The 144,179-nt window shown below is 35.8% G+C and overlaps 1 protein-coding gene across 2 annotated transcripts; it reads left to right on the plus strand.

The window, feature by feature from the left end:
- The first annotated feature begins 29,144 nt into the window (after positions 1-29,144).
- Positions 29,145-50,661, plus strand: LOC131078120 (MADS-box transcription factor 14). Of its 2 annotated transcripts, XM_058015796.2 has the most exons (5): positions 29,145-29,223; positions 29,337-29,436; positions 29,672-29,713; positions 50,017-50,058; positions 50,147-50,661. In XM_058015796.2, exons 1-5 carry the CDS (start codon positions 29,198-29,200, stop codon positions 50,288-50,290), a joined length of 354 nt encoding a protein of 117 aa, XP_057871779.2. In that variant the 5' UTR covers positions 29,145-29,197; the 3' UTR covers positions 50,291-50,661. The 2 variants fall into 2 exon arrangements, with proteins under 2 accessions (XP_057871779.2, XP_059077554.1); XM_059221571.1 differs by lacking the exon at positions 50,017-50,058.
- The last annotated feature ends 93,518 nt before the right edge of the window (positions 50,662-144,179 follow it).

Consider the following 144,179-nt stretch of genomic DNA (forward strand, 5'->3'; position numbering starts at 1 on the left):
TGTTGCCTCTACCGAGCAACCTACCGAGGGTCAGCAAGCCTCTCAAGCTATTGTCTTGGTCCAACCGACCAAAGGTAAAGAGAAGAAGGAGAAAAGCATAGTTTCAAAGTTGATTTATCTAAACCAACAGTGTTGCCCAATGTGGATATATCAAAATTAAAGGGGCAAGCACTCATTGATTTCGGTGAACTATGCAAAGCATAGGCCGAACAAGAAAAACAGATGGCCATACAAAAGAAGAATAAAGTACTTCAAAAGGTGAAGACACTGCTATCAAATATGCTACCAACAGCTACAGTATCAACCGATGCAGCCATCCACATTCAATTGGATGAACTTCTTAATCAAATAGAAACATCCGGAGTTGATGCATCTGAGTATTTGAGCAAGCTAAAAGACAAGAAGCTTACTACAAAAATGATAGAAGAGGTACAAAAAGTTCTAGCTATTGGCAAAGTCAAACTTGTCAAATTCATTGCTGAGTTGTCCCCTCAACTCAAGCACATTCTTTATTTATTTCAGAAACTCTGTACATTTTCTATATTCATTAAAGACATTAAGAATAAAACTGATGCAATTGAGAAAGAGATCACCGATCTCTCAAATAAGTTGACCCAAGAGCCCAATTCATTTCAAAAAATTTATACCAAGCTTCAACAGCTCATGGCTCAACAATTGGAACTAAGAAATGAAGAACATAAGATTAGGATGGATATAATGACACTCCAGACATTATTTCTTCCTCATCTTTCATCAGTTCAAGAATAGATTAACCGAGCCACACGCCTATCTACTACAGAAGAGGGAAGCACTCTTGATGGCTTAATATCACTATTGGCTGATATTCAAGCACAAAATTCTTTAATGGAAAGTGTAAAGGATGCACTCTCTGTCGCTCTCACTGACACCCGGAAAAAGTACAAATCCATTTTTGACCAGTTACCACCCTCGGATGGAAATTAAGTTTTTGATGTTTGTCAAAAAGGGGGAGTAATACAATATATTTGGGGAGTAATATAGTTTTGGTGATACAGTTTTGATATAGTATTCAGAGTATTGTATACAGGGGGAGTATACCGAGCAGAGTATGCAGAGTATCCAAGGACAGTAAGCAAGAGCACACAAGCACAGAATCGAGCATGCAAAATCAGAGTTATGTACAGTATAATGATAAGGGGAGTATATTTGAATATACTATTTCATTGACTATTGCATATACTGTCAAGTATAGTCATTTTGCAAAGTATATAGATTTTTGAGTTATGACTTTGAAAGTAGTTTTTGTCAAAGATCTCAACTAATGTCAAAAGGGGAGATTGTTACTACTTATCAAATTGCCATTAGTTTTTATATTCAAAGTCATACTATATACTCTAGTCGGTTAACACTATCGAATCATGCAGTCGGTATACATAGAGAAGTCGGTATGCACAGTCTAGTCAGTTATAGAGGAAAGCAGTCACAGAACGCAGTATACACCGAGCTGTCTACCGAGTATCTTTTTATGTCTACCGAGCAGCAAAGATGACACACCAAGTTGATATACACTGAGTGAAACGTGTTACCAGATACATTGAACCTGGACATGCATATGAAAACGTGTTACAAGATCGAGACACATTTAACCGTTATCACATTGGAAATTGCACTAGAAGATTGTGTATGATTTCGAGGTCATCTAACCAATGAAATATTTTGTATAGTTATTCATTCGATAAATCATGTTTGTAAGATCCAAGCAATGAATTGGATCACCGTCTTAAGAGATCTATTTATATAGCATGAGTTAAGGGTGTGTGCATGAGTGTAAAAAGACTATTATAGAGACACAGAGGTCACCGAGAAGGTTTTCAGAGAACAGTCGAAGAACAGAGTAAACAAAAGGGTTTACTGAGTTACTATATGGGTTACCGAGGTATGCTATAAGTAAGGTAATCTATTTTGAGCACATAGAATCTGCTATAACATTTCAGATGTAAAGTTGCAGATATTTGTAATGATTTTATTGTAATATTGTGAAGTTGTAAGAGAAACCTTTAACGGGGTAAAAGACTCTAATCAATTCTATAAATTGTAAAGCCTCTAACCAGGTGCAACATTTAGATTAAGTGTTGTAAAATCCTTTAGCAAGGTAGATCTAACAGATCTTGTTACTCCTAACAGGGTAAGCTATCAGAAATAGCTAATATGTAGCTCTAACCGAGCACTCTTTATTATTGCAGTAGTGAAGTTGTGGGTGCCATCCCCACCGCAGTTTTTCTCTCTATCCAAGAGTTTTTGCATAACCAAAATATATGTTTATGGAGTGAATCATGTATGATTGTTATCTATTTGTTTTAACTTTATTTTATGTTACTGCACTATTTTGTTTATGCATAACAGTAAAGTTATTATTCAAGAAAAGTTTTGGAGTACTGATTCACCCCTCCCCTCTCAGTACATTAGCTTTCCATATTGCGCCTAACAATTTATACAATGGCTTCCTCCTCTACACCTGAATTCATTGCAAACCCTACTGTAATTGAAGTGATTAAACGCCCTAGGCCTATATTTAAAATCATTCCTGAAGTAGCGAAGAAGGATGATACCGTAGGAGCATTTTCTAATATACCCAAAGGAGTTGCTTATGCTGAGGATCCTAGAATTTACATACATTGTCATATTGAAGAACTAGGTGCTGATGAGATTATGGATATGTATAGGACATTAATATGTGATGAAAATGGTAATGTAAAACCGGAACACAAGATAATTGAAACCTTAGGTTTTGTGGAGATACTTAGCATTCCTGATTTTCCCAAAGAAGTTATAAGGATTGTATTGAGCAGAGTTCACGGGGAGTTCTTTTGGCTAGATTCCTTTCATAAGATAACAAAAGAAGCAGTTAGGGCAGTGACAGGCTTACCTTCCACCGGTAGTAGGCTTGACAAGACTAAAAAGGTTCCAAACGACACTATAATGACCCTAATTGGCGCAACCTTTGACAAGAGATCCCTGAGAGTCAATGATGTATAGGATATCAATGTAAGATTCATTAGCATGATTCTTGGATACAAAACTACACATGCCAATAGATTAAACTTTGTTTCTAGTTTATATATCAAGAGTGCTTATGACTTAGTAAACTGTAATGCAAAGATTGACATTTGTGAGTGGTTAAAAGAGGAGCTAATAGACAATCTGAAGAAACTTAGGGGTGACAAGAAAGGCACATTCAGATTTGGTAACTTGTATGTCTATTGTTGTATATCACCAAGGAAGTTCCCGGTATTGGTAGAAAGGATTTTGGATTTGACATTCCGATAGGAAAACAACTTTTGGATATTCTTAATAACACGGGAGATGACAGGGAGAAGAACATAATTGAACACTTTCAGGCACTAAAGGCTAGAATGAAAATTAGGGAAAGACTATCTCAATCCATAGTTGATAATTATCAAAATGAGATATGTTTTGTTATAAAGAATGATGAAATATGGATGGAGGCAGTGGTTCCAAGGACAGTTTGGGTTACAGAGATGGGTTATGAGTTTGATGAGAACATAATAGAGACTTATGCAAAAGCTCTTCTAGAAGCCCCTAAAGAACCAACAAAGGAAGTATTTGGAAGTGCAGAAACCATTGAAAGCAAAGTTCAATCACAAAAATGAATAAAGAAAATAGAACAAACAATTAGAAAGGCAACTATACAGGCAAAGGAAATCAAGGAAGATATATTGAATATGACTGGTATTAAGGAGAGCGACTTGGAAGGATTACAACTGGAAACACATCTTTCATCGGTTGGTACCTCCTCTGATAGTGAAATACCTACTGAATTTAAAAGGGTAGTAAGAAAAAGAAAACCCTCATCGGTACCTTCTCCTACACCTAAGAGAACAAGACAGAAACAATATGCAGTAAGGCCTCCGACAAAGAAAATAACACCCAAGAAGAAAAAGGTAAAACAAGTTGTCCCTCCCTTAGACAACCTTTTGAATGAAATAACTGAAGATGGTATCTTGTCAAATATCACCAAGTTGTATAACACTTTCAATAATGAAGAAAATGAAAGCATAGAAAACAGTGTTATCCTAACTTAGACATTTATAAGAAATTCTTGATAGAAGTTGTAGATGAGTTGCCCAGTGACTTGTATAGAAGGTTAGTTGCAAAAAGGTTAGCAATTGTTGAGCTAGATAAGAAGATTAAGGTAGAGAAATCACTTGAAGTTCACCCAGTAAGATCAGCAGAAGAAATTGATGAACTGATAAGTGAAGCAAACAGGACTGTATTTTCCACTAGTCACCGACATGTAGCATTAATGGCTGGCAGAGTAAATGAGATCACTGAAGAGACAACGGACAAATGGGATATCTTCTTTGTAGAGAAGGAAAAGCAAGAAGAACTTAAACGACCAAAGACTTTCAAAGTTTATCAAAAGGTAAAGGAAAAAGATAAAGGTAAAGGCAAGCTAGGTGGTCCTCTGAGCATAAAAGTAATAGGTAACTTACCCTCATCTCCTTCTGATACTCCATCGGCACAAACTATTGATACACCACCGGTAACTGACAATGTGGAGAGTATGGAAACTACACATGAGGATCCTAATGCTGATTTAGAGGTGTTTTATACCATGAATATTGACACACAAGAAGTCAACATTGTGGTTGATAAGGAAAAAATTGAGAAAAGAGATGTGGCAACTGAGCCACCAGAAGAAAACATTGCAGTTGAGACAAATGTTGAGGATATAGTTGGAAACATTGAGATTGGGATTGAAACACACACTGAACAATCAACTGATCCCCTGGATACTGGAAAGATAGATACCACAGATGTACAAACTGAAAAACCTACTGAGCAACCGACTACTGATAAATTTATTGAGATACCAACAGTAGATAGTTCTAAGGTACTTACAGAAAAACCGGTAGAAAACACTGAGACACAATCAGAGAAACTGGCAATGGAAAGCACAGAGAAACCGATAGAGGTACATTCTGAGAAACATGAAGAGGAAAAGGTTGAGACAGAGACTGTGCCACCAACAACAGCTGAGAAACCAAAACCTTTGCTAGTAGAAATGCAAACTCAAACTGACCTACCAAAGGTCAACATAAGCAAAGAGGTTACTCACACCGGCAGATTGCAAATTGTTAAGGCAATTGGACAATCTTCTGGTTCCTCCTTAACAGAATTCAGACCGACAAATGTAATAGAGGTTTTACTAGATTCCATCAAGAAAATCACAAAGTGTAATGCACAGGCATATAAGGCTATTGATGACACTATTCGTTTATTGAAATTGATTGCACCCAAGTGCAATGTAGAAAATAAAGATTCTTTGAGTCAACTAGACACATTGTCTAAGTACATCACCGACAATCTTTTGATAGTTGATCAGATTAATGAGGTGACATTTAGTGTGAGAAAATGAACAAGGAAAAAGAAAAATTCTTTGAAGAGACAATAAAGAAGTGCACGGAACACATTGACACCCTTCTATCGACACTAAACAAAACCTTAACGAAATTTAAGGAACTGTACAGAGACACTTACAAGATTGATCTTCTGACAGTGGATATTGACAAGGAAATCAGCATAGCACCAAAATAATTAAATGATATAGCTGACAATCTCATTGGTTCATCATAACCCATATCAGTTATAGAACAGGAGATAGCTGGTTGTGAGGAGAAACTTGAGAAATTGGAGAAGGAGAAGGAAAGAATAAAACACAAGGCTAAGGAACTGAAATCCAGACTTGGTCCAAAACTAGACATCCTCATCTCTTTGAGAAAAGAGATTTCTGAGGCTCTTGTTCCAGGACTTAAGACACCGGAAGAGAAAATCCACATACTCACCGGTACCATCCAAAGAACAGAAGCAGCATTGGAAGATAGTGAGAGATTCACTAACAACTTGAATTTTGCATTAGTGGATCTATATCAGATTATAACCCATCGGTTATAGGGATCCCGACAAGAACTACACTCAATTGACATTAACTGACAGCCTTTGTCATTGATGCCAAAGGGGGAGTAGTAGAATGAGAAAAATGATTGACAGAAGAGATCATCTGCTCAGGGGGAGCACATAATTTTGGAGCACACAGTTTTGGTAAGACAAATTTTTGGACAACACATTTTGGATACAATTTTGACTTTTTCTTATGAGTGTTGCCATCAATGCCAAAGGGGGAGATTGTTGGCAAATGCACACTCCAATGAGAAATTGTAGGTGATTGAAGGTATTGTCATTGATGGCAACCTTATAATCCTATGGCATCGGCAGGCACTGACACAGGCAGCGGCAGCGGCAAAGATGTTTACCAACACCCCAGCCGACAGGATTTTATCTTGTATTTAATTGTAAAATCTTTTTGTAAGCCGACAAGGCGAATTGTAATAGGACTCATATACGTATGAGATCTTGTAGGATCATTTATGGAATGAATGTATGAAATGTAATAGGCAGATGCGAACATGCGAATATTAAGGCAGATTGTGGAATAAGGTTTATGGAAGTTGTATGAGCTTAAACCGGTATTGAACTTGGCATAGCAGATGCTGAACTGAAGCAGTACATGATATTGGATTTGCATAATCCATTTTTGTAATTCAGTGAGACTTTTGTAATTAAGCAGTGAGCTTTAGGCAGTTGGACTTCCTGCATGTGCAGGCCCCTATTGTAAGTAATATTCATTTATTTGCTAGTGAGTGAATATTGTGGGTCACAAATCCCACCAAGGTTTTGCCCACATCGGGTTTCCTCATTAAAAATATTGTGTTATGGTGTGCTTTCTATGTTGTGGTTATTAATCTTATTTACTGTATTATTTCTAGTTTACCGGTACATTGTTTTGGAATGCAATTTGTTTAATAAGTTTAGAAAATCTGTTAACCGGCAAGATACTGATTCATCCCCCCCCCTCTCAGTATCTTTGGGAATCCTAACATGGAGGGGATGCAAGTATGGCCAATTTATTTTAGGATTTTGAAGGCCTTTTTCAGGTTAGGACAAGTTGGAGGCGAGGGTTTGATGCATTAAGGTGGGCAACTCCATGTGGCCACCATGCAAGTACAAGCAAACAGGTCTCACATCAGGGGTTAAAGGTCTGATCATGGCCTAAGACTTAGGAATTGGTGGATTTTCCATGTCCTAAGAGTGTTCCTTGAGTTGGTTTGGTGAGTTAAGGTCTTTGTATACACACTCCTTTGTAAAATAGGCGTAATTGGGGCTATTAGGTCTCCTAACCAAAATAGGGTTTGGATTCTTGTGTTCCCAACCAGTTAGAACCCTTAGGATATGTTTTGTAACTCTAAAAAGGGTATCCAAATCTTGGATTTTTTGTCTAGGTCTTTTGGAGAAATAAAGAGTTAAGTGTGAAAAACCGGTTTGGCCAGGCTACTAGGATTAGTAGGCCTTGTTGTAGTAGTTACCTCAAACCGATAGAGGGAACCTAAATTAATGATTGAAGGGGGTCTCCCTAGCCTAAGGGACTTACAACCAAACCTTGAATAGCTATTGTTGCATTGGGGAAGAGGCCAAACCACTATTGGCCATAGGATCCTTAAGAGCCTCTTGAAGACCTTATGAGATGCTTAATGAAAGAGACCTTGTGAGGAAGTCTTTTTGGAAGAAAGGGATGTGGGACTTGTCAAATTGATATTCCTTGACCCCTTGTTGTATTTTATGATTTCTAGGGTCCTTGATGTGCTCTTGGATTAGGGGAACCTATCTTGTACCTATACTAGGGCTCTGCATCAATCCCATGTTCAAGTGAGCGCACAATCAGTCTTCTATCAAGCATTGGAGGAGAAGTGAAGTCAAGATTCAAGCATTGGAGATGACATTCATGTTCTATGTTTATGAATACTATCTACATGAAGCCCTAATGCCTTGTGAAGACAAACAAAACTTCATTAAAGATATATCATTAGGTTCTCATTCATTTTCAACCTTTCCCTCAAATGGAAAGTATTTTACTGCAGTACTTCATTTACATTTTCATTTCAGTTTTATGGCTAATTGTGATACCAGGGTTTGAACTAAGGAAAACCTCTATTCCAAACAATTTCCCCCTTTTTAGTATATGCTAAAACAGGTATAGAGCTACGTTCAGAGGATCGACAAGATTAAAAAAGACGAATAGGTTCACCTTTTGATGATAGAAAATTCAGAGGACTAGGGTGACCACCATCACGGTCCCTACAAATCAGGCCAAACTTCTGAGAACAAATCCAAAAAAACTCTTATGCTCAAATCTAGATTTGTGGCTCCGTACGATGACTGTAGCTTACTGTTTCTATTAAATTGCTTCAATAATTCACTATTTTACTCTAATCTTCAAATAATTCCAATTCAATTGAGTTTTAGGGAAGATTCCCATTTACTAGGTCTGGAATTTGATTAGAATCTTGGTTTATTAGCTTATATCTATCAAATTCCATTCTCCCCTAATGTAATGGTAAATTAAGAAAAAATAGTGGTTTTATTATATTTTATGGTGAAACACTAAATTTCATCATTACAATCTTGATGAAACCTTTGTCGGGTTTGAACTTCATAAATGATTGTTGAGCACTCTCTTTGATATCAAGTGGAGCCATTGAAGAGGATGATTCAAATTAACTCACTTAAAGCTGATAATTATGAAGCATTGCACTTAATCGTGTAAAAGAAGCAAACTTAGAAAATAGAAGCTAATCTCTAATATCTTTTGCAAATTAGCAATAAAAATTCTTCGAACATCATGATTAGGCACAAGATAAGAAATTTTTGAAAGCAAATGTTTATATCTACCAATAAATTCAGTCAATTTTTCTTTAACTCGTTGCTTATGATGAACCAAATTAGTCAAGGTAATCTTAGGACAAATGTAATTTTGAAATTGTTGAATGAAAGCATTACCCAATTGTTGAAAATAAGTAATAGAATAAAGAGACAACAAACAATGTGAATGCAAAGCTTTATCTATAAATATTCTAGTAAACAATTTAGTCATAAGTCTTTGGTCATGAGAAAAATTACTACACAAATTTTTAAATGTCTTCATATGAATCAAGGGGTCACCTTTTTCATTGTACAACTCCAATTGAGGAACCTCCATATTCTTAGGTGAAACTGCACATATCAGATAGTGGGCTTGCTACATCAAATGTGGGAACATTAAATTTGGATTGAGTTATGGAAGCTAATTGACATTGTAAGGATGTAACAATTTGAGCTAGGATATTGATAGTTGCTTCGGTGAATATATTGAAATTAGACATATTGAGTTGTGATGGAGTAACATTGTTTTTAGTAGGCGAAGGTTGAGGATAAGGAGAAGGAACATTATGGTATTTTGGTAATGGGAGATAGTTGTGAAACAAATGGAAGACTCACAAAAAGAGGTATGTAAGAATATTGATTAATAGGATTGCCCCCATGAGTAACGTGTGGGATTAACATTTTGTGTGGAAGTAGTCATGATAGAAGATGTATGTATAGAATGGAATGGCTAATTTCTCTACTGGGTTGAGAATAACCAAGGACTTTGACACAAATTTTGATTGGCATAATATTGGTATCAACAATATGAGAAAGGCCATGCAACAAATCCAAACCTATCTTGTCATTTTGCATCAATCCTTTAACCAAGGGGATTGCCTGAGTATCTGGGTATTATAGACCCATCCATTGTTAAAGATTCTCAAATTTATTATCAATATTCTCCAATTAGTCAATAGTAGCCTTAGTGATTCATCCACATCATGAGAAGTATGAGAGGAATGGGGATAAGTGTTGTCATTTGTTGGGTTAGAGGAAGCACCAACATTCACATGGAATAAGTTATCCTATTGAGGCTCCATATTCTTAGTGTTTAAACCTTGGGAAGCCTTAAGTACACAACTTCTTCTCACTAGAATATTGTATGTAGGACTAAGGGTAACAAAACTCATGAAAAAAGGAAGGAAATTTGGATGCAAAAATTGAAAACTATGTTTAAGCAATGCAATTCTTTATAAAAATGATTGATTAGCCACTAAATTAAATATTGTGAATTATGATATTGGATATTAGATACATCTAAATCTTAATATATGATGTCATAACAATCAAATCTCAAAAAACAATTAAAAAATTATGCAACCGACAAGACACTAAATTAGAATTAATAAATTATGTTTTTTTGTGAAATTAACCATTAAATTTATGTAACTTGATTTCAAATATGATTTATGATTACAAATATTAATATTAAAGTGCATACAAATTAAATCTAAGACAATAAATAGGAAACAAGCATGAAAGAATTCGAGTTCACAGAAATGTATTGATGACAAAATTAGGGTTTCACAAGTTATGCTTTGTAAACAAAGAAACCACTCGATTTTCATAGGACAACATATTAAAAGGTGAAAAATACAATAGATCCAACCTCAATTCTTTAGGAAGTGGGTTGAATGCTAAATGTAGTCCTTATGCCCCTTTTGTTTTAGTCGAAAATGCAATTAAAATTGTAAATTTGAATTTAGAGAAAGTGTTGAGAATTTGAAACAAACTGACAAAAATAGATTGCTACATATATCCAACAAAGCCACAATCAGAGATTTGAGCAAATGAAAAGAATTACAACCTATTTACAGAAGTTTGGGCTGATTTTCCGGGCTAGGTTGTATGGATTCACCTCGATCCTCCGAATTTTGCTTTGTCGAAACTTGAACTTGCTCGTCATTGTCAACTCTGTTGGAATCCTTGAGTACAGCTTCTGAGAGGATTTCCTACACACCAAAAGGGAGGGAAAATATTTTGGATAGTGGTTTGCCTTAGGACAAATCCCAGTTTAGGAACTAACCTTGAAATTGAAATGATAAATGTAATGGAAAATCATAGCAAGATACTCTCCTTTTGATGGAAAGGGTCAAATTTTATTTCTTTCTTGCACTAGCTTTTCCGAATGACTCAACTTTTGCCCTTGGCTTCTTGGTTGACTAGGCACCATTGGTTTGTGGCTTCCTTACCACTCTAGCATAAGTTGTCTTCTTTATTTCTCTGACCTCTTCATCCGGTTTGGTTTCTTCCTCTGTAACTACATATTATCTTTCTTGTTTCTCTATCTTTCTCCTATATGCTCCACCGGTTGATGTTGTTTGTGACTTCTTAGAGGAACAAACTTTTGCACACCAGAGGTAGGTGTAGACCGAAATTGTCTAGGCTTTGATTGCTTGGGAGGAGTGGAGACAGGTTTTGACTTTTTGGGTTTTTCCATGTCCTCCTTCAATATGTTTTTCTCTCTAGCTCTTTGCAAAGCCTCCTTGGATATACCCATTTGTTCTGCTAACTCCTCAACTTCCTTTCTTACTTTCCTCTTCCTTGTCAGTCCAGTGAATTTCTTGTGCAAATCAAGATATTTTTCCTTCTAGGTATTGAACCTTTCCTCCTTATAATCTACTGGCTACTCAACAGGTGTTGAGCATATGTTTCAAGTGTATTTGTATCCACCTGATAGCCCATGGGCATGATCCAAATAATCCTAGGCTCAACTACCTCCATATGACATTGGTCCTTATCAACCATAAAGCAAATTGTTTTCTCATATTTTTCAACGATATCTTTTGGAATCCTCTCTCCGCTTTGCATTGTGGCTTGAAATGATTTAAAGTATCCCCACAAAGAAGATTTTTGTGCTACAGTATCACCTAAACCCTACAATCCTTCCTTGATTTGGACCGCCACTAGTTTATCATAAGCCCATTGAATATTTCAAATTCTGGGGATCTTATTCAAGAAATAAAGTGCCAAACAAACAATTAGGGAACCAAATTTGAAAACCTGTTTCTTGTCTTGTTTTATCTTCTTTAAATTGCTCAATAGCTCATTGAGAAGTATTGCACAGAGATCATACCTTTTGTCCTCCTTAAGCATCTCATAGACTGTGAATATAGTAGTACTGGATACTGAGTTTTTCGTGCTGGATTGATACACCTTATATCAAGTCACCATTGAAGAAAATCTTACATCATCCTCTATGATATCACTAATTGTCATTGATCGGCTATTATGCTGGGATCTAGTAACCTTTGCTAGTGTTAGAGTGTTCTGAACTTTCCTCAGACTGGGGTTCTCATCGGTTGCATTTAAACATGTAACTGCTTGAATAGATTGCTTTGTGATCTTACAAGGTCAGTCCAGTCATATGAACTCATCGTGAATTTGGCTCAAGATATATCAGACCCATTCAAGTTTATTGAACACCATAAAATAAATAAATTAATAAAACCTTTATCCTACAATGGCTTGAATTCAGGCTTCAGATTACCCATTCCATCCATCATATGCTTGGTGTAAAGTGATAGCCTATCCGCATTTCCAAGTTCTTCGATGTTATAGTGGACATATACCCTAATATCTTCATTGTGTAGCACACCATACGGGACATAGGAAAAAGCACCTTCCAGATCATTTTCAATAGATTTTGAATGGATGTCCTTTGAACACGGGCCTTGCTCTCTCATAAATCTCAACCACCAATGGAGTCGCAACACTAGATGTAGATGCCATTTTAAAATTAGGGTACGAAAAGATAGCTCGCAAACGGATAAATACCTTTTCAATCTTAACTGGATACAAGGAATCTCTGACTGATCACTTCAAGCTCGGATATGTCTCCTTAATCTCGTTCGCCTTGCTCTATTGTACTTACTCTTCATTTGTAATGTGAAGAATGAATGATTGAAATGCCTTTTTATCCAGTGAAAACCTAACTTTAAGTTGTAATAAATGCACAACCCTAAAAGTTTTTGGATACCTCCCATCTTTAAGAATTCATCACCAGATACTTAGATAGACATGAAATCTTCCAGATATCAACTCCACGGCTAATTTCCATCATTTGCAACCATTCTCGACTAGTTACAGATCTCCGAAAGGGGGTTTTGAGGATCTGCATGAAAAAATTCCCCCTGAGGCATTAGGCCTTAGTTACCGGATGAGGTTCCATCATCGGAATCAGGTGTAGAGCCATTCTAGACATTTGAATCTTCCTTCTTAACCCACATCTTCTTATGTTGATCTTTGATCTCTTCCACTTTAGCTTTGCCCTTTTCATCTGATTTATTCTTGTTTACCAGACATTGTTGCTCATGTTCTTGCTTCTGCAATATTTTGCAATGTGACCAGATTTATTGCATGCATAGAAAATAACATTTCTCTGCATCGGCCGGAATTTCATTTGATGTGATCTCATCCTGCATTGGTTAGAAATGTGTCCAAACATTCCACAGGCATAACATCTCTTATTCTGAAAAGTGTTCACCATTCTGTACATATTTGACTTATGACCAAAATTATTGCATATGAAACATTGACTAGTAAAGGTAGGACCATTATTCATCACATTATTCATCATCCCTTTATTCATCTTATTTTTGTATTGACTTGCCAAATGACCGAATTTACCACAAGCAAAACATTTACCATTGAATTTGTAGGCATTAGGATATTTTACTAGAGGTTTCTTGTTCTTTTGCTAATGATTGCTTTGTCCAAAACCGGAGGATTCTCCTTTCTCAAATCCAAGTCCTCGCATATCTTTTCCATGTCTCTAACTTTCTAGCATCTCATCTAGCCGGGTTGAACTAGTTTTGAATTTTTCTTTGTACTCATTAGCATTAGAGAGATCATCTTGCAGAATTATGATTTGCTTTTCAAGTTCTTATCCATCATTCTTGCATTGCACCAATTCAAGTTTCAACTAGTCATTCTCATATGCCAATTTGCAACATTCATCAGATCTATCCTTTAGTGACTGAGTCATGGTTTCTTCATTCTTCTTTCGGTCTTGAATCTTCTTTGTTAGCTTCATCACAATTGATTGCATCTCATTATTCAGGACTATGTTCTCTCTATCCATCTTCTCACATTCATCTATCTTGTCTTGTAGGGCTTGATTGTCAATGCTTTGTTCTTCTTTCTCCTTCAGTTTGTCCATCAACTCTTTTCTCTTTTCTCTAGAAGTGCTCACTTGATCTTTCAATATCTCAATGAAGTCTTCAGTTGCATTCAAGTTTCTTTTTAGGGAATTTACTTCTTTTCTTACTGCATCAAGATCTTCAAGTGCCACACTAAGTTTTGTCTGGAAATCGGAGTCCATTGGTTCAATCTTCCGAATCTTCCTCAAGTTGTTAGGCTTCTTCCAAGGAACTAGACTCTTATACCAATTGTTGGAATCAATGAACAGTGAGAGGGGGGGGGGGAGGGGTGAATCAGTGTTTTATAATTTTCAAACTTATTAAGCTGATCTTTAAACCACCGGATGCATAAGAAAGAAAGAAAAGTGAAAAAACATAAAGTAAACAACCACACAACCATAACACTAAGATTTTTACATGGAAACTCAGAAGGGAAAAAGCACGGTGAGATTTGAATCCACAATATTATTATACTATGGCTAGAAGTTTGACAATATTACAAAAGGGGAATGCACTTGCATTCAGACACACAGCCGAGAGCTCACTGCTCAATTACAAAGGGGCTACAACCCAGAGGAAGGCTTTCTGCCTTACAAGCTATTACCAATGATTACAATGATGAATTAACTGAAGTATAACATCTAAATATGCCAAAATGCAGTTCCGCTTAGCCTCAGATTTACTTTTGCAACTGTTATGTTTCTCTGCTCTATTTTTCTGTACTGTCATACACCGGAGCACAAAAATCTTCAATCACTTTCACAAACCTTGCAAATTTGCTCATATATACTTCCCTCATTCATAACATTCATCAAAATGTTCAACTAAATCATCTTATATATCGGCACAAACAAAAAGAATCATTAACCATGTCGGCTTCCAAAGATTGCATAACAAACAACATGAAACGTGCATCACCAAGTTGGCTCAATCTGTCCACAAATCCAAATGTGAACCAAAACAAGATGAAAATAAGCTTCCCAAAAGTCAACCCAATCACCTCAAATATGAAACCAATCACTGAAAGTAACCCATCAAATCCGCAACACATGTTACACCATAATAGCTCTGATCTAACTAAATTATCGGATACCGGACCTCTAAACTTGCTCATGAATCAACACTGGATATCAAGATCATGAAATAATCTGCCTCGAGTCTTGAATCAACTGCCTTAATCACCGCAACCAAAATTATCCAATCAAAATCAAGATATGGACATTCCACCGATTGTTGTGTTCCACCTTCTAGACTTATGCCTCATGGACAAAATGAGTTGTGGTAAACCAAATCTATGTACACTGGATGTGATTTCTGAACTGAGTTGCCATCAATGATAATCCCTAAGCATCTCTCATGCATCAATCTTCACTGGAACAATGTCTCTTGCAAAAAATCTCCCCCTTTGGCATTGATGGTAACACTGTGAAAATTGAACTATACACTAAAGACTGCAAAACTTCAAAATTTCAATCTCACCAACAATATACAGGCTCTGCCTGAGAATTAGCACCATTTTTCACTCTTCCCTCCCCTCTTTGACAGCAATGCCTATCATTCAAATCCACCAAAACTTATATACAAGGATATGTACAATTTCTCACAAAAATTTGAATATGTCTACAAAAATTGTCCTAAGGGACAGCAAATGTTTATCCCATGCCTTCTTCAAACTCTCCAAAATGCCTATCATCCCACTAAAAAGATAAGCAAGCATCTCTGCTCCTCTTCTATCTGCCAGAATATTGAAATCCAGAGCATCCTTAGCATCCTGCATACTGCTCATCAAAGAATCTATCCAAGGAGTGATAAGACTCCTTAATTCAGCTACTCTACCCAAAACTCTTTCCTTTTCCTGATTTAAGCTCTTGATCTTATCTAATATGCTCAAAACTTGTGGCTCAAACTTGCTAGCCGAGACTGATTGGGGTGCATATGACTATGATATGCTAGCTAGCTGACCTTCACATTCTCTAATTTTCTTGTCAATGTCTATAGCTAACTTTGACAAAATCAGACATGACTTGTATCTCTAACCACCTTCATCTAGTTCATCTTGAATACTCTTCATAGCAGCAACTAAGGTCACTCTATCATCCTCAATCATCTTCAAAAATGTTTTCAATCTCATAGCATTAAACTGATTTAAAACTTTAATACATGTTGCCTTCTCCGAAGACTCAAAATGAGAACCTATAGCATTCAACATACTCTTAAGCTTACCAGAGGGATTAGATGAGTCTGGTTTGAAAGATGGCATAATTTTCTCCATAACATCTCCTGCTGGAGTTATCAGTTCTTTATCTATGGAATATGACTTAGGTAAGTCGCCACTGGCTTTGGCTTGCGTGAGAGTTGCCAACCTTAATGCTTGTATCAGAGATAATAAACTTAGATCAATAGGTCCTTGACCAAAGTCATCTGAATTTGTAGCAATTTGTTTCCCTTTACCAGCAACAGTGTCTCTTGCCATTATTACCAGGACTTGATCTGTCTTCTCCTCTCCTTTCTCCTTTTTTGCAACCTTTGCACTCTCATCCTTTTCACCTTTCTCACCATCATCCTTATCCTTATCTGTATCATGTGTCTCCTCAGCTATCTTCTCTGACACAACTTCAATCACCGGAGGATCTTGTACATCTTCATCGGAGTCATCAACGTTATCAACAGGATCATCAACTGTGTTCTGTACCTTGGGTTGTTCTTCTGGAATAGCTTTCTTAGATGATTGATCTTTTTGCTTGTCAGGAACAACTTTATGCACTTCCAGAATAGATGTGTCATGTGATTGCTCTCTCGGATGAGAGTCATCATGTGTCAGGTTCACATCAATCCTGTGATCTATCAAAAATTGTTTCAAAATTGTCTTTATTTCCTTAGTGACTTCATCTATTTTTCTGAGCATAAGCTTATTTACCCTCTTCTTACTTTAGAATCTTTCCTTTGCAAGATTTAATAATCTAATAACTTCATCTTTAGAAATGACAGAGGAAAAATTTACTAATACATACTCTTTTATCCTTTCATCCTCTAAACTAGTCGTATGCCTCGTTGCATCCAAAATGTCATATAGGCTCTTGGTGATTATGGATGATAGTTCTATTAATACCCTACTATAAATATCCATGTATTGAACAACTTCTTCTTCAATTGCTCTCTGATATTTATCATCAAAATTTTCATAGTACACAGGCGCATTCTTCAAGTTTCCATCCTTAAGAATTTCATCAATTATTTGTTTCAGGGTCATTCGGGGCACAACTTCATATGTACCTTGTACTTTTTTTGATTTGAGAGCTTCATCCAATTTTGACTTCTTCTTCTTGCTTGCTCTATCTTTTCTGGATGACTCAGCTTTTGCCCTTGGCTTCTTGGTTGATTGGGCACCATCGGTTTGAGGCTTCCTTACCAGTCTAGCATAAGTGGTTGTCTTCTTTACTTCTCTGACCTCTTCATCTGATTCAATTTCTTCCTCTGTAGTTACATATTCTCTGTAGTTACATATTTTCTTGTTGGTTTCTCTTTATTTCTCTTCCCTGCTCCACCAGTTGATGTTGATTGTGGCTTGGGTGGAGGAACGGACTTTTGCACACCGAAGGTAGGTGTAGACTGAGACTGTTTAGGCTTTGATTGCTTGGGAGGAGTGGAGATAAATTTTGACTTTTTGGGTTTTTCCATGTCCTCCTCCTTCAGTATGTTTTGCTCTCTAGCTCTTTGCATAGCCTCCTTGGATATTCCTATTTGTTTTGCTAACTCCTCAACTTCCTTTCTTACTTTCCTCTTCCTTGCCGGTCCAGTGAATTTTTTATGCAAATCAAAATCTTTTTCCTTGTAGGTACCGAACATATTACCAGATATGCTTGAGAAAGCCAATAGAGCTAGGAAGATTATTGTGAGATCTTGAGAGTGTTGTAGTGAACTAGAGACTGTTGTAGCTAGCAAGAGAGAGAAAGAGAAAGTGGTGAGAGCCCAAAGAAAGAGATATTTGTGGAGAGAGCCAAGAGTGCTTGCATGAATGAAAGAGATAGATTTGAAAGAAAGAATAGGAGGAAAAGAAGAGGCTAGTGAGCTTTTTAGAATATTATGAACCATTTCCATCGACCATTGTAGGTGACAAGTGTCAAAATGTGTAAAACTACAATTTAAACATTATGATGTCGTGGGAAGAATGTGTGGCACCTGGACGTCCACGCGACGCACTAGTGTTCATATGAATCACACTAAAAAATTAGGAGTGACAAGAGAGGGACATGGATAACATGAAACTTAAGATAGAAGATAGGTGTTGGAAAAGGTGTCCTGAGCATCTTGGGAGGAAAAAGGTTGATGCAAGGGCTGAAATGAGCCTACTCAAATTCTAGGGAAATGGACCCTAAAGTGGCTACAAAAGTGTAGGTAGAATTGCAAAGGGGTATGCAATTTTAACCTCTACATTTCACTCCTACTTTAGTGAGTTTGTGAATCAACATGAGTATGCACGGTAAAGAAAATTTATTGAACATAAATAACATCATGATGCTAAAAAGATATTGTAGAGAAATAAGACAAATCTTCGAGTCAAGGAAGCATGCCCCCAAGATGAAGACCTACAAAATAAATAGATCAGACAAATAAATCTGCATGACATCAAGGTTAGAGAATAAAAACTCCCAATATTACGTGGTTAGATACATAGATAAGAATATGGACAACGCACATGAAAGAACATAACAAGGAAACTAAAAATTTTGAGTCAGTAAAGTGTAAGAGACCTCGATATAAAAGTTTGTACTAGTATTATGCATCGTCCCCAAAATCTAAGAAACTGCACATAGAGGAATTCTAAAAAGCAGAGAAGAATGGAAGGATCAATTGCTTCAAATAAGAATGCACCCAAAAGTCAGAGAAGCAACCAATATTGAAGAGATAGTAGATGACTCAAACACTAGCTTGCTGATAGGATCAAGTAATATACTACCTGGTCCCAAACTTTCTTCCACAAATTTTGGGAGAATAATAAGATGGTCTTATTAGCCTATTCAAATCCCATTGAATCTGTTCGTCATTGTCAACTCTATTGGAATCCCTGAGTACAACCTTGGAGTCAATTTCTTGCACATGGAAAGAGAGGGAAAATATTGTTGATAGGAATTTGCCTTAGGTCAAACCCCAGTTTAGGAATTAACATTGAAAATGAAATGATAAATATAAGGGAAAATCATAGCAAGATACTCTCCTTTTGAGGGAAAGGGTGTATCTAAAATAAAATGTTTGTAATTGAAATCTTTACCTTGATTAAAAAAAAATTTGGATCCTCATGCAAAGGTCTTAGGATGTCTCATACAATGTCTACATAAAACGTTGATCATGGATGCCATTTTGAATGCTTGAAATTGACTTTACTTCTTCTCCAATATTTGTTGAATGCTTGATTTCTTGCTTAGTTGAATTTTCTAGAGTGTAATTAAGATCATTGGGCGGGTTTAGTTTGAAATGAGTGGAGTAGACCTCCTTTTATACTTGATTGGCTGAAAATTAATTTAATTTTTGGAGTAGGCCAACTTGAGACCAAATTTTCTGCTCACTTGAGGTGACCATTGTGTAGACCAAATCTGGGTCTTGATTAAGAGGATCTGGGTGCTCAACTCCTTGGTCCTGAGTATCAGGACTCAAGTTTGGGGAGAAGGCAGTGAAGGTGATGGAATTGTAAGTTTGTAGGTGGTGTGAGTAGAACCAAACTAATCATCAGGCATTAAAAGAAGAAACACAAAGGTGAGGTCTAGGTGAGGATAAAATTGTATGTAGATACAATTTACAATGCTAGAATTATCTTTAATAAGTTATTTCCATACATTATGAAATTTCACATGATGAATCTCTACAATAGGCTCATTAATATATGCCTCACATCCTTTATGTAAACCACCTCTATTGGAACCCTAAAAAATGCTCCTTATCTTTCAGCATTGCCACATACGGAAGGGATTGAAAATAGGTTGTATCTTCAATTCAATATCAACAAAGACGGGTGTAGCTATTTTGCACTTCCACAGACGAGCTGAAAACCTAGGGTAGACAACCTTCAAACACACTTGTCACAAAAGCGCTTTGTTTGAACCATAGAGGAGCTCTTCAAATTCACAAGATCACAAGTAATCGAAAAGAACTCAAAAATACAATTTAATAGTTGTATCTACCTACTTTTGGTTAATTTATCTTAAGTATATTTTATCGTTGTAACTTCAAAAAGTTGATACTTTGTTTTATCAAAATCTAAAAACAACACTGTGGATCACCCTAAACATCAAAAAATCTCCAAAAATTCTCTCACGAACTCAGCCATGCCAAAAACAACCCAACATCCAACCGCAAAAGGGTTCATAAGATCTTCATTTCATTCTCCCACTCAGATAATGCATACTATCTAGTTATCAAAAGAGGGATTTGCACCCTCAGTAGGTGTGGACCCATCCTCAATCTTTTCTTCCACCTTCTCATCTAATGTCTTCGCCCATGTCATCTTCATCTTCTTTTTCTCTTCACTCATATGAATCTTCTTTATCAAACGAGCAATCTTCTTATTCTTCCCTTTGCAAAACCTAGCAATGTTTCTTGAGTTATTATTGTTATAACAAGTCAAACCTTGTTGTAGACCATTTCCACTTCATCTGACATTAGACCTGCACTCAAAAGCCTTGTGCCTAATCTTGTTGCATGCATAACAATATACATTGAATGACGGAACATATCTATCATAGTTTGTATTCATATATTCATTCCATACTATCCTACTTCTGCACTGATTTCCTTTATGTCCAAACTTATTACAAGAGTAGCATTGACTATTAAATGACTGAAGTTTGATCTAACTTCTACATTCACTATACGCCTAGAAATTGATGACCACCCATGTTTGTCATCTGAGTTTTTTATGACGGTTTCATCTTTGCAATGCCTTTTATTTGACATTTTAAGAAAAATAGTAATTTTCAAAATAATATTTAATTTAGACAAAATATTAAAAATATTATTTTCTCTTACAAAGAACTTATGATAATTTTAAATTTTTTAATTATGGTTGTCTACAATTTAGTTTGTAAAAAGAATAATTAAAATTCAATGCTATTTTTCAAAATAAATGAAAGTCCTTGTCCTTTCATTATTTGTATCACACATGATATCTTATATAGATAAAGAGAGTGTAAAAAATGAGGAACCAATGATAAATCAATAATATATGCACAAAAATTAAATTTACTATGTAAGTTTTTTAATTCATACCCAAAATTTTTGTATTTAATTAAAATAGAAACTATTCTAAAAATTCATATCATATTAAAATATCATTTCAATTATTAAAAGTTTCTAAATTCATCTAAGTAAATATATACTAAAAATTCATATAAAAATATTATAAAATTAGAAGCAACTTTATCTTACCATTTCAAAATATTATAAATAAATTTGTATTTTTATAATAAACATTCTAAAATAATACATACGGATATTAAATATTATAATACTATATAATATATATTACTATTATAATTTTATACGGTTTATTAATAATTTAAGTATCATATATATAGTTTTGGAAAAAATAAGAATGTTAATCAATATAGTCCAATAATTTTTTAAGTCTATCATATATGGTTTGAAAGTGAAAAAACTATCATATAGACCGTCAAATTCAAGACATGATTCAATAACTTTGTGTCCAAACTTATTGCATAAAAAATAATTACCATTAAAGCTTAAGAATCCCTGGTTAATTTGAGCAGAGTCATTTTGACATTATTCTTGTTTCAGACAGTAATTGTAGCATCATAAATTGTACACCCTTAATTAGGCTGTCTAATTATACACTTAGGTTAGCACCCACCTTAGTGTGCCCCATTGCATTATACATAATAGGACCTTTACGCATTTAATTATTAATTTAAGTAAACTTAGTCTTCTCTCATCAATTTACATATCATAAAGTTGGGCCCTTGATCCTAGGTGTGCCCCTTTTTATTTAATCCTGATTTTATCTTAATTTTACCCTAATTTCATTATTCAAGGTATATTTCGCACATCTACACATCTTGGTTTGAGCTATCGAGTTGGATTGAGCATTAGAATCACACTATGTCGCATCCCTTGAAAATCAATAAAAGTTGATAGGACTATCTGGTCCTGAACTTTTTTCCCCAAATTTTTGAAGAATATTAAGGCGATCTTACCTTATTCAAATCCCACTTGGTGTCAAATTTCATGAATTCTAAGCCATCAATTTATTAAATTCAAATTTATGATTTTATATATATAGCAATTATGTCCCACATTTGAGGATCCCTAATATAGAAATTTGGAAGGAGATTCTTGTGAAGTGAAAACACTGCTTTGTGCGAAGTCTCAGATCTACAAATTCATCTATCAATCAAGTCTTCATCGAAATCTTCATCAATTATGGAAGCTATAGGAGATATTGAAGAATAATAAGGAAATCACCAATTGTCGATTGGCTTGTACCTCACCCTTAGGATTTGGTAGGATTTCATGACTCTATATTGAGCTTTAGATTTACATCGCATTAAATTTCAAATTTTCATTAATGCTTTAGATTTGCATTGCAATTGTGATTTAAAGCATTCTCATTACAAGCATTTAGGGTTTTCTCAATCACAGGTAGAAACTCTAGTTTGCATTTAGCTCATAGCAATCTTACAAACACAAAAGATTCAAGAGCACACACATTTTCAATTACAATATCGACAATTTGTGAAGGTGGAAATGACCAAAACAAGGGGTTGATTAAGGAAAACCCCTATATAGCCACAACAACACCATTTTTTAGATTGCAGGTACAGTTACAAGTTTTCATCAGAGCGGGAAATTTTCATAAGATCTTAGCAAACAAGTGCAGTTTTCTTTCAAAAATTGAGTCTAGTTTTCAGGGACCAGGGCACCCCATGCCCTTGTCCTCGAGGACTAGGCCGCCCCACACCTGATTCTTGTTTTGGTCCAGGTTTCCAATGTATTACTCAGATAGTCTCAGAGATCAGACCATTAGTTTATAACTCATCACAGTTCGTGAAACCAGGGTGTACAATGCCTTGGTCTTGTCAATTCAAGCTCAAATTTTGATCAAAGATGCACAATAGAACTCTTTTCTTATATTTATACTTATTGTCTTAGTTCTATATCAATCAAATTACTATTCTTGCTATTATATTCACTTTTTCTTGCATTCTTATCATAATTTTACATTCTCCTATATCTCACACATTCCCTTTCATAGCAATGAAGGAATAGAATCCCTAGAAGCATCCCTTTACTCTCTTTCACAAAAGTAAGCCAAGGAACATTAGTCCTCTAGGTGCTTTCATATTCCAATATTTTAATGAAAGTGGAGTTAGGTCGTAATAGTACCTGATTCCATTTTTATCCATAATAGTAATGAAATCTTGTTGATCTTTATTGGTGTCTTTCACTTCATCCTTGATATTTTCCTTCCCTATATCTCCCTTGCTAAGAATCTTAGAGCTTTCACCTTTCTCAAAGCTAATTTTTTCTTTTATGTTTATATTTCTTCTAAGCACTCAATATCACATCAAGTACATCACTGCCATATTTAAGCTTCATACCTTTGGCAATTTGTTGTTTTTCTTCTTTCAACTATTTTTTTAACATGTTCACTTCTTCAAGTTTAGTGTATTCTTTGTATTTTTTATGTAGCTTTCTTTCAAGATCATCAATATCCTTCCTTCCTTCATCAAGTAGCTTTCTCAAATAGTAAATTTTCTCTTAAGCTTTCTTGCACGCATTTTTTTTCTCATCCAGATTTGCTAGAGAATGCCTCAATTCTCAATCCATGTCTATGACACCATCAATGTTCCATTGATGTTGTTCAATAGCATCTGAATCCCTTTAAAAAAAAAGTGTTAAAAGTTGTTAGATTGTAATTTCATGAACCTTGCTCTGATACCAATTGTTGAACACTATTGGATGCTAAGAGGGGGGTGAATCAATATACACTAAAAGTTAATTAGATTTAACCTTTTACTCAATTTATTTCGTCTAATATATCCATTAAAGTAAATAGCTAAAACCACAAAAGAAACTACACAAGAACACAAATATTTTTACATGGAAATTCCAAACAAGGAAAAGCCACAGTGAGAAATTTCTCACTATATGATGATCAAATTAAAAAGTTTAGGCTAGAGGCTGAGGAGCTCACTTCCCTTGAGATGACTTACAAAGCTAAGACACACAACCTTAAGGTAAAATACAATAAGGAATTACAATCACTGAATATTAATTCTTCGGGGTAAGATACAACATTTCCAATAAAATAACATCAATAGGATTGTACTACAAATAACTATATCTACTGAAATGTTGATTACAATTCGCTATTTAAAACAAATAAAAAATTATCTTCACTACTGCTCTGTTGCACTTCCAAATCTCTGTACTAATATTAAATCACTTCACACAACCTACACAACTTTTATATTTCTTTCCATAATGATTCCATCCTTTGTATACCATCCGCAACCTCAATAACGTCAACTGGGTCAACCCAAATAGATGTAATATGCAATTATAAAGCAGTCGACCCAAAAACAAACTCCAATACAATGTGGAAGGCAAAATGATATGTGTGAGGCATCACAACATGTCGATACACCTTCGTGTCCAACCCAAATCATAGCCTATAGATCTACATGCAACCGCACAAACCAAAATATTATAGGCCAAGTATTGTTAATGTGCACTAACATAACTTGCTCAAACTGTAATGTGAATCACCAAGGGTGCTTTTAGATGCCCAAGGTAGCATAAAAAAATATCCACAACACTAAAAATTTGAGTTGCATCACCAAAGTACTGGTAGACATAGAAATGCAATGTATTCTTCCAGACTTACGCCAAAACAATCACATGTGAATAAACATCAACTATGGATCATAGAAATCACCATCAAAACTCTAGAAACATCATGATACATCTTTATAAGTCTTATGGAGCATTTACAAATGGATTCCACACATCCACATAATCACAAAGCTAACCCACTATTACTGTATCACATTGGATCGACCACCTTCAGACCAAAGAATGCTACTGAGTTACACATCTGGATCAACAAATTTCACATCAAAGACAACAATAAATCATATTTGCAACACAAATCATATGAGATAAAGATAGTGGTTTCTAAACTAGAAGAAAATAGCATAGATCAAGTGAATATGTACACTTTGCGCTATCATCAAAGATTGAACCTAACAGTTATATAGAAGCAAGCCAAAAAAAAGGATGAGAAGATGCTATGGAAGAAGAATTATCATAGATCAAAAATAATAAGATATGGGAGTTATTTCAAAAACCTAAAGACAATAAGGTGACCAATAATAAGTAGGATTTTAGAAATGAAAACAATAAAGAAGGTAAAGAGACCCAAAATAAAGTCAAACTAGTGTACAAAAAGAATATGCTTAAGTTGATGTAGTGGATTTTCAATAAGCATTTTCTGCAATACAAGACTAGAAGCTATTAGAATGTTTTTGGCTTTATTAGCATTTAAGAATTTCAAAGTCTATGAAATGGATGTAAAATCCACATTTTTGAATAGGGAGCTAGAAGAGGAAGTTTACATTGAGTGAACAAAAGGATGTTAGAATTCAGATAGAGTGGATTTTGTATGTAGATTGAGTAAATCCTTATATAGAGTCAATCAAGCTCCAATAACTTGGTATTCTAGGCTGGTCATATACTTGCAACAACAAGGGTTCTAGAGAGGTTGTGTTGACAATTCAACCTATACACAAACCAAATAAACATGTCCACCAAAAGACAACACAAGATTCTAAATATTCAAAGGCCACCGAGCATTTTCTAGACGAGTTTGACATATGCCCTTACTCTCAAAAACAATAATGACAAACTTCTACCATCTATGAACCAAAAAAAAACAAATCATGCAACATCCTCATAACACATAAAATATATCCAAAAACATAAAATATAATCTTCACCATCCGGAGGAATGCAAAGCATTCTACCACTTGGGCATTAAGTACTCTTTCCTGCATATTGAAATTGCCACAACTATAATTTTATAGATAGATTGTACCAACACAAATTCAATAGCAACACTAGATAGAAAGACATGCATCAAACTCAACAACAACACCACAAGCTCAATAGCAACATTACACAGAGAACTACAATAGGACAGGATTATATCTGGACCAAACTCCATCTGGTCCATCAAGTTTGGCATCAATGACAACATAACTCAGATTTCCAACAATTTTCCCCTTTGTCATTGATGGCAACTTGCAAAATAAGCATAGGTACACCAAAAGGTCTTTCCTAACATCAAGATTTCTTACCCCCTTTTACATGAAAGATAAAGGGCACAACATGACATAATAATCTCTGCATCATCCCTTTTGATACTATTCTCCAACAACCCAAAAAGAAACCACATACTCTATTGTTCACCCTTAGAGAAACAACAACATTAGTCTAGGAGACAAAGACGAAGCTCTAAATCTCCCTCTGGAGAGATGCACCTCATCTATGCATCTAGTTTGAGAAAGAAGTGGCAATGATCCCTAGTTTCACCTTGAGATACTGAAAGATATCCTTCGCCAATGCTATAGTAAAAATATTTGCTACCTGTTCTTTTGTACAAATATACTCCAATTTGACTTTCTTTTTTGCAACTTTTGTCTTAAGAAATGATACTGTATTGAGACGTGTTTAGTTCTTGAATGCATTACTAGATTCTTTGAAATATTTATGTTTCTAGTAGTGTCACATATGATGGGAATAGCTTCATCATACACTACTCTAATATCTTTAAGAGTTTTTTTCATCCACCTAACTTGAATACAGTAAGATGTTGTTGCACCATATTTTTTTTTTACATTAGATAGGCATACTGCATCCTACTTCTTACTTAACCAAGAGACCAACCTATCTCCCAAGAAAAATGTACCTCCACATTTGTTTTTCCTATCATCAATAATTCTAACCCAATCAGCATTTCTGTACACTTTTAGCATGAATTTTTCATTCTTCTTATACCAAAGACGAAAATTCAGGGTTCCTTTCAAGAACTTGAAAATCCTCCTAACTGCTTGATCTTTTGACTGCTTCAGATTAGCCTTAAATCTTTCAACTAAACAAATAGCCTACATAATATCTTGTCTAGAGGTGGTTCAATATAACAATCATCCAATCATGGATTTGTACTTTTGCAGATTTATCATCTTTGCTCTACTTACAACCAACAACTAAGGAGGTTGCAACTAGTTTACAATTACAATGGATGCAAGATTTCCCTATAGCCCTAGATGCCCCTACATCACTTCATCTTAAGTATTAGAGCTTCTTTACCATTGGAGGATTTTGATTCTACTTATGTGATCAATTCAATACTTGGGCAGACATCTTGTGTTGTTCATGTTTGTCACATGTACACTTTTCTTTTTCTTTTCTCTTTTGGAGAGGGGTTTTCTCCCATTGGGTGTTTTTCTAGTTCCTCATTTGTAAGAGTTGTATCGATATCTACATGTGTACCTAAACATGCCTTTGTTTCCAAATCCAATTGATTCTTTCATCTTTATATTCTAATGCAAGAGCATCTAGGGTGTAAAAGCAATATTGCATCACCCAAAAATATTGTTTAAATTTTCAGTAAGGGCTATTTTTAGCAAGGTTACTATTTTTAGTAATTTTGGATTTGTGTATGTATGGACCTAAAAACTAACCCCGAGAAGTATAATGGGAAAATATAATTACTCAAGAAAGAATAATCTCAATATCATGTATCGTTCGGGAGATATTAATCTTTCAATGTTTAAAAATCCTATAAAAAATATTCAACTTGAATTTTGGACCCTTAGTTGATTGAATTGGACCTTGATGAAAGTCTGATCAATTCTTGATCTAGGGAAAACATGGTGTAGATCTCTTTTATATCTTTATTTTAAAAAAAATAGGGCCCAATCGGGTTCCTGGATCAAAAGATATGGCCTCCAAAAGTTGTGCTACTTTAAGAGAAAAAACTAAAAATTCTCAAAATATTCCAATGAACACCAAAACCCATTTTCAACATATTCTAATATAAGAAAATGAGATACAAAGTGGTCATCCTCAAAGGGGGAAGTTACACTTTCCAAAACATTCTAGGGAAGTTAAACTTCCCAATATAAAGAAGACAAACATAGGTTATAGAGTATAGTTCTAGTAGTGCAAATCGTGGCTCTTGCTTGCAGCTTATTGTAATGAGAGAGCCCATGTGGCTAGAGCATGTTAGCTTTTGAATGTTGTAATTTCATTTCATTGAGATAATAGAAAGAAAGTGTTTTCTTTCTTGCATCTTCTGTGAATTTCTCTATTGTTGTTGTGTGTTTGGGTTTGTAAGGGGAATACCCTTCATCACATTCATCATTATCTCTTTAGCTTATCCTTAAGTTAATCTTAAGGGGGGTGTTGGATTAGGTTAATAATAGATTAAGTTAATCTTAAGGGGGGTGTTCGTTTTCCTTTTGCTGGATTAGGTTAATAATAGCTTCAGTTGTCTCATTCATTATGATTGTGACACTTGACACTAGTTTATTTTATCTTTTCTTGGGGTTTGCATGTATGGTTTCATTCATCTTTTTATAAAGATATATTCATTCCTTGTAATCAATAACCTTATTGTGCATCAATACAAAATTCTTAGGTTGTTACAAATCTATCTTGCTTAATATTTTTGTGTGACAAGTGTTGTGCTTCAAAATCATCCTTGGGTTTGTGGGGTTCAATCTATAACCCCAACAAAATATTTGATAAAATTCATTTGTCACAAAAATAAAATTGTGTGAAATATTTGAGTATTATAGATTTATTGTCAAAAAGACTTTTTAGGGTATCTCATAATTGAGAAAAATATTTTTAAGGCTACTCAACAATTTGCATAGTAGTAATCTCTCATGATTAAAAATGTAATTTTTAATTTATTTTTTTATAAATATTTTTTAACTTATGACTTCTTACCTAACCTATATAACAAAAAATAATAATAATTAAATTTGATTCTTACGAACCTAAAATTAGAATATAAGTTTTAAATATTGTGTACTTTTATTATATATATAAAAAATTGTAATTGATATTATATCTTATTATATACATTTGTGCAAAATATTTATTAAGAAGTTATTTATGTCTAATATTCTATTTATAAATAGGCATTATGGTTGGAGGTGGAGAACCTGCAAAGAAGGATGATACATTTAGAAAAAAATTCCAAGTAAGAATTTTGAATTAATTATATAATATTTTTGAATAATTTTTCATATACTTTAAATCAGACAAATCATTTTATCTTGTCCAATAATAAGAATTCTTAAACTTATGATACAGGCACATGATTGGTGAGGACTTGGAATTATTAAATTTTAAGGAGTTGCAATGTCTTGAGAAGAAAATCAGTTTGGGTGCTAGGAAGATACACTCAAGAAAGGTAATTGATAACAGCTTTTGAATTTAGTTTGATATTTCATATTTTTTCTTGAATATATTTACTTTAATGAACATAATGCAACCTTATATTAGTATCCGGCAAGCACCTGTTTGAACATTTCTTTTCAACTAATAAATATATGTCAAGAAAGATATAAATGATTTATATTATGGTTACATTGGTTTTAATCAAAATTGCATTATCTCATGTTAACCATGCTATGTAAATATTGTAGGAGAAAGTTTCACTGGAGCGTATTCGATCTCTAAAAATAAAGGTAGCATACAATTTGTTTATGAAGAAAGTATTATACTTTTTTAATATTTTGATTAATTAACAATATATAGTCCATATACACTATATCTCAAAAACAATATATGTATGAAGTTGGTTCTAAAAAAACATTAGTCTATTACTAATAGAAAAAGATTACATTTTTTTTCTAATAAATAGATAATTAAAAGATATGATACTTTGAGTTTATTTACTTTATCTAGAGGGCACTTTCAAATTGCGTTGTAACATAAAATAAAAACTTAATAAGTAATTTCGCTGACTCCATTAAAGAGCTTGTAAAGCTTAGATTAAGACTTGTGCATTATTCTTTGTGGTACATTATTGTTGGGAGGGAAAGTTCTGATATGTTCCTCCATCTGGTGAGATAGAGTTTACTTTGTGTTAGGCTAGTCCTCTAAGTAAATGTGTGAAATATGGTAAATAATTTTGTATTCCATAGCTATCCATTTCATGTGGTATGTAATGCCCAGCCTAGGAACCCTAGAGGATAAGAGTAAAATATACAAGAAATGCATGGAAATATTTTCTTTTTTGAAATGCATGGAAATATTTTCTTTTTTGAAGTAATAAAGTTTCATCATGTATTGCATATATAAGTATAATGTTCAATCTCAAGATAAGGTCAACTATGTGTTTTCCAGCTATGCACATAAAGAAGTCAAAACTCTTGGAACTCCATCCAAGATAACTAAAGCCACCTATAAGGGTTGCCTAACATCGCTACCTGAGCAATGCATCCAAGGCAAGATCAATATCTGTGAAGAACCTTGCTGTTTCTAACTGCTGATACTGGTTTCGTTTATGTTTTGGTTTTGAAGTTTTGTAATTTTTTTATGTTTTTGAGAGGGTTTATTGTTAAAAAGCAAATGCATATAAACTGATAAAACTCACAAAACTGAATATTCTGAGATTACTATAAGAAATGACAGCTGCAAATATATAACTTCATTATTCATTGAAACCTTTACATAAGCATGCATACCCGGATGAGAGGATTATCAACTGCTGATTCAATTTTCTGCTTAAAAAGCAACTCTTGAAGTAGTTTGATTCTTCTTTGTTTGTGCAAATCAAAAGAAAACTTCTAGAAATGGGACGGCTATCTTCTCCAATGCTGGCCGACTTTTCTCTACCCAAAATCAATGTTATTAAGAGGTCTCCTCCATTAAATTGAACCATTCACAATGCAAAGGGGTTCGGCTATAGTGCATGCTGGTGTACGGCCTGCTAGAGGTGTCAATACTTTGAATTTCAATGATCAGACCCGCTCCCTAACTTGCTAATTAAACTCCTTTAATTCACCTTAGAACCCTTGTTCAATAAGCACAATTTTGACCTCTGTTTGAGGCCAACTCTGAATGCAAACTTTAGCTGGTATTCCACAACTTCAAAACGTTGGTCAATGAAGAATGTACGTTCTCCAATGCCTGATAATGCTTGAAAACCTATAGAAACCCTTGGTCTCTCCAAATCCCAATGCTCTCCAGAAACAAGTTGAAAGGAAATAATTACATAATGAGTTCGATTTCTTTTGCAAGCCTTATATTTTCTCATGAAGTTCGATTTCCTCTAAAAAACATTTAATACTTAGGAAATCTTTTAACATTTAAGTAATATTTGACCCTCATATTTAATTGAATAAATGGCCCCCTTTTATGATGAGTTGACCCTCAAGTTATAACATTATAATGACACCTTTAATTATTTAATTATAATATGAGCCATTTAAATATTAATATCTCCTTAAATACTTATTATTTTGCTATGCCACCTGAAATGGGAGTCAATACTGCTAATCACCATGTGACTAGATGCTCTGCTAAAAATAGAAAGGGTCCTTCTCAATCAACCTTTCACTTACTATAAATAGTAAGTATAGCACATGAAGTCCAAATGATGCCAAATGAAAGACAAAACGAAGCATACTGAATACTGGAGAAGACAAGAACCTTTGTTGACCAAGTCTCTGCCTCAGAAAACCCTTTGTCCACACTCGTTAGCCTACAAGGGTCAAAAAAATAGGCTAATCTACCTGATACTGATGTCTAGCTAGAAGGGGATATCACAATCCGCCGTCCCTGAAATTGCTTGTCCCCAAGCAACCTCAACTCTAGATGTAATATATCTCCAGTCTTCCAAGTGGCATCCTCAATCGGCAAGTCCTTCCATTTAATCAAATATTCTTTGATGGTTTGCCTCCTCAATTTCTTCTATCTGACATCCTGGATGGCCTCAGGTACTAAAGTCAACTTCCCCCCATCATCCAAGGGTGGTAGGACTACAAAAGGAACCACACGATGTCCTAACACCTTTTTGAGGCGTTACACATCAAATACATTATGGACTTTGTTGTTTGCTGGTAAATCTAGCTCATAAGACACGTCACCTACTCGCTTGATAATCCTTATAAGGACCATAATAACGTGGCTTAAGCTTCTCTACACCACTCTCCCTACGAGTGGACTGGCGATAGGGTTGTAGCATAAAGTACACCATATCTCCAACCTCGAAAGATCGCTTAGTCCTCTTTTGATCTGCATATTGGTTCTATTGATTTTGCACCTTTGCAATATTTTCCTTGAGAGCTCGCATGATGTCTTGGTTATCTTGTAGAAGAGCTCCAGCACTAGGCACTCTGTTTTCAGCACTAGGCACTCTGTTTTCACTCAGTAGTAAGTCCAGGAAACTTGGCACTTCATAGCCATACAAAACCATGAATTATTTCATCTAAATCGACATGTGGTGAGTAGTGTTATAACAGTACTCCTAGACATAAACCAATTTCACCCAAGCTCGTTGTTGTCCTGCTATATAATCCTTGAGGTATTCTTCCACCCATTTATTTATAATCTATGTCTGGCCATCTGTCTTTAGGTGGTAATTGGGGCTCCGAGTAAGCTCGGTTCTGTTGGCAATATGAAGGAATTGATTATGTGTTGCATTGATGTTTTCATTGATGTCAACACTAGTTGTTATGGTTGTTTACCGACTTTCAGTAGAAGGATCGGATTGGGAAGATTATCAGTTGATTGTCACCGGTATGATCTCAATGATGGAATAAGTTTGTATGAATGGTTTATATGCTTCTGAAGTATGTTTCAGTCAGTCGGTATTGACTCGATGATCGGATGCTATCTTATGTTCTAGTAAGTCTGCTTTGTAGGTCCGGTAAGGGTTTCACCGGCAGAGCTTTATTGAAGATTTTTGATGTAATGCATAAGCGATGTTGGTGCAGCTTCTAGAAGAGATCCAGGATGCTGATGGTGATTGTGTTCGTGCCTCGACTGATTGGTGTCATTGCTTTGGTGTATGTGGATCTAATTTAGGTCTGGTGCTCTCTAGGTTATGGACCAGTTTCATGAAACATGTTGGTGGATCCTTCTGATGCGCTTCCGGGATATTTTATTGATTGGATTATGTTTGTTTGGCCTTAGGCCGACATGTTTTATGATTTTATTTTTGGATAATGTAATGGATCTATTGAATTATCATTTTGCTGGCCGACCTAATTGGTAAGGTCCCAAGTTGGTATAAAAGTGATGTAAGATCTCATTGTAGATCATACGTATAGGCAAGGAGCGAATAATGTAATAATCATTTGTGAAGATGATTTGGTCGATCATAGGTGATCGAGTTGGCTTTTTGTAAGAGGTTTTAGACCTCCGATATTGAGCTTAATCGGAACTGTAATCTAGCATGTTTGATGCTATCATAGGCAGTTCTTCTTTCTGGATTGTTGTCTGAATATTTTGAGGTGGTTAACCTCTTTTGTAGTCAGTGAGACTCCATTGTGATGAGCAGTGTGACTTCCTACATGTGCAGACCCCTTATTGTAATATTTATTCATCTGATCAATGGATAGATATTGTGGGTCTCCAATCCCATTGAGATTTTTCCTCCTTGAGGTTTTCTACTTATAAATCTATGGTGTTATGGTGTTCATCTTTTTGGTTGCACTGTTGCTTATTGTTATATGCTTTTATGTTTACTGATTGTTGAGTTGTTGTATTAATAAGGTTAAATTTCTCCATTTTAGTAGAACACTGATTCTGCCCCCCTCTCAATGTTCTTGGATTCCAATAATTGGTATCAGAGCCTTTTGCCTCAGAGGAAGCCTAACCGCTTGAGGAAGATCCTGAAACTGGAATCCATGGAGATGTGTTTGAGGAAGCAGCTTGAAGTTGCTCTTGAAGATTTTGAAGCTAAAAAATTTAAGAACATAAAGCTGGAAGATGAACTTAGATCTAAAAAAGAATTCATTATCACTCTACAAGAAAAGCTATCTAATTCTCAAGCTAAAAGGAAGGAACTTATGCAAAATCAGAATGATGAAGAGAAGGATGCCCTTAAGGAGCAATGTCAGAAGTTGAGTCAAGAAAATGGTGTGATGAAGAAAGAAATGCAAGCCCTAACTATGAGGATGTGCAAGGAGATTGAAGACTGGAAGAAGAATGAAGAAAATATTGCTATATCTCTGAAAGACACATTTGAAGAATGCATTAGGTTGGCTCATGAGAATGATATGTTGAAAACTGAATTGGTGCAATCACAGAACAATGAGGAAGAGTTGGAAAGAATGATGACAATCCTAAGAGGAGATTTGGATGCTGCAAATGAATACAAAGATAAGTTCAAGGTTAGTTCTACTAAACTTGATGAGTTATTGAAGGATCAAAGGTGCAAGGGAGACACTAGAGGAGTTGGATTTGAACAAGGTCAGAGCTCCGGTACTACAAATGAAGATCAGGCATCCGGTATGCAGAATGATCAGAAGGTCAACCGGAATCAGAGGTCACCGATGAGGCAACCCAATGCACATAATTCAATGGTAGATGTTTTGTTTGCAATAAATTTGGTCATATGACAAGACATTGTAGAAATAGAGAAAATCAGGATAACAATGCAGTTCCTGGTCAATGTTCAAATTGTAAAAGATATGGTCACAAGGCAGAAGATTGCAGAATGAATGTGAAATGTCATGCATGTGGAAAGTTTGGATAAATGGCTAATCAATGTAGGTCAAGGAATGGTCTAGGTTACAGTAAGGTAATTTAGAAGAAGAATATCACTTGTTATGCATGCAATAAAGTAGGACATATTGCTAAATTTTATAGAAGCAAGAACCTACCGGCAGGAAGTGATAAATCTGATGAAAAAGGAAAGAAGAAGGTTAATGACATTCAAAAGGAGCATGAGAAGAAGTGGGTTATGAAGTCTAAGGCACAACTGGTAAAATCAATTGCCCCAAATGTTCATTTGGCTGAAGGATATACCTTGGTTACCCAACCAACAGAGCAGAATGTTCCTGCACCGGCAAGAAACTCATCTGGTAACTAAGGCATTCGCCTTAAGGGGAAGCAAATTGATGAGAGATCTTGCATTGCCCCTGGTAGTGATCTGAAAGCCTATTTCAAATCTTTTGGAGAAGTCAGTTTGAAGTTAAATGACGAAGATTTGTTGGATCTTGTATCTGGTTTGGTTTACCGGTAAGTCACTTTATTAGTTATGATTTGGTCATACATCTACAGTTAAGTATTTCAGAATTCTTGATAGAGAATTAGAAGTTTGGTCCTAGATGTAATGAAGTGATATTTCTTGGTTACTCTAAAAGCAAAGCATATAGATATTATAACAAAAGATTGCAGAGAATTGTTGAGAGAACTAATGTGAAAGTGGATGAGAAGCACAAAGACCAAGTTAAATCTTATGACAGAAAACCTACAGTGGAAATGATCATAACTGAATCGGTAGCACCTGTACCGGATCAGAATGTTGAACTAGTTACCCCGACATCATCAAAAAACTCAACTGCAACTGAAGATCAGAGCAGTGAAATAGAAAGTTTGAAGACTCCTAGGTATGTAAGGTTGAATCATTCAGAAGATCAAATAATTGGACAAGAAGATCGTTGCCAACTCATGCGGTATGTTTAATTTCTCAAGTTGAACCTGCATCAGTAATTGTAGCTTGTAAAGATAAATGTTGGATATAAGCTATGGAAGATGAACTGGATCAATTAGAAAAGGACAATACATGGACTTGGATGTTTTTGGGACTAGGCTTGATTAGTTTACAAAGGATACTCTCATAAGGAAGAAATTGATTATGTTGCATCCTTGCTCCAGTAGCTAGGATTTTCAGATATTTTCAAGGTTTTTCTGGTATGGTTTTTGGTTTATGAGGATTTTACACTGAGCATATTCAAATGCAGATTGGGCAAGTGATGTTGATAACCGTATAGACTCATCTGTTGGAGCATTCTTTCTTGGGAAGAAGTTGGTTTCAAGGATCAACAAGAAGCAGTCATGCATTTCTTTATGTACTGCTGAAGCTGAATATGTTGCAGCCACAATGAATTGCACTCAAGTTCTACAGATGAAGCAGATAGGGGTAGATTGCAATGAACAAGTAGTTATTCACTGTGATAACTCTATTGCTATTGACATATCAACAATCCGGTATTTCACTCCAAGACTAAGCACATTTCTATCAAGTATAATTTTCTGATTGAGAAGAAAATGAAGTCAGATTGGTTGGAGGAATCATTTTAGCATTTGAGAGACATGTTGGGAGTTTCTTCCCTTCCGGTAGACTTGAGTAATGCCAATTGGCATCAGTCCGGTATGCATTTACAAAGGTTCTATTCATTCCGGATTGATGAGTTGGTGCTACTACTTAGGAGTAGTCAGTAGTGTGGTTCAGAGGCTCTATGATTTTTCTTTGGTGTTTATGTCAGATTTCTGACATTAATTTCAAAGGGGGAGAGATATATATGTGAAAAATAGAGCTTAACGAGATATCAGTCTAAGGGGGAGATTGTTGGCACAAGGAGGAGAAACATAATTTCAGATTGGTTGTATCCCATTGGGGAGTTTGGTTCAGGTCTATGGATGGTCAATTGGTACAGAGATGTTTGGTTCAGAGCTTCATTGCTATATCATTTTATGGGAAATTGTTGGTTGTCTTCCATAGGGGAGACTTGTTTGGCACTTCTTGGCACTTGGATGTTTTTCACATCTAGTGTTGCCATCAATGCCAAAGAGGGACATTATTGGCAATATGAAGGAACTGATTATGTGTTGCATTGATTTTTTGTCATTGATATCAACACTAGCTGTTATGGTTGTTTACCGACTTCCGGTAGAAGGATTGGATTGGGAAAATTATCAGTTGATTGTCACCGGTATGATTTGAATGATGGAATAAGTCTGTATGAATGGTTCATGTGCTTCTTATAATATTCCCCTTAATTTTTTTTTGTTTTTAGCAATAAGAGTTACAAGCAAACATCATAACCCGTTAAAGTTAGAAAAATAATCCAAACTGCTAAAAGGGAACCCTTCCACCTTTTATTCACCGAGAGCCCAATCTGGGAGGGTGAGAGCATACGGTGTTCCGTGGATCGTTAGCACCATAAATCAAACTGAAATTACAATGCATAGGCGGCAAGCCAGCTCCTTCTGCTTATCCAGCAAGATAGAAACTGAACTCTTGGTGGTAAACCAGCCAAGGGAAATAACAAGAAACTGAAACTCAATCACTCTACCGCATTTTTCAGAAGGAGGATACTACATTAAGCTATCACTCTACCACATATTTCAGCGGGAGGACAATTGCATAAAACTTATCACTCGACCGCTTATTCAGTGGGAGGACTGAGTACATAAACTGAATTACAAAGCAAGAAAGCAGCTAAGCCAGCCTCTTCCACTTATCCAGTGGGAATTACAACTAAGAACAGCAAGAATGATTGATCAGTACTATTGAAACAATCTTACAAAATAGAGATATGAGATAAGAGAAGAAGCTTAATGTTGATCTCAAACAATCCACCATCAAAATCACACCACACTTGAACACTGCTGCTGTTCTAATTCTGCAAGCTAGAAATCACACTATCCAGCCACTATTGGAAACACCAAAACACTCATAACTTTCTCAAAACTAACCAGAACCACACCAAATTAAATGCAAATGACTAAAATAACATAGGCAACCAATCCAATACCTCAAACTTGCAACTTGGAAGCCCCAAATGTGTTGCATGCATCCCAAGGTAAGTCTGAAAATGGTGCTACAACAACAAACTTTGATTTGCAACCAAAAATTGTGATGACCACCAAAAGCCACGCCAAGATAGGAGAATGGTTGTCTTCCCAATACGATTCCAAAGAGACGAATGCAATCACTTGGTCAAGAGGTATGAGCAAAATATGGTTAAGACTGATCACAACAATATCAAACACTTCATGCATTAGAAAGACTTGAATGAGAGACAGCAGAAATGGGTGAGTAAGCCGCAGGCTTACGATTTCGATATTGAGTATGTTAAGGGTAAAAACAATATTGTGGCAGATGCCTTATCCAGAAGACCCCATTTAAGCTCACTTTGCGAGCTTACTGATGATTGGAGAGAGTTGTTGCTTGCTGATTATGCCAAAAATCAGTTTGCAACCAGCCTTATAGAAGGTACTTTTCATGATGAAAGGTACAAACTGGTTGAGGGATTGATACTGTACAAGAGAAGAATCTTCATAGTGGCTGAATCTAAGATTAAAGAGAAGATTTTGAAGACTTTCCATGACATCCCCCTTGCTGGTCACCAAGGTTATTTCAAAACATATAGGTAGATCCGGGAGAGATTCTCTTGGAAGGGACTTAAAAATGATGTTTTGAAGTACATTAAGGAGTGTCATACATGTCAGAGGAACAAAGATGAGCACACTCTACTAGGTGGTTTGTTACAAACCCTTGCCTATTCTTGATCAAAAATGGGAAAGTATTTCTATGGATTTCATCATGGGGTTGCCTCGGGCTCAAGGGAAGGATAGTATCTACCTGGTGGTGGACAGACTTACAAAGTTTGCTCATTTCTTCGCCATCACCAGCTCTTTTATAACAGCACAAGTTGCTGAAGTGTTCTTCAGGGAGGTGTTCAGATTACATGGGTCATCGAAGAACATTGTGAGTGATAGGGACAGCAAGTTCCTAAGCGCTTTTTGGTAGGAGATTTTCAGATTGTGTGGTACTGTGCTCACTCCAAGCACCAGTTATCACCTTCAAACTGATGGGCAGACCGAGATAGTGAATAAGTGGTTGGAAGGTTATCTTAGAAACTATGTCTCGGAGCAGCAGGATACATGGGTGAGATGGATTCACCTAGGGGAATATTGTTACAATTCCTCCTATCACATGTCCATCTGGATGTCACCATTCATGGAACTATATGGTTATGAAGCTCCTAGCTTTACGAATTTGGTGCTTGGTGATAGCAGAACCCCTCAGGCAAAAGATATGATGCAGCAAAGTCGAGATATTTTGAGGATTCTGAGGGACAATCTCCAGCATGCATAGAATCAGTAGAAGTTGTATGCTAATCAGTAGCAAACTGAGCGCACCTTTGAGGTGGGCGACATGGTTTATTTGAGGCTCCAGCCCTACAGACAGTCTACTCTCAAGAAGAGCGGGGTTGAGAAATTGAAGCCACGATTCTATGGGCCTTTCAGAGTCAGTAGAAGGGTTGAAGAAGTGGCTTATGAGTTGGAATTGCCAGCAAGCAGCAGGATCCATAATGTATTTCATGTGTCTCACCTTAAAAAGGCTCTGGGACATAATGTTGTTGCTTCAGCTGAGTTACCTCCACGTGATGAGGAGGGAGAGTTGGTTTTGGTTCCTGAAGCTATCCTTGAATTCAGGGAACGATCTTTGATGAGAAGAGTGATCAGGGAATACTTGATCAAATGGAAGAATCTACCAACAGAGGATGCTACGAGGGAAAATGAGGAGATTTTATTGCATCCAGCCTTACAGTTGCTTGAGGACAAGCAATTTTGGGGAGGGCAGACTGTAATGTCCCCTTCTCATTGACAACCTTCAAGTGGTCCATTAAGCTATTCTTGAGACCCGTAGGCTAGGTGGAATGAAGAATGAGGGTCCAACATTGATGAAGCGAGGACTTACTATTTTTAGTAAGTCAGAGAATGGCTATTTTGATGACACTGTCCTACTGAGCTCTCCATGCTCTGTCATTGGGCGCGAAGATCATGCTTTTCAGAGCATTAGTTCTTGACTTACTATTTTTAGTAAGTGGCAGTATGGCATAATTTTATTTCTGACAGTGGACCGATTCCTGATCCTGCAGTAGTTCAATGGTCTTCCTGGCTCAGTTTCATCCTGGTTTTGACAGTAATTAGTATGGGAGTCATATGTAACGCAATTAAATATTATTTCCTTATCTTAAGGTTTAATATTTAATTAATTTGATTAATTGCTACTGATTTATAGAGTTTGGGAATAATGTCTATTATCTCCTAAGTTTGGCGAAATTCATGTGTAATAAGGATGTCGAAATCACTTAGAGGATTATTATTTTTTATTACATCTGTAATATTTGCCAGTGTGTATAACGTGGGTCCATGCCTTTGGCGTGAAGTTTGACTTGTGGGAAATGGCGCTACACTTGGGATCCACATGTGGTGAAATGAAATGCAAATGAAAGGAGTTGAGTTTGAAGGAATTTGCATTTGGGTTTGATGGTGAAAAGTTATAAATAAGAGCCTTCGGCTCCCATTTGGATCATCTTGAAAAATTGTAATGTTATGTTGCCGGTTTGGCGACAGAACTTGAGGCTTTGGAGTGCGTTTCCCTAGTGCTTCCCGGTTTCATACTTGAAATATAGTACCTAGCTATGTGTTGTATTCTACTACATTCTCAGAGTTGGTCTTAGGCATTTTTGGTGTTGAAGTGATTCTGGAGACTTGCTGGTTTGCTTGTGGTTGAAGTACCTTTTCGATCATACCTCTCTGCTGAAGCGACTGACAATTATGGGTATCATCTCCTTCTTCCTTCCCAGCACTGGCGATAAACTTTGTGAGTTTATAGCCTGTTTGTTTGACTTTTGAATTTGTTATGCTAAATCGAAATTCCTAGGTATAGCATGGGTTTTTGTTTTGCATTGGGATGCGTGCAAAATTAATAAGGGGTTGTTTGGGTTGTGGCTTTGATTGGTTGTTCTTGCAAGTGAAATATTGTGGGATTGGGATTTGTTTGAATTGATTTGGATGTATATTGAGGGAGTTATGAGCTTTTTAGCATTTTCATAGGCTGCTGATTTGTAATTCCAGCCTGCAGATTGGATATAACAGAAATTCATTGTTCTTAGTGTTATAATCTGCATTTCTCTCCTCATCTTATCTCTATTAATGTAAGGTTAAGTAGTAGTACCACTAACCAGTTTTGTTTGTAACTCTCATCCCACTGAAAAAGTGGAAGAGGCTAGCTTGCTACCCAATATCAAGCAACTCTGTAATTTTCAGTCCTCCCACTGCATAAGTGGTCAAGTGATAGCTATGTGTAATGGTCCTCCTGCTGCTTAAGCGATCAAGTTGAGGTTATTATGTAATTGCAGTCCTCCTGCTAAAATATCGTGGTTGAGTGATTCTTATTTTGTGTATCTCACTTGGCTGGTTTATCGCCAAGTTTCCTTATTCTCCCATTGGATAAGCGGAAGGGGCTGGCTTGCCGCCCAAGCATTGCATTGTGTTTCAGTTTTCTTAAGCTAATGATCCCCTCAACACCGTATGATGTTACCTTCCCACATTGGGCACTTGGTGATCAGAAAGTGGAATGGTTACTTTCCAGTATGGTTTCAGTTTATGTTTTCTAACCTTAACAGGTTAATTTCTTCTTGACGTTATCGCTGGCCTAAAAATTCAAAAAAAAAAAACTGGGATATTACACTTCAATTGTGCCAACTCTCGAAAACTTACTTCAAGATCCTTGACATCAAATCTCTCTATCAATCTATGAGTGAATTCATCATAAGTGGTAATGAGGTTATGGCCAAGAGTGACAAAACCATGATACCACCATTTGTGAGTAGCTCCCTCCAAGTGTAGTGTAGCAAATTTGATAGCGTCCTCTTCAGGCATTGGTCTCAATAATAGATAGTTATCAAGATTGTGTACCCATGCCCTAGCTGTACACTTACTACTTCCATCAAAATAAGTTAATGTAAGCTTACCCAAAGCTTGTTGATAATTTGTTCTCGCTGGAGCATAATATTCATTTCTTCCACCATTTCTCCTATTCCTTTGATTCATGAACTGATCAAAGGTCCATTGTTCTCTCAAATCAGGAGGTAAGGTACTATATTCCAAGTAAGACTGCCTTGCTTCGTCCCCAAAAGGTACAGTTGCAGTAACTTGTGGTTGCTCTTCTCTTGGAGTGAAAGTAGGGAAGAAGGGTCTAGAGGCCGATCCTCTAGTGGCTATAACATGTTGATTAACTTTCATATCCCTACCATTACCGTCCAAGCCATTGTTGCGATTATTCCCTCAAACAACACTACTTTCTCCGCCATTATTTTGTTGATTCTGATTTTGAGTAGCTTGTTGATCCAATTTTGCTAGCAAGCGTGACATCATATCAAGCATGGTATCAAACTTCCTTTCAGCTCTAGCATCTCAATCCTCTTCTGCCATGTTTTGAATTTCTTTACCGTTATCTCTTTCTCTCAAAGCCTCAGAAAATGTTTCTGCTTCAGTAACTTGTGAAATCTGGAATTGCTATCTTCTTTGTTCTCTATTATAATGTCTAATGTCTCTTTCACTCATCTAACAACTAAAGTAAGATTATCACGAGATGACAGGATATTGGCTCTGATACCACTGTGAAGAACCCTACTGGTTCTAATTGCTGATACCGGTTTTGTTTATGTTTTGGTTTTGAAGTTTTGTATTTTTTTGTGTTTTTGAGAGGGTTTAACATTAAAAAAAAAATGCATATAAACTGATAAAACTCACAAAACTGAATATTTTGAGATTACTATAAGAAATGACAGTTGCAATCATATAACTTCATTATTCATTGAAATATGAAACTTTTACATAAGCATGCATACCCGGATGAGAGGATTATCAACTACTGATTCATTTTTTTGCTAAAAAGTAACTCTTAAAGTAGTTTGATTCTTCTTTGTTTGTGCAAATCAAAAGAGAACTTCCAGAAATGTGATGGCTATCTTCTCCTATGTTGGTCGACTTTTCGCTACCCAAAATCAATGTAATTAATCTAGGCCTCCTCCATTAAATCGAACCATTCACAGTGCAAAGGGGTTCAGCTGTAGTGCATGCTGGTGTACAACCTTCTATAGGTGTCAATACTTTGAATTTCAATGATCAAAACCTGCTCCCCATCCTACTAATTAAACTCCTTCAATTCACCTTAGAACCCTTGTTCAATAATCACAATTTTGACCTCTATTTGAGGCCAATTCTAAATGCAAACTTCAACTGGTATTCCACAACCTCATAATGCTGGTCAATGAAGAATGTACGTTCTCCAACGCCTGAGAATGCTTGAAAACCTGCGGAAACCCTTGGTCTCTCCAAATTCCAATACTCTCCAGAAACAAGTTGAAAGGAAATAATCACATAATGAGTTCAATTTCTCTTGCAAGCCTTATATTCTCTCATGAAGTTCGATTTCCTCTAAAAACATTTTAAATAACATTTAAAATGTTATTTCATTTCATACTTAGGAAATCTTTTAACATTTAATTAATATTGGACCCCCATATTTAATTGAATAAATGGCCCCCTTTTATGATGAGTTGACTCTCAAGTTATAACATTATAATGACACATTTAATTATTTAATTATAATATGAGCTCAACAACACAAATTAAACTTAAAATAAACCCAAATTAAACTTAAAATTCCAATTGAACTCCACAAAGACCCTCAAACTTGAATGACTTAATTTTCATTAAATCAAATATAAATAAGGCATATTTCACATTCTAGTATTTAATTATTTCAATGATATAAAATAACCATTAATGCATGTAATAAGATGACAACATTTTCCAAACAACTGACTATATGTATAAACAGTCATTACAGGCTAACTCAACTCGACGACTAGGTCTTTTGAAAGCTACCAACTATGGTAGTTGGGACTCAAAATAATAAAATAATTTAAATAGTGAAATCAAGATAATAAAATAATTAAAATTATTAAAATAATTTTAATAGGGTATCTGGCCAATGTGTTATCTCCTTTTAACGACTAATTGGGATATGGGCATTGCTCAAATGTATGAAGCTAGGTGGATTCGATGCTCGATACTTGTAGCCATTGAAACATTCACACATCAAGTGTACTTGCTCATGCATATGTATAAATAACCAAATTAACTCAAATCATTGAAGGAGAGTTTAACATCATATGCATTCTCGTAAACTTGAATGATAGGATATCATCCCTTCTATATATAATTATCAATTAAACTTTATAATAATAATTTCAACTAATTAATTATATTAAAAGGCAACATCTATATTATTTCTCTACATCTACAACAATAATTCTCTAAACGGTGTCAACATCATAATATTGTTAGTAACATGATACCTCATCAAATTAAAATAACACAAAATATGATTCATTACTTTTAATCAACTAATCCGTTAACATCACTTATCTCATTCTAATCATTACTCAAATCAGCATTTATATCCACATTTCTCATATGGCAATTCTGAATCACAATGTTAGTCTATGCCAATCATCAAGCACAATAGGTCTAGATTATGCCACAACAACAACCCAATGAGTCAAGTAACCAAATAAATCATGCAATGGTTATCACAACCAAGCACAAGAAAAAAAGAATGTATCTCAATGAAACAACATAAACAAGGTTACCATGGAGCAATTTAATCACATCAATAGTCTAGAACAATTGCAAGACATATATCAAAGCAGGGCATAATATAACACTCAAGATCATATACATTGCAACAATAAAGAGTCCAAAGCAAGATCGAACACCACAAAATGATCCACATCCAAACTACAAGTGATACAATCCATGGAACAAAGCCAATTCCATATAAAGAAGTATGCAATGTAGAAAAGCATACGAGAGGGGCTTGTTGAGAATGGGTGTCTCAAACTTATTGGCTGAAATATTGATCAGATGGTATTTGGTTTTTGCAGTAAGCGATTCGGTGAGGAAAAATTTCATGTTGTTGACTAACTCCAAAGGCGGCTGAATACCTTTCGTGGTTTACACACAGCTGGAGATGCAGGGAGTTCGATTAGACTTCAATAAGTCTTGGCGATATAGCGTGTAGAATGATTTTTTGAAGTAACCTTAGAGTTCGATAAGTCACTTTTCTCTCTGATGAGATCTTTGCAATAAGATTGTTTAGTGTCGAGCAAAAGTGTTATCGGTAGAACTTGAGATTTCAAAAAAGTTATTTTGATGCCGATTTCCGATTCTATGCCGATAAGCGATATTCTTGGCAGGGACCACGACTGACTCATGTTATCGGTATAACTTGATTTTTTGGCAAAGTTGTTTTAATGTCGATTTCTGATTCTATGCCAGTACGCGATAGTCTTCGTGGGACTTCATGTTATTGGTAGAACTTGAGTTTTCAGAAAAGTTATTTTAATTCTGATTTCCGATTCTCTGCCGATAAGCGATAATCTTGGTGGGTACCACGAGTGACTCATGTTATCGGTATAACTTGAATTTTTGGTAAAGTTATTTTAATGCTGATTTCTAATTCTATGACGATAAGTGATAGTCTTGGTATTGATGTTATGTGATATTAAGGCCATATTTGCATGATGCAAGCATAAATGGGTCCTAGTGAAGTATAGGGATGCAAACACTAAGGTGAGGGCCCCAAACAAGATCTAAATTGTAAGGGGGCACAATTTAGGACACTGCAGGAGCTTTTGACTGCTTCCACGTAGAAAATCTATGGAGAAGTCAAATTCTCATTTTGGCGATAAGTCAGTAAGATCTTCAAGAAATGCATCACATAAATTTTTTAAGGATTGGATATTGATCATTGAATTCTTTAACTTGCACCACCTAGATTGAACAACCCTTCCTATGAGCTTTCTTTAGCTGCATAGCTAAGATCTGATGAAGCTCTAGTGGTCTTTGAATGCCATGGATTTCAATGGGGTTAACATAATCAAGGCATTTTACCATCTTGCTCTCACAATTGACTGCTGATTTATGTTCAACCAACCAATAAATCCCTAAAATTATATCATATGATCCTAAAGGTGCAACCCATAGAAGAAACATGAATCCACCTTTTACTCTGCTCGATTTCCACATTGGACTGACCAAGAATTTTGCATATATCCAGGTCTAACTAGTAATTTTGATACTATTTTAGGATTTATGAAACATTTTGTAGCTCCAGCATCTATTAATATAGAAAAAACATGGCCATAGAGCTTACCCAAGAGCTAGATAGGCGTGGCCTGAAATTTAGCTTGACGATTATCAACTGCAGCATGGATTTGGTGTTGAGGTGGCTTCTGCCAATTCCATCCCTTTTTTCTTTCTGTTCGTTGAGGACAAATGTTGGCATAGTGCTCTCCACCACACACATAGTATCCACCACGAGGTGCCTTTTACTCACTAGGCTTGTCCTTATTGAAGTTGCTTTTATTATTGTTTGCCCATTTCTGAATTCTGCCATTTCCACTTTCACCCTTATCCTGATATTCATTGTTTTGTTTCGAATTTCTGGCTTGGCGGTTGCCTCCTTGTTGGTTGTGATTGTGGGGTTTGTTATTCTTGTATTTGGCATCTTTATTTTTGCAGTAAGTGGCTTCCTGTTGAAGCTTTTGTTCTTGTTTGAGAGCCTTTCCAAAAGCTTCATGCATGGTTTGCGGGTCAAGGAGGTCTACCTCCCCTCCTATTTGAGGATGTAACCCCAAAATATAAATTTTCGAATGCTGAAATACTCATCTTGTTGATATTGAGGCACATATTTGAGGAGGTGAGAGAACCTTTCCCAATGCTGAGTAACTGTCAATCCTCCTTGCGTTAAATTCCAGAACTCTGTTACCTTTCTATCAAAGAAAAGTTGGGGCAACCACCTTTTATCTAAAGAGTTGCAAGAATCTTTCCCAAGTGAGTTCTCTTGGCACAAACTTCTTTTCAAATTCTTATTTTCCCACAAAGTAGCCGCTTCCCCATTAAGTTGGTAGGTAACTCATGATGTCTTGGTATCATGAGGAAGATTACGAAGCTTAAAGTACTTTTCCATTCTAATTATCCATGCTTCAGCTTTCTCCCCGATGGTATTTCCATTGAATTTTGGTGGTGTGACCTTTCTCAGATCCTTGCCCAACTCCTCTGCTATTCTTTCTCGGTTGCCACCTTCTAGGTTTTCAAGTCTTTCATTTGCTGCTTCATTTATGTGATTTTCATTATGCTTTTGTCTATCACAAATTCCTCAAACCTCTTGTTCATGGTTTACCATTCGAGTGCCTTGCTGGTTTAGAAGATTTAACATTTGGTCTATCCTCTCGCTCAGCTCATTGCTCGGGCCAACACGATTAGCATTTCTAGAATACATGATGATGACCCTAGATGAACATACTTCTATCACAGTATGATAAGACAACACATGTTACAGTAGAAAAAGATCTCTTTATTATTCATCTATATATTATAAAATAACTTTGTAAATATAGCTTTGTATATAAAATAACTTTGTAAATATAGCTTTGTGCATAATAATAACAAGTTTAATATTTCTATCGTCACATACACCTATGGCTCTACATCAGAATCAGATGAAATTATTATAATATAGGGACATTCAAGCTTCTTCTCATCTTCCTTTCCCTTTCCCTTAGAGGTGGTTTCAATATCAGGAACATCTAGCTTGTTATTATTAACCACCGGTTCAATAGGAGGAAGAAAAACTGGTTCATTGCTATGAACTACCGGTTGGACAGAAGGAATAGAAACTTATGCTTTTGGCTTATTACTACAATTCTTTGATTTTGGAGTTGTTATCTTGGTAGAGGTAGGCCATTCCCTTTGAAGACACTTGATGTCTGAGGCCAATGTCTCATCATCTGCTGGAAGAGGACACCATGAATAATCATATTTGGTGGGAGTTGGGACGATTTTCGTTAGCTTGAAATTGGGGCAAAGGCTAGAATATAGATTTTCGTGTGCGGTTTTTTTAAACCTCATCCTGTCATAACAAAACATAGATGTTTTGCTGACTGTTAGCTAAATTTAGTTTTTATAAACTCCCTTACTATTAGTGAGCTCATAGGTCCTAGTACTGAACCTTCACTTTGATACCAAAATGTAAGGACTTTCATACATTACTAGTTTTTCCAACAAATTCAACCACATAATAAGGTCATATAAAGATATTATATGCGTGAGAATTTTAGTAAGCCTTATTGTATTTCACCACATTGTAACATTGTAACAACTTGGCTCATGACAGAGAAAATGACATCAAAAACCTCAACATTAAGCATGAAACATCACAGTTTTACATTTGGACTACGGAAACCTCGAAATGTGACCGCCACATAATCCATTAACTCTTTGAGCTTCGTCATCAGGATTGTGCCATTCTACACATTTCATAAAGAATCAAGTGAGGTCATCTTGTGGTTAATGTGGACCATTGATTGGTTGGAATACATATATCAGCATATCTCATGTCCATAGGAAAAAAGTTGGATAGATAGAGGTTAGTTAGAAGTTAAAAATTTAGGAAGTGAGTAGGCATTGAGTCATAAAATGAGTTTTATATTTGCATCTAAATTGTAATGAGCTTGCGGTGGACTATGGACTAATCTATAATTTGTATATAGTAGATTAATAAACTTTACAATCATTCTACTATTGGAATTATTAAGATTCTTTTGCTCTCTTCATGATATTTTCACTATGTTAATTCTAGGATGCATTATTGGACAGTCCTATTTCTAGATCTTCTATCCATGATTGTATAAGGGGTATCAGAGAGAATTTTCAAACCTTGAGAAAGTGGAAAGAAGTTTGAAAGATCCTTGGATTAACAAATTGGCAAATTGAGGTAATCTGCATGTTTTTGCCAATAGAGCATTTAATGTGAGGCGATTGAAACCTTGTATCTAAAGCATCACCTCGAGGCACTTGCACTAGATGTGAAGGAAAGATGCCAACAAAGAGAGTGCCTGGTATAACAAATGTTGTTTAGAAGGAAAAAAATTGTGACATGATGAGGGCTAGGAAGATTTGATTAGATATTATAGAAGATAGAAAGAGAGGTCTAAGTTCTAGACATGCAGATGAAAGTGATGATAATGAACCAGGAGCCCTAGATCAGAATGAAGAAGTCCGAGAAGAAGAAGAGTTGACTAGATCAAGATTTTGAACTCCATTTCTAAAATTTGAAGGAGACCTATAATTTAAGTTTTTAATCATGTTGGTAATTTGAATATTGAATAATTAACTGATTGGATAAATGATGTGGAAGAAAACCTTGAATTTAAGGAAATTGGTGATTAAAAAAGAGTCGAATTTTCTAAAACTAAGTTAAAAGGTCATGTTTCCATTTAGTGGAGAAAGTTTAATTAGATAGAAATAGAAGAGTAAAAAGAGAGAATCCCATAGTGGGATAGGATGGTGATATATTTGAAAAATCAATTGATAACTACTATGATTAGTTAGAAATGCTGAAAAAATTACAAAACCGAAGGCAAAAGAAAAAGACAGTGAAGTACGCATAGGAGTTCCACATGATGAACATTAGAACTGGACATAGTGAGGCTAGCAAGGAGAAAGTGGTACAGTGCATAAACAGCCTTAGAATAATGTCCAAGAAGAATTAGGCCTGGTAAAAATTACCACTATTGAAGAAGCCTACCATTTTATGCTAAAAGTTGAAGAAATTTGAATAGAATATTTGAAATAAGGCAAAAAGGAAGAGGAGGAAGAACCTGAAGCGTTTAAACAAGTAGCGAAAGGAGACCATATGCATACCAAAACAAGGAAAGAAGTTCATAACACAGATGAATGGAGTGAAAAATTCCAACGGAGGGGTGACAAAAGCTTCTACCACAAAAAGACGAGAAAGTAATAGTACCTATCATAATAATGGATATTAGAGGAGAGATGGAGGATTTCATATGAAGCCTTTTAGAGGCACCTGTTTCAACAATGGAAGAGAAGGGCATCAAGCATTTGAATACCACCAAGGGAGTGTATTCATAATATATTATTTATTAATACATTTCCATTACATTTCTTATATTTATTTTATAAATAAAATAGCTAAATTTTCTTTATTGATATTAAATTTTCTGAACATCTAACATATTTCTACCCATGTTTTGAATTTTGAATTGGAATTGCTATACAAAACTGCTCTAATTTCCTCGGTGGTCACAACTGTACTCATGTTGTTCTGGTAATGGCTGATGATTTCATTGTACTGCAGGAAAAATCACTTACAGTAGAAAATGCTAATCTGGAAATAAAGGTAACAGCCTGTCCTATGCATATATCCTAATTGCCATCAAAAAGCTTGTTTTGCTTTTGACCACTATGAAAGTCTGTATATGATACAGATTGGTGCAAGTATTGCCATCAAGAATTTGGAAACAGATGCTGCAACTCAACAAGAACTGCCTCAAACTAATCTCAATCTCATGTACTTCTCATCATCAGAATTTCTGCGAACTAGTTTTTCATCTCAAAAGGAAAAAATTTAAGGAGAAGTTTTTGTACCTGTAGCCTGTGATGAATTCAAGTGTACTCCATGGTCCATGAGATTTTTCCGCAACTCTATTGAACCAGATCATATATGAGGACATCCGACTGCCAAAAGGAATTGATATGTTGTGATGGGTATATAATGCTTGAATTGGTATTAAAATGTCATATCATTGTACAATCCTGGTGGATTCATTGTGATTTCAAAATATAATATACATATCAACAGACTAGATCAGACATGCATACACATAAAAAAAAATTGTACGTGCTGCTGCTGTTTTATTTATCCTTATTTTTTCAGACAGCTCTGAGATTATTTTATTATTTTTATTTAAATATATTTTATACAATGTTATGTTAGAAAACCGACATTATGTGTAAGTTACATTTTTATTTCTATTTTTAATAGGATAATTAGTTAGTAGAAAACCATTAATATTATCATTTTAATATGTTTTAATTTTTTATACCTAATTTTTTAGCTATAAAAATGATAAAGTTTCTTTTTATTTTTATTAGAATTTGCTTTTGTTGTTGGTTGTTGATTTGTTTAAAATCAAATAATAATAAAAATAAAGATAAAAGTTATTATTACTGAACAAGATTTTCTTTCAAGAGTCCTTAAATATTAAAAAATCGTAAAATTTATAATTTAATTAATTTTGAGACTATTTAAATATCTCATCTTTTTATATTAAAGTTCAATTTAGAAATATAAAAAATTTAATAGAAACACACATTAAGATTTTTAGTGCATAAGAAAATCCTTCACTATCATTAATACACTTTAAATACATTAACTCTACAATGGTGCAGTCATTTTTTATTCAAGAAAGAAAAACTGATATTTAAATGGCTAGAAATTAATTTTGATTTTTTATTAATTTGATAATTGATTAAGAGACATTTTAAATTTTATTTTTATGGAATTTTTTGGGCATTTAAAAAAAGAACAAATGGCTGTGCTAAATAAAGATTATTTTCTCTGATTTAATTTTATTTTTAAAGTTTGATATTTATCAGCATATTGTACATAGATATCTTAAAATATAAGTATCTTAGTTATTACAGTACATTAGATTCAGATTGCATTCATTTGTTATAACACCCAAAATAAACTACAAAAATCTAATTAAAAAATAGTTTTAGTTAACAATGTAAAATCCATATTGATATCCATCATTATTTAATCTACAAAATGTTGTCATCATTTTACTCTTAAGGTATCTTAGACACTAATTTATTTCTAATTGTTGTCACTTAGATTGTTGAATTATCAAACTCTAGTTATCGCTCTTGTGAAATAGGCTATACTCCTTGCAATCAAAACCTACAACCCTTCTTCAGCTGAATTTTGCATTTTTTGATTATACACTATTGAGGGATTAGGTGTGTCATACCAAGTCATTGGAAAAACAAATATGAAAAAAAAGAGTTGAAAAATATATTTTTTATTCAAAGTTTAGGGTTCATACCTATTGCCAAATCCTATGGAATGGTGTCTACCTAACACTTTAATAAATAGCTGCAAGTTAAGTCCATTTGTGCCTTTCCAAAAATAATAGAAAATTTATTAAAAAAAGTAAATTATGGTTCATATCAAAAATATATACATTCACATACATGACTTAAGAAGTTGAGATCAATAGGTAAATGGATCTCAAAAAAGTTGTGAATAAACAGGTCTAAAAAGTAAGAGCTTCTATTTTGTAGGAAAAGATTCCAAATAATCTCATAGCACATTGTTTTTCTTAATGAGAGCTTTTCTTAAAAATTAGAAGGTTTAGCCCCTCCATAAAACCGTACCCTTAGATACAAAATTATTTCACCTTCATAAAGCTAAATTAGTAGTCATGACTCCTAGCCAATCATGTTATAATTAGATATGTGTTAGAAAGATCTCCATCAGAATTAATTTGATTTATTGGAATCATTGACTTCTATTGAACAAGAGTTATTCTTTAACTCGGATCGGAGCTCGTATGTCTTTCTGGCTATGAATACCTTTCCCTTCATAGGTACTTCAACCAAAAATGGATTCCAATTGGTCCGTTGTAATTTTTGTCAAGCACTCTTTCAATTACAACCACTCCTAGCTCAAAATTAAGAACAATTTACTCATCTCACGAGACACTCCTCTTCTCTTCTCCAACTCTACATCCAAATTACCATTTTACAGAATCCTAGTGGCATCTATAAGAAGTCATTACATCATATGAATATATTATTTTGGCCTTGGGTTTAGCAGTTATCATTACCGAATTGACATACATGCTTGGAAATCCTTACTAGAAAATATCCTAAAGGTTTGCCATGGAGATCGTGTCGGTAATTTGACCTGAACATTAATCTCATCGTAGAAAGCAATTGGATTGTCGCTCAATCTTACTGTAATTTGAAAAGGGCTTCTCAATTGCAGACACGTGGCATGTCTATGGGAGTCTTATAAACTAAGCATTGTGCCACTAGAACCTATTTAAAAGGAAGTAGGAAACAGACTTGTAAAAAGTTGGAAACCTATCCTAACTATATACACAGGCGACTTGAAACATTTAATTAAATATTTCAATAAAATACCATTCGCAAGAGTTTCTAATACTCATCTTTTTTCATTCGCGAGCTCATAGGCATTATTAAGGGAACCCTGCATAATCAGTCAAACTTCGCCTTTTGCCCTAGCTTTGTGGCTCTTTCTTCCCACTTTAATACTAAATCACCTTCTTTGAACCTCAAACTTGAAGTCTTGTGATTAAGTCTTGTGATTAAACCATGTTTTCATTATTTAATGGTGGTTCATCACCATATTATGTACTAATTTTCTTGTCTCTTAGAGGTTCAATAACTTGGCAAAACTGATTTGCATTGTTCCATCATCTTCTATCTCATACTACCTTATCAATGGGAGAGCTAAATTTTTGAGGAAGATGGGCATTGAAGCACTCTTTAAAGGGACTAATTCATAGGGAGATTTATTAGAACCTATTTCGGAATAATACAATCTGACCATACAGCAATATTCAAAGGTGATCTTCTTTCATTATTTTGATTAATTTGATAAATTTTTTATTTGTTGATTCAACTAGATCATTATCTTGTGGGTAACAATTTGATCATGTATTCAAGAAAATACCATTTCTTAAATATAACTTAGATATATTTAACCCAACAAATGTCTTAGCATTATTATATATAAAAGTCTTTGGAGGGCAAAAGTTGGTAATGATCTCCAAAAAAATGAGAATTATATTTTTTGTGGCCTCTTTCAAGGGAATCACCTTAGTCCCTTGTAAAATAGTTTATGCTATAAGAATTTACTTATGACCTACACTTGATATTGGGTTGATCATCTTGATAAAATCTAATCCCCATTGTGTCAATGGTTCTTCTACTACAATTGGATGAGTGACATAAGAGCATTCCTTCTTTTCCCAAAAAGAAAACTAACATTATTGGCACTTCCACACAAGGTTGTGGTAATTTGAGAAGAGAGTTAGGCAGTAATAACCAACACAAATAATCGTTATCATTGTGGTCTTAGCAAAAAACTTCTCCTAACATCCCATAGTGTAATTCATGTAGAATCGTCTTCCTTTTTAATACACCCAAGGAGAATACCATTAAAATTATGTTTGAAAAGGATTCCTTGTACTAAGAAATAATTAGATCCCTTTATTGCAAAACCTTCTTTTTATATTCAGAAAATTGGTCTGGGTATTGACTTGTATCCATGAACCAAATTCGATCTTTAATCTAGGAATCTTATCCTTCTCCTTGATTTATTAATATCACTTAGAAACTTTCTCAAATTCAATTGAAGGATCTAAGTTTTCTGCCAAGTATTCACAGAGACCTCTATCTCTAATGAGTATGGTAGGTTTGACCTCAATATCATACTCCAAATCTTGGTGATTTATTTTTCCTTTCTTTAGTAATCCCACCCTCCATGATGTACTCCCTCATAGTTAGATGAGCCACATATACCATGATTTTATTTTCCATTGCTTAGTGCTTGAATTTCTTCAAGCCTTCCACTTTTGCAAAAGCTTGCTTCTCCACAAGAATTTGTTTAGATTCATATGTAATGTCCCTTCCTTAGGCATCTCAGACTTTAATGGAGGTTGACCTACTATTAGGGTTTCGTAGGTCAACAAGGTGGTTTGGGGACCCAACCGAGGTTTGTGGAGCCCAGCTGGGAGCTTTACGGGCCTTTCGGATTGGAGTTCTGGAGTTGTATCTTGGATTAAAATTGAAATACTAAAGTTGGCCTTATGTGAATAGTAACATAGAAACATAAGATGAATAGTGAAAAGTGCCTGCATCCTAGTAACTTAAGTTGTTTTTTTAAAAGGGGGTCAAATTCACAATGAGGAACTAGACCCTCAATGACATTTTTTATGTTTTTTAAGGCCAAATAGTAACTCCAAATTAGATCGAACTTCTTGGAGAGGTTATAAAGGCATGTTGCCTATCTTTTGCATTCATTCTCATGTCTTCAATGTTTAAAACAAGTTTGAGGGTTTGAGCGGCTTGGAGCTTACATGAATGCAATCTTCTAGGAGAATTTGGAGATTTGGACAAAAACCCATGTCTCCTGGTGACATGTTTCATTAGTAACCAACTTCAGTGTGCAATCGACAACCTTAATTGGGGTTCTGAGTGCATATTTATCAGTTTAAGGGAAGATTTTCTTCAATTAATTGCAGGGCAGACCTTCTAAAGGTCGATACTACTTATTTCTAGCTTATTTTCAGCCAACCGCTCCATTTTGGAAAGAAGGGAATCAAACCATAGGTTGTATTTGGGGTTTGCAGCTAATATTAGAGTTTATTTTTATAGTCCATCTATTAGAAATTTGTATCAGACCTATATGCTCAGTTACTGGTATATACATCAGTCTTTTTTTGTGAAAGTTATCTTATTTATCTTCTTCATGTGTTATGCATTATTTTAGTTTGTATCAATAGTTAGCTTCATTTAGCATTCAAGAAGCTTTCAAAAAGACTCAAAAAGCCAAACAAAAACAAGAAAACCAGTCAAACCCCTTTCATCATACGTTAGCCAAAGACTTGATCGGCAAATAAACAATAGCAAATAACCTCAGAGATTGGACCAAATTTGGTTAAAATTGGGTTGGGGATATTTCAGTGGTATCAAAGCCATGACCTTACCGGCCTGAGGGTTTTGTAGCTCATTACATGCATCGCGGATAGTTTGGACCTTATAGATGCTACACTCCCAAGAGAGGACCCTGTCAGTTAGCCATTAATATCGGTGACCCAACAGGTGCAGATATGGGTGATCATCAAGAGAGTAGTAGGAGCCCTAATCACAGACAAAACCACCTTGACCCTGATGAGGTGTTGAGAACATTAGCTAATGCTCAGCTTAGGATTGTGCAGGCTCTTCACAGGTTACATGATACTTTGGATAGATTGGATTTGGGACTCCATAGGGATAGGCGTGACAGGCATGATAGATCGGTATCAACAACTAGCAACTGTGGTAGTAGTACAACTCCATCATCGTTTGATAGTGCTATGATTCCCATAGACACAAGAAGGCTCATACTCAGATAATAGACATACCCATGCAACCTCATTTCCCTCCTAGAGATGAGCCACCCCCAATTGACCAATAGGAGAGCCTTGCATTTCAGGATATGGTGATGGCGGCCATGTTGAGTGGGCTCGCCTATGTTCTCATGTTAGAGAGGCATTCCCTCTCCACCAGTATTGTTCATAGTGCAAATACAACATGAGGTGGGATGATAGATGCCCTTGCTAGCAGGGGAATGGTGACCTACAAAGGACTACCAACAAGCTCTCTTTGTCTTCTTTTGATGGTAGTGGGATGATGAGTGCACATGATTGCATGCACAAGTTGGACATATACTTGTTGCTTGAGCCTATGTCGGAGGACGAGGCCATACAATTCGTAGTGTTGCATCTAGAGGGTGTGACTTACAATTGGTGGCACCATGGTTTGGTCACCTAAAACCATGGACTTATACACTCCTATATTAAGTTTATCGAGGTCCTACTCGGTTGATCTCTAGATTTGACCGCAAGGACGTGGACGTGTATTACAGGGATCTAGCACTATTGAGACAAACAAACCATGTTGAAAATTGCATTGATAAATGGATTTCAACATATTACGGTAATGGTTCCTGAAATGCTAGACATACAAGTGGTGATGTTATTTGTGGAGGGATTACATGACAAATTACAAGGACTATTCAAGGCTCTTAAGCCTAGTACCCTACATGAGGCTATACAAATTATCTTGGACCTTGACACCACCCCACCACCCACTTCTTATCACCTGGATAAGAAGTTTTCCAGAGGCTCTAAGCCTAATCAGGGGTCTTCTACACAACACAGGGGTACACCACCTCCTTCTAGGATGGATCAGAAGATAGGGAATGAGTTGAGAAGAAAGAAGCTTTGCTTCTCCTATAAGGAACCTAGGGAGCTAGACACAAATGCCTTGGGAAAGGCAAAGCAAATCTCATAGAGTTTTATTTAGATGCATATGATGAGCATGCATAGGATATAGCATCTAAGGACACTCAGGGTCATGATAAGCAGGAGGCTCCACAGATAGAGCTTGGAGAGGATGAGACTTTGGATACGTCCAAGGTCACTATTGCCACACTATCGAGAGTCCCTAGGATCCATCCCTTTCATTTGAAGGGAGTGATTAAGGGATAATGTGTGATTTGCCTCATGGATAGTGGTGCCACACATAGTTCTATTAATGAGTGTTTGGTGGTGAAGTGTGGGTTATAGGCAGATGATTTTTGGGGTTTTAGTGTGACAGTTGCAGATGGGTTTTCTATGCGTTGCACTAGGAGGGTCCCATAGCTCTGTATTCAGCTGGGTGATTACACTTTGACCGATGACTTCTATGTTGTGGGTCTTGGTGAGATCGACATAGTGCTTAGCATCCAGTGGCTCCAGTCCCTTGGCAGATATGTTCAAGATATTAGGTGGATGGAGTTGGAGTTCATAACGAATGGCAAGAAGGTTGTGTTGAAAGCTCTCTTTGACAGTGGACCTTTTGTAGTTTCAACACATAGGATGGAGTCTATTTTCAGGCATGGGGATGTTGTTTGGGCGACATAGTATTTCGTCTCATCCAAGTCACCTTCTATAGACAATAGACCAACATGGCATGCAAATATCTAGATGGTGTTGGATAGGCACAACATAGTGTTTTGGGACCTTCCTTCTATTAAACCTCTTGATTGTGGGTTTGAGCATGTGATAGAGCTAGAGGAGGGCGCCGAACCCATGATTATTGTCCCTTATCATCATCCTAAGGCATTTAAGGATGAGATAGAGAAGATCATCCGAGAGTTATTGGACATAGGATTCATCTGGTCGAGTTCTAGCCCCTTCACTTCTTCTGTAGTATTGGTGAAGAAGAAGGATGACACTACGTGCATGTGCATTGACTACCGTGCACTCGATAAGAAAACAATGAAGAACAAGTATCCAATCCCACGTATAGATGGGTTACTAGATGAGCTCCATGGGGTAGTGTACTTTTTGAAGATTGATCTTCAATCAAGATACCATCATATCAGTATTTGTGAGGAGGACATCCATAAGACCGCATTTAGATGCCACTATGGACACTGAGTTTTTAGTGATGCCATTTGGTCTCACTAATGCACCTGCTACATTTCAGTCATGTATGAATCATGTGTTCAATAAGCATCTGCGTAAGTATGTGCTTGTATTCTTCGATGACATTCTAATATATAGTAGAACTTGAGAGGAGCACATAAAGCATTTGGATGAGGTTCTTGGTATTATGGAGGTTCAGTCTCTTTTTGCCAAGATGTCCAAATGCAAAGATATTATACTTGGGAAGATGATGCTCTCCTATGCTTACTAATGTGTTTAAATATCGATCACCATCACTGGAAGTGATCAATGTCAACCTCTTAGCTCTGAAGGTTGGTGTAATTTGTGAATGAGTCTTGGGTGCTTGAGATGGACTTGGATGCATGTGCAATTAGATCTAGACCTAACTAGATGTTACTCGGCCCCATATCAGTCACACGAAAAGCTCCATTAGCTCCATGTGGATCTTCATGCTTCTTAACTTCATCTAGTCTAGGTTCTTCCAATGCTCCTACGTCAATAAATTACTTAATTTGAAGTGTATTTCATTCGCACAAGGTTGAAAAAGGTTTTCTTTAAGTCGTGGTTGTACTTCTACAGCCTAAGACCTATTCTTCTTGAATTTTGACTAGTAGTTAAAAACTTTCTACTTTATTCTAATCATTACTAGAAATGTCTACTTAGTACATTACATCCATTCTATTAAGAACACACTCTGAATTACTTCAGGTTAAAAAAAATTATAACAGAAGAAATGATTCTTATAATATTTCTAATACCTTTATTGCCCGTTCTTTCCTACTGGTTCTTCTATAAAGTAGGCAAGCTTATAATTCTAAGATAGACTAAGAGGATAAAAGAAGAGTACAGTACTCATGCCCGTGTCTTAGCTGAACTAAAGATGATGTTGCAATATTTTTGCCTCAAGCTTTCTAGCTCTGCTTACGGTGCTCGTATCTCACACAATATCCGTCCTACAAAAATAAAGACCAGAAAGCAACAGAATTTTATGCTAATCATCCAAATTGGGTGCTAATAAACCCAGACCTCAAAATATAATTCAATTTTCTAATCAAGAAATGGTTAGGGTTGTTCAAAGAATCACTTTCTCGCAGCTTTCTTAAGAGCTTCATAAATCATTACATATGTTATCGTACTAATACGTGCGTTCTAAACTAGTTGCCAATGTTTTATATACATGCGATTGTTTCAGCTTATAAGGTCACATAATATTATATAGTTGATAAGCTGCAAGCTCATTTTATTATTAGCCACCAAGATTAGTAGCATGGGTGGAGAAGATGAATTCGAAGAAAATGTCCACGGTCTCCTTCCAGACTTTTGGCCTTTTTGAGCTCCTAGTTTAATTAAGTTGTTATGGAAGTATATCAAATTTATTATTAGAATGCCGCAGCCCAACTATAGTCATCTTATCCCTAATAAGAGCATGGAGATTATAATATAATGCGTCCCTTAGCAAATTTCCAAGGTCATCGATTACTTAATCGGCCATGAATTGGATTTATATTTATATATAGATTAGATCATGCTCTTGTCATTTAAATTAATTTCATGATTTACCTAATATACCAATATGTTTATATAATGATATACACACATATATATATATATATGAGTATATGCATATGCATATGTCTATTTCATAGTTCATTATTTACTCATATTTGTATTGATGGTCTATGACAAGGAATACTATAACATGTTGAATAAATATATTAATGATAGAAAGTGTTATTAGGATGGTGACAACTCTAAACAAGTCTAACTAGACAACACAAGGTCTAGACACTGAAACCATCAAAATGTCACCACTATCCACTAAGACACTATGTCAGCATCAATAATCCCTAGCAATGATAACTTAGCTCAAAATAGGTATGCGTTTGGCTTCAATCGCAACTTGACCTCTTCTCATGTCTGCATCCCTCTTCCCAATGATAATCTCCCTCTCCTCCCAAAAAGTAGAGAGATATCATGCATTCACTTAGATATACAAATATAGTAAGACAATAACTTAATATCATATCAAGAACATACATATCAAATGTGTAGTGTCGAAAATCGCATAACCCTTTGTAATTCAACCTACACCTTTTGTAACCACTTTGGTGTCCATTCCCCTAGTAGTTGAGTAGGCTCACTCCCGCCCTTGTATTATCCTTTTCCCTCTCTCGGGATGCTCAAGACACCTTTCAACAACTATCATTTAGATTCTATTTCATGTTAGCCGCCTATTTCTTTTGCCACTTGTTGTTTCTGAGTGTGATTCACCTAGACACTAGCGCACCACACAGACGTTTGCGTGTCTCATATTTGTCCCACGACATCTTAATGTTTGAATGTCAGTTCCGAGCGTGCCTTTCCACTTGTCACCTGCACATGTTGGTGGAAACGACTCGAAATCTTCTAAACGGCTCACAGACCTCTTTTCCCTCCTCTTCTCTCTTTTAAATCTATATTTTCTCTCCTTTCAGGCTCTCTAGTTCCTCCATACAATCTCTCTCTCTCTCTCTCTCTCTCTCTCTCTCTCTCTCTCTCCAACAGTCTCTAGTTTGCTACAACACTTTCAAGCTCTCACAAGTATTTCTTTTGCAACTCTCTTGTCTTTCTCAAGACTCTTTGGTAATATCTATCTATTTATTCTGTCTTTGGGCATCTTGGGATTTATCACATCCCTCTTCTATCATTTATCGTTTATCATTAATCATTTATCTTATCTTGCATTTATCTTTTATTCTATCAATCTATCTAGTTGTCTGTGGAGGTGGAAATGCCAAAACAAGATTTGACTGAGGCAAGCTCCCAAGCAGCCCCAAATATTTTTCCTTTCTGGTTTGTGTGCAGGTTGCATTAGAGAAGATTTATTTGGTTGGAGACTTCATATCGTGGACCGGTTTTGAGATTATATTTTTCCTTTCCTTTGTGGCTTTCAGTCCATTTATATAATCATTTTACTTTCTTTTATATACATTTATCGCATTTAAATTAATCTAGAACACATATCTATTACATTGTGCCCTTCTCTGCAAACTTTGCATTCTATCCATACAGGACTCTAGCGTGTTGCATTGTTGTCCATAATCCACGTGTGTCCTTGTACAGAGAGCTATCATAGGATGTACAGAGACATACTACATCTTGAGTGGAGAGGTTGATTAGTGAATCTTCGAGAGGTTGTTATCCGCCTATCAAAGAGGTTCATTTTTCCCCCTCTACATTTTGGTGAGCCCGACGTCAACACTTTTTTTGTAATATTTTTAGAGAATTCTTTATCATTCCTTTCGTCATTCGATGTCCCCCTAAAAGAAAGGACAATTCTAAATCATTCCCTTTCGTCCAAAAAAAAAATTTGGGGCACTGCCCTGAACCCCATTTAATGGTTCGTCGACCTTCGACTGACAAATTTATGCATTCTCTCTTAAGTTTAAGTTTGTTAATTTCAAAATGTATATGTTATCTTCTTTTATTAACTTAGTTTATAGCTATATTCAAAGTGCTAATGATGTTCCTTTTCATGCTTGTGATGGTGACTTAACTCTACCTATGTCACTCTATTCCTTTGATCCCTCTCATAATATGTCTTCTATTTCAGAGGATATTTTGTTACAAGATGATGAAATCATTGAAATGTTTCTTAATGTTACGGTACCATCTCTTCATTCTAGTGCACTCTCTTCTACATATGATGCATTAGTGAATGATTGCTCTCGACTCATATTTGATTTTCCGAAGGTCGATGTTGAGAAAAATCCTTCATCTAAATCTTCTACATGTAGCATAATGAGTATGTGAATGTCATTTATGTCTTTGCCTCCCCTAAGAGACCAATCATTCATGTAACTACAACTAGTCCTTCTCCAATGAAGGTAAAATCTATTCATGGTGTTCCTTTTGAAAATGACTCACCTGATATTTTTACAAGATATGCATAGTCTAAGGCTCCTTCTTATAGAATGGTATCCCATAATTATAATACTTGAATAAATAAGAAACATCTTGATCATCCATAACCTTCCTTACCACCTTCTCAACCAGATCTTCCTCAAGCACCGAAGCCTTCAGTTAAGAAATCTAGTGATTATAATCTTATTGAGCAACTTCGTGTTACTCCCACTAAGATTTTAGTTTGGGATTTGCTTGAAATTGCTTCGATTTATCAAGGTATACTAGAGGAAGCTCTCTAGAAGATCTCATTCCCTTCTTCTACTAGGCCTTTGGATGTAAATGCATTGATGGATCATATTCGTACAAATTCGCCGAATATTACATTCTATCCACATGAACTCCTGCCTCTAGAAGTAAGAAATCAAGCAGATCCATTAATGATAATCATTTATGTTAACAGTATTGATATTAGACGGACTCTCATTGATACCGGTTCAACACTCAATGTTTGTAGTCTAGACCTATTGCCCAAAGTCAAAGTCAATTCTAAGTCTCTTGCTACATCTTCTATGTTCATCTATGGTTTTGATAATACTGGTAAAACTGCTTTGGGCATTGTTATTTTGCTATAAAGGTTGGACCAGTTACTATTCCAAACCTGGTGCATGTTATGCCAGCACCTTTATCGCATAATCTTCTCTCAGGTAGACCTTGGATTCATGCTTTAGGAGTGGTCAGTTCTAACCTTCATGGGTCTATTAAGTTTGTTGCTAAAAATCAGGTAGTTACAATCAAGGTTGATCTTGAAGCTATGCACTTATGTCAAATCACAACAGCTGGTCATGCCTCGGTTACACCTACCTTTCAAAATTATATTCCATCTTTATCTTCTAATACACCAACAACTATTCCCATGGAACCTCCTAAAGAGGAAACCCATGATAAGGTTGTCCCTAAATAAGATCCTCCAAAAATAGAAAGTCCTAAGTCTACTCCTTCTCAATCAAATGCATTTGTTGGTGATGATTGGGGCTCCTTACACTTTACAAGCTCCTTCATTGGAGAATATAAATTTAACCCTATGCACCTTAATATTCCAAAAGTATCATTCACACCCGCTACCAAAGATGATTATTCTTTTGTAGCGCAAGATCATGTGAACACCATTGGCTATACCATTATAGGTGATCCTCCCCCTTTGGAGGAGTTGCAATCATGTTATGGTGCAGGGTTCAATATTGCTTCCAAGTATGGATACAAAGGAGATGGTCTTGGGCGCATGGGTCAAGGAGTTAAGGTCCCTTTGAAATCAAATTCACACTCTTTTATAGTGGGTTTATGTTACAAAGCTTCTCCTTTGTCTTCATCCTCTTCATTCTCTAATGTTCCTATGTCGTCTTCGTCTTCTTCTTCTTCTTCTTCTTCTTCTTCTTCTTCTTTTGTTCAGTAGATTTCCTTTAGCGTGCATATTCATGTTCATTCATAAGCCCACTAAAGTAGGGACAAAATGTAGTGTCAAAAATTGCATACCCCTTTATAATTCAACCTACATCTTTTGTAACCACTTTGGTGTCCATTCCCCTAGTACCTGAGTAGGATCATTTTAGCCCTTGCATTAGCCTTTTCCCTCTCTCAGAATTTTCAAGACACCTTTTAGAAGCTATCCTTCAACTTTTGTTTCATGTTACCCTCCTATTTCTCTTGCCACTTGTCGTTTATGAGCGTGATTCACCTGGACACTAGTGTGTCGTAATTTTGTCCCCATTTCCTCGATCATCAATCATCCAATTCTGTTACAATTTATGCACAAGTTCCCCCTCGTCAAATGCAAGCTACAGCCAGGGGACTCTTTTGTTCACTGCATATTTTCTTTATCTTTTTCCTCAACAACCTTTTTACAGACTAGCTGGCTCTGCATGAACTCCTTCCGGCTTGGTTTCAGCATAATCCAGCCAAACTTGTCACTGGTTTTGCACAAACCCCTCTCCTCTAACTTCGTTGTGCCCTCTTCCCTTCACAACAAATTCTCCTTATCTTTTTCCTCGACAACCTTCTTATACATAAGGTGGCTTTTCATGAACTCCCTCCGGCTAGATTTCAACATAATCTAGCCAAAACTCTCACTGATTTTTGCACAAATCTATTCAAACTTAATAACTACAACTATGGATCATGATTCACAAGAGATTCTCTTTATCTTTCTCTTCTACAACCTTTTTGAACACTAAGCATCGCGCATTCCTCCCACGACATCTTAACGTTCGAATGATGGTTATGAACGTGCCTTTCAACTTGTCACCTACACATGTCAATGGAAACAACTCAGAATCTTCTAAACAGCTCGCGAACCTCTTTTCCCTCCTCTTCTATCTTTTAAATCTATCTTTTCTCTCCATTCAGGTTCTCTAGTTCCTCCATGCAATCTCTCTCTCTCTCTCTCTCTCTCTCTCTCTCTCTCTCTCTCTCTCTCTCTCTCTCTCTCTCTCCCTCCTCTTCTATCTTTTAAATCTATCTTTTCTCTCCATTCAGGTTCTCTAGTTCCTCCATGCAATCTCTCTCTCTCTCTCTCTCTCTCTCTCTCTCTCTCTCTCACACACACACACACACACACACACACACACACACACACACACACACACACACACACACACACACACTTGCTACAACAGTCTCTAGTTTGCTATGATACTCTCAAGCTCTCATAGTATTTCTTTTGTAACTCTCTTGGCTTTCTCAAGACTCTTTGGTAATATCTATCTATTTATCTTGTCTTTGGTTATCTTGAGATTTATCACATCCCTCTTCTATCATTTATCATTTATCGTTTATCATTTATCTTATCTTGCATTTATATTTTATTCTATCAATCTATTTGGTTGTCTGTGGAGGTGGAAACACCAAAACAAGGATTTGACTGAGGCAAGTCCCCAAGTAGCCCCAAACAGTTTTCCTTTCTCGTTTGTGTGCAGGTTGCATTAGAGAAGATTTATTTGGCTGGAGACATCATATCGTGGACCAGTTGTGATATTATCTTCTTCCTTTCCTTTGTGGCTTTCAGTCCATTTATATAATCGGTTTACCTTCTTTTTTTTACATTTATTGCATTTAAATTAATCTAGAACACATATCTATTACATTGTGTCCATACAAGATGCTACCGCATCACCTATTGTCCATAATATGCACGCTTCCTTGTGCATAGAGCTATCAGAGGACGTACATAGACATACTACATCTAGAGTGGAGAGGTCGATTAGTGAATCTTCGAGAGGTTGTTATCTGCCTATCGAAGAGGTTCATTTTTCCCCCTCTACAAAAGGATTAGTTTGCATGTTTGTTTAATTCAAGATTCATTCATTTCATGAGTAACTCATCTAATTGATGTATTCACATAGCTTCACATATACTCATCATATTACTATTATGCAAGAAAATAAAATTGAAATTATTCTTGACATAGAGGGGTGTAACAATGGCAGCATTGAAAAAGAATGATACGTGAGAAATTGTACCATTTCCTAAAGGACAAAAATTTGTTGGTTCAAATAGGTGCTTAGGAAGAAGATTGGTTCAAATGGATTTATTAGGAAGTATAAAGTAAGGTTGGTTGCAATAGGCCACTCTCAAGTTGAGGGTGTTAATTATAGTGAGATATTTTCTCCTGTTCCAAAAGTGGTAGCCATCAAATTTTTGCTTTCTATTGTTGCTTCTTATGATATAGAAGTTGATGAAATGGATGTGAAAACTACTTTCCTTCATGGTGTTTTAGAGGAGGATATTTATATGATATAGCTGGAACACCATACAGTAAAAGGCAAAAGTGATTTGGTTTGTAAATTGAAGATATCTTGTATGGCCTCAAATAGAGTCCTAAGATGTGGTACCAGAACTTCGATACATATGTATTGAGTTTGGGATTTGAGAGTTCTAAATTTGATCACTATGTTTATTATAAATCTGATGGTGATAATTTTATATAGATTGCATTATATGTTGATGATATATTATTTATTGGTAAAGGTAAAGGTGTGATTTTAGAACAATAGTTTCAGCTTACTACTAAATTTGAAAGATAATATCTTGGTGAAACTAAATGCTTTCATAAAATATAAGTTAGAAAAGATAAAGTGAACAAAACCATTTAGTTAGGCTAGAGTAAGTATGTGAATTTGGTTTTGCAAAGGTTTAACATGTAGGATTATAGAAGGTTTATGTGTTCCTTTTACAGTTGTAATGAATTTATATGCTTCATATTGTCCTACATTCCCATAAAATATAGAAGATATTAGTAGAGTTTCTTATCGAAGTGCAATTGGAAGTTTGATGTATGTTATGGTCTGTGCTAGACCAAACATTGCCCAAGCAATGCGAGCTCTTTCAAGATATATATCTTATGTTGATAATGTTTATTAGGATGTAATTAAAAGAGTCTTCAAATGTTTCAAGGGTATATCATATTATTGTTTCTGGATTTAGATAGGAGATGTTTTTACCCTTGATATTCATAGTTATGTGGATTTAGATTGGTAAAGTGATAGTGAGAAAAAGATCCACCAATGTTTATGTGTTTACTTTTATTTGGTGGTGCAATTAGTTGGATGAGTAAGCAACAAGTTGTGGTTACTTTGTCCACTATTGAACCTGAGTATATAGTAGCTACTCACAGTTGTAAAGAAGCTAGTTGGCTTAAGAGTCTGTGTTCAAATATTGGAATAAAATAAGTTGCAGTGATTGTTTATTTTGAGTACAATCTACCTATCTAAGAACCAACATTTATGTTCTATATCATTTTATTATAGATATGATCGAGGATGGCACAATGAAACTGCTCAAGGTAGACACTTTGATGAATATTTAAGATTATTTATCTAAGGCTATGGACACGAAGAAGTTTAGATGGTGTTTGGAGTCTATAGGCCTTATGGCCCTTAGCATTTAAATTATGGTGTAGATAGTCCTTTTCTCTAGCAAGGTGTTCAACATTTGGGAGAATGTGAGGAATATGGTGTCTCTACCTTACATTTACACAAGGTTACTATTTATAATAATCTTACATTTAAGCATAGATTGGTCCTAAATTTTTCCCAAAGCTATGGATTGGCTAGCATTCAAATAAATTTATTCTACAAGATCATAACTAGATTTAAAGATATTAAAGTCTTCATTTTAAAATATTATATTTGAAAGTTTGAAATTCAATTTTCAAGGTCTTAGAGGATTCAAATAGGCCCAAAAGTCATTGTAACTAGCATAGTGAGTTGTAACTTGATAGAGCACTTCACAAGCTTTCTAGCACTTCAAATAGTTCATCAATCAAACACCTATTTTAAAATTAATGGTCTTCAAATGTCGGGTCTTCTAAAATGAGAAACATAAAAATGTTTTGGACACATAAATTAGTTGTAAGAGGGAGTTAAACATGTTTGTGTTTTTTGACATATCAAAGGGCATCTAGGATTGCATTTAAGTTGTGCATTACTTTTTTTGGGTGGTTTAACTCATGGTTTTGTAATATAGATTGACAATTTCATGTTGTAGAGGGGGAAAAATTAAGCCTCTGAAAGGTTCTAGATAACCTCTTGGGAACTCACTCAATAAACAACTCCACTTGGGATAAGCACAAAGCATAGGGCTTGTTAAGTGCTAGTAGATAACACTAGATGTGTCATAGAGATCTTCTGACGAATTCCACCAACTCTCTACCCAAATATGCACACATGGGTCATGGAAGATAGTGTGGCATATTGACATCCCATACAAACAAAGTATAGAGTTTGTACCAAATAATACAATGCATTTGATATGTGTTTTAAATATAATATACGAGTAATAAAGAGAAAAAACAAGTAAATGTGAAATGAGAATACAATAGAGAGGAAGAAATTGACCTCACAACAAGTCCATGAATGAAGCGTCCAACAAAATGACTCTTCTCTAATAACCTACAAACAATTTAGAAAGATGAAAATATTAAGGTTGTGTTTTAGAGGTCTACCATATCCAGACCCTCGTTTTTGTGTTTCCGCCTCTATGGACAACAAGATAGATAGATAAAACAAGATGTTAAATAAATACAATGACAAATATTCATATAGAGAGTAAAATGATACATACAAGAGGAAAGAGACTCCCCTTCCACACCCAAAAGCAAAGAGCTCACAAGAGAGAATAAAAATAGAATCCTCTTGAAACATAGAGTTGCAACAATAGAGTCCTAAGCATAGAGTAACCAAGAGAGTGAGAATTCTTCCAAGACTATTTTAAATGCTATAATTATGATTAGAATGTGAGAAATCATGAGAGAGATAAATTAGAGAGCCAAAGAGACAAAAAATAAAGCTAGAAGGGCAAAATATGTAGCCTGGAAATGAAACTAACATTGATGCATGTTATAGGAGGAGTTACAAGATCTTCCAAGTGCAAGCATAACTCTCCAACAACCACCTTTAGACTACATATTCATGGGATGCTATAACAACATTCACATGTAGAACTTTTGTCACGCATAGGCCTCCATGAGTCAAATAGTCAACAAAGTTAGGGAAAGGACCGAGGCAAGGCTGACATGGCAAGACAAGTGGACAAATGGACAAAAAGGTGAAGGGGTTTTCTGATTGGAATTAAGTTAACGCTCTTATGTAGCATGGAATTTCACAGGGTGCAATTTACGATGTTATATTTTACCCCCACTTTAGTGAGCATATCATTATCACGAGATCTGAGCTTAAGTAGAAAAAGGTTAAAAAATTTACCAAGATTCAAAGGGAAACCAAAATCCTCTAATCGAGTGGACTTTCCCCCATGAATGAGACTTGAACCTTTGTGAGATACGAGTAGGTTGTTTCATCAAACATGTTAGCTGCAAACAAACATGTTAGATGAAAAAATGAAAAAATTGATTCAAAAATGATATGACTAGACACAAAGATAGAAAAATAGTAATCACTAAGATAAAAGGATTTCATTAGTATGGGTAGCAAGTTGTGTTATGCTAGATAGCCATATGATAGGGTGACTATAGATTGATTAGATAGTTGTTTGTCACCTACAAAGGTGATAAAATAAAGATTAAGTGGTTGGCTCCCATAAAAGTAATAAGATAAAATAAGATAGTTGTTTGGGCCACATGAAGGCATTAGATACAAGTTATGATTTGAGATCATTAGATAAATAGATATTGAGATAAAACTATGCTAATATGTAGATATGTAGAAATGCAGAGAAATGATAACCTCCCCTTAGAATGGTATGTGTTACACACATGTGATTCTAAGGAGAAGAGATGTATCAAATCAACATAACGAGATATTTCTGTGAAATGCCACCTTGCAACAAATGACACATGATCATGATACCCACAAAATATAAAGAGATGTGGGAATCTCCTCGTTTGGCATTAGAATAACTCACAACAGTAAAACAAAATAATCTATGTATCTTCTTATGAGTTACTCATCATGGTCACAAAGTTTGCAGATATGAGAAAGGCACATAAAAACAAAGATAAAATAAAAATTGGGGTTGACATAGAAGAGATCCTGAATTCCCCCAACACTTTGTATTGTCCCTGAATATCAAAAATCAAGATACGACAAATAGTAGAAAGATGAATAACAAATAGAGGAATTTTATGACAAATAATCCTCTATTTTGAAGAACCTAAAGAGAGACTTGCATCCTCTAGGAGAGAACAAACACATAAAGACAATCATCATTGCATATTTCAATGTACCTAGAAATTAACTCGTGTCCTTTCGAGGAACACAAAACATATAAAACAAGCATGGGAGAACATAGAAAAACACACCATAATATACAAGATAAGAAGATCACTATCCTAGTAGTCACCCACAGTCTAATCATCATCCTCCCAATCTTTATCATATGGAGAGGATGGAAAGGATTGAAGAGGGACAACTGTGAGGGTGACACCAAATTCTTTTCTAGCAACAAGAGCTAGGGATGATGTAGCTTCCACATCCTCATCCCAGAAATCCTAAAAAGAGAGTCAATGATTGTGTAAAGATCATAGACAGTGATGGAATATCCTCCAAAGAGTCAAACAAATGCCTCTCAACAAAAGAGGTAGGTGACTCAACCCGAGGCGACAAAATAGGAGTCGAATTGTTGACCTCTAGAAGAGGGATAGAGATAAACTCTGCAGAAGGTGGGACCTTATCAACAACACACAAAAATGCTAAAAAAGAAACAGACACTAAAATGGACAGGAAAACAGAAACAAACGTTGTCGAAGCTAGCTTCCAATAATGAAACTCAGGAACAGGGCCATGTTCAAACTTTCACTTAGGTTTATTCAAAGGTGAAGGCCTTTGATCAATCATAGAGAGTTTAAGTGCCCCAATAAAACTATAATGGATACAAGGTTATGAAGCAAACAAGACAAAATTGCACTAGACACCACCTATGTATGCAATATATCGATGGGTTTGGAAAATGGAGGGATATCAAGAAGGGAATTGATGAGGGGTGGCTCCAAGGAGGGAGAAACAAAGACCTATATCCTTTTAGGGTGAAGCTCATTGGTGGTCCTAGGAGTGACCAATAGGAGCACAAAATATAGAGAAGGTACATAAACAGTAGGGGCAATGGGAGCAGGAGTGGACATGAAAATAATAAGAGCAAGAGCGAACATCAAAGACTCACCTGTATCCCTCAAGGTAGCCTCACAATCTGGAGCCATCATCCATCGACAATACTTATGCTCACATGCAAGCTAGTTATAGCCTAAATGGGGACTAAAAATATAAGTATGAGAAGTCTCAGCGACATGATTCTCCATAGGGGAGGCCTCTTGAATTGTTGATGGGAGAGGAGAAGGCCAAATCGATGAGGAAGGAGATGTTGATGAAAAAATCTCTACAAATGCAGTCTTTGACACTCTTCCTCATTTTTCTCTAGAAACAGTCAGAGGAATAAGGGGTACCCTTGGAGGTTGTGATGTAGAAGCTAGAGGTGATGGGAAATATCAAGATGAATTCCTCCCCTTATTGTACTAGGTAGGATGAGGAACATTTACAATGATCGAAAGTGTGAAGGGAGGTCAGATTGCAAACATCAACATCATGGGTGTCTTTCCTTTGTCTACACTAGGTAAAAACATGGGAACATAAGATACCACTAGTGCCTATATAGTCCTTCATGATCAAGGAGGCCTACCATGAGGAATAGGTTTATCCTTAGCCCCTAGTGAAGAAGGGGTGGAAGACACAATCTACTGTAGCATAGGAGAAGACAAGGGAAGGAGTAGAAACCGATGGAGGAGATGATCTAGAAATCATAGGTTGAACTGACTTAGGAGCTATCTCTCTCACTGTATACTTATTATATTTTATATAGCAGGTCTCCATGGGGAAGCATAGGCCCAATTGGAGTAGGCCACAAATGATCTAACAAAAATCCTCCATGGGCAACTAGCGACTGAAGTCTAGTATCTTAGATGACATGCATTGTGCTCATGTGAGGGAACTTCAAGAATTAATGAAGGACTAAGGAGACTACTTCCATAGAGATCAACCAGGGAATACCTAGCTTAACCTAGAAGAGGTTTGACCTTGGAATGACAACAAAGTGCTTTACATTGCCTTGGGTCCCACAAGGACCATCAAAGTGGTGCTACCCAAAGGAGGAATGGACAACTTGTCATGCATGTGAATAAAGGAAGGAAACTCATCATATATCACCCTATGTACACTGTTAAGAAATAGAGCCTCCTTCATAAAGACATCTACTTGGTATGTGGGATTGACCATCACACCTATAACACTGTGACCGTTTATCTTAGCTAGAGTGTATAAAGGAGCAGGCTCCCGACTATATAGAACATATAGAGGTCTAAAAGATATGTCATTATGCTTTTTCCTTTGGCTAGGGTTGATATTAGAGTGATAGTGACCATGTTAACATATGGGCCATCACTCAATTCAAGGTCTAATGATGCAGAGATAAAGTTTGATGAAGAAATTTTTTCAAGTTTTTTAAAACAAACTATGTAAACACAAGAGAAGTGTTCATGTTGAGGTCACCAAAATATAGAGGGGGGAAAATTAAACCACTTTAATGTTAGGATAATTGATGAACAACTAAGGTGGGGGGTGTGAATTAGTTATTAACAGATTATATCATTTAATCAACTTAATAACCTTTAACCAGATTAAGTACCAGTAAACAATACAACTTAACAATGAAATAGATAATCAATGCAAAGCAACCATACTACACAACACCATGATTTGTACGTGGAAACCCCAGAAAGGGAAAAACCACGGTGGGAATCCTACCCACATTCAGATGATACTTCTGTAGAAAGTATGTGATACAATGAGGGGCCTGGACATGCAGGAAGGCACACTGCCTAGAGCATACTGCTCATTACAAAAGAGTCTCACTGAATACAAAGAGGTTAAAACCACCTCAAGATAAATGGACAGAAATCCAGAATAATGAACTGCCAAAGATAGCATCTACCATGCCTGATTACAGTCCCGGTTAAGCTCAATACTGGAGGCCTTTGACCTCTTCCTTAATCCCAAATCGATCACCTATAATCAACCAAATCTCCTTCACATATGATATTGCATTTCAATACCACGGACATCTTTTCATTCCAATTCTATAATCTACAATGAGATCTTACATCATTTTATACCAACCCTAAGGCCTAAACCAATTAGGTCAGCCACCTAAAAGAAATTACAATAAGATCATTACATAAATCCATATTACAATGATATTCCATGTCAGCTTAAGACCAAAACAACAATAACCAATTCATAGAACATCTCAAAACATCCTGGTAACGTGTAGAATACACGTTAACTTGATACCGGTCCATAACCTAGATAGGCACCAAACCTATCTTGGGTCCACCACGCCAAAGCAATGTCTTCATGCAGTTGAGGCATGATCAAAGAACATCTTTAGCATCCTAAAATCCATCTAGAAGCCACACCAACACCACTTATGCATCCTATTAAGATTCTTTAGTAAAACCTTTGCCAGTAAAACCTTAAACCAATGCCGATAAGGGTTTACAAGAGTGTATGATAGCATCTGATTACCAAGTCAATACCAACTGACCAAAACATGCTCAAGGAACATGTAACACATGAAATCAAACATACTCCATTGATCCAAACATTTCGAAAGTGTCCAACAGATAGTCTCTTCTGCAGGTAACACTAGATCTTCTACCAGTAACCAAAACTTGTCTATCGATAACCAACCATAACAGCTAGTGTTGACATCAATGATAAAACATCAATGTAACACATAATCAATTCATCCATAATGCCAACATTTAAAAGGTTCCAGATAACCTCTCGAGGACTCACTTAATCAACCCCTGCACTATAGATAAGCACAGAGTACAAGGCTTGTCAAGTGTTAGTAGATAACACTAGATGTATCACAGATATCTTCAAATGAACTCTTCCAAATCTCTACCTAAGGATGCGCACACGGATTGTGGATGACAACATGAAATGTTGGTGTCCCGTATGGATAGAGTACGAAGTTTCGTACTAGAAAATACAATGTGACAAATATGTGTTTTAAATACGATATGTGAATAACAAAAACAAAAAAATTGTAAAAGTGAAATGAGAATACAAGAGGAATAAAGTGATCTCACAAGAAGTCCACAAATGATTACTAATAAAATAAATCTTTTCTAATAACCTACATATAAACCAGAAAGACAAACATATTAAGAATGTGTTTTAGAGGTTGGCCATAGTCAGACCCCTATTTTGGTGCTTCCACCACCACAAATAGCTAGCTAGCTAGATAGATAAAATAAGGTATAAAAGAAATACAATGATAGATATGCATATAGAGATGAAAATAAAAATACAAGATGAAAGAGACTCCCATTTCACACCCAAAATTAAAGAACTCATAGGAGAGAAGAAGAAGTATGAAATCCTCTCAAAATTGAGTTGCAACAATAGAGTCCCAATAGAGTGTTAGGTCCTAGAGACAACTGAGAGGGGGGGGGGGGGGGTGAATCAGTTGTCTAATAAATTCAACCAAAACTTAATGCTTAATACCGGTAAACCAAACTTTATGCCGGTAGATAGTCTTAAAAGTTAATAGCAATACCGGTAAAGATTAATGCATGAAACAGAAAAAGCAATAACATCCACAACACATAACACCAATGTTTGTATGTGGAAACCCTATAAGGGGAAAAACCATGGTGGGAAGCCTTACCCACAATCAAATGATACTACTATAGATAGTATGTGTTTACAATATGGATTTTGCACATGCAGAAAGGTCAGCTACCTAGAGCTCACTGCTCAATCACAAAATGAGAGTCACACTGACTAGAATTGGATGGTTAAATCCAATGATAATGTACTGCACAAAATAACATCTTCATATGCTGGATTCAGTACCGGTGTAGTTTTGATTGTCTTCACAAAACCCTCCTTCAACCTTCAAATGATGTCTGCATGTATACCTCTGCTTATTTTCGCATATACTCTATTATAATTCTTCTTCCCAATTGCATATCGATCTTACAAATACGATCTTACATATATACCATAACCTAAGACCAATTGAATAGGTCAGCTCACTAAAAGATATTACAATAAAATCAATTACAAACAAATCAATATCTGATGCATGATGTCGGCTCAATGCATTTACAATAATAATAAATCATCTCCATAACATGTTGTGTTGATCAGGAGTAGATAAGTTTGCTGGTGCTTATCTTGGACCTATTTGTCGGTAACAACAAATATGCAAACCCGAATAAACAATTAACCAAATCGCCAAAACAAAGTGATAGAATAATGTCTTCGACATAACCAAGTGGTTTCCAAGTCATTCCAAGTGTCGGTGAACAATATAATCTATCAGTGAACCAAATACCAGTGTTTTGCATAAGTCTCTGTCTTGTCGATGAACATAACCAAAATCTCCAAGTGTTGATAAGTGTTGACAAGTAATGATAGGTGTTGACATCAATGACAAAACCATATCAACATATCCAAAATACCAACAATCTCCCCCTTTGGCATTGATGGCAACACAAGATGGAAAAACCATCAAAGTACCAAAACAGAAATGCCAAAAACCAAAAACCAACAATCTCCCAAAGAGATTGTGTAAGGAAAAAAAGCGAGACTAGGCTAACATGCCCTAATCCTACCTTTTGACACACATTGTGGAATACGAAAGAGCCTAGAGGTATCACACATTTGGCTACTTCTTTTTGTGGAAGAGAGAGCCACGGGCTACCTATTAGGGTTTCTATTCCTTTGTTGTAATTGAAAGATAAAATGATGCAAGTTCAATTCCTAACCCCAAAGTGCAAGTATGAAGTAATAACAAGATTGCAGAATTGAGATTAAACAATGGAAAGCTGTAAACACAAGGACAAGACAAGAATGCAGATGCATACCTGGAGTTAAAATCTGAGTGAAAATGTTCGGGATGGGGGTGCAGGCGCCACTATCCTGATACTGCTATTTTGCAACTTGAAAAGTTGTTGGAAAATGTTGAGACTTACTGTCTGACTGAAGGACCAGGGTGCCCAGCACCACTGTCCTAGGGACCAGGGTGCCCAATGCCCCTGTCCTAGTAGGACCAGGGTTCCCCACACCAATGTCCTGGTCTTTTGCCCTGAAATTTGGTGTGTAGCTCAGTTTCTATCTGCTTTTGCCGGATCTGCAACTTGCGGCGTCGTCCGAATCCCAAAATCTGCACTTATATCTGAAAAGGTATGGTGGGCGGCTATATAGGGTTTTGCCTTAGTCAAATCCCCGCTTTGATGATTTCCACCTCCACGAATAGCCAAGTTGTATTGTAAAAGTAGTGTGTGTGCAGACCTTGTGTGTGTGCAAGATCCTAAAATGCAAGTACGCAAACTAGAGCAACCTAGAAAGTAAACCCTAATTGCTTGTAAATGATAATGTAAATGCTCCAAATCAAGATGCAAAGTGATCTAAAGCATGAATACAAATGATATAATGAGGCTTATGCAAAGACATGAAAACAACATGAAATCATACCCAACCCCAAGGGAGGGGTACAAGCCAATCTTCAGTCGGTGATCCCTTATTGCTCTTCAATGCCTTCAAAGCCCTAAATGGATGAATGAAATTGATGAATGCTTGATGGATGGACGTTGAATGTTATTGAAGTCTTTCAAAGATCTGCTCTTTCGCTGCATAGAAAGTCCCTGAAACCAAATTTCCTCCTTTTCAAATGAAGAAAGAGAGCTCTTATATATGAAACCCTAGGTCTTAATTTCAACTTTTCTCTGGCCTAGAGATTGAATCTCCCGCCAATTTCTTGGGGTTAAGCTTTATTTTATGATTGGATTGTGCTCCTAAAATTTCGGGAAAAATGTCCGGGACCGTGTGCACTCCGGGCGCCATGGTCCCGACAACTTTTCACCAAATTTTCAGGGCCGTCGGATATGATGATTTTAGAGTGAATCCCGAAGTTATAGGTGATTTAAAGATGTTTTGACCCCCAAAATCAAGCCCCCAAGTTCAAAATAGGACCTAATTAGGGTTTTTGATTAAATGATGTATTGGAGGAATAAAATGAAAAGGGCACACTTTAATGAAAGGGCCCAACTTTATGATGTGGAAGATGATGAAATAAAACCTTAGACCTAATTAATTTAATTAAGTGCTAAAGGGAAAATGTGATGCAAAGTGCAAGATGCGCCAAGGCGGGAGCTAAACCAAGTGTGAAATTGTACCCCTTTAGCAAGTGCGTACAATTTTTGATGCTACATTTAGCCCCCACTTTAGCGGTCATATGAACACTACGTGCATATGCAAGCTAAAGTACAGAAAAGTAAACATTATTTGAAAAAGGATATATCCATAAGTCTATCGAACGAAGCCCCCAGCGGTATCTGCAGTACACAGTTAGGAACCGCACCCTACAAAACACACGTTAGATCACAAAATCACCTAATGCTTACTAAGGAAGGTGATGAAAATTCGTGGGTAGCTATATGCCCCCCCTGTTTTGGCTTGCTAATTTTAGTGAGTTGAAACAGGGTATCATGTTTACCACTTCGAATTGTTAAAGAATATTGATGACAAATGCTCACAAGAAGATTTGATATGAGATCAAAAACTAATGGAGAATCATTTGGTAAGAAAGAGGACTAAATCTCAATTCCAACACAACAAAGAGTGTGAGGATTTGAGAGTTCTCTAACACAAGATGAAGGATGTAAATGGAAACAAAATGCAAAGAGAAGAAAAGAAAGGAAAAAAGCATGAATACACACATTGGTGATCCATGAGAAGAATAGTGAGAGAGAAAACATGGACTTCTCGCCCCTAGATCTTGTCTAGGTGATCCATGGGAAAAGGACATGGAAAACTAGCCCCCTAGAGTCTGTCTAGGTGATCCATGTAAGGGAGGAGAGTGAGAAAGTCTAGCCTTATGCCGCTAGTTCCACTCAACCTTGTGCATGTGTGTGTAAGTGAGGTTAGAAGCACCTCATAGGAGTCTATGCCTGAGTATGCTACAACTTGTATATGTATAGTACAAAAGCGTGACATCTCGCTCTAAGAGTTTGTGCTCTCATTCCGAGAATGACCCATTGCTCAAAAAGTGTAATGTTTATGTCATAAGCAAAGTAGAACAAGGATACCTACCTTCATCACAAAAGAAGATACCCCAAAAATGCAACAATGTCATAGATCCAAGCAAGAGAGTTTTGCACTCTTTAAGCAAGGATAAGATAGTTGAAAAGGGATATCTTGTAGTATGTGTAAAGGAGATCCTTAGAGGAGAAGAGATCTTTGTACAAAAGACACCTATCCCCGAGAGGAATTGTCCTAGACAAATATAACATCTTCTAGAATAAGACAAAGAAGAGAATAAGAATGCAATACTTCCTTCTTTTGCGAGGTGAAAGTGATTCTTAATGAAGTATGACGCTCTTTTTAACCTAATTGGGAGAGTGAATTCATTATGGATGTATTTTACCAAGTGCAAAAGAGGTTGTAGTCAAGGACTTACACCTCTTGTAAGAGAGAATCCTTGAACAAACAACAACAAATGCATACAAGGAATAACATCAAGTAATAAAGTTCACACCATCCACGAAATAGGAAAAAGTGGATCCTTAGATAAAAATAAGGAAAGATCATTGCCTCCCAAGGATAAGGACAATGAGAAGGACTTACACAATCTTCTAGGGAGAGATTTAGACATAAGCAAAATGTACTACATACTCACATGACTTCATGCAAGAAAGACATTAGTGTATGTAAAATGCTCCTCACAAGAAGTGGGTAGGATAAGAAAGAGAATACACATCTTCTCCCATATCTAGGAAAAGAGGATTCTAAAGAAAAGATGATCAATATTTCCACACTATTACCCCAAAGGGAAATTTTAACCATGAAAAGAAGAGATGTATGAAATCACTCTTGTCCCCATAGGAACAAGAGATAACATAGAAAAATTAGGCTATTATGTTGCTTCAAAAATATGATTGCACTTGAAATTGTACCATCATGAATGACAATGAGCCCCAAGTAAATGAGCTACCAATGTCACATAATGATGAGCAACATAATAGCCATTAATATTATTTAAAGACATGATAGACTGAATGAGGTATTTGAATATGACATGCTAAATGCTCAACTATAAGTGAGATCAAAAACATGTATAAAATGATAAATATTGAAGAAGAAAAGTCACAAGAAATCTTAGAAGAGGGATGAGTGTAATTTATTAGAGCCTTATCCCTGGAGGGAAGGACTTTATGATGAATAGGAGATAAAGATTCATAAGTGGATTTAGAAATTTGAGGGGAGTCATAAAGAGATTTGTTCATCGCCAAGATTTCCTTATGGGGGGAATGAGAGTTGACAGAAGTAGAAGATGATTTAGTTGAAGTGAGATCATCATCACTACTAAATATAGCATTCACATTGAGAGATGGCCTTTTAGATGCTTTAGTGGGCTTAGAAAGATTATATCCAAGTCCAAATGAATATTCATGCATGTTATGTTCTAAAGGAACTTTAATTCCTTGTTCATTTGTGCCACAACCATTTCCACTATAGCCACTCTTAGCCAAAATGTGAAAACCACGACCATGAAGGGATGCCAAATCAGAGAGGGATGGTGATGCCCCATAGGTCTCAGTGCTATTTGTATTAGAGGAAGATGTTGAAGAGTTATTTGAATCGGAGGTAGCCACAAAGTTGTTACTGAATTGCTTAGATAAAGTGGGCTTCTCTTTAGTTTCTTCCTTAGATTTTCCCTTCTCAATCTTAGGCACTCTATATTCTCCTACAAAAGTAGGGTTAAAGTCTAAAGATCCCCAATCATCATCCAAGAGAGCCTTTTCGGGAGAAAAGATATCTTTGGGAGAAGATTCTGATTGAGTAGAAGGATCAAGAGTACTAGAGGGGACAAAATCCTTAAAGGAAGTAGATGCATTTGAAGTGGTAGAAGGATTGGAAGTAGTTGAACAAGAAGATCCAGTTCGTAATGGTTCTTGAAGATTAGTATCAGCTAGCAAAGTGTATGTTATATTGTCATAAATGAATTTGACTCGCCCATGCAAAGTTGAGGGGACAGCTTGCATACTATGAAGCCAAGGTCTCCCTAATAGAAGATTGTAAGTCAAATTACCAGAGATGACATGAATAGGTGTAGGTAAAGTAATAGGACCTACTATAATAGGTAAGATTATGATACCCAAACACTCTTTACCAACATTATCAAAGCCTCAAATAGAAATAGAAGAACGTTTAATGAAAGAATGATTCACATTAAGCCTGTCCAATAAATCAATACTACAAACATTAAGGTCAGATCCATTGTCCACAAGGGTTCATCTTATAGCACTTTCATTGATAATAACTACAATCATAAGAGGATCATATTGATTTTGAATTTCATGAGAAGGTAACTCATCTTGTGTGAACATAATTTGAGCTTTGGGTTTGCTTGTAGAATCAATCAGGGAAGCCATGTTATTATTATTATTATTAGGTGTCATTGCAAGTGGGACATCTAAATTTTTTAAGGCATCTTGTAACATCCCATGATAGGCAGTTGAAGTTTGAACTAAATCCCAAATAGAAATCTTTGCCGGAGTAGTTTTAAGTTGTTCAATAAGATCATAGTCCTTACTAAGCATTTGTGAAATACGTGGAGCTTGCGGAAGAATTGGTTGAGGATTAGGAAGAGAAACTGGAGTAACAGGAGGAGGATTAGGCTGCCTATTATTTCTAGTATTATAAGTGTAAAGCGGAAAATCGTGAGCGAACCCTAAGTGTTCCCCCCACCACTCCGAGGAGAGGGGAAGGAGGTCACTAGGGTTGACGGTTTTCACTTAGGGGAGACTTTACATTCAAAAGAGGGATTGAAACCCACAAGATCCAATCCCACACAATGCAAGACTAGATTCTAAGTGAGTTTCAAGGGTTGAGACATCAAGGATACCCTCTTTTGTAAAGATTGTAGATAGAAGGATTAAGCTAGGAACGCATGAAAAGTGAGAAAGATTCACTTATAAACAGAGATAGGAATATAGGATGAAGCTGCGGACCTGGAATTAGTAGTAAAATGTCAAGATGACACTGTCCTACAAATTTGAGCAAAAGTTGATGGGACGATGGCGCTCGACGTGCACACGGTCCTCCGAAAAATCCGCGAAACGAAGGGGGATCTGTTCGTCTCTGCACAAGGATTCCAGATCTTCAATTACAACCGCGTACCTGCAACCTACACACAGAAAAGCGAGGACGATTTGGGGGTTAGGGATTAGGGGTTTTCCCTTAGGTCAAACCCCAGTTTTGGAATCAACCAAGAAATGAGAAATGCTGTGAATGTAAATGATTGTAATGTAAACAAGTACTTGATACCTTGTTGTAAGAATGTTTGTATTCTTACATGTGAAGGTGTAAATGTTGTTGTATGTTGTATGTTGTATGTGATCTCCTCTTCAATGGTTGAATCCTTGTCTTGAATGCAACACTTAGCCTTGAATGGAGACTTAGAATGATCGATTGCTTGAAGGAATAATTGAATGCTTGAATGCTTGAATGCTTGAATATCGTTTCCGCCTCTTGTACACATATGTCCTTCCTCTTTTCATCTACCCAAAATGGGAGAGGAAATGTAGTTTATATACTTGTCAATTAGGGTTAAAAGACTGATTTTTCTGACCTTAGGCCAACCAGGAAAGGTTATTTTCCAATTTGCAAACTTAAAGACTCGAGACCCAAAAGAGACCGGGCCCAAAAATAGGGCCAGGGACCAGGGCGCTGGGCGCCATGGTCTTGGGGGACCAGGGCACTGGGCGCCCTAGTCCTGAAGGACTAGGGCACTGGGCGCCATGGTCCCACCTCCAGGGATAGCAGGGTGCAAGGAGGATCAGGCCAGGGTGCTGAAAAATGCATTTTTTGATGTCATGAACAAGTTTTGGGGTCTCCATTCAGGTTTAGTGTTGCGTCGTCGTCATGAAGACCCAAATGCGGTCAAAATTGCAAGTGTTGCAATTTTAGGATGCTACAATAAGTATGGGCAACCGCATTATAACTCTCTCTAGTTAATTTCTTGGCATAACTATAAGGACTTATAGGTTTTCTTTCTTGCACAGTGATGATAGGTTTATTCGGAGTAAGAAAGGAATCATGACCATACCCTCCTTGGACAGTAAGGAGAGGTGATTTAGGAACTTGAAAGGTGGGAGAAGGATAAGCACCTTGGACTTCAAAGAGAGGCTTATTATGCTCATTCAGGTTTATCATGTTAACTAATTTAGAAGTTTTGTTCTTGCCTAAAGATTTCGATAAAGCCACAAAGTCATCAAGAGCATCATCCAACAAAGCATGATCATATCTATTAAAAGGTTTATCTTTTGATTCAAAAGGAGACATCTCTTCATAGAGGGGATCATTGAAAACAACCATGTTACTAGATTTAGTGGAAGAGTTGATAGGAATGTACCCTTGAGAGGAATCATTTGACTTATCTTTCTCATCACACCGAAATGGCATAGTAACAATGTTTATGAGTTTTTGGTAAAATGAAGGTCTGGTATCTTTAGGGTTCAAAAACTCATCTAAAGCTTCATCTAATTCATCTTGGCTATACTCATTATCAACATAATTGCATACATCATCATAAATATGAATATCTTGCAAATAAAAATCTGACATTTTGAAATAAAAATTGCATAAAACCTAAACACACAATGCAAAGAAACAAAAAAACACACTCTTTCTTTTCCTTCTTTTTTTTTTCTTTTTTTTTTTTTAATGAAAAAAATGAATCTTAAATGAAACACACTAAATCTAGATCTAGATCTAACAAATGCAATGCAAGAGAAAGCAATAATAGTTTCATGTCGGGTTCACCAAAATGTGTAAGGAAAAAAAGCAAGACTAGGCTAATATGCCGTAATCCTACCTTTTGACACACATTGTGGAATATGAAAGAGCCTAGAGGTATCACACATTTGACTACTTCTTTTTGTGGAAGAGAGAGCCACAGGCTACCTATTAGGGTTTCTATTCCTTTGTTGTAATTGAAAGATAAAATGATGCAAGTTCAATTCCTAACCCCAAAGTGCAAGTATGAAGTAATAACAAGATTGCAAAATTGAGATTAAACAATGGAAAGCTGTAAACACAAGGACAAGACAAGAATGCAGATGCGCACCCAGAGTTAAAATCTGAGTGAAAATGTTCAGGATGGGGGCGCAGGCGCCACTGTCCTGATACTACTCCTGAAATTGTTGTTTTGCAACATGAAAAGCTGTCAGAAAATGCTGAAACTTGCTGTCTGACTGAAGGACCAGGGCGCCCAGCACCACTGTCCTAGGGACCAGGGCACCCAGCACCCCTATCCTGGCAGGACCAAGGCGCCCCATGCCCCTATCCTGGTCTTTTGCCCTGAAATTTGGTGTGTAGATCAGTTTCTATCTGCTTCTGTCGGATCTGCAACTTGCGACATCGTCCGAATCCCAAAATCTGCACTTATATCTAAAAAGGTATGGTGGGAAGCTATATAGGGTTTTGCCTTAGTCAAACCCCCGCTTTGGTGATTTCCACCTCCACGAATAGCCAAGTTGTATTGTAAAAGTAGTGTGTGTGTAGACCTTGTGTGTGTGCAAGATCCTAAAATGCAAGTAAGCAAACTAGAGCAACCTAGAAAGTAAAACCTAATTGCTTGTAAATGATAATGTAAATGCTCCAAATCAAGATGCAAAGTGATCTAAAGCATGAATACAAATGATATAATGAGGCTTATGCAAAGACATGAAAACAACATGAAATCATACCCAACCCCAAGGGAGGGGTACAAGCCAATCTTCAGTCGGTGATCCCTTATTGCTCTTTAATGCCTTCAAAGCCCTAAATGGATGAATGAAATTGATGAATGCTTGATGGATGGATGTTGAATTTTATTGAAGTCTTTCAAAGATCTGCTCTTTCGCTGCATAGAAAGTCCCTGAAACCAAATTTCCTCCTTTTCAAATGAAGAAAGAGAGCTCTTTTATATGAAACCCTAGGTCTTAATTTCAACTTTTGGCCGGCCTAGAGATTGAATCTCCTGCCAATTTCTTGGGGTTAAGCTTTATTTTATGATTGGATTGCGCTCCTAAAATTTTGGGAAAAATGTCCGGGACCATTTGCACTCCAGGCGCCATGGTCTCGACAACTTTTCACCAAATTTTCAGGGCCATCGGATATGATGATTTTAGAGTGAATCCCGAAGTTATAGGTGATTTCAAGATGTTTTGACCCCCAAAATCAAGCCCCCAAGTTCAAAATAGGACCTAATTAGGGTTTTTGATTAAATGATGTATTGGAGGAATAAAATGAAAAGGGCACACTTTAATGAAAGGGCCCAACTTTATGATGTGGAAGATGATGAAATAGAACCTTAGACCTACTTAATTTAATTAATTAAGTGCTAAAGGGAAAATGCGATGCAAAGTGCAAGATGCGCCAAGGCGGGAGCTAAACCAAGTGTGAAATTGTACCCCTTTAGCAAGTGCGTACAATTTTCGACGCTACAAAGATCATTAACCAGAAATCAAAAATACATAATATCTCTCACTCCAAAGTAATAATCTCTCCCCCTAGGAATAATATGTGTTATCCATTTGTTTTTCCATATCAATCTCTCCCCCTTTGACATCAAATGCCAAAGCAATACAAAACCAAAAACAATTAGTTCAAAGAACTTATCACAAAATACCAACTCATTCAATATACCAACTACTCCCCCTGAGAAGTAGCTCTCATCAAAGCCAGAATAAAATATTTCTCTATTAATTCTGTCAATTGATGACAAACATCAACTGTCTAGGTCTCTACTGGTGGGGGTAGGACTCCAAGTTGCTCTCTAAGATACTCAAATGGTTCCTTAGGCAAAGGCTTTGTAAAAGTATCTGCAATCTACTCTTTAGTATTCACTTAAACAAATTTCACTTCTTTTGCTTCAACATTCTCCTTTAGAAAGTTCAGTTTGATAGAAACATGTTTAGTTTTAGAATGAAGTACTGGGTTCTTTGATATATCAATTGTTGTTGTATTGTCACAGTAAATAGTTATAGGTTCCTTGCAATTTACGTTTATGTCCTTCAACATTTGCTTGATCCATAGTACCTATGTACAATTAGTTGCTGCTGCAAAATATTCTGATTCTGCTGTTGATAAACTTGTACAACTTTGTTTCTTGCTCAACCATGAAATTAATCTGCTGCCAAGAAAAAATGCTCCGCCGGTGGTACTTTTTCTATCATCCACATCTCCTGCCCAATTAGCATCTATGTATGCACGTAAGTCAAATTTTTCATCTCTAGGATACCATAAACCAAGATTTGTAGTGCCTTGTAGGTACTAGAAAATCCTTTTCACTACTGATTCATGATTTTCTTTATGATTACTCTGAAATACTGAAACAATACATACTACATTCATAATATTAGGTCTTGTTTGTGTCAAATACAGTAAACCTCCTATCATAGATTTGTATCTAGTTAGATTAACAAGTGTAGATTCTTCTTTCAAAGATAATTTATCATTTGTAGTCATAGGTGTGCTTACCGGTTTACAATTCTCCATGCCAAATTTCTTTAGTAATTCCTTCAAGTACTTAGATTGACATAGGAATATACCTTTATCGGTCTGTGAAATCTGCAATCCTAAAAAGAATTTTATCTCTCCAATCATAGACATTTCAAATTTTTGCTGCATTTTGTTAGAAAAGTCTTTACACAAACCACTTCTCCTCCAAAGATTATATCATCAACAAAAACTTCAATAACCAAGATGTCATCATTAGTTACTTTGTAGTATAGATTGATGTCTGCATTACCTTTTGTGTAACCAAGCTTCAAAAGATATTTGTCCAATCTTGCATACCAAGCTCTAGGAGATTGTTTCAATCCATATAAAGCTTTCCTTAACCTGCAAACCATGTCTTTGTTATATGTCAAATAAAATCCATTAGGTTGCTCAATGTAAACTTCTTCTTCAAGATCTCCATTTAGAAATGCACATTTAACATCCATTTGATACACTTTATAGTTTTTGTGTGCTACAAAAGCCAATAAAAGTCTTACTACCTCAATTCTAGCTACCGGTACAAAGGTTTCATTGTAATCAATTCCTTCTTTCTGAGAATATCCTTTACACACCAATCTTGCTTTGTTTCTGATTACAATGTCATCTTCATTAAGTTTATTTCTGAAAATCCATTTAGTTCCAATTACATTTTTGTCTTTAGGCTAGGGAACTAATGACCAAGTGTTATTCCTTTCTATTTGTTCCAATTCATCTTCCATTGCTTTAATCGAATATTTATCTTCACATGCCTCATTAACTGATGTAGGTTCAATTTGAGAAATAAGACATACCTCCTCATTTGCCAATCTTCCTCTAGTCATAACTCCTTGAAATTTGTTTCCAATTATCTGATCTTTAGAATGATTCAATCTTACATACTAGGGTGTTTTTGCTTGTTGTTGTTCCTCAGTGACTGTTGAATCTCCAGATGATGCCAATGTAACTAGATCACCATTTTGTACTGGTGTATTCATAGTAGGTTCATTTGTGATTAACTCTATTTCAGGTCCAAAGTCTGTGTACCTTGAATTTCCTCTAAACTGTTCATCAATCTTCACATTTGCACTCTCAACAATTTTCTGCAATCTCTTGTTAAAACATCTATATGCCTTGCTCTTAGATGAATAACCAAGAAATATTCCTTCATCACTTCTAGGATCAAATTTGCCAATAAACTCATCTCTTCTAATATAACATTTACTTCCAAATATTCTGAAATATTTAAGAGTAGGAGTATTACCAAACTATAGTTCATGTGGGGTCTTACCGGTTTCTCCTCTGATGTGAACTCTATTGAATGTATAAACAACTGTATTGACTGCTTCTCTCTAGTATATATGAGGTAGATTTGCTTATTATATCATACTTCTGGCTGCATCCAAGATAGTTCTATTTTTCCTTTCCACAACTCCATTCTACTGGGGTGTCTGGGGTGCTGACAATTGTCTTCTTATCCCATTCACTTCACAGAATGTATTAAATTCCTTAGATGTGAACTCACCTCCTTTATATGATCTCAAACATTTTATTTTCTCACCGGTTTCATTTTCTACCATCACCTTGAATAGTTTGAATTTCCCAAATGCTTCAGATTTTTCTCTGAGAAAAGTGTAGCGTCCTAAAATTCTGACACTTGCAATTTCGACTGCATTTGGGTCTTCACGATGGCGATGCAACATGGAACCTGAATGGAGACCCCGAAACCTGTTTATGACATCAAAAACTGCATTTTTCAGCACCTTGGCATGATCCCTCCTTGCACCCTACTGTCCTAGGAGGTGGGACCATGGCGCCCAGTGCCCTAGTCCCCCAGGACCATGGCACCCAGTGCCCTGGTCCCTGGCCCTATTTTGGGCCCGGTCTCTTTTGGGCCTCGGGTCTTTAAGTTTGCAAATTGGAAAATAAGGTTGCTATGTCGGCCCAAGGTCAGAAAAATCAGTCTATCAGCCCTAATTGACAAGTATATAAACTACATTTCCTCTCCCATTTTAAGGAGGGAAGGACATATGTGTACAAGACACGGAAATGATATTCAAACATTCAAGCATTTAGGCATTCAAGCATTCCTTCAAGCAATTGATCATTCTAAGTCTCCATTCAAGGCTAAGTGTTGCATTCAAGACAAGGATTCAACCATTGAAGAGGAGATCACATATCACTTACAACTTACAACATACAACAACATTTACACCTTCGCATGTAAGAATACAAACATTCTTACAACAAGGTATCAGTACTTGTTTACATTAGAATCATTTGCATTTACAACATTCTCATTTCTTGGTTAATTCCAAAACCAGGGTTTGACCTAAGGGCAAACCCCTAATCCCTAACCCCCCAATCATCCTCTCTTTTCTGTGTGTAGGTTGCAGGTACACGGCTGTAATTGAAGATCTGGAATCCTTGTGCAGAGACGAACAGATCCCCCTTCGTTTCGCGGATTTTCCGGAGGACCATGTGCACGCCAGGCGCCATCGTCTCGTCAACTTTCGCTCAAATTTGCAGGACAGCATCGTCTCGACATTTTACTACTAATTCTAGGTCTGCAGCCTCATCCTATATTCCTATCTCTGTTTATAAGTGAATCTTTCTCACTTTACATGCATTCCTAGCTCAATCCTTCTATCTACATTCTTTACAAAAGAGGGTAGCCTTGCTGTCACAACCCTTGAAACTCATTTAGAATCCAATCTTGCATTGTGTGGGATTGGATCTTGTGGGTTTCAACCCCTCTTTTGAATGTAAAGTCTCCCCTAAGTGAAAACCATCAACCCTAGTGACCTCCTTTCTCTCTCCTTGGAGTGGTGGGGGGAACACCTAGGGTTCGATTTTTTGCTTTACATTTTGGTGAACCTGACGTGAACATCCTAATTTTGATTATTCATGGTTAGATCTAAAAAATTTGCTTCCTTAATTACATTTCCATGTTTGATCTTTTGCAAATTTTAGAGGTTAATTGCATAAAAATCCTAAAATTTTCTTTTTAGTAATTGAGCTTGTGAAATGTTTAATTGTTAATGCTTGTTTCAGATCTACCCTTCTATTGCAAATTATCAATTCATATTTTTGCTTTAATTTTGAAAATTAAGTGGTTAAGTGTCAAAACCCTAATTTTCAAAACCCTCTTGATTCAACCTTTGACCGATAATTTCACTGATCAAAACACCTCCAAATCGGCTGTAATTTTGGATTCCGAAACAAAATCATAATATCTCTCATCCCTGAAAATTTGGAAAAAAGTTGCGAGGACCGTGTGCACCCCGAGCGCCATCGTCCCCGACATTTTTTCTGAAATTTCGGGAGCTAGATTTTACTGTTTTTTTCTGCTAAAATCTAGAATCTTGGCTGATTTCATCAATTCTAACACATTCAAAATTAAAGTCAAAGCTGGTCTAGTAATTGCTTGGATTAAGGCTTCTAATCATTCAAAAATTGTTGAAACTGAAATTTTGTGTTAAAATTGTGTTTCTTACTGTCCTAAATCTGCAAAGTGTGTTGGCATTCATTCAATGTTTCAGTGCTTTATTCAAATTTTTGCAGTTTGTGACTTTTGAAATCAAGTGTTTGATTGCAACAACTTTGATTTCCGCTTTCAAAATTGAATTTTGCATGAAATTGAGTCAAATTTTAAATTTCAAAGTTTGCATTGCTTTCAGTATTCCCTCTAAAATCATAAAATTCAAAATTTTAGTTTCCCTCTCTTTTTCAAAATTCAAAATTTGCATTTTTCAACAATCTAGGTAGGGTTCAATTTTGAGATTACAACTTTAATTTGGCCTATCTACAGATCGTAAAATCACTCAATTTTTTCAGATTAGCTTTAAAATCATCATAACTTTCATCCCTGAAAATTTTGAAAAAAGTTGCAAGGACCGTGTGCACTCCATTCGCCACGGTCCCTGACATTTTTTCCAAAATTTTGGGAGATTGTCGTGATTGCATTTAACAGCCTAAATCTAGGAGATTGGCTGATTTTATTGAGATTTGCTACCTCTAAATTCAAAATCTTCTCTCTCTCTCTAGTGCATGAGTTTTACAACAATAAGCCCTACTTACACTATTCTCGTTAGACGAAGCCTTAGAATTAAGTCTCTCCAAGGTTTAATTACTGAAGAGATGGAACCTAATTTGAATGGCCTTTTTAACGAGGACACGGGTAATTCCTTTAATCCTCTTAATGATGAAGAAGCTCTCCATGAGGTTTCTGTAGAACAACTTTCGAAATTGGATAACCAATTTGTTGATTTTCAGCAATGGATGTCTCATGAATACCCCGATAGTCAAGCTCTTTCATTAATTGAGGGTCTAAAACATATGGTTCAAAATGATAAGAATGGAATTGATATTTTGCATGGTATTGCACACATTGTGGATTCGAATGTGATGCCTATGAAGAGTTGTGCTGAAACTTTAGGTTATACACAACCTCCTACTCAAGTTAATCATTCTATCCCTTTGACAACTTCTATTGCTAGTATACCTACTTTTACATCAAACATAATGACTACTTCAATACAAAACATTCCACCTATGATCACCAGTCATGGGGGCAATCCTTCTTCTTCAATTAACCCTCTTCCTTCATTCAATCCAACTTCTTCATTCATTCCTTCAATGAGTGTCCCTATTACATCTCCACAAATGAACCTGGCACAAGGGGGCAATTTGTTTAACCATTCCATTCCTCCTTGTAGTGTTCCTCCTTTCCAATCATCTCCTATGACTAACCATCATAGTGTCTCGCCACCTTACTCTCAATCAATACCTTCTTTCAATAACATAATACCTCCATCACAATCTAACACGTCTAATATGAATTCTTCGACTGAAGTGACCATTAACAATCTTGCACAAATTGTCTCTTCTTTACAGCAACAAATTGCCTCTATGAATCAATCTAAGTTTAGTGTGCCCACATTTGATGTTGCGAGCCCACTTTCTCTTGACATTGTTTGAGCTATCCCTCCTAAACATGTTGAAATCCCACATTTGGAGCTTTATAATGGTAAAGGTGATCCTCTAACACATGTTAAGACTTTTCAAACAATATGTACCGATTTTGCTTATGACCAAAGGTTGCTTGCAAAACTGTTTACTAGGACATTAAGAGATAAAGCCCTGCAATGGTATTGCTCGTTGCCTTCTTATTCTATTACTTCTTTCGAACAACTTGCAAATGCTTTTATTCAACAATTTCAAAATAATATAAGTCCTAAAGTTACTTTGATTGATTTAATGCATTGTAAACAAGGTGTTAAAGAAAAAGTGACTGATTTCATTGGTAGATATAAGCATTTGTGTGCTCAAATCTCTTTTTGAGTGCCTGACAATGATATTCAAAGAATCTTTATTTCTAATTTACAAAAAGATATTAGAGAAAAACTTCTATTTTTTGAGTTTACTTCTTTCCAACAGTTGTGTGCAACTCTTCACAATTATCAACTGACTGTGAGTCAAATGGAACAAGCAAATCCTATGGCTCTGAGTGATAAGGGTGATAGTAGTCAACAACCATTTGGGAAGTTTAAACCGAACAGAGAGTCCATTAAATTCAATGAAAACATCATCAACAACAATGTGAATGCAGCATCAGATGTGCCTCCTATTTCTAAGTTTTCCAAGAAAGAAAGAAAGTTTACTCCTTTGAATGAATCATTGCATAGTATTATGAATAAGTTATTGGAACAAAATGTGCTTACTCTCCCTCCTATAAAGCAAATAGATCCTACAAAGATTAATTCACCCTATTTTGATAACAAATCTTTTTGTCAATTTCATCGTCAACCTGGGCATGATACTGAAAAATGTTTTGCTTTAAAGGGTAAAATTCAAGATTTGATTGATAATAATACTATCTCTGTTTTAGGAGTGAATGATAAAGGCAACACATCTGTAGCTCCTCCTAACCAAAATCTTAAGATTTTTACTGATCCATTACCTTCTCATACCTCTAATGTGATTGAGACTAATGATTCCTCTTTCTCATCTGATGGTCTTGTGTCTATGACTCCTAATGTGATTAACTTTGTAGAGCAGCAAGAAAACCCTAAAGAACCTTCCATCACATTTGATTCTAGTGAAACTATCAGGGCACCTAATGGTCCTTTATACATAGTTGCAAAAGTCAAGAATACACCTTGCCGTGGAGTGCTTATTGATTCTTCTTGCATGGTTAATGTTATTACTGAAGAATTTCTCTTTACTTTACAATTGAATCAAGTGATCTATGACAAAACAGATGTGATTGTGAAATTATTTGATGCATTTTCTTCTCCTACAATTGGTTCTATTACATTACCTATTGAGGTCCATAACAAATCCCTTGATGTGAGCTTTGCTATTATTCCATCTTCCGAACAATTTCATGTGAAGCTAGGCTATCCTTGGCTATCTTCCATGAAAGCTATTGCTTCTCCTATTCACAAGTGTTTGAAATTTCCCCATAATGGTGAAGTTACTATCAATCATAGTCTCTTTAAACCAGCTGAAAGAACTTCTAGCGTTCCTATTGATTATTTTTGGCCTAAACAATTCCAATCTCTTCCTTCGTGAAGTGATCATCTTTTCAAATCTTATCAAAACTGGAAAACAGATATGATCCTATCTCTAAGTGAACCTAGAACACCCAAACTTGATATTCCTATCATTCTTGAGAAGGAAGTTCTTCCTTTGAAAGATAAAACTAATGTCTTTCCTCAAGAAGATTCCCAACCCATTCCTATGGATGTGACTATGTCTATGTCTAATAAACTTTCTAAAAGTAGACCTATACCTCCTCATCATGATGGACTTGGTCTCCTTCCTAAACCAAATATTCCTCCTTTATATGGAGCAGTTTCTCCCCCTTCCTCTTATGGAGAGAAGAGACCTTCCTCTTCTCCTATTATCTAGCCTAAGAGACCACAACCTAAACACCCAAGTGATAAGGATGAGAACATTCCTCCTCCTCAATCTTCTCCACTTCCTACTAAGACTAGACAAAATCGTTCTGCGCGTGAACGCCGACGAAAGCGTCATCTTAGAGCTCAGGCAGCTGCTTCTCAAACTTTGCAATCCCCAAAAACACCTTCAACAAGCATTATTCCATCTTCTCCAAAATCTCCTAAACATAAGATGCATGATGGTTTTGATCCTATGCGAGTTAAAGATCCTATTTTTATAAATCTTGATGATGATATAGATGAAAATGTTATTCATGATGAAAATTTTACTCCTCTTCATGTTGATAGTGAATATGAATATGTTGATGTTGATAACCATTTATCTAATGAATTTTCTAAAGCACTTATCCTAGCTCCTAGACAAGAACAATGTGGCTTGGAACATGAACATAGCCCTTGTTTGGATCTTGTGATAGCTCCATCTGCTGTGTTGGATGTTCCTCATCTAGCGTGTTTCCTGCCTTCCTGAAATATTGATTAGCAAGATCGGGGGGTAGATGACGTGCTAGACTAGTTTCATTAGTATAGCAGATTCTCTCCTCCTCTCTCTCTTTTGTTACTTCTTCTATGTGTTATTCTCATTCTTCTATTTGTTGTCCTTAGTGTTGTCTACTTGAGGATGATGCAAAGCATTGAGATCTCTTTTGGTCTCTCTCATGTTGACTCAAAAGACAAATGTGTTCCCTTCTTCTAGGTGACCTTCCTTGATTGGGGAATGAAGAACAATTATGCATACATACATATGATATACATGAATTATCATATAGCATACTGACCCCGAGGAAAGTGAAGTCACCTCGTGCTTTGTGTTTTGTGTCTATTATCCTTGGGTTTATCTCACACTTGGGGGCTAAATCTTTGTGATAACATGCACCTTTCCCTTCTCATTTCTTATGTGTATCACTACCTTAAAGCAATCACCCCCATTGAGGCATGTGCGATCGCTTTAACGTAGGGGGGCATACACCCCGTCTATCCCTTCAGGGATACTTGAAAATTTCTTGGCGAACTTAGCTTTGCCTTGAAAATTTTTGGTATTTCTCTTGCATGACTCATAGTGAGGGAGCCTTACTACTGACAGTCATGGTTCTCCCTTGTGATCTTCCCTTTTACTTTGTCAATTGAAGTCGTAAGATCCTTAGTCCATTGGGGGCTTGGTGTGTCTTGCCTCCTTGATGTGGTGAAAGTCTTTCAATGTTGTTTCCTTGTACTTTACTAGAAGTATGGGCGTACGCTTATACTCCCGCTAAAGTGGGGACTAAATGTAGCATCCTAAAATTGTGACACTTGCAATTTCGACTACATTTGGGTCTTCACGATGGAGATGCAACATGAAACCTGAATGGAGACCCCGAAACTTGTTTATGACATCAAAAACTACATTTTTCAGCACCTTGGCATGATCCCTCCTTGCAACCTGCTGTCCTAGGAGGTGGGACCATGGCGCCCAGCGCCCTGGTCCTTCAGGACTAGGGCACCCAGCGCCCTGGTCCCCTAGGACCATGGCACCTAGCGCCCTGGTCCCTGGCCCTATTTTGGGCCCGGTCTCTTTTGGGCCTCAGGTCTTTAAGTTTGCAAATTGGAAAATAAGGTTGCTATGTCGGCCCAAGGTCGAAAAAATCAGTCTATCAGCCCTAATTGACAAGTATATAAACTACATTTCCTCTCCCATTTTAAGGAGGGAAGGACATATGTGTACAAGACGCGGAAACGATATTCAAACATTCAAGCATTCAGGCATTCAAGCATTCCTTCAAGCAATTGATCATTCTAAGTCTCCATTCAAGGCTAAGTGTTGCATTCAAGACAAGGATTCAACCATTGAAGAGGAGATCACATATCACTTACAACTTACAACATACAACAACATTTACACCTTCGCATGTAAGAATACAAATATTCTTACAACAAGGTATCAGTACTTGTTTACATTACAATCATTTACATTTACAGCATTCTCATTTATTGGTTAATTCCAAAACTGGGGTTTGACTTAAGGGCAAACCCCTAATCCCTAACCCCCCAATCATCCTCTCTTTTCTGTGTGTAGGTTGTAGGTACGCAACTGTAATTGAAGATCTGGAATCCTTGTACAGAGACGAACAGATCCCCCTTCGTTTTGAGGATTTTCTGGAGGACCGTGTGCACGCCAGGCGCCATCGTCCCATCAACTTTCGCTCAAATTTGCAGGACAGCATCATCTCAACATTTTACCGCTAATTCCAGGTCCGCAGCCTCATCCTATATTCCTATCTTTGTTTATAAGTGAATCTTTCTCACTTTACATGCATTCCTATCTCAATCCTTCTATCTACATTCTTTACAAAAGAGGGTAGCCTTGCTGTCACAACCCTTGAAACTCATTTAGAATCCAATCTTGCATTGTGTGGGATTGGATCTTGTGGGTTTCAACCCCTCTTTTGAATGTAAAGTCTCCCCTAAGTGAAAACCGTCAACCCTAGTGACCTCCTTTCTCTCTCCTTGGAGTGGTGGGGGGAACACTTAGGGTTCGATCATGATTTTCTTCTTTAAAAAAAGTAACCGAACACATTCTAGAATAGTCATCAATGATTAGCATAAAATATCTATCTCCTTGTATACTTCTAGTTCTTGTTGGACCAATTAAATCAAGAACATTATTAGACTTCTCTAGAATACTCTTGAAAGATGTTCTAACTTGCTTTCCAAATTGACATTCCTTTCATACCGGATTGTGAGGTTTAACAATCTTAGGTAAATCTCTAACTGCCTTAGTAGTACTAATTTTCATAATGCAATCAAAATTTACATGAATAAGTCTCTTATGCCATAACCAACTTTCATCAATATGTGCAATCAAACATGCTTTCTCATTATTTTTCAAATGAAAGATATTACCTCTAGTCTGATTACGGGTTGCAATTTCCAAACTACATCTGTTTAAGATTTTGCATTTGCCATTCTTGAATTGTGACTGAAATCGTTTCTCAACTAATTGACCAACACTCAAAAGATTATGCTTCAAACCTTCAACATAGTAGACATTATCAGTATTTTGCTTACCATCAAAAGATATAGTGCCTTTTCCTTTACTCAAACAAGCTTTGTCATCTCTAAATCTTACTAGACCTCCATTGTATTCTTGAAAGGTTAAGAATTTACTCTTATCTCTAGTCATATGATGTGAACTTCTAGAATCAATAATCCATTCATCCTTATCTTCAACTTTAGCTGCCAGGGCCTGCTCTACTGGTTGAATAGTAGGTGTCGATTGATCTTCTATTATAGCAGCAAAATCCAATCCATTATCTGTTGGATCCTCACCAAAATCATCAGTAACTCCTTCATCAACATAATAACAAGATTTGTCTCTATTCTTCTTAAATTTGTATCTTTGATAGTCAGGGTTAGGCTTATATTTTCTTTTAGCTTCTTCTCTTAATCTTGCATGTCTATCAGGACATCTAGATGCCATATGACCAATCTTATTGCAGTTAAAACATTTAAAGGGTGCTTTACCTTCAAACTTACTTCCAATAGGACCTTTAGGCATTTTCCTTGCAAATAGTGCTTCAAGTTCTTCAAGTTCTTTATTTTCTCTCCTGCTTTCTTCAAGTTCTCTTGTAGAGAAGGCTTTCCAATCAGATTTATTAGAAAATGATGATGATGATGCAGTAGATGATGATGCCTTGAAAGCTAGATCTGTCTCGATAGTAGCAATAGGACCAAATTCCTCAAGCTCAAAAGATGAAAGTTTTCCAACCAAAGTGTCTCTAGATGCTGATGCATTAGGCATTGTTCTCAATTCATTTATAGCAGTAACTTTCATTTTATATGCCGATGGAAAAGCTCTTAAAACTTTAGAAACAATCTCATCTTCACTTAAGGTTCCTCCATAACATTGTATACCCAAAACAATTTCATTTACTCTTTCCATAAAAGCAAAAATTCTTTCTTCTTCTTCCATTTTCAAACTTTCATACCTGACCTGGAAGCATTCAAGTTTTGCAATTTTAATTGTGGAATCTCCTTCATTCAATGTTTCCAGTTTATCCCAAATAGCTTTAGTAGTAGATCTATCTGACAATCCCATGACTTGCTGATCAGACAATGCGCTCAAAAGTGCTTCTCTTGCTTTGCAATCATTTTCCTCATCTTTTCCCAAGGTTGGTGGATTAGGCTGTCTGGGAGTAGGAGCAGTATAACCATTCTTTGTAACCTCCCATATATCCTTTCCTATGCAATTCAAGTGTGTCTCCATCTTGATCTTCCATATGCCATAGTTAGTTCCATCAAGTTTTGGACTGTCCTTCCTGAAATAGTTGGTAGATATTGGATCTCCTCAAGCTGTTAAACTTCTACAAAAAGAGGACTAAGCTCTTATACTAATTGTTAGGTCCTGGAGACAACTGAAAGGGGGGGTGAATCAGTTGTCTAATAAATTCAACCGAAAATAACTTAACCAAAACTTAATGTTTAATACCGGTAAACCAAACTTTATGCTGGTAGACGGTCTTAACAGTTAATAGCAATACCGGTAAAGATTAATGCATGAAACAGAAAGAAAATAACATCCACAACACATAACACCAATGTTTGTATGTGGAAACCCTGTAAGGGGAAAAACCACAGTGGGAAGCCTTACCCACAATCAAATGATACTATTGCAGATAATATGTGTTTACAATATGGATTCTGCACATGCAGAAAGGCCAACTACCTAGAGCTCACTTCTCAATCACAAAATGAGAGTCACACTGACTATAATTGGATGGTTAAATCTAATGATAATGTACTACACAAAATAGCATCTTCATATGCTGGATTCGGTACCAGTGTAGTTCTGATTGCCTTCACAAAACCCTCCTTCAACCTTCAAATGATGTCTGCATGTATAGCTCTGCTTATTTTCGCATATACTCTATTACAATTCTTCTTCCCAATTGCATATCGATCTTACAAATAAGATCTTACATATATACCATAACCTAAGACCAATTAAATAGGTTGGCTCACTAAAAGATATTACAATAAAATCAATTACAAACAAATCAATATCTGATGCATGATGTCGGCTCAATGCATTTACAATAATAATAAATCATCTCCATAACATGTCGTGCTGATCTGGAGTAGATAAGTCTGTCGGTGCTTACCTTAGACCTATTTACTGGTAACAACAAATATGCAAACCCAAATAAACAGTTAACCAAATCACCAAAACAAAGTGATAAAATAATGTCTTCGACATAACCAAGTAGTTTCCAAGTCATTCCAAGTGTTGGTGAACAATATAATCTGTCGGTGAACCAAATACCAGTGTTTTGCATAAGTCTCTGTCTTGTCGGTGAACATAACCAAAATCTCCAAGTGCTGATAAGTGTTGACAAGTAATGACAGGTGTTGACATCAATGACAAAACCATATCAACATATCCAAAATACCAACATGGAGTCCAAACCATAGAGTTACTAGGAGAGCCAAGAATGTTTCCAAGGCTATTTTAAATGCTGGAGAATGTGATCAGAATGTGTGAAATCATGAGAGAGGTCAATTAGTGAGCTAGAGAAAAAAACAAAAAGCTAAAAGGTAAAGATATGCAACCTAGAAGTGAAACTAACATCTGTGCACACTGCAAGGGGTATTACAAGCTCTACAAAGTGCATGTATAATGCTCCAATGGCCACCTTTAGACTAAATATTTGTGGGATGATAACACAACATGCAAACATCTCCACAATGCATAGGCGTCCATAAGTTAAATAGCTCATAGAGTTGGGAAAAGGATAAAGGAAAGGTTGACATGGCAAGCCAAGCGAGTGAATACACAAATAGGTGAAATGGTTTTCCAATTGACATAAACAGAAGGCACTTAGGTGGAGTGGAATTGCATGGGTGCAATTTACGATGTTATGCATGTATTTTATCTCCTATATGTTAGGTGCATGAGATGGAGATTGTGTGTAAGAGTCTTATAGCTATCATGTTACCTCTAAACTTCTAGATGGTGATACTCCTATGAGAAGCTTTCTTTTCAAGTATATTATACTCTATTATTGATTTTTAAATAATATATTAGGCGACTTTTAAAATTTGAGGTTTTTCTACTCAAATTATTTTCCCCGCGTAATTCAATTTGTTGTGGTATGCATGTTATATATGTTTATTTCTGTTAAGTCTCTATAACTATTCTTAAGATATAAAATTTTTTGCATAACCCTCCTCTCATTATTTGTGTAGGAAGTTGTTCTGCTACCTTAACTTAATATTTGATCAACCTCTTTGATGAGATATTTAATTCTAGAAACATAGGATCTTCATCATAGATTATATTTGTTCGTATACTAGTTGAATAATATTTCTTGTCGTAATCTTATTATGGATAGACTCCAATAAGAGGGCTTCTTCTACTTCACTTGAGCTACTTGTCACTATTTCATGGTCAATCATTTTGACGTTAAATATTTCTTCTTTTTGTGAGCATAGAATTAGTCACCTAAAAAATTACCATTGCATCATCAATTATATAATATTTATAAATGGGTTTAGACAATAACTTCATCTTTGACCCATATTTAGTCCTTAGAATTAAATGAGACCAATCTAGTGATAAATAGCCTCCATTTCTTGCTACGAAATCTCTAAATAGGAATAAGAAAAAAATTGGTGGAATAACTATCACAACCACTTCTTAGAGGACGATGATATTTGGTTAGGAGTATAATATGAGTAGGATCTCTTTGATGATTCCTATTATTTGAACTTTTTTCCTATCTAACTACATTACCCCCTTTTCTAAGGTCTCATACTTTAACTGGAGTGAACCGACTATTTGCTTTGACATCACAGTGGTCTATGAGAGTTAAATATAAAGGAGTAGGTTTGTCTTTACTTATAACTGTGAATCATTAATGTAGTTGTTGGTTGTGGACAACCTTTTGAAAATTCCTTTGCATTCTCTCGATTGGACTCTTTTGCATGAGTCACAATCACCAACTTATCTTGTTCTTTCAACAACTCTTGTAAGAGGTTCTTTTATTATACGGAGGAAAAAACATCCCATAATGATACACTAGTGTGAGCTTGTTAGGATAAGGTGTTGTACACCATGCATAATATTTATTTTATTATTAGGTGTAGTACATACCTAGGCAGACCTTGATGAACATGTATCGCTAGGAGTTAACATGCTTGGGTCTACTTTATGTGTTATATATAACATTGGAAAATATATTTAATATGGGTCTCACATTGGGCAAATGTATTTAATTTAATATTGGGAAAATATTAATCAAGTGACAGTTGAGTACCCAATATTAAATTTGGGGTCAATTGTTTTGTGAAATCGTGGTTTCGAGTCACAATGTTTTACATTACCTCTTGGTTGTATTTGTATTAGCTTGATTCTATATAAGAAAGCACATGTTTAGTGGTTAAGGTTGATTGGTTGAGTGGGTTGTCATTATATTAAGTCTTTATGATGAGTGCATAAATAAAGCATGGCATCAAACGTGTTGAGTCATGCTTGGACACATGGAGGATGTACGGGAGAGGCTTGATGTTCAAAAATATTAATTGTATATTTGTAATTTCTTTGTATTGGTTTACTATTGAATAATAAGGTTTAGTAGGGATTCTTTTGGAGGCTATATTTTTTTCCCTTGAGGGTTTTCCTAGGGTATATCTTGTAGCTTGTCTATTTGATCTATGCATAATGGGTATTATATAAGCTTGTATGCATGATTACGTATGTTAGATGTTATATTGCTTATGGGTATTATGTAAGCTTATACGTATGATTACATATTGAAGCATTATTTCCTAACAAGTGATATTAGAAATTTAATGGTTAGATTTTGAGTTACAACCCTAGTTTGAGTGGATTAGATGCAAAGTTTAAGCCATGGATATGCTTGAAAGAGAAAGGACATTGCAAGGTATGAAACAGTTTTATGTTGTTTTATTGTAGATCGAAGGGTTTTGGGTTCATTTTCATGATGGATTTGTGAAATATTCAGTCAAATGAGTTTCGTGGATGTGATTTCAAATAACTATTTTAGGGGGAGGTTTCACAAATGACCCCTGGTAAAAACCAAACCTTACCATTGAATCCAAGATGGTCAAAAGACAAATTTTGACATAAAATTTGACCTATTTCTAATAAAATTGCCCCAAAGAATAGTCATACAGTGATACGGCTCAAGCCAAAGGCGTCGTCATATAAAAAGTTAAATATTATTTGACATCTTTAAACTTTTTTACTTGTGGGTTTCAAAAAATAAAATAAAAATAATAATAATAAATTATGAGTGGGGGTGGTGCAACACAATTACCACTTTGTGCATGTTAGTTTGCATGATGTCTTCATACTTCGTTGTGTACTCCACTTACCTCGTGTGTTTCAAAAATTATGATTGCCCATATATTTACCTTTTGATCTTCTAAAATAAAATCCCATGTGGTCATATTCATTAAAATAAAAACTTTATAAATACAAACCTAAAACTACAATTAAAAATCACTATTGAGCCTTTTTTGAAATCATTTAAAAGAGTGCCAACTTTAAATTTTGTGCAACCACTTTTAAATATAAAAATAAATTGTTTTCAAATGAGTGGTTGGGTGCATTTATGGATGTTTAAATTTTTGTAAATTAAATTCATTTTACTTAATTTGTGGGGTTTGTGTAAAGTTTTCCCATATAAGAAAACTAATTGTTTTTTTAAAACCAACATAATCACTATGGTTGTGAGACTTTTTACTTTTATACTTGCTAGAAAGATAGTTCCAAGTACTATATAGTGCTACAAGTTTGGTTCCCTGATTTTGACATTTTATCTGGTTTGTTGGACTTGTAAGTTAGATGTTCTCCTTTTCATAGTTTTGAGAATAACTTTTGCATATCAATCGGTTTTTCAATTTCAAATAAGCATTGGAGATCATGTTTAGTGTACTACATAGTGGTATTGTTATTTTCTTAGTTTTATGAGTATAAAAAGTTTTGTACTTGTTTGAATACTTTTACACCCTTGAGATTTCATGTTAGATTATGCGAGATTCCAAACGATTCAAGAGGTGAAACCTTGAGAAAGTGCATTTTTTTATGTGATATTTATGATGGTATTGTTGATTACCAACTTTGGTACTTCCTCGTATAATTTTACATATATTTTTTAAATTTGGACTTTGAAGTTGATAGATACACAAGTTTTTTATTTTATTTAAGGACACGTTTGGACATTGTTTGAGACTTGGAGTCTTGTATGGGTGATAGTTGAGTGCAAGTACAATGTTGGTGTTGATTATGGCATCATGGTTATGCAGGTACACTTTTATATTGGCATGATATATTCAAGAAATGGTGGTTTGGTGTGAGGTGTTATTTCTTATATCATATATGCTTGTTTGGTTCCTTGAATATGGTAATTATCCACAGACATGTTTGGCAAATCAGATCCAAGATTGATTTGGTGTTTGATTCATTTGGTCTATAAGATTATTCTCTTTGATATCTTGATGTGTAGGTTATAAATGTGATAATAAGTTTAAATTTTTTAGTGTTTGCAACTTTGCATCTATGAGTTATGTATTTATGTGAGTAGGCCATCCATTTGATTGTAGTGGAATGACTTAGATGTGTGCTATCTATATCTGCGAGATTTGATTCAGTGTTGATACACATTTTGTTAGTTCGCCTTGTTTGTGGTCATTTGTGCATTTGTATGTTTTTATTTGATATTAGAGGGTGCATAATTTGAGTACCTTGTTAGTCATTTGTTGGGACTTGGAGCATGATGGTTTTATCATGATTTCATATTACCTAGGTTATACATTTCATTGGGAGATTTTGACAATGATGGATTCATGGTACAGGATTGATTCTTGATTATCTGGTTGGTGGTTGTATCTTCTTGGCTTGGATATTTTATTTTTACTCGACATTTTCAACATTTCAATTAATTTTTTTGTATACCTAAATGATATTCATTTAGGAGATAGTTATCATGATGCCATGTGTGACCCGGTATGATGGTTTAGCGGAAATTGTTGGTAGTGATGTGGATTCACTATTTAATAGTGGATGATCTTCTTTAGTTTTATGAATGTTTGAAGGAGCTTTTAGATCCTATTGTTGTAGAAGGGTCTTTTCACATTTGTAAGTTAAGTGATTGGAGATGGTTATGTACAAATTAATTTAGAGATGTTGACATCTTGGAGCTATGGAGGACTCATGCAGTCTTTGTTTGAGGTGTTGTATATTCTTTTTTATTTGACATGATATCCTTGTTTGATGGGATGGTTTCTATTATGTAATGGTATACTCTTGATTTTACATTAGATTTTCTACATTATTCATTTGTTTTATATATTCATTTTGACCATGTGAACTCCTAGGAGGAGATGATTAGATAATGATATCATGTTTATGTTCCTAATGCTCAAGATTAGAGCGTTGACATTGATCTTGATTGATTCTCTTGTATTAAGTACATGATCATTTGCTTTATTACTTCATGATGGTTCTATGTTGAATTTAGAATTTATTATGGATTTTTAGGTTGCAAGTTCTTATGGATACACGGAGACATAGTTGAGGCTTGGATTTCTCGTTTGATGGAGACATCAAGATGGTTACTTATGGTGAGATTTCAATAAGAAGTTTAAGGAGTCTTCACCTTGGTTGAATATGAGTTCAATATGGACCTATGTGGAGTGTGTTCTTGTATCATTCATGATGACTTGGATATCTTGGAGGAGCATTCTTATTCTCATTCCATTTTAGAGATATGGATCTTGAGTTATAGATAGATGGTTAGTTCTAGAGGATTCAATTTGAGATATTTATAGCATGGCTATCTCCTTTTTCATTTGATTTGATATTATGATGTCATTATGAGGATTTGAGGAGATGGTTTATTGCGCCAATTTCCTTTATTGGGAATAGTTATTATGGCTTTGACCTTCTTTATTTGAGAGTATTACATCCATATTGGCATTACACATGATAAAAATATTTGTTTGGTTTAAGTGAGTGAACAAGTTTAGGTATTGATATGGCTTTTCATTTGGGGTTGTATGGAAATTATACTTAACACAATATTGATTCTTTGAGTTGTTGGTAGGACATGTTACGATTTACAAGTTTTCTCTCTTCATCCTATTGTTTCTTCCATGATATTCATCATTAGATGATTTGGGAGGATGGTGACATATTGTGAGACAATATGTAGTTATCTACATTGTATGTGTGGATCATTGTGATTGTTCTTGGTACTTCATGTTTTGGTTACTTATCACAACTTAATATGAGAATTGATTGGTAGACTTGATATGCCTTAAGTTTTTTTTTTAAGATTTGGCATTACCCATGTAGTGGGAGTTTTTTGGGTATGTCTTTTCTTCATCGACAGGTTTGAAACAAGGAGCTTCATTCCATTTTATGGGTTGATATGTGATTGGCATGAGTTTATTGATGTTGTTTATACCTAGGAGGTATGGATGGTTGGATGTATTTGCATCTATTGAGGATGTCATTTATGATCGTTTATTTTTCTCCTTTATGGAAATAGCTTGGATCCTTTGTTATCATATTAGATCTAATGCTTGTGTTCTTGGATTGGTGCATCATCACCTTGTCTTGTTGATTTTATTCCATAGTTGGTGTGTTGGAGGATGTAAGGAGTTATTGCTTTAGATGGTGGTTGCTTTGGTTTTATTAAAAGTATCTTGATGGAGCATAAGAGTATGTTGAAGATTCATGTATTTTTTATGTATGGTTGTATTTCATTGATTTATTCATATGCATTGTATACAACAAGTGGGAGAATATTTGTATAATATGTTGTACACCTTACATAATGTTTATTTTATTATTATATGTGTGGTGTACTTAGGGGGACCTAGATGAACATGCATCACTAGGAGTTAACATTCTTGTGGCCACTTTGTGTTTTATGTAATATTAAAAATATATTTGATGTGGGTCTCACATTGGGAAAATGTATATAATTTAATATTGGAAAAAAATTAATAAAGTAAAAACTTAGTACTAAATATCAAATCTGGGTCAATAGTTGTGTGAACTCATGGTTTTGAGTCATACGGCTTTACTTTACCACTTAGTTGTATTTGTGTGATCTTGATTCTATATAATCAAGCATATGTTTAGTAGTTAAGTCTGGCTATCATTGTATTGTGTCTTTCTAAAGAGTAAATATCCACAAAGCATGGAATGAGATGTGTGGATTCATGTTTCGACACATGGAGGATGCATGGGAGAAGCTTGATGTTTTAAAAATATTTATCGTAAAACTATATAAGTTCTAATATAGTATTTTATTTCTAAATAATAAGATTGAATGCCATTGTTCCAATCGGTGTCACTTGTCTTTGTTTCTCTACTATCTTCTATTACGAATTTCCCTTGGAGAAACCTTGAGGCATGTGAGAATCATTAAAAGGAAAACATTATGAATTTGATTCTTCCTCTAAATTATTCCGGTCTGTGTCTAAGTGTCTATGTGGATTAGTGTGATCATTTGCAATGACATAGGGATTGGGACAAACTGATTTAAAGGTTATAAATGATTAGGTATTAAGGGTCTTTGATAATTATTATGTTGATGTATGAAATTACCCCCTTGTAAATCCTGATATGATGGTCTCAAAAAAAGATTTGTTATATTTAAAGTTGATGATCTGAATGTAGATGCTTCACACAATACTTTTCATGTCTTTTAGGCCAAAGCTATTGACATATTAGTGGGGAAAATACATAAGAGGGTTAGTCTGCAAAGTATTGGGTACTTGAAATTGAATAAATAATATATGAAATACAATGATAGGAGGTCTTGGGGGAAGCTTTCTAGCACCTATTATATTAGTTTTAGTCCTAACAACTAGGTTGTTGAAATCCAAGAGAGTTTATCCCCTAGTTATTGAATCACAATACCTATATATGAGTTAAATCCTTCAAATAAAAAACAATTTTCATGCCTACTTGAGGGTGATCTACTATAGGGAACCCTCTACCAACTCTTTGTGGAATCTCATATTGAAATCTACGATAGCCTCATACGTGGCTCTTTTTATGGTAATATCTATGACCTTTCTCATTATACCTAATAAATAATAAATCGCCTAACTAATCCCAGGTACCAATAGAATTTGGTTGGAGAGATTGATATCAATCTAGAGCCTTTTCCTTGAAGTATGATGTAATTAACCATAGAGAAACATTTTTCTCTATTGTATAATGAATGATATATACATTAGCAACATCTTGTAAATGTTACATAAGAGTCTTGAAATCTTCAAATGTGAATTTGTGAAGTGTATTTAAAGGATTACTTGGAATCCGATCCATTTGTTTGAGGCCATTGGAGGAATAAGAAGACTGCCACTATTCAATGTTACAAAGTTCCTAAGAGTGGTTGGGGTAGCCATGTGTGATTGTGTTTCGTGTGACTCAATTTCCCTTTGTTCAGTAAAAGTCATTAATGGAGGTAACAAAAGGCTTGGATTATTAAATAGCAATGTTCTCGTGACAATTCCTTGGTTCATGTGATCTTACCTCTGCTCATGAAGTAAATTTATGCCCCATCAAGCATGCCAAAAATTATTGATGCTTGAATTTTCAATCAAATACCAACAATGGGAAATATTATGAATGTGAAACCTTAATTCATAAAATAACCTCCAGATTTTAAAGAAGTTGACTCTTCCTTTTAACTCTAAATTTTGGAGGAAAATAGGATAGAAAATCTCAAAATAAACTACAATAATTATCTAACACAATGGTGATGCATTGAAAGATATAATTTTGTTTTGATTAGTACGAAAGCATGGCATATTATTTAACAAAAAGAATAAAAAAATCAAAGACTTTTGAAAGGTCGCAATGAATGGTATAAAAAAATGGATTAATCTAATTATGTAAAAGAGTTACACAATCTAAATATATCAATGGTAGTAGTTTGAATCTCTGAATGCACACAAATACAATATTCAAATCCCTTCCTTAGAAACACTTTTTAAGGATCTCCAAAATTTAAAAAAATTTAAAACTAACCATTTTCCCAGCAATTACAAGCATGTTTAAAAATATATCATCCCTAATTGTGGAAATCATCTTGGTCTTTAGAGATCAAATAAGAGAGTATTATGCTTGTGATTACATATAAAAAAAAGCCTGCATGTATCATCTTGAATTGCTTAAAATGGCAATTCCTTCCCCTTTGAATATGCATGAATCAACACAATTACAAGAATGTTGCTTTGACAATTAACACAATATTTTTTCCTTATTAAAATTCCTTTCTTTGGTGAAGTGATGTGTCAATACATAGTTCTCCTTGTTTTTTTTCTTGGGCCCCAACTTCTTACAATCCCTTATAACTTCAACCAATGGCACATCTTCCAGAATCACCTTTTATAGTAGGTAGGTAAAAAGTTCACACAATGATGACATGTGGATCATCAATCCAAGGCATATGAATATCTGCAATAGCACTATTCTTTCTTTGAAAATGTATCATAGCGACAAGTAGATGTCTTGACCAATGACATGATAGGAAAAGGTTGCCAATGACATTAGAAGTAAAAATTGTACAGAAGTGACACACATTTTTGCTTCTTTTTTACTTAACCTTTAGGGAAGCAAAGTGTTTTTCAAAAGAAAAATATTTTAAAAGAAATGAAACATGCTCCTCCCTACAATTCACATGAAACAACAAAAGAGAATCATTGCTTCTATTGTTGGCTTGAAATATAAAATTAAAATGTAGAGCTTTTCTCTAGAGTAACTTTGTTCACCCTATTAGTTTAGTATATACACCTACCCAAGTCAAGGCCCACTTGAGATAAGGTGCCACTTAGTAATTCACTTCTTAGCACTTTTACAATTTAATTTGTTAATTAGTTCATACAATTCACTACTTTATTATTCTTATAACAATTGGTCAAATTGCATCGCATGAATAGTTTTAGTAGTAATTTCTTATTTACTCTTTACTATTATTGATAGTTATTCTTAACTCTGATTTCTATTTAGTTATGACTATAAAATTGAAATTTAGTAGAATGGTATAATCTTTCCAGTAAATTTATAATTTAATTAACTCTTAGAATGTAATCGAACTTAGGAATCTCAAAATGTACATAGTATCGGCTCCATCTCATGCTTACAATTTGGGTTGATAATTTATTATATCTTATATAAAGTTGATGGTTTTGTAGTTGTTGGCTAACAAATTTTGTTCTCTTCAAAATATGATAGTATTGACTCCTAGCGCCAGACAAGAGAACAAACTATTAACAACAGTTGGAGAAGATGTTATTGCTTTGCAACTTTCCTCTAAATTTTAGTGGTACAACTCCTCTTATGATATCAATTTAGGTTTTTATGGGTATTGTTTTAACCAGAAAGTAGGAAAGGTGAGACTTTTAACCAGAAAGTCATAAAGGAAACGGAAAGAAGAAACAACCAAAAGTAACTTGCAATTAAATACTAGCGAATGTCCCAGAGATGAGATCAAGTGGTGTCCTCCTCCCTCGAGATGGGTGAAAATCAATACGGATGGGGCAGCAAAGGGGAATCTTGGACCTTCTGGATGTGGGGGAGTGGTGCGTGATCATAATGGTAGGCTAGTCTCGATGGTGGCCCTCCCTTTGGGTACCCAAACAAACCACTTTGTTGAGGCTTTAGCAGCCTATGTCGTGATCAATTTGGCTAAAGAGAAAGGATTGAGGATGGTTTGGTTAGAATGTGACTCCCTTAACATTATCAATTGATTAAAGGGGTCCACCCCCCCTAGTTGGACGATCAAACATATTATTGAATACTACCTTTTGTTACTTAGAGATTTTAAGGATTTTAAAGTCTCACATGTGTATCGTGAAGGAAACAAGGTGGTGGATAATTTGGCCAACATTGGGGTGGGATTGGCAAGTAGAAAAGTCTAGTATATTTATGATCGGATCCCAGTGGATCTCCACATCCTTATCACCAATGTGTCCCAGACATGACGACATTTATGAAGAGAGAGTTGAACTTTCTAGGGTCTTTTTTATTCCTTTCCATCTAGTTGTGCTTGATCACTGTTGTTCTGTAGCCTTCTGTGATTGGGGTTTTTAGTGCGATGGGGGGAGATAAAAATCGATTGGAACCCATGGTTTTTGAGAAATGGTGAAACAAGGAAGTTTTTTGGAAGGAACTCTCAGCTAGAGGTTTAACATGTTATATGGACACTTTGTATGGGTGAAATGCCCTTGTCACTGAGGCCTTTGTTAAGGGATGGAAGGACGGGGTGCTCTGTGCCTATGGTATTGAGCTAGAAGTTAATGAGTATTTGGTGGCCAAGGTTTCCAATACCTTGATTGAAGGTACTAAGGTTTATAGAGATAAAAAGTGTGTGAACGAGGCTTTTGAAACTTTTCTCTTGTCGAAAGAGAGGGAGAAAATGAGGAAGAATACAGACAGTGGGTGGGATAGAACCTTGCTACCAAATCACTGGAAGGTGATTTTGAAGGTCATCATGTGATACCTCACTCTGGATGGTAAATTATGCAGCTTATTCATTTATCACTTTATCATTTTAAATCATTTTCGGCATAATAAGTGTATTTCTTTTCTCTTTTATTTGGCTATGTCTTTGAATCATAGTATTCAAGCTCATGAGAAAAGGGCTTCCTCCCTTGTTCTTCATGAGGGCTTAATCCCGCTGATTATGGAATGTGTTAAAGCCCTTCATGTTGAAAGGAACCTTAAGGCTAAAGTGGGCATTGAGTTTTAGAAGAATGTCCCAGTGCATTATGGGGATACAACTTCAAATGATGAGGAGGTGGATTATGATGGGGATAAGGTCTTTCATATTTACGAGAATTAGGATCCCATGCTTTCCTATACCAAAAACCCTAATACCGGTGGCAAAAAAGCATTGTTCATTCGGATGAAGATGATGACCTCGATTATGTTCCAGATTTGGTAGACCCTATTGTTGATGTGAAGGGTAACAGGGTAGCTAGGGCTTCTGTTTCAAGTGCTAAAGGGAAATTCAAAATCTTGGGGGCCCCGATGGTCAATGCCATTAATTCACCTACTAAAAGGAGGAAGGCCTTTCTAATAGATTCAGACAGGCATACAGAGGAGCAAGATGTCAATATTGTGAAACCTAATTATGGGGGAAGGGCTACGCCAAAGGAGATGGGTTCCTCTATCCCTGAGACCATTGTTTCCAATATCAATTTGAGGAAATTATAGGAGAATCAAAATGCCTTGTTTAACTGGATATTTCAGGAGATTAATTATCTGAAGAAGAAGGTTAATCCACCTAAGGGGGACCTGGACAACCTCAAGATGGACCACAAACAATAAATCAAATCCTTGGAAGATGATTGTCACAAACTCAAATAGAGATTGACTGCAGTGGTGACAGTTAGCAAGGTGATAATGGACAATACTAGTGAGGGTCTTCATAAGCTTAATCAACATGTAGAAGTCTTGCATGCCATTTCTCAGGGTAATTCCCCTTCGTACAACATTAAGATGGTCAATAAGACTAAGGTGGGGGATGTAGGTACACGAAAGATTCTTAGAGTGTCATCGGATAACAAGGATGAAGACTTGGACGAGATCGTGTTGCCCTAGTTGGGCCCGATGATGAGGCTCCGTAGCAAGGATAAGGGTATGACCCATGTGGATGGTATTAGTAAAAAAAAATTGTTGATTAATGAAGAGGTCATTCATAAAAATGATAATTTAGGCAAGCTTATGTACTTTTGTTAGGGTTTTTTTTTGTCTCTCAGGTTGGGCTTCATTGCCCTAATTTTTGTGGACTGGTTGGCATCTTTTTTGTTGTTGGATCTTGGATGACTGTGTTTTAACTTGTATTTTGTTGACTTTGGGTTTCTAGTCCCTGTAAAACTAGTTTTCCCCTTTAGTCAAAATGAATGTCACTGCTATTTCATATTCATTCAAAGATAAACATCATATAATAGTGAGTAAAGGGGGATAAACAAATGCCTTAATAATTAAAGTACAGAATCATGAACAGAAAGCATCAAATAAAAAAAATGCTTATTCATCTAACATAGCACAAAGTCTAGTCACATCAGATAACTATTCAGAAACCTATCACTTAATATTAAAGCACCAAGATTTATCAAGTTCAAAATTCTCAAAAAATAACACAAAGTCTAAATTTCTAAGGGAACCACCCCTCCATCCCCTTCTCTATATCTAACTTTCTACTTCCTTTTATAATTAAAATCCCTTTTTCCGGTTCCAAGAAACGCTTCTTGCAAAAATAACGATCTTGAAAATGATCGTTTTAAACATTATCTAAGGAGAAACAAAAATAAGCCCATCTTTAAACCAAATTATATAATAAAAAAACTCCTAATTTCAGATCTCTTCATCGGGTATGGGGTTCCTTCAAGCAATTTGATTATCGATTATTTCAGCCTTCGTCTCTTCTTCAATCAGCACCCAGAGAACTGCTGAAAATCCATCTTCATGTTGTATGAGTTCTCGGGAAAGGTCGGTTAGGTTGAAGAGGATATCATCTTGCATATGCTCGACATCTGGTTGCATTATCAGACCCTTCCCTCTGAGTACCATCTTCTCGCTTGTCAATAAAATTAATCACCAGGATTTCTTCTAGCAACTATTTCTTCTTGCAAATGTCGTTTGTGATTTTCGGCTTGTTCGACATTTTTTCTTAACAAAGCGGAGGTTTTTCTATATTTTGCAAAATTTATTTGTTGCTTCCATGCAACAGCATGCAACCTATGGATGACATTTTCTTTCTCTTTCCGGCCAATTGAATTCAGGGTTAATGATTGACAGTTGATTATTGTAGACGTATAAAAATGTCCATATTCCTAAATGAATATTTAATGTTCATTTTATTCTCATTCCTCTATTTAGTTAAATCTAATTTAATTAAATCACTCACATTCTTCTATTTAATTAAATAAATTATTCAATTTATTTATTTAAATTCACTTAAGCCCCCTTTATATCATTTAATTGAATAAATCATTTTATTTAATTAAATCCCTTCTCTCTACTTTTTAATTAAATTTACATTTAATTAAATAGTTTACCCCAATTAAATAAATCTAATTTATTTAAATCCCCAACTTGCAACCAAATTGAAATAAAGCAATTTTTTTTATTAAATCCTATTATCCCTCATCCACTTGCATTTTCCTACATCTCCCACTTGCCTTCTAACCGTCTTTCTAAATTCTTCTAGAACCTATCTAATCCTAATCAATTAGCCTAAACCCATCAATTATCCCCTTTCCCTAAATTTCAGGAGGTCACTTCTCAAATTTGGAGTAAATTCTTCCAAAGGCATTAAAGCCTTTATGCCTTCAACAAGCTAACTTGTTGAATACCCCCAAATTTGGAAGGACTCTTACAAATTTGTCCCCAAAGTCTTTAAACCATTAATGGTTAACTAACCCTTAGTGGCATGGTTAGAGACTTTTTGCCTAACTTAACCCCCATCTATCCTAGGGGTCTCATCAAGCATTCATTGCTTTGACCATGGTTATCCCTTTAACCTTTGCACAAGAGTTTACCCCTTGGGTAAAAGCTTTATCCATTGGGTAACCTTAACCTAACCTTAACCCTTACCTTCTAAGGTAACCATGAGGTCTTATCAAGCATTTAATGCTTCTTACCTCTCCTCTCAAGCAATCTTATGTTGACAATTGTCACCATTTCATTGGTGAGAATTGCAAACATGGATTGATAACTTTCAATCCCGACCCTTGATTTGATCCTTCAATCCTGACCATCCATTTCCCTATTTTCCCTATAAATAGAGCTCTCATTTCTCCATTTTAAAGAATCCAAGATTTTCGTATCACACTTATACTCAATTTTAGCAGGCATCTAGCCTCTCTTTGTAATAGGAATTAATCTAATATGTATTTTAGAGCATTTTTATTATCATTAGCTTAAATCATATAACTAGTATATCATGTTAGGATAGTATTGTTACTAATCTTGTCATCTTATAATCTAGTTTAACTCATTTGTAGAATCATGCACAAATAGGATGCATTCATGTTAAAATCAATCTAAAGCATCCCTCATTCTTACATTTGTCATCCCTAAGTCACTTTGCTCAGTGATCTGAGAGCAAAGGCATTGTCTTGAGGGACCTTGCGAGATATAGAACCATAGAACCCACCTTGGGAAGTTGAGTCATTCCTCATAACTCCATAACTTGCATCAAGAGTCCCATGGGTGTGTGGACAAGTCCTTTGAAATATTCCCACATTTTGAGTTTCATTGAACCACTTTTCCCGCACACATTTCTAGCGCCCATCGTGGGGCATAACCCCATAAATCAAATCGGTTTTTGAATCTAACCATCTTTGTAGGTACGTGGGAAAGGTGAATCAACGCATGGGGAACATCCCTTAGCGCATCTAGTTAACATTATAGCGCATTCGGTACACTATTCGGCGCGTGGGACTCATTTCCTAGCACATAAAAACCATCCCTTAGCGCATAGAATTTGTAACATTTTTCCTATAGGTCTCGGCGCGGGAACTTAATAGAACAACATATTCTGAAAATAGTACAGCACTTCCAGTCTGTCTGATAGTGCATCTCATTTATCCTGTAGCACATATAGTCTTTTCTATAGTGCATCACAGACAAAAGGCAAAAAATTAATTTGTAACCAAGATTAAATTTAGACTTGTAGAAGTCCACAAAGCCAATGTTTTTCTAACTGTTTTAATTAATATTTTGCAGGATTTTTGACAGTTTCTTGCAAGTTGGAGCTCATTTTTATTTTAAGAGTTACAATAGTTTGAATTTTTTTACTAACTTAGCTAAGTTAGTTAAAAATTTGAAGTCTTTTAATTCTTGTTTAAAGGTAAAATTGAACTCACACCTCATTTGGGTACCTAAAAAGAACCACAATCAAAATCTTTCTTGCTTTCATAGGAGAAAAACTTTACTTTTGGGTTGCTAAAAAGAACAAGACAATCTATCATTTTGCAAAAGGCTTTAAAAACAAACTCACCATCCTTTGGTGTTTAAAAGGATCAAATTTTAATTTTTGCAAAGAAAAAGAACAACACTTGTTTAAATTTTTGTTTCAAGTTAAAGAGGGAAGTTCTTCCCCTTTTGCCGATTTTATTTTGTTGATGCAAAATCAAAGTTTTTCTTTGTTGACTAGGTCCTTTACTAAATCAGATAATCATTGATTTGATGGGATAAAATAAACACCATGTTTTTGTGGAGCAATATCTCCATATAGATTTTACCAAATCATTGCAATTAAAAGTTAAAACAAACACTTGTGTGCTTTGATTCGAAAGTGGAAGGAATATGCTCTCCCCTTAACTGGGTGATCAAAAAGCCAGACCACTCTTACGCTTTTAGTGTTTAAGCATTAAATCCTTTAGTAGGCCTGCCCTCCCAAGTAGTTGAAAAACTCTTAAAGCCATTCTTTGGCTGGTGTGAGGGGAATGGCCTAAGTGAGAAACGGCTTTGATGCCAAGTGTTCGAACCCACTATAATCAAAAGTGGAAAGTGACGAAATTCCTTTTCAATGGTTGCATGCAATGATTAGCCTTCCCCTAGTATCCTTGGGATACGTAAAGTCTTTGTTCTAAAGGTTGGGAAGCCTCCTGAGGGAGTTTATCACTGACGGCTGAACGGGAAGCCTGATTACGAACTTTAGCATTAGAAAATTTGAGCCAAGTCAGTATCCAAGCATTTGTAATATCATAGTGCAAGGTTGGGGAAGAATCCACCCCCAAGATCACTCACCATATATCTCCCAAGATAACTACTCAATTATGAATCAATTCACTTTGGGTTAATTTCTAGAAAAAGGCAAAAAAATGGGCACCCCCTATGGGGTGACAAGGTTTTTTGAGCTAATGAAGTATCGAGACTAGTGGGCTATGGTATTACTTATGACCCTTGAATAAAGAGTCTGACTGAATTGTATTTTGTTTTATCTAAACCTGTTAAAACATTGGGGATTTGAACACATCCTCGTAGAACATACACTCACTGTTTAGACTAAGCAAAACGGTTACCTCTTTTGTGTTGTGCTTTCATTTATTACTTCAGAAAATCATCCATCATCATTAAAAACAAAGTTCAAAAATTGTAGAAAAACCACCAAGTCAAACTACCAGGGAAGTTTAGCGCGTAAGAACAACATCTTAGCACTTGGAAACCATATTTTAGCACTTAGAAGATTCACTTTAGTGCATTCATTCTGAACTTTAGTGCATCTTCAAATCAAAAATTAGTAGTTTAAACTTAGCGCTTTCTGGAAACATTCTAGCATGTTGAAGCAACAGCTTAGCGCATGGGGATCAATAATTAGCGCATCGAGACCAGAAGTTAGTGCATTGGTAGCCCATTTGGCGCATAACCTTTCTAGACCAAAACAAATTCAAAACAACTAGTTAGCGCATCACAAAGGGAAGCTTAGCATGTGGAGTTCGTTCTTTAGCGCGTTGAGGAAATTCAGTAGCGCATTGGGTTTCTGTCTCAGCGCATAACAGAAACTGAGAAAACAAGGGGCAAAACAGAAGCTATTTTTGAAAAATTTGAAAACATTTTAGGGAGCCTTCTTCCCTCAGCTTGAACTTCCTCAAACAGAGAATCAAAAACAGAGTATCAAAAATTATTCCCAAAGCAAGTTTTCCGTAGAACAAAGTTGTCAAAATATGAAAACTAGTTGCAAGATAAAACGCATCTCTCCTATCAAAATTGGGAAACATCATCACACGTATCACAAGGTCCTTCAATCAAGCAGATATTTATCCAAAAACATACTTGTTTCAAACTTCAAGTTGTCAAATCGAGTTTCTATATCAAGAAAGCTCCTATTCCATATCATTTGACACACTTTGTCGTGAGGGGGCATCTAAACCTTCATTTGATAAAGTAAAACTTAAGTTTCCAAACAAGCTAACCAAATCCAAAACAAAGCAAAGGAAACCATTGATCACTTGTGCATGACTAATTCTCATATTCTGAGAAGAAAGAGTATTTATCATAACACTAAGTTAAGGAAACACCAACCCAGCTCTCTGAAACTTGCCAAATAGAATAGATTTTTATACATCAATTGCCAACTCTTCAAATCTCATTGAACATTCCTTCATCATATGTGCTTGTATCTTCAAGAAAAAACAAATGAATTTGACAAGGAACCATTAAGGAGTAGAGCATTCTGTCAAAAATCAACATCTGAATCAAGGGGAAAAATCAATCCAGCTTTCTTCCCTGAAGTGTGCATCACTTACAATATACCTCGATTTGAACCACCAACCCCTGAACAAAACATTGAAGGGGAGTTCGTTCCCTTTGTCATAGAAATTTTCTACTAGATGCCAGCTGTTACTCACTCTCAACAAAACAAACAAAGCAAAACACAACCAGAGTCTAGCATGGATCGAAGATTATCAAATCCTTTCGAATGCCCAAATCTAGAAGACACCAAAATTTTTGAAGAACTCCTCCAAGAGTGTCAAGAAAGCACTTCATTTCAAAAAATTGTGGAAAGACTCATGGAAAATGACAAGGAAAAATACCTAATCATGCTCATAAGCAAAGGAGTTAAACTCCCTGAAGACTTTGATACTGACATATTTAGAACAAGGTCTCAACATTATGCTTATCAAGAATGACAAAGAGAGGAGGAATTACATGACCATGAGCAAAACATACCTGAGCAAAACTTACCTAAGAAAAATTTACCTGAGAAAAACATCGCTAACCAAAACATACTGCTGCACACACTGTTCCAAACTAGAAACAATGCAAGGGAAGAACTCTTCCCTCAGAAAACAAATGTGCCTTTGATTGCTCTCACTCAACAAATACAAATGTTGCAAAGACAAATGCAAGACATGCAATAACGGACAACAGTATGATATACCTTGAATGAAATTTGTCCTTGTCCTTTTGATAGGTGGTTAAACATAGTACCTTTTCCCCCAAATTCAGACGTTCCCAAATTTGACAAATATGATGGGAAAAGCAATCCCTGCGATCATGTCCGGGAATTCTGCACCATGAGCCTAGAATTTGCCTATGATGACACTTATTTAATGAGATTATTCCCAAGAAGCTTGGGAGGACAAATGATGGAATGGTTATCCAAAATCACACCTCCTATCAGATCCTTTGATGATTTAGTCAACAAATTCATAACTCAATATTCCTACAACATTCAACATGCCATCAACATGCTAGATGTCTGCAATACAAAACAAAAGAACAATGAAACATTCATGGTGTTCCTTCAATGTTGGTGACGGATGGTCTCAAGATATCCTCGAGATGTGCTTGAGAAGGAAAAGATAGAAATTTTCATCGACAATTTAAATAGCGAGATGAGTTATAGACTCAAACTCCAATGCATACCATATTTTCCTAAATTGATTAAGAATGGCATCCAAGTAGAAGAGATATGTGTCAAAAAAGGAACATTGAAATTTTTCAAAGAAGGGATGAATTCATCCAACTCTAATTACAATAACCAAAACAACAACAACTTAGACAAATCCAGGTTTTGGACCTGAAACAAAAACACTGGAAATGAAGGAGGAGGCGATCCTAATGATACGAAGTCCAAACAACCAGTGTTAGCTTTGTCAGGCAATCCTCAGGCTACCAAAAATCAAAAGGGTGCTAACCAAGGTACTAACACTTATGCACCAAATAACAATCAAGATCATCTCAACACAAATAACACCAACAATACCCAAAGCAATAACACCAATCGAGGACCTAATATAAACTCATGAGGTAACACCAATAACTCTCCAAAACGCGTCTACACGCCACAAGGGCAATCATTGGAGTCAGCATTCAGAGAACTCCTAGCAAACAAAATTATCTCCTTACCAGTAATTAACAACTTTGAACCACAAATCAAACCACCCTGGTGGAATGACTCACACTTTTGTGATTTTTATTGAAACAAAGGCCATCAAACAAATGATTGCATGAGACTAAAAAACATTATTCAAGACATGATTGATAGAGGCGATTCAACAGTCGATGGTCTCAAGACAAATGGTGACCATGGAGCGTTTAAGAATCCTCTTCCAAACTAGAACAAGGATGGATCTTCAACCTCAAACGATACACACAGAGCTCATATCAATCACATATACAATAACACCATCAATCATATATCAGCTGAGGACAATCAAGCAAACGTCATTACGATCAAAGACAAGCATGAACATGAATGCGTCAATGTAACCACCAGAGCTCAAAATTATGTCTTGAGGGGACATATGCCAACAACAAACACCATACCTAAAATTCAATATGATCTAGTTAGTCAACTATGTAAAACTCCTGCTCAAATATCTATATTGGAATTGCTAAAACTTTTGCCAAAACGCAAAGACATCTTGGAACAAGCCCTATTGGAAACAAATGTACCTCAAGATCTGGATGCTGACAAATTCCAAGCCATGGTAGCTCACATGACAGGGCCTCATAACCTTACCTTTTCTGAGCATGATAATATCTCATTAAGCCATCCTCATAATACTCCACTCCACATTGAAGTCTTGGTCTATAAGCATCGAGTCAAAAGAGTATTAATAGATGGAGGAGCTAGACTCAATATCTGTACCTTGAAATTTATCCATGCATTAGGATTCTCTAAGCAATCTATTGATCCATGCGAGAAGATCACTATCAAAGCTATGATGATGAAGAAAGATCATCTAAAGGAATAGTAATGTTGCCAATTCAAGTAGGACCAATACAAAAGGACACTATGTGCCAAGTCTTAGACATAGACCTCACATATAATATCTTATTGGATCAACCTTGGATACATGAAATGCAAGAAATACCTTCTACCTATCACCACTGTGTTAAGTTCCCCTACAATGGACATGAGATTTCTATATCAGCAGATCATAACCCTTTTCAACATTTTAATGCTATGGGGGCAACCCAAGACAGTTTGGTTCCACATAATAGAGAAAAACAAAGTTCCTCAGCACCATATCTTTAGCAAGAAAAGTCTAAATCGCTATGGATTTCAAGCAAAAAATGAAAATCAAAGAGCAAGGCATGGGAGAATACTCTTTAGAACCTTTGTGTTTAGACAAATTACCAGCATCACCTAAATCTCATGGATTACCTACTGTATCAACACATCAAGCAACACAACCCATCACCAATTTTGATGGCAAATTTATCCAATTAGGCACTCTAGCAAATGAATCAGAGGAAAAGGACATCCTTAGTTGGCTATACAAGGATGAGGAAGAAGACAGAGTGGCTACTATGGAAGTAGCTATACCAACATACCTGTATGGAAAAGGCTACTTAATCATGCAACAAATGGGCTACAATGGCAAAGGACCTATCAGCAAATGTCAGGAAGGCGTCACAGAACCATTAGATCCTCCTTCACAATTTTGTAAAAATAAAATAGGATTGGGCTATGAACACACTCTACCACCAAGGAAGACACAAAGCAAATAAAAAAAACCTCAGTGGAAGGAAAAGAAGAAATACAAGGAGGACTCATGACAGGAGGCACTATTTGAATTAGCAGAGACAATACGCAAAGAATGTGAATATTAAGAATGAAAGCAACATCAAGAGAAGCCCATCAATCAAAAGAAGGAAGTATCTACTACAGAAGTACATCATGTTCAAGAACCAATGTCCAACAAAGAGGAATCACCTCCTGATAACATCATTCCTCCCCGAGGAGAGATAGTATATGAGGAAATGCAAAGAGTAGAAGTAGGATCCGATATAGAATCAGAGAAAACTATCAGACTTGTATCAATCATCAAAGACCTGTTTTCACCCTACAACATACCAGTTCATAGTATTGCGAGGATCTGGGATAATACCTCTGAGACTGATTCAAATGAATATGAATGGGGCATTTGTTCCAATGTTACTGAAGATATTGCTGCAAATGACAGTCATACACCCATTTCTCAAGAAGAACAAGGAACATAACCTAGACTACTTGAATTTGGTCCACAGAATATCTATGACGCCAAGGAAGACGAGTAGCGACATTATGAGCAAGTCTACACAGAAGATGATACCATCAAATACCTTGACAAAATCATTAACTTATTTAATATCCCGACCAACCACGATGATACCTCCATCCTAACACTTATAGCAACTGAACTTGATCCACCCAATGACTCTTTACCACTTATCTTTCTTGACCTCATAGACTAGGACGAACCTGAAAATAATGACATACCAATTTTCCCAAATGATGATTCCATTATCCATTACTTGTGTACCGTCAACCTAGAAATAGACTCTTCTAGTGAGCAAAGTAACGACATCTACAATCAGGGGAGTGTCAAGTCTCTCAGTCACAAAAATGAACGAAATAAAGGATCTACTGCTAAAAACTAGTCAATGGCAACAATAGATCACAAAAAAGTAAAAGTAAAGGACACATTTGTAGGTGAAAACCTTTTTAAGGCACCTAAATATGGGAGACTTGACACTCTTCCTAAACATTATCAGGAGCGATCACCTATATTGATTGAGCCCACTCAATCAATCAACATTGGTACAATAGAAGCAGCCAAAAACATACACCTTGCAGAATCTTTGGCAGAGGAAGAAAGACCAGAGTGTCTAATTTTTCAAAGAAAAGAAAATCAACTTTGCTTGGTCATATGTAGATATGCTTGGGATTGATCCACATCTGATCATGCATCATTTGTCCATTTCTCTAAGAGCTAAGCCAGTCAAGCAAAAATTGAGAAAGATGAATCCACATGTAGCACTCATGGTCAAAGCTGAGTTAAAGAAACTATTAGACGTCGGATTTATTCGACCTATCGACTATGCTGAATGGATTTCCAACATTGTGTCAGTTTCAAAACCAGATGGCACCATCAGGATATGCACCAATTTTAGAGATGTCAACAAAGCCTGTCCAAAGGATGACTTTCCTTTGCCTAGTATCGACATAATTGTAGACCTCACAACAGGCCATGCAATACTATCACTAATGGACAATTTTTCAGGCTATAATCAAATCAAGATAGCCCTAGAGGATCAAGATAGAACAGTATTTACCTATCCTTGGGGAACGTATTGTTGGAATGTCATGGCTTTTGGCTTAAAGAATGCAGGGGCAACTTATCAACAGGCAATGACAACAATCTTTTATGACATGATGCATACCTTCATGGAGGACTATGTGGATGATTTAATAGCTAAATCATTTACCCAAGCAAAACATCTAAGCATCTTAGAAAAGATTTTTGACAGATTGGAGAAATTCCAAGTCAGGCTCAACCCTAAGAAGTGTGTCTTCAGGGTAACATCAGGAAAATTATTAGGCTACATAGTTTTAGCAAAGGGCATTGAAGTGGATCCAACAAAGGTACAAGCCATAATGGAGATGCCACCACCAAAGAACATTATCCAACTCAGATCTCTACAAGGACGGCTCTAGTCAATTAGGCGATTCATTTCCCAACTAGCAAATAAAAGTCTACCATTCAACCATTTGCTACATAAAAATATACCATTCAGATGGGAAGCCAAATGTGTTGAATCATTCTATCAAATCAAGCAATGCGTAATGAACCCACTAGGTTTAGTACCACCAATAGCAAGGAAGCCACTCATTCTCTACATTTCAACAATAAATATATCACTGGGGGCATTATTAGCACAAGAATATCAACAAGGCAAGAAATGAGCTATCTATTACATTAGCAGGACATTAAACAGATATGAACTCAACTATACATTCATTGAAAAGGCTTGTCTAACAGTGGTATTTTCCTCTCAAAAATTTTGACACTACATGCTAGCACATACAATCAAGGTCATAGCAAAGATTGATCCTATAAAATACTTACTTAGTAAAGTAGCTCTCATAGGCAGATTGGCTAAATGGGTGATGATTCTTAGCGAATTTGATATCCACTACACAGAGCGACGAGCTATCAAGGGACAAGTGATTGCAGATCAGTTGGAAAATACACCATTACTAAACAAACAACCAATGGAGATTTAATTTCAAGATAGGGATGTTCTTACTATTTCCACCAAACAATGGACCCAATACTTTGATGGATTTTACACTCAACATGGCTTAGGTGCTGACATTCTGTTCATCACTCTTGACGAGCACACCATACCCAGATCATATAGGCTCATGTTTCCATGCACAAATAACATTGCTGAATATGAGGCACTGGTTACAAGCATTAAGATGGTCATTGAATGGAGAATCACATAATTAAAAGTCTACAGAGATTCACAACTAGTCATCAATCAGATCAACAATGACTATGAGATGAAGGACGACAAGCTGCTACCATACAAATGAATGGTGGATGATTTCAAATAATATTTTGTACACATCACCTTCGAGAAAATACCAAGGTTGGACAATAGAGCAGCCAATGCAATGGCTACTATCGCTTCACTATTACAAATTCTAGAGCAACAGAGTCGTTACAAGTTTTTGGTAGAGCAACTGTTCTCCCCAACCTATGACCATTCTGAATCCCATGTTATCTATGCCTTGACTGGTTTAGACTCTCTGTTATATAGACCGATATACGACTATCTTAAAAATAATATCCTACCCATTGACCTATCTCGAAACCAAAAACACAACTTTATCCAACAAGTCGGCCGTTATACTCTCACTGCTGACACTCTATACCATCGAGGTCTACATGGTACTCTTCTTCATTGTCTTGATCATAATGAATCTAACTCTGGTTTACAAGAGCTTCACAAAGGCATATGTGGAACAAATTCAAGTGTCCCTACTCTTTCTAAAAAACTTCTAAGAATGGGATATTACTAGTTGACAATGGAAAAAGATTCTTACCATTTTGCAAAGAAGTGTCCTAAATGCCAAATCCATGGCAATCTTATACATGCACCAGCACAAGAACTACAGCCATTCACAACATCCTAGCCCTTTTGCCAATGGGGACTGGACTTAGTTGGCAAAATACATCCTTCATCTTCAAATGGACATAAGTTCATTATAATTGCAACAGAATATTTTACCAAATGGATTGAAGTGGTCCCCATGACCACAGTGACTGGGAAACAAATTGCCTCTTTTATTCTTAATTATCTAATCTACAGATATGGCATTCCAAGTTCCATCATCATAGATAATGGACGACCTTTCAAGAACCAAGATGTGCGAGAACTATGTGACAGATTCAAGATCCAACATCATTTCTCTACACCTTACTACCCATAGGGGAATGGTTAGGCTAAAGCATCCAACAAAACAATATTGAATCCTAAAGAAAACAGTGAATGATGTAGGCAAAGATTGGCAAGTGCAACTCAATCTAGCACTTTGGGCATACAGAACTAGCATTAGCACACCTACGGGAGCTATGCCATATTCATTAGTGTATGGATCAGAGGTAATTTTACTCCTAGAGGTAGAGATTCCATCTCTTAGAGTATCTTTAAAAGGCCTCATTCCAGATGAAGAATATCGAGTAAACCGACTGCAAGAGATAGAACTTCTAGATGAAAAATGCCAACATGCCTACACTCACCTCAAAGCATATTAGCAATGCATGTGTAGAAGCTACAACCATGAGGTCATTCCCTGATCTAGTACTCAAGGAAAATCCTAGAAATCAACATGATCAGGAAAAGAAAGGGAAATTTGAACCTAACTGGTTAGGTCCCTATGTTATCATATCAGCCTATGGATCAGGTGCTTATCAGCTAACAACTTCAAAAGGAGATGTACTCGACGAACCAACTAACAACATCCATTTGAAGAAATACTATACTTGAGCAGTCTAATGCACAGAAAAGTCAAAAATATCAAAAAAAAAAAAATCAAAAAATCAAGAAAAAGTAAATAAAAAGGTACTATAAAAACAACTAGTAAAAACCTAACAAAAGGCACTATTGTGAGAGGACAGCTCCTCTATCTATCTTTACTCACGAACCTTTAGATCCACAGTCAAGCACTATCGACCATCACCCGACATTTTATCACATTATCCAGGACATACTTAGTGTACTCACTATCCTAGTTTATCCAAATATCATTTCACCGTATTCCACCATGGCTTGGTAATCATTGTACATATCCACATTAAGAGGAAAACTCATCTAGGGGCAACATTGATCCAAATTTCATCTTCAATCAAAACTTGCAGCAAACTCAAAACATCATATCCAGCAAACAAATCAACCAATCACGGGAACAAACATTGATCACTTAAAAAGATTCACAACACATGATGGATGATTTTCTGAAGTATCAAATGTTTGCATTTTGCATGAAGTTTTGACTATTTTTGCCCTTGAACTTTCTTGAACTATTGGATCCTCTATATTTTCTCAACGATGCATCAAGCTAGAGAAAGACATGGGGATTCCAATATTTTTAGTTTTCTATCTGTGAGGCGATCACTTGTACTATGCAAATACTTGTCTGGAGACGTGATTCAAAGCATATCACTGAAGACATGATCCCACTTCGTGCATACAAATGGTTTAATCTTGTTTGTTTTTACGCAAGCCGCACTTAGGTCATCCTAGTTCAAATATACCTTGACGCTTGTGCTATATTGCAAAATAAAAAATCATGTAAATTTTTCTCAGGTCATTATGGTTCAATTATACCATTATGCTTGTATAAATTTTCAACATATCCCAACAAATCAATGCTCAAATGATGATAACTACAAAGAAAGAAAAAACATGTGACTATATAGGAATGACAAATGGAAGAATGAGGATGCTCAATTAGTTGTATATCATACTCAAATTAGTTGCATATCATTTTACAATTAGTTGCATATCAATATCATACCTTCATTTTCAAGATACATCTCACAGCATATCATTATCATACATCTCATTTTCAAGATACATCTCATAGCATATCATTATCATACATCTCATTTTCAAGATACATCTCACAACATATCATTATCATAGAAATATCAAAATCATATAGAAAGCATCATCCATAACAAATCACATGAGGATCTAGGAAAATGGTGTCCTATATATATCTAAAAAAAAATGATGATCAAATGTACAAAATATGTCATGTCTATCCCATAATACAACAAAATGATCAAAATACAAAGGAGACACTGTCTCTTAGGTATGACTATCTCCTGAGGGTGACAGTCTCGCAGTAGATTTCCTAGCACCTGGATCTCTAGGTGGATCCTGTCCAGGTGGTCCTATCACGCCTCTGCTCTCTGTCCTCGAGCCAGTCTACCTAGTTTGACTGGATCTCGAAGTTGTGAAACTTGAAACTCGGCGCTCCCTGGGCACCGCATCTTCATAATGCCTCTGGTAGTACTCTGCCTTCTTGGCTCTCAAAGCCACCTCTCTCAGGGTGTCTCTCATCAAGCCACCCATCGCCGCTCTCTCCAAAGTCTTTGCTTGAGCCTCAGCTTGACCCAACCACTCCAAAATTGTATCTCGCTCAGTGGTCAGCTATGTAATCTATCATTGATGTGCTAGTAGCTGTGTCTGTAGATGCTACACTAATAACTACAGAGACCTAATATGTGCGTCCTCTCGGTGCATTGAAATTCGCATCTAGATGGGTACCTGTGAAGTGGTACCCCCTATCCCCCCCTGTCCTCGATACTGGTGGGGGTAAAACATCTAACCTCCTCCTTTGGTCTGGTCGTCTAAACTCATCTATCCCTCCCACTGCTACTATCACCTCTCCTACCCTCTCGTCAGCCCCAGCTCCAATAGCTAAACCTCCCCTCCCTCTATCCACCATAGCTCGTCGCACTGCTCTCTCCACCTGATCCCTTTGTCACCCTCATCTCCACCTCTATCTCCTCTCCTCCCTTGATCTCCACCTCTATCTCTTCTCCTCCCCTGATCTCCTCTCTCTCTATCCCCTCACCAACCTCAGCCACCTCCTCTACCATCTCCACCATCATCACCATCACCATCCCCACCTCCCTCATCCAGCTCCTCTCCATCCTCTCCCCGTCTCCCTAGCCTCTCGGCCTGCTCATCCTCATCATCATAAAAAATGGGAATCATCTCCATTGGATCTGGTATCCTAGCTGCAGCATGCGCCACAAATAGTGTGGCGAACTCATCGGTCATCCCTGCATCCACTATGCCATAGGCATAGTCCCATATATGGCTGACTAGGTGAAAGAACTCCTCAACCACCACCGCACTATCAATAGTAGGTCCCTACTCTGGTACATCCTACCTCCGTTGAGCATACAAACATGCTCCTTGTGGAACCCTCTGTTGTCATCCATATTGCCACAACACTCGGTTGTGCAGGAATCTCTCAATCACAAAGGGTGTCTGCCCTATCAGAAATCGAGACATGTAGACATAGGGCATCTCCATCCCATCCTCTACCCATACCTCACAATCCACATACGGTCTCTAGACGACCATATCAATATCATCTAGCACTCACCTCCAATGCTCTAGTTTGCCCATCTTACGCTAGACAACTATCCCTATGTATCCATATGCATAAGCACACCCAAGAGGCCTATCTCTATCCACCAGTGGCTTGGTTGTGGGAATATGCTCCCATGCCCTTACTTGTAGCAGTGTAACCCCAGCTGATAGACTATTGTATCCCGAGTAAACCACTTGGTGCAGATCCCTGTATAAGTGGGCCAACATAACAGACCCACATGCGAGTTGGCAACCCTGTGTCACCATGTCCTCCAAGAACAACCCCCATCCTATTGCCAGTCCCTTCGACCTATGGTCGGGATACAAGAAACCACCTATGAATCCTGTCAACACTAATGGTAAAGGGGCGTAATCCAAATCAATGAACTCCTGCCAAGGGATCTTGTATCCACAAACTGTATCATCTTGTAGAATCCAACGAAGAGCCTTTGTCTCGCCCTCCTTGGTCTGCTCATATGGTAAAAGTGCAACTACCACGGGAATCCGTAGAATCCGGTAGCAATCCTTAGGTGTCACTGTCATCTCACCTATCGCCAAAAGGAAGATGTTGGTGTCACTATGCCACCTCTTAGCCAAAGCTGTCAATAAACCTCAGTTAATGATATATCATGGCATCTCTAACAAAGAGGATAGGCCACACCTCTCAATGATATCCCTGTCTGCTCGTGTCAATCGTGGTATCAATGACCACAGTCTCGAAAATCGCTCTCATGACCGAACCACCCCAAGTTGCTCCTCTCACAAGCAAAACATGTCCAATATCAATTTCCTCATCATATCAATTCATATCAAAATCAAATTCATATCAACTTGAAACATTGAAAATCTAATCAAGTTCCACATCATATCAAATCTATATCCACAATCATATCAACTTGTAAAACAACACAAGTTTCACATTCATATCAACTTGTAACACAACTCAAGTTTCACAATCATGTCAACTTGTAACACAACTCAAGTTCCACAATCATATCAGCTTGTAAAATAACTCAAGTTCCACAATCATATCAACTTGTAAAACAACTCAAGTTCCACATATATATCAACTTGAAACAATGCATATCAAATCAAGTTCATATCACACATCCATATCAAAATCCATATCATATCAAATCAACATCAGAACAACATCAACTTGAAACGTTGCAAATCAAATTATCTATCAAACAAACCATATTCGACAAAATATCAAAACAATGACAGCAGACATGCAGACTGACATTCGCACCCATCCCAGAAAAACTGGCAAACACCTACATATCTTTCTTCATCTCATAATCCTCACCAAAATCCTACTTTGCCCAAAATTTTCTGCCCACGCGCTAAACAGTTTTATCTACGTGCTAACCTGCTAGCTATGCGCTATCCAACCTTTAGCATGTGCTACACCATTAACCCTAGGTGCTAAAATGCACCTACGTGCTACCCTGTCCTATCAACGCGCCACCTAAACTACACTAAGTGCTAAAACCCCTATGCACTATCCTACTTTGGCCCTGCACTGTGAACCTAACCCTACGCGCTTGGTCATACCTACGCGCTATCCTACACTACCCATGCGATCCCCTGCTAACCCTATGCGCTAGGTCTTTCCTACGTGCTACCCTTTTTCCCCTACGTGCTACCCTGTGCCCCCGATGCGCTAAACTATTTCAATGCGCTACCCTAACCCACCCCTGTGCAATCCTAACCTACCCGGATGCTATCCTAGTTCATCAAACCCCACGCGCTAAACTTCTTATCGTATGTGCTACAGTTTTTACCCGACGCTCTAAACCGTTAAATCCGCGTGGAAAAATTCAAAAACATGCCTAAAAACAACAAAATAAAAATTAAAAAGGGGTCAAAAGTGATGAGTTACCGGTGGTCCATACGTGGTAGGCCTCTAATACCTCCGAACGTGCTCTAATCGATGAGAATCAAAGGGAATCGACATTTTGTCTTTTTCTCCAAGTGTTACTTTCTCCAAAGTCAACAAGCACAAATGAGACAAAATAAATCACTTTTTACCTTTCTATAGGGTAAATAAAAATTCGGGTTGCATAGACGAGCACGTAAATTGCTCATGGTCTGATTCCTAACCCTAGCACACATCATTATCGAGAGATGAATCAACTTATTGCATTCAACATAGACAAACATTTACAATGCAATCAAAATTATCAACTTAAACTAAATTTTCAAATTTTTTATTCATCTCCCGAGGGGGCATTATCAACATCATTTATCAAATCTGGGGCATCATTTATCAAATCTGAGGCACGACATGAACATCTCGACATGACATTACATTGATCTTAACCAAATCATGACAACACATCATTTTCCTTTGAATCAACATGTGCACACACGTCACTTCAAAGAAGGGCAAAATGTAGACGTATAAAAATGACCATTTTCCTAAATGAATATTTAATGTTCATTTTATTCTCATTCCTCTATTTAGTTAAATCTAATTTAATTAAATCACTCACATTCTTCTATTTACGTAAATAAATTATTGAATTTATTTATTTAAATCCACTTAAGCCATTTATATCATTTAATTGAATAAATCATTTTATTTAATTAAATCCCTTCTCTCTACTTTTTAATTAAATTTACATTTAATTAAATAGTTTACCCCAATTAAATAAATCTAATTTATTTAAATCCCCAACTTGCAACCAAATTGAAATAAAGCAATTTTTTTTAATTAAATCCTATTATCCCTCATCCACTTGCATTTTCCTACATCTCCCACTTGCCTCCTAACCCTCTTTCTAAATTCTTCTAGAACCTATCTAATCCTAATCAATTAGCCTAAACCCATCAATTATCCCCTTTCCCTAAATTTGAGGAGGTCACTTCTCAAATTTGGAGTAAAGTCTTCCAAAGGCATTAAAGCCTTTATGCCTTCAACAAGCTAACTTGTTGAATACCCCCAAATTTGGAAGGACTCTTACAAATTTGTCCCCAAAGTCTTCAAACCATTAATGGTTAACTAACCCTTAGTGGCATGGTTAGAGACTTTTTGCCTAGCTTAACCCTCATCTAACCCAAGGGTCTCATCAAGCATTCATTGTTTTGACCATGGTTATCCCTTTAACCTTTGCACAAGAGTTTACCCCTTGGGTAAAAGCTTTATCCACTGGGTAACCTTAACCTAACCTTAACCCTTACCTTCTAAGGTAACCATGAGGTCTTCTCAAGCAGTCTTATGTTGACAATTGTCACCATTTCATTGGTGAGAATTGCAAACATGGATTGATAACTTTCAATCCCGACCCTTGATTTGATCCTTCAATCCTGACCATCTATTGCCCTATTTTCCCTATAAATAGAGCTCTCATTCCTCCATTTTAAAGAATCCAAGCTTTTAGTATCACACTTATACTCAATTTTAGCATGCATCTAGCCTCTCTTTGTAATAGGAATTAATCTAATAAGTATTTTAGAGCATTTCTATTATCATTAGCTTAAATCATATAACTAGGATATCATGTTAGGATAGTATTGTTACTAATCTTGTCATCTTATAATCTAGTTTAACTCATTTGTAGAATCATGCATAAATAGGACGCATTCATGTTAAAATCAATCTAAAGCATCCCTCATTCTTACATTCTTCATCCCTAAGTCACTTTGCTCAGTGATCTGATAGCAAAGGCATTGCCTTGAGGGACCTTGTGAGATAGAGAACCATGGAATCCACCTTGGGAAGTTGAGTCATTCCTCATGACTCCATAACTTGCACCAAGAGTCCAATGGGTGTGTGGACAAGTCCTTTGAAATATTCCCACATTTTGAGTTTCATTGAACCGCTTTTCCCGCACACAATTATCATGAGGCAAAACCATTCCAATAGAGGAAGCTCACAATGGTGTGCGTTACTTCGGTTAGTTTCAATGGATAATGCATTAAATTCGGCCTACAAAGATGATAATATCAATGCAATAACTCACGCCACCACCATTTACATGCCTTAAGCCATTTAATAAACCATAAATAAAGATACTGGCAAATCTCCAACTTATTTGTTTCTTAGAAGTTGTGTGTCATACAATAGCAGGCTAAGCTGGAAACCTACAAAGAAAAGATTTGAATTCTCCGATAACTCAATATCGTCCCATGAGAGAATATCAGTCATCGGGAAGATAAAGGAAACGAGATTAATGTCGACTTCTAATTATCACCCGATAGATATTGGTTCTCCTTTCAATATAACGATATTAGGTAAAATCAAAACTTGGCAACTCCAAAGCATAACTCCAACACGTTAAGGCTTAACTGACAAGGTATGACCGATAGGAAAAAAGAGAAAATGGTTGTTAAGTAGGGATGAGTATCTTGAAAAATAAAGGGGGCTAATAGTAGTATAGGATGATCTCAACCCTAAATTGCAGAGCTAACTCATATAGTCCAAATCATTAGTTATTATGGGGAACATATGTGCGATCCAATTATTTTAAATACTTTGTGCTGACTAATCAACCTATCTTAGCCCACATCTAACATGTTTTAAACCTATCTAGATAAATAGCCTTAACACTAGACAAGTTAGATTAAATAGCGGAATAGTACTAACAAGTGAATCTCTCATTTCCTTCAAATCTACATCATCTAAAAATATTGATTTCACTACTAGTCATACAAGCTACCACCTTAGATATCTGTTAAGCCACTACTAAACTAAAGCTCATCCTTTTATTCTTTCTTTGTACATATGGGTGGGAGAAATGTACATAATTATTGAACACTTTCAAGCAACTTATCAATTTAAATATTTCTAATTAAAAAATAATTTTGGTTAAACATATGGTCTAGCTAGACTCCTTCTAGCTAAGTTAGATATGGGTCACAACTTTTCAATTGAATGTTTCCACTAAATTAATAATTTGCGCTATTTTAAATAAAAAATAAAAATTGATATCTCAACAATTGCTACTCTAATAAATAAAATTTTAAATACATACATACATATATATATATATATATATATATATATATATATATATATATATATATATATATATATATATATAAGAGTAAAATTAAAAAGAAATAGTTTAATTACTTTTTATATTATATTTTTATTTCTACTAAAAGTAGGTAATTGACACCAAAATATAAGGTTGATTAACTTGTGAAGGAAAAATACAAACAATTGTTTATTTTTATTAAAAAATTGATACACTAAAAAAAAATTAATGTCAAGATGATATATATTTTTCTTTTTCGGATAAATAATTAAGAAAAATGGTAGTGTCCAATTGAAATTATTTTGTTCATAATGCATGTAAATTTGAAGATTTATTCAAAAAAATATCTATCAAAATAGGAAAAAAAGTCCATACACAAAACTTTTAAGTTATAAATGTTGGCATTATGTTGGATTTGATTAAGTATTGTCATTGATGTCAACACTTTATCCTAGTTGGAGACTATCCCGGTTGGATCTATCCCAGTCAGTCTTGGTGATCTTTTTGGTTTTGGTTGTGATTCTGATCCGGTATGATCAGATCTCTGGAATCGGTTTTGAATTCTTATATGCTTTCTATATTCTGGTGGTTTCATGATTTGGCTATCACTTTTGGTATTTCTAGTTACCATCTTGTTCTTGGCTTTCCTGACTAGCTTTTGGCTTTACCGGCTTTTGGCGTTTCGGGTTAGCTTTACCAGTATGCATTGTTTGGTGACTTGGTCAATAGATTTTGGGTCCGGCTTATGGAATCAATTTCTATCATGATGAAGGTTTTTCTCTATCATATCCCAAGCATTTGGTGACTTTGCATTGGATGGTGTGCCATTATGGTGGTCCTATTTGGATCTGGTTAAACTTTCATTGAGGGTTTCTACTGGCAAGTGAAGCGTGTTGGATTTTGATCTTAGCAGAATCCCCGACATATATAATTGTTTGGTTACTTGATTTAGGTCCATACTATGTAATGTAATTCATAATATTGGTTTGGTGGTATCTTGCGATGTAATTTTTGTAATTGTGGGTTTATGGGTATAGGGTTTAACCGACCTTGTCAATCAGGTTGATGATATGTATTTATAGGTGACTTATTCATGTAATTTATATATTGATGGTTATGGATGGTTAAGTCTGCATTATCAAAGAAAGGATTATGTGCGAATAGAGTCATACCATTGAGGAGAAGGCTAGAAAGGTTTTGTATTGTAGAGAAAACATCAATGCTTAACCAGAACTGTATCAGGCATTAGTAGATGCTACTTTCATAGTTCATTGTTTTCCAGATTGTAGTCTGATGATTTTTTAAGTCACTGAGACTTCCCTTTGTGATGAGCAGCGTGGTCTAGGTTGTTGGCCTTTTCTGCATGTGCAGACCCCATTGCAATTATTCATAATACTACTACTACAGAGTATTCATTTGATGGGTTTTCCACATCAAAATATTGGTGTTATATATGTTGTGCTTGTTGGAAATTGGAGGAATTGATTATGTGTTGCATTGATGTTTTGTAATTGATGGCAACACTGGTTGTTTTGGTTGTTTACTAGTTTTTGGTAGAGTGGTTGGATTATGATGTTGATCTGGTATGCTATGGTATGCTTCAGTTTGTGGAATTGGTTTAGATCTATCATTCATGCTATTCAAATATGTATCACGATCAGTTGGTTTAGCATTTGATGACTTAGGAGCTATCATTTGTTCTAGTAAGCCTTTTGGTCACCGGTAAGGGTTCTACCAGCATAGCTTTGTTGGAGATCTTTGGATGCACATGATAAGTGGTGTTGGTGCAACTTCTAGATGACTTACAGGATGTTGGTGGTTATCTTGTTCATGTTCCTATTGATTGGTGGTATTTGATCTGGGTCTAGACCTAATGTTATCTCATTCGGCTAGGTTATGGATCGGTTTATGTAACGTGTTGGTGGATGATCCCAATGAGTCTTTGGTTGGATCTATTGATTGGATTATGTTGTTTAAGTCTTAGGCTGACTTGGTTGATCATTGGATTGCGGGCTTATGTTATGAATTTATTGTATTATCTTTTAGGTGGCCAACCTAATTATTTAGGTCCTGGGTTGGTATAAATATGATGTAAGATCTCTTTGTAGATCAGGGGGTTTTATGGTTTGATGGGTTATGTGATTATTTGTGTGTGAATAAGGTTTTAATCATATGCAGAGGTTTTGATCGATCATAGGTGATCGAATTGGGTTGGTGAAAGAGGTTTAAGACCTTTGGTATTGAGCTTAACCAGAACTGTATTCAGGCATAGGAGATGTTATTCTTGCAGTTCACTCTTCTTTCCGGATTGTAGTCTGGATTTATTTTATAGTCAGTGAGGATCCTTTTGTGATGAGTAGTACGCTCTAGGTTGTTGACCTTCTTGCATGTGCAAGCCCCTCTATATGTAATCACATACTTACTGCAGAAGTATTATCTGACTGTGTGTAGGCTTCCCACCATGGTTTTTCCCCTTACCGGGTTTTCCACGTACAAATCTTGGTGTTATCTTTTGTGGATGGTTGGTAAATGTTCTATGGATTATATTTATGCTTAACTGTTATATCTGTTATTATGATATTTGGTTTATGTATTTTGGTAAAAAGGTTTTAATGCTTAAATTTCTATAATATGTTAACTAATTCACCCCCCCCCGCTCTTAGTTATTCACAGATTATCTGAGTTGTCTAATAATTGGTATCAGAGCCTGGTCCTCTCTACAGAAGCTTAACTACTTGAGGAAAATCCTATGACATCTAATAGTTTAAGTTCATCAAGTTCATCTGTAGTTGTTTTCTGGAGAGAAATTCCTAGGCTTGACGAAATAAATTACAGGGTATGAAAGATTTAGATGGAGACTCATCTGAGATGTCTTGGTAAGGAGATTTTGGAGATCAATGAGAAAGGATATATACCTCATAATTCAACATTTGGCAATCCTCCTCCGATAGGCTTGGATAATGACATTGAAAATTATTGTAGAGCTAGAGAAGCCCTTTTGTGTGCACTTTCTGATCAGCAAATTATGGGACTAATCGATAAATTAACCGCAAAGGCTATATGGGATAAATTGTAGACTCTAAATGAAGGTGACCCTAATTTTAAAATTTCTAAACTCGATGGTTACCGGGTGAGATATGAGAACCTAAATATGGAAGAAGATGAAAGGATTATTGCTTTTATGGAGAGAGTAAATGAAATTGTTCTGGGAATTTAGTGATGTGGTGGATCTTTGAGTAAAGATAAAATAGTTTCTAAAGTATGAGAGCTTTGCCACCGAATTATAAGATGAAGGATACTACAATTAATGAGTTGAGAACAATGACAAACACCTATGTTAATAGAGATATCTTGGTTGGGAAGTTATCTACTTTTGAGCTTGAGGAATTTGGTCCTTCTGGAGTTGCAAAATTTGAACTTGCTTTTCATGCATCTACATCATCTATCGGCAAGAGTGATTGGAAAGACTTATATGCTAAGGAAATAGAGGAAATGAAGAAACAAGATGAATATTTTGAGCAACTTGAAGCCCTATTTGATAGAAGAGTACCTAAAGGTCCGACAGGAAGTAAGTATGAAGGAAAATCACCTTTTAAATGTTTCACATGTAATAAGATAGGTCATTTTGTATCTAGATGTCCTGAAAGGAGTTCAAGATTTGAGGAAAGAGATAGAAGATCTTTTAGGCCTAATCATGATTATCAGAACAAGCATAAGTACAAGAGGAACAAAGATAATTCATGCTACTATGCAGATGAGGAAGGTGTGACTGATTCTGATGATGAACCAACATAAAATTCAACTAGTGGATCCAGCAATAGAAATGAATTGCTATTCTTGGCTATCAAAGAAGATGATCTGGTACCTGAATAAAAGGCAGTTCACATTATATGACTGGAGATAAAAGGATGTTTCTATCTTTACAAGAATTTGATGGCGGTTTGGTTAGATTTGGAGATGACAAAGCATGCATGATCAAGGGAAAAGGAACTATGTCATTGGATGGTAAGCATGATACTGATAATATTTATTATGTTGAAGGTTTAAGACATAATCTTTGAGTGTAGGATAGTTGGTGGATAAGGGATTTTAGTTACAGTTCAAGGATGAAAAATGCAAGATTGTCAACATATCTGGATTGGAGATTGCAACCGGTACTCAGACTAAAGGTAACATCTTTCATTTGAACTTTGGTGAGAAGACGTGTTTGATTGCACCAATTGATGAGAGTTGGATATGTCATAAGAGGTTGTGTCATGTGAATTTGTATTGCATTGTAAAGATTAGTTCTACTAAGGTAGTTAGAGATATACCTAAGATTGTGAAGCCCTATAATCTGGTATGTAAGGAATGTCAAATGGGAAAGCAAGTTAGAACTTCTTTTAAGAGTATACAAGACAAATCTAATGATGTTCTTGATCTTATTCATACTGATTTGTGTGGTCCTACTAGAATCAAAAGTTTTTAGGGTGATAGATATTTTATGTTAATCATTGATGACTATTCTAGAATGATGTGGGTTACTTTTCTAAGGGACAAATCTAAAGCATTCAAAAAGTTTAAAATATTTAAATCTAACATTGAGATAGAGACAAGATTGAAGATTAAATGCTTAAGGTCTGATCAGGGTGGAGAATTCACATCCAGTGAATTTAATAGTTATTGTGAAAATAATGGGATAAGGAGATAGTTATCTGCACCCCAGACACCTCAACAAAATGGAATTGTGGAAAGGAATAACATAACTATCTTGGGTGCAGCTAGAATTATGATGATGGAAGCTAATCTTCCTCATATCTACTGGAGAGAATCTATGAGCACAATGGTATACACATTCAATAGAGTTCATATCAAAGGAGACACTGGTAAGACACCTTATGAGTTATGGTTTGGTCATACACCTACAGTTAAGTATTTGAAAATCTTTGGTAGTAGATGCTATATCAAAAGAGATTATTCTATTGGAAAGTTTGATCATAGATGTGATGAAGGAATATTTCTTGGTTATTAAAATGAAAGCAAACCATATAGATGTTATAACAAAATATTGCAAAGAATTATGGAGAGTACTAATGTCAAGGTGGATGAGCTGAACAGAAGTCAAATCAAAACTTATGAGAGAGAACCGGGAGTGGAAATGATCATAACTAAATTGGAAGCACCAACACCAGAACATAATATTGAACCAATTACTTCGATAGTATTAGAAAATTCAACAGTAAGTGAAGATCAGAGTACAGGAACAGAAAATCAGAAGACTCCTAAGTATGTTTGGTTAAACCATTCAGAAGATCCAATCATTGGAGACAAGAATAAAGGAGTGATGACAAGAAGAAGGTTGGCAACTTATGAGGTATGTTTAATTTCTCAAATTGAACCGGTGTTAGTAATTGAAGCATGTAAAGATGAATGTTGGATAAAAGATACAGAAGAGGAATTAGATCAAATAGAAAAGAATAATACATGGACTTTAGTTCCTCGGCCTAAAAGTAAGAATGTTATTTGGACTAAATGGGTTTTTAGGAATAAACTGAATGAAGATGGACAAGTTGTGAGGAATAAGGCTAGATTGGTTTGTAAAGGATATTCTCAGAAGGAAGGAATTGATTATGATGAGACTTTTGCTCTGGTAGCTAGGATTGAAGCTGTGAGATTTTTTCTTTCTTATGTTGCCCATAAGAACTACAAGGTTTATCAGATGGATGTTAATTATGCATTTCTGAATGGAGATCTTGAAGAGGAAGTCTACATTGAGCAACCTGATGGATTTTCACTTTTAGATGACAAAAACATGGTTTGCAGGTTAAGGAAAGCTTTATATGGAATGAAACAAGCCCCTAGAGCTTGGTATGCAAGATTGGATAAATATCTTTTGAAGCTTGGTTTCACTAAAGGTAATGCCAACAGTAATTTATATTATAAGATCACTGATGATGACATATTGATTGTTGAAGTCTTTGTTGATGATATCATTTTTGGAGGTGAGGATAAGTTATGTATAGAATTCTCTGATAATTTGAAGAATGAATTTGAGATGCCTATGATTGGGGAGATGAAATTTTTCTTCGATTTGCAGATTACTCAGATTGATAAAGGTATTTTCATCTATCAAACTAAGTATGCTAGGGAATTGTTGAATAAATTTGGTATGGAAAATTCTAAACCGGTTGGTACACCTATGGTTACAAGTGAGAAATTGACTAAGATAGATGCATCAGCACCAGTAAATATTTGACTCAGAGTAGACCAGATATATTGAATGTAGTTTGTATTGTATCAAGATATCAGAGTGATCCTAGAGATAATCATGAGAGTGCGGTAAAAAGGATTTTTAGGTATTTGCAAGGAACAACTGAATATGGTTTGTTGTATCCTAAAAATGATGATTTAACACTATGTGCATATACCGATGCAGATTGGGCTGGAGATGTTGATCACAGGAAGAGCACATCCGAGTGAGATTTATTTCTTGGAAAGAAACTTGTTATCATGGATCAGCAGGAAGCAATCATGTACCTCTTTATCTACTGCTAAAGTTGAGTATGTTGTTGTTGCTACTAATTGTACACAAGTTCTATGGATGAAGAAAATGTTGAAGGATATAAGGGTGGACTATAATGAACTGGTAGTTATTCACTGTGATAACTCTGTTGCTATTGACATATCGAAGAATCTAGTATTTCATTCTAAGACAAAGAACATATCTATCAAGTATAACTTTTTGAAGGTGAAGGTGGAAGCAAATAAAGTTAGACTAGTTTATGTGAACACTAAAGAGAAGATTGCAGATATCTTCACTAAACCTTTGCCTAAGGAATCATTTGAGTACTTCAGAGATAGATTGGGGGTTTTTGTCCCTTCAGTAGAGACCTAAGTGATGCTGATTGGCATCAGTCCGATATGCATTTACAGAGCTACTATTCATTCCAGATTGGTGTGTTTGTTCTACTACTCAAGGGGAGTATTTAGCAATGTGTTTCAGTGGATTTATGATTTTTCTTTGATGTTCATGTCATATTTTTGGCATTGGTGTCAAAGGGGGAGAGATTTATGTGAAAAATAGATCTTAACAGGGATATCATTCACAAGGGGAGTTTGTTAACTTCATTGCAATATCATCTTATGGGAGATTGTTGGTTGTCTTCATTTGGGGGAGACTTGTTTGGCATTTCTTGGCACTTGGATGTTTTTTACATCTAGTGTTGCCATCAATACCAAAGGGGGAGATTGTTGGCAATTGGAGGAATTGATTATGTGTTGCAATGATGTTTTGTATTATGATATTGGTCTGGTATGCTTCAATTTGTGGAATTGGTTTGGATCTATCATTCATGCTATTCATATGTACATCATGATCATTTGGTTCAGGATTTGATGACTCGTGAGCTATCATTTGTTCTAGTAAGCCTTTTGGTCACTAGTAAGGGTTCTACCGATAGAGCTTTGTTAAAGATCTTTTGATGCACATGATAAGTGGTGTTGGCATGGCTTCTAGATGGATTTTGAGATGCTGGTGGTTATCTTGTTCATGTTATTGTTGATCGGTGGTTTTGGATTTGGGTCCAGACCTAATGCTATCTTATTCAGCTAGGTTATGGACTAGTTTATGTAATGTGTTGGTGGATGATCCCGATGCATTTCTGGTTGGATCTATTGATTGGATTATGTTGTTTTGATCTTAGGCCGACTTGGTTGATCATTGGATTATGGGCTCGTGTTATGAATTTATTGTATTATCTTTTAGGTGGTCAACCTAATTGTTTAGGTCTCGGGTTGGTATAAATATGATGTAAGATCTCTTTGTAGATCAGGGGATTTTATGGGTTATGTGATTATCTGTGTGTGAATAAGGCTGTAATCATATGCATAGGTTTTGGTCGATCATAGGTGATTGAATTGGGTTGGTGAAAGAGGTTTAAGACCTCTCGTACTGATCTTAACCAGAACTGTATTCAAGCATAGGAGATTTTATTCTTGCAGTTCACTCTTCTTTCTGGATTGTAATCTAGATTTATTTTATAGTTAGTGAGGCTCCTTTTGTGATGAGCAGTGCGCTCTAGGTTGTTTTCCTTCCTGCATATGCAAGCCCCTCTTTATGTAATCACATACTTACTACAGAAGCATTATCTGACTATGGGTAGGCTTTCCATCATGATTTTTCCCCTTACCAAGTTTTCCATGTACAAATATTGGTGTTATCTTTTGTGGATGGTTGGTAAATGTTATGTGGATTATATTTATTCTTAACTGTTATATCTTATATTTTGGTATTTGTTTTATGTATGCCGGTAATAAGGTTATAATGCTTAAAGTTCTATAATCTGTTAACAATTGATTCACCGCCCTCTCAGTTATTCACTAGTTATCTGAGCTGTCTAACAGTGCTTTCATGTTATATTCTTCATTGAGTTGTGATCCGGTATAAGGTTTATAATTGAATTGATTGATGACATTGTTAGTATACTAATTCACCCCCCCCCCCCTCTCTCAATTTACTGCCGATATCAGTGCATTCCAATAATAAATATTAAAAAAATGGATGAAAAAATAGAATTTATATTTAAAGAGTAACCTTTCATTCAAATTTACTTATTAACATTTTATCAACTAAACTATAGTGTCTATTTTATTAAAAAACTTTTAAATTTTTCTAAAATATTACAAACAAAAAATACACTAAAAAATATACATTTAATTAGTTTACATCATTTCAAAATTCAAAACTTATCTCACTTTCTATTTATTCAATTCAAAAAGTCAAATTAGAGTTGGTTGTTTCTTTTATAAAAGTGTGACACAACTTTGTACTTTTTCCTAGTTGTCAAACTTCATGAACAAAAATAAATTATTGATATCCATGCAACAAGAGATGTTTAGATTAAACCTTAGTTTCACTAGCTCAAAGAGAGATCATGTTTTCAAAAATATTTTTTAAGCTCTTTGTGCATGTCATACTTTTGTGGCCATTAAAAAATATAATAAAAGCCACAAACTATTGATTGAGCTTTATAATATTTTGTAGATGCTTATGCATCCTAATCCTCGTAGGTTTTCAAAGGCTATAAGAACTCCCCAAAATAATATGATTCTTTACAATGATTCCTCATAATTGTCTAATCTATCCATTCTTATTCTTTTATAGGGATATAGTGATCAAATTTATACTCTTGCTAATCTTTCACAAGATGTCTTTTCAATGGTTAACAATACACCTCTTGCATGTGAGGGGTGTTTTTTTGAATTCAACAAGGTTGTCTAGGATTTCATAGGTGAGAGTCTCAAAATTTTAATTTTAAGACTTTCTTGTTAATTTCTTAATAAATGAAAAAAAGGAAACATATTTTCATACTCAATTCAAGAGATATATAAGATATTTACAATTCGAGATTGATTAATCTTCTTAATATCTCATATAAGATCCAAAGCTCTTGATTTAAAGTTATCCCATCTCATCCTATAGATTATATATCCTAAATAATAATTTCATCAGCTCTAGCTATATTTTTTACAATATTATCACTATTTGGGGAGTTCATTGAATGGGCTTAAATATTGCATAAATAGATCATCTTTTACTTTACCAAATCCTATGATTGAATTGAGTAGCATTTTATACTTTCTATGCTTCAAACTTTACGATGTAGCCCACGTTTTGTTTAATTTATTCACCTAATTTTTCTATGCTTACAATTGATGGCCAAAAACCTAATGTCTTTACCTTAAGCAACTCTATTGGTCAAGGATATCCTTCAACCCCTACTCTTTATATTCTTATTATTGATGGATTTGGGTATCTTCTAGTCCTAGTTTCATTCTTCTAAAAATTTATAGAAGGCATTTGTCTACCTAATTCCTCCACCCAATTGGTTAATGGGCACATTTTTCATTTCTCTTTTAATACTCTCCTAAAGGACAAAGGCAATATCAAAAAAGAATTCTATCGTTTGAATTTCTTAGATAAAGTGTCAAGCCCTAGCATTTGATGCCATAAATCTCAATTATATAACCAATCCTCATCTAGACCTTCCTAAGTCAATGCATTCAAATGTATATATATTTATCATGTGAAGATTTTTGGATTCCTATGGATTCCTTTTTCTTTTTAATGTTTCCTATCATCTTTAGGGTAAGTTCTTATCTCCATAATTCAAAAAGTTATCCTGTTGGATTACTAAGCCTCTATGTAGTAAGGAAATCCTTTTTTTTTTTTTTTTAAATGGTCACTACTCATGTTTATTACTCCTCATGGTGGTTTCTTTCTAAATATTCCCATAAAAAGTTGCAAAATATTGTCATGCACTTTATTTCAAATTATTGTAAGAATCATAAAGGTTTGCACCAAGTTATCTATTAGTTTTGTTGTCTTCGTCATGACTAGTGAGTTGGGTCTACTCTTCATTCAATCACAAGGTCTAGCCTTATGTTCCAAGTGGATTATCTTATTTATGAAAGGTCACAAGACCTCAAAATCTTGATGTGTCATTGCATCTCTCTAGGCATTCTTGATGGGAAATCCTATGATTGTCCTTCATACCCTTTTCATCATAAAGGAACCCACTTATAACAAGGCTACTTTATTATGAAAAGTATTTGGAGATCCTAAGAAGTCATAAAATCGTACTTGGTTTAGAATGGTGTTGAATTCAACATTAGGATTTTAATTAATTTTCACTCTATATAGTGATCTACTATACTATACCGCTTAGGTGTGTCTCTCATGAGGAATCCTTAGGTCAATGCGTCGATGTTTTTTAGGAAGGGGATGAAGACCCTTCCAAAATTTTTTCATATTTAAGAACCAATAATTGGTATATTTGTCTTGAAGCCAAAGATAAATTTTGTCAAGATAATTAGGACTTTGAAACTTTCTAGGTTGTTATTGACTATTTCTTCATATGGTATTCGTTAGATTAGGGATTCTTACTTTAAGAACTCATGGAAAGATCAAAAAGGGTTTATTGTCACAATTTTAAAAATACAAAGCTTAAAAATGTTATTATTTGTTCACCTCTCAATCACCTATTTTGCCTATCTTAAACTAGAGATAAATTCTACAATCCTATTTGTTTGTTTTGTAGTGTAGATTTGGTGTAGTCACGCTAGGGAGGGTCCCCAAAGAGAATAGTATGGACAGTGAAGAAAGAGTCACACAAAAAAAATAACTCAATGTGATGGAGGCAATGTAGAAAAAAATTATATTATATCATGAAAATCAGTTGCAAACTATCGACAACATGCGGACTCACAAGATTAGGTTCATGGGCCCAAGTACAAAATATGCGTGTTATGCAACATTCAGGCTCAAGAAAGAATGTGAGCGAACTTTGAACCTCCTAGCCTTAGGTTTATTCTTCTATGTTCTAAATCACTCAATTCTAAATCTCAATTAAATTGATTTATATGATCAAGAATGATCCGCATCAGACCAAGATGGAATACAATGCCAATGAACAAGAATAAAATGTCTAAAATAATAAGGTCAACCTCCACCAAAGAGATCCCTCGAGAAAAACCAAATAATGAAGTATGGACCCAAAGGAAGGTCGTCCACATGCCAAGGAACATTGGAAATAATGAACTAGAGCTCTACAAGCTACGGAAATGATCTGCAAGATCCGCCAAAGCGAAATAGGTCCAAGCGGTTCTAGTGTTCTAGGCTAGAAAACTATCTCAGATTATAGGAGTGATAACTTGCTGGAAAAAGATCTAAACATCTCGTGGACAAAGGATAAGGTAGATGAACAAATTCAATCTCAAAATCCAACTTTGTAAGATCCGGTGAGCGAACACAAAGAAATGCAAAAAAAATTGTTGAAACTGCAAAACAAGAAACAAACTAAAAGAAAGTGTTCTTTTTGGTTGATGCATGATTGTCATGAACTAGGGATGCTCCTGCATCAATATTTTAAATAGTTTGTCCACAATTTTAAAATTCAAGGTTTCTCATTTTCTCTAGGATACTCTTTTTCTATTTTTAAGTAATATTATAATATTAGTTTATAATGGTCAATTAAATTGTTATGATATACACTAATAATATTCTTTGTTCTTTTAGTATCTACTTTCTTAGCTATCAATCTTATCCTTATTGGATAAATAATTTGTAACACTTATTTAATGATGACGATTATCCAAGCAATTGAGAGGGGGGGTGAATCAGTTGATAATAAAAAATTATTTTAACCTTAATACAAAGATCTAGATTAATTAACAGAATTATCAAAGAAAGTGAAAGTGCATGCAAGAAACATATCAAACACAAGACACACCATAATTTACATGGAAAACTCAAAAAGGGAAAAACCATGGAGAATGTTAATTCTCAATATATAAACACCGGTTAAGGTGATTTTTACAAAGGGTGGCTCACTGCCAAGGTGCTCACTATAGGTGGGCTCACTGCCTTGAAAGGCTCACTATCGAGGTGCTTAGTGTTGGTGGGCTCACTACTCTGAAAGGCTCACTGTCAATGAAGAAAGAAAGATAAAGAGAATCCACCACAAAAAAATTGTTTGCACTGTCGGAATTACTTCCGGTAACAATCCACAATACTATAATCACACAACAACTGGATTTTTTTCAATCCCGCATGTCTTCAACACAAAAATCCATATCTCAACTCATCAAATTATATTCCTATAAATAATATCTCAAAAAATCAAAATTCTCAACGTCAGCTAAGACATAGATCTAAAATAGGTCTCCACTAAACATTCTGGTGGTGGGAAGGAATGAGAAGTGGACCATATCACACTGTTCCACATCAAACATATCAACACACTACTTACATTACTTAAGTTGGACCCAAAATACATCTGTACATTATACAACCTCAATATCGTGTCCAAGTCATCGAGCTCCAAACCAATCCAAACCCAAAGGTAATACTAAGAAACATCTTCTAAGATACAAAACTCATCTGGTGAAACTGGGAAACCTCCAAGCGCACAACATACCTTAATCAAACACTTTTTCTCATCATACCACATCTGGACCAAAGGATTTGACATCAATGACAACATGTAGTGTAATCCTAACAATCTGCCCCTTCGTCATTGATGGCAACATCCATCAACAATAAAAACAACATGAAAAACAAAATATCAGCAAAAACATCTCTCTCTTCCCCCTTTGACAGTGATGACAAAGGTGGACCAAAGTCCCCCTAAGAAACTCATTCGTGTTCCCCCTGAGAGGAAGCACAACAACATCGATCCAAAAAAGAATATACACTAGACCAATGCACATCTGAAATGCACATTAGTTCAAACTAGTAAGGGGTAATAAGCCTAACTTTTGTTGGAGATACTCAAAAGTATCTTTGCACAACGCTTTAGTGAATGTGTTTGCAATCTTCTCTTTTGTAGGTACATACTCAAGTCTGACCTCATTATGTTGTATCACATTCTTTGAAATATTTATTTCACTAGTATTATCTCACATGATTGGAATAGGATCATCAAAATTTAAACCAATGTCCTTCAAGGTATGTTTCATCCATAAAATTTGAGTACAACAAGAAGATGTTGTAATGTACTCTTCTTATGTCGTAGATAAAGACACATAATCTTGCTTCTTACTTGACCAGGCAACTAACCGAGAGCCAAGAAAGAATGCTCCTCCACTTATACTTTTTCTATCATCAATGCTTCCAGCCCAGTCTACGTCTGTGTAAGTTGTGAGGGTAAAATATGAGCTCTTAGGATACCACAAACCAAATTATTTTGTTCCTTTAAGATATCTAAAAATCCTTTTCACTTCCATAACATGTGATTCTTTCAGTTCTTGCTGAAACCTTGCTGCCAAACGTACTACATGCATGATATCTGGTCTGGTAGCAGTCATATGTAACACTCCTCCAATAAT

The sequence above is a fragment of the Cryptomeria japonica genome, chromosome 5 (assembly GCF_030272615.1).
Source record: "Cryptomeria japonica chromosome 5, Sugi_1.0, whole genome shotgun sequence".
NCBI lineage: Eukaryota > Viridiplantae > Streptophyta > Pinopsida > Cupressales > Cupressaceae > Cryptomeria > Cryptomeria japonica.

What these genes read in the sequence shown, in the direction of transcription:
- LOC131078120 (XM_058015796.2), top strand. Translation starts at nt 29,198, where the DNA reads ATGATACATTTAGAAAAAAATTCCAA. An exon ending in CATTTAGAAAAAAATTCCAA is followed by an intron (nt 29,224 to 29,336) that starts GTAAGAATTTTG and finishes CTTATGATACAG; the next exon opens with GCACATGATTGGTGAGGACT. An exon ending in ATGCTAATCTGGAAATAAAG is followed by an intron (nt 50,059 to 50,146) that starts GTAACAGCCTGT and finishes TATATGATACAG; the next exon opens with ATTGGTGCAAGTATTGCCAT.